Source organism: Rhinatrema bivittatum, chromosome 2 (genome assembly GCF_901001135.1).
Source record: "Rhinatrema bivittatum chromosome 2, aRhiBiv1.1, whole genome shotgun sequence".
In the NCBI taxonomy this organism is placed as follows: Eukaryota; Metazoa; Chordata; class Amphibia; order Gymnophiona; family Rhinatrematidae; genus Rhinatrema; species Rhinatrema bivittatum.
In genome coordinates this window covers 12,726,642-12,870,820 of record NC_042616.1, presented here as the reverse complement: position 1 = coordinate 12,870,820, position 144,179 = coordinate 12,726,642, and the positions used below count along the sequence as shown (strand labels likewise).

The 144,179-nt window shown below is 47.9% G+C and overlaps 1 pseudogene; it reads left to right on the top strand.

Annotated features, from left to right (window-relative positions):
* The first annotated feature begins 47,901 nt into the window (after window positions 1-47,901).
* Window positions 47,902-127,167, top strand: LOC115083564 (annotated as a pseudogene).
* Window positions 127,168-144,179: the final 17,012 nt, after the last annotated feature.

Below are 144,179 nucleotides of genomic sequence, written 5' to 3'. Positions count from 1 at the left end.
GTGGGGAAGGTGGCTCGCGACAGGGGGGGGCAGCGCTGGAGATCGCGGGCAGGACCGCGAGGGAGGACAGCGACAGGCCCTGTTCCCGCTCAGCGCGGGAACGGCGGCCATTTTGCGGCAGGACATGTCTGAGGCAGGAGCCTCTGAGGACGAGTCGGAGGCCCCGTTCCTGACGCTGCCTCCTGTTTTAGCCCCTATTCTCGACCCTGCGTCTCGAGTTCCTTCGGGGGAGCCATCTGGGGGACCTCCTTTGGGGGTTCCAGCTTTTTCACCAGAGTTTGTGCTTTTGATGCACAATGCTTTTCTTCAGCGGATGGCTCAGCCGCCAGATTTCAGCCAGGGGCCTTCTCCTCCCAAGCTGGCAAGGACGGACACCCCCCTTGGGGGGTGGGGCCTACCTGGGGAGGTGACACACAGCCCAGGGGGACGACAGGTGCGCCCCGGGATCTCCCCATTTCGCCCAGAGCCTATCCCTCTCCACAGGGAGGGGACCGGTCCCTGATCCGACCGGAGAGGATCCTTTGTTAGCGGCCCAGCTGGAGGGGGACGACCCCCGGGTGCTCCGTATTTTTCAACGGGACGAGTTGGATGATTTGATTCCATACATCTTGCAGGAGCTAGATATTGACCCTCCCCCAGAGCCGCCGGGACCCTCCCCCAAGGCAAAGAGGGGGGACCCTCTTTTGGCCGGGCTCCGTCTGCTGGCCAAGGCTTTCCCTACTCCCCCTACTTCGCTTCAGTTGCTTTCGAAGGAATGGGATGCCCCCGAGGTCACCCTAAAGGTCAGCAGGGCAATGGAAAAACTGTATCCCCTACCGGAGGAGTTTCTGGAGCTGCTTAAGGTCCCTGCGGTGGATTCCGCGGTCTCTGCTGTCACTAAGCATACCACTATCTCGGTCACAGGGGGCACGGCGTTGCAGGATTTTCAAGATAGAAAGTTAGAGGTTTACCTCAAGAGGATCTTTGAGGTATCGGCGCTGGGGGTGTGAGCAGCCATCTGTAGTTCTCTGGCGCAAAGGAAAGGACTCCACTGGGTCCAACAACTTCTCACCTCCCAGGATCTTCCCACATAGGAGGCACTCCAGGTGGACCGTTTAGAGGCCGTGATCGCCTATGGGATGGACGCTTTATATGATTTCTTGCGGGTCCTGGCCCGTTCTATGGTGGCCGTGGTCTCGGCACGCCGCCTCTTGTGGCTGTGCAACTGGTCAGCTGATTCCTCCTCGAAGACTTGTTTGGGATCCCTCCCTTTCAAGGGAAAGTTCCTCTTCGGGGAAGACCTGGACCAGATCATTAAGTCCCTGGGTGAGAATGCAGTACACAGACTTCCTGAAGACCATCCACATTCTACTAGGTCCTTCAGTGCCTCGAGGAATCACTTTCGTTCGCAATGCCGCTTTCGTAGTACGAAACAACAGACCCCTCGGACACCATATTTCCGTTCTCAATCATGGAACTGGCCTTTTTGAGGTCGCAGGCCCGGCAAGGACGGGCCGGGCCACGGAGCGTCTTCCAAACCAACTCAATGATGCCAGGCCGACCCACACGACGTCTCCCAGGATAGGGGGCCGGATTTCGCTCTTCTACGAGGAGTGGGTCCGAATCACGTCGGATCAGTGGGTCCTGGATATTCTAAAGCACGGTTACGCATTGGATTTTGTACACGCCCCCAGAGACTGATTCATTTTCTCTCCATGCGGCCCCTTCACAAGCAGCTGGCTGTTCGACAGACCCTGGACCATCTTCTTACGCTGGGGGCCATCGTACCTGTTCCCGCCTCCGAGTTGGGCAGGTGTCACTACTCTATTTACTTCGTGGTTCCCAAGAAGGAAGGCACCTTCCGTCCCATTCTGGACCTCAAGTCGGTGAACAAATACCTCGAGGTACCACATTTCAGGATGGAAACCCTTTGCTCAGTGCTGGCGGCGGTACACCAGGGAGAATTTCTGGCCTCTCTGGACCTCACGGAGGTGTATCTACATATCCCAATCTGCAGGCCGCATCAACGATTCCTCCGCTTCAAGATTTTGGGGCAACATTTTCAGTTCCAGGCCCTTCCCTTCGTATTGGCGACGGCTCCTCGCATCTTTACGAAGATTATGGTGGTGGTGGCGGCCGCCTTACGCAGGGAGGGGATTCTAGTCCATCCTTACCTGGACGATTGGCTCATCCGGGTGAAATCCCTGGATCAGGGCTATCGTGCGGTCAACAGGGTGGTACAACTGCTTCAATCCCTGAGATGGATCATCAACTCTACCAAGAGCCACCTCGTGCCATCTCAGTCCTTGGACTTCCTGGGAGCGCGGTTCGACACGAAGACGAACATGGTCTTTCTGCGTCCAGAGTGGGCCCCTGCCTTGTGAGACCAAATACAGCGTTTTTCTACACTCTCGTGGCCCATAGAGTGGGATTATCTGCAGGTCCTGGGATCCATGGCATCTACTATCAATCTGGTTCCCTGGGCTTTTGCTCATATGCGCCCTCTTCAATGGGTCCTTCTTTCCTGCTGGAAACCAGTGTCGCGAGATTTTCGGGTTCTCCTTCCCATACCTCGCCTCGCCGCAGAAAGTCTCCTCTGGTGGTTGGACCCCACCCACTTGGCCCGGGGGATTTCTCTGGAACTGCCGGACTGGGTAGTAGTCACCACGGGTGCCAGTCTATTAGGCTGGGGAGCGGTTTGCCAGTCCTGATCTCTACAGGGGGTGTGGACGAAAGCTCAAGCGCAATGGCCAATCAACCGGCTGGAGACCAGAGCTGTTCGCCTAGCACTCCAGGGCTTCCTTCCCTTGGTTCGCCAGCGCGCGGTCAGAATACTTTCGTACAATGCAACCACTGTGGCATACATAAATCGTCAGGGAGGCACACGAAGTCGTCGCGTCTCTCTGGAGACGGACAGCCTGATGCAGTGGGCGGAGACCCATCTCCTTCGTTTAGCAGCATCACACATTGCAGGAGTGGACAACGTACAGGCGGACTTCCTGAGTCGACAACATCTAGACCCCAGAGAATGGGAGCTCTCAGAAGATACAATGTGTCTGATAGTTCAACGTTGGGGGATGCCCCACATGGACCTCATGGCCACAGCCCGCAACGTGAAAGCCCCTCGCTTCTTCAGCCGCAGAAGAGAGCGCAGCGCAGAGGGGGTTGATGCGCTCGTGCTGCCGTGGCCGCGGCAGATCCTCCTGTATGTGTTCCCTCCGTGGCCCCTGGTGGGCAAAGTGTTCCGGAGGGTAGAGGGCCACCGGGGGCCGGTAATTTTGGTGGCACCAGAGTGGCCTCGTCGGCCGTGGTTCGGGGATCTACTCAACATGGCGGAGGGGAGTCCCTTATGCCTAGGTCATCTCCCCCGACTGCTTCGGCAAGGGCCAATATTTTTCGACGAGGCGTCTCGCTTTTGTCTTGCAGCCTGGCTTTTGAGAGGTGCAAGTTGAGGTGCCATGGTTATCCGGAGGCCGTGATTTCGACGTTACTTAGGGTACGCAAGACGTCCACTTCCGTCGCCTATGTCCGGGTGTGGAAGGTCTTTGAGTCTTTGTGCACGTCACGCTCCATACGTCCGTCTCACGCTTCGGTTCCACAGATCCTATCGTTCTTGCAGGCGGGCCTGGACAAGGGTCTAGCTTATAATTCTCTGCGTGTCCAGGTTGCCGCTTTGGGGGCTCTGCTCCATCACGATGAGGACATCCTGCTTTCGTCTCATCCGGATGTGGTCTGCTTTCTCAAAGGCGTAAAGCACTTGCGACCACCTCAACAGGCTCCTTGTCCCTCTTGGAGCCTCGGGTTCTTGCTGGACCTCTCTTTGAGCCTCTTCGTTCTTCTACTCTCAAGGACCTCACCCTCAAGACGATTTTCTTGGTGGCGATTAGTTCGGCACGCCACATTTCAGAGCTGCAGGCGCTGTCTTGTAGGAAACCGTATCTCAGATTCACTGACACGGGTGTCACCTTGCACACGGTGCCCTCCTTTCTCCCCAAGGTGGTTTCGACTTTTCATCTTAATCAGACGGTTGAATTACCTTCCTTCTCTCCGGATGTCTCTTGGGATCTACGCAAACTTGATGTCAAACGCTGTCTGATGTGTTACCTGGAGGTCACCAGCGAGTTAAGTCTCTCTGACCACTTGTTCGACCTCCGGTCGGGTCCTAACAAAGGTTCTAGGGCCTCTAAGACGACCATCGCCTGCTGGTCGAAGGCTGCAATTGCCGCAGCATACATTGGAGCGGGGAAGTCACCTCCTCTGGCAGTCAAGGCCCATTCTCTTCGCTCGCAAGCTACCTCCTATGCGGAAAGTCTTTCCGTCTCTGCGCAGGAGAGCTGCAGGGCTGCCACTTGGAAGTCTGTCCATACATTTGCTCGTCACTATCGTCTGGATGTCCGGTCCTCGAACTTCGGTTCCTTTGGTGACAGAGTCCTCCGAGCAGGGCTATCTATGGCTCACCCTTAGGGATGCTTGGTACATCCCATCGTCTGGACTGATCCTGGTACGTACAGGGAAAAGAAAATGATTCCTTACCTGCTAATTTTCGTTCCTGTAGTACCAAGGATCAGTCCAGACGCCCTCCCTATACTTTGGGGGTCTGTTTGGGAAGCCTCTGCTTGTTTCTGGGTTCAGGCTTATTGCTGCCCTCCCCGGACCTACGGGGAGGATTCTTCTTACAGTGCTGTTGCAAGTTCTCAGTTGAGACACAAGTTGTTCTCCATTTGCTAGGTGTTTTTGGTTCGGTTTTTACTGGTTTCTTCACTTGATCCCTCCGTCTCTTCTCTGTTCTGGCTTTGTTATCCTGTTTACTGAGTTAGGAGACCTGGGATATGGGCTGATGTAGCTCCTCCCCCACAGGTTTGGTCTGACTCCCTCTGCTGGACGGGGGACATAACCCACTATCTGGACTGATCCTTGGTACTACAGGAACGAAAATTAGCAGGTAAGAAATAATTTTCTTACAGCTCGTGCATTTACGCAGTGAATTAAAGGATTTATCCTTACAGGATGTTGCCTTTCAATTGGACAAAGCTAAACAAGTGTTTTTCGAGGGGGGGGTAATAAGGCAGGAAGCCAGTTAGCTAGGAAATTGAGAGCTAGGATGATTCATAATCCAATACTGAAAATTCGGTTGGAAACCAGAGAAGTGGTCACAGACAATGATAGTATATGTAATCGATTTACCCAGTTTTATCAGCAACTACACTGGGAGATCTGATATCACCAAACAAGGCATAGAAAACTATTTAGCTGATATACCACTTCCTTGTTTGGATGAATCTCGAGCTGGGACACTAAATCAAGCTATCACAGAGTTGGAGGTACTCCAAGCCATTAAAGATTTAAAATTGGGAAAATCACCAGGTATAGATGGCTTTACAGCCTGCTTCTATAAAAAAACTGACCAAGGTGGTATCTCAACCTTTGGTGGCAGTATTTAATAGTCTATTGGAAGATGGGCAAATTACCACTCATGCTAACAAAGCAGGAATTACTATCTTAGCTAAGCTGTGTAGAGACAACACTCAATGTGGATCATATAGACCCATCTCTTTAATAAATTTGGATTTAAAAATCTTAGCAAAAATCTTAGTGACTCGTTTGGGAAGGGTAACTACCCTACTGATCCACCCAGATCAGACCGGCTTTGTGCCTGGTCACTTAGCAGCAGATAACGTGAGAAGGGTAATAGATATCCTAGGACATGCTAAGGCAACTCAGCTTCCTATGATCTTACTCACAGTAGATGCAGAAAAAGCTTTGACTTAGTCCATTGGGAATATTTATTTTTGGTTTTAGAAAAAATGGGGATGGGGTATTTTCTTAACATGGATTAAGAGGCTTTACTCTGACTTCCGGGGATGACGTCATCCACGGCGGAAGCCTAAGGAACGAGCTCGCGACCCTCTCCCCCAAATCCTTTACCATCGCCGTGTAAAATGATTCCCCATATCCTGGTGGCAAACAGCAGGGTCCTTCTCGCCTGGAGCGTTAACGCCGTGTCTCCGGGCAAAATCGGCATCGGGGAATGCGGTTTGTGCCATCGCCATGCCGGCACTGCTACGGAGCGGCAAAGCCACGTACCCAAAATGGCGGCCGGGGCCGACAGCCCGAAACAGCTAGCGTCCATCTCTGAAGACGTACTGCTTCAGATCTCGTCGAGAGTCTCCGCGGCTCTCGACAACAGACTAATAAAAATACAAACGGCCATGGATGATGTAAAGGCCTCAGTAGAGGGCCAGGCAAAGAGGCTGGACGGCGTGGAGCAGCGCGTGGGGGAACAAGATGATCGCCTCGTGGCCTCGGAACAGCAGGTACAGCTTTTGCTTAATCAACAAGCTACTCTACTAGAGCGGATAGAGGATCAAGAAAATAGAAATCACCGCAATAATCTTCGAATCGTGGGCTTGCCGGAATCGGTGTCAGATCCTGAAATGTATGTATTCTTGGAGGACTGGCTTCCAAATAAATTGGGCCTGGCACAGCTCGTGGGTCCACAGGATGGGACAGACGCGCGAGGTGGTAGGATGCTCGCGTCCTGTGATGGACCGCATTCTGAATTGGAGTCATAAAGTTCATATCATGAGAGAATATAGGAAACATCTTGTCCTGGAGTTCTTGGGCAGTAGAATACTTCTTTTCAAGGATTTCTTGGCTGTGGTAACTGTACAGCGTTAAGTGCTGGTGTGTACAGAGCTACATAAATGTGGAATTACTTTCACACTGCTCTATCTGGCGTGGCTGCGCATACAGCACGCAAATCAGACACTGTTCCTGACTACCAAGGAGGAAGCGTCTCACTTCCTAACCACTCTGCCACCAGAGGGCCCTGCGTGAGCATCTGACTTCTCCGGTCTGGAGATACTGAGAATGTGGAATACTACAGACAAGACGTACTTCAGCCCTGCCTCGTTCAGTAGGCTCGTGGTCACTATTACTCCTGTTACATGCCACGTGCCGCCTGGGTTCCCTTTACTGACTTTTGAATCTCCTTCTGTGTTGAGGGAAAGTTCCTAAGTCTCTCCATTAGCGCAGAGAGAAGGAGGTGATGGAACCACGAAAGGCCTGAACTCTGTCCCAGCTCTCGTTGTTTGGAAGGGGCTTCTATTATCTGCGGAGGGGTTCTCAGTTCATCCCTTGTTTTCCAGTTGTCTATCAAGACTAATTGGTTAAATTTCGTTGTTACTGTTCACTTTTCTGTGTTTTTGATCTGCTGTGGGCGGGGGGGGGGGGAGGGGTCAGAGGGGGCTGTCGGTACTCACCAAGGGGGAGCGCTAGTGGCCTGTGCCTCTTGGAGTTCATGGGTATGAATGGCTGTTTTGCAGAGATGTGTGTATGGTTGTGGGGGATGGGTGGAGAGGGGGGAGGGCTCGGGGGGAGTATATCATGTGAAGTGTAGGACCCAAAAAACACAAAGGAAGGCGATCTATAAAAGCCGTCAGGTTGAACAAAGGAATAGATGCCAAAAGTCTTAAAAGAATCCTTTATTGAAGTGGAGACACAAAGGTAGCCCGACTCTGGCCGAGTTTCGCCGTATCAAGACGGCTGCCTCAGGGGCTAAAACATGAATAAATAAATAAATAAAAAATCATATAAATACATCATTGTATAATAATAATACAATAAAATAGTAACTAAAAACAAAATATCTATATTATACGTGTATATAACAATGGTGACACATAGCTCATTTTGTGCAGAGACTAAAACTGTAAGATTTATTGTAAAATTGTATCTGATAAAAAATGGATACACTCATGGTTAGCACAAATGTATGATAAAATTTTTTATATTTTATATAAAAGATGGTTTTACCTTGCGTATATTCTCTTCGGTACACAAATTAGGAAATTGAGTATGAAGGATCATATATATCATTGAGGGGAGGCTGGGGACTCATTAGGGACTGAAGGGTGTGTGAGGTATGAATGTGGGTGTGTCTATGGGTTACATTTGTAGGGGGGATGTGTTATGTTTGTGGTTACGCTCTAAGGGGCGGATTTTAAAAGGCCCTCGTGCGCCGGCACGCCTATTTTGCAGAGGCCGCCGGCGCGCGTAAAGCCCCGGGACGCGCGTAAGTCCCGGGGCTTCCTGTCGGGGGTGTGGCGGGATGACGCAGCATTTCGGGGGCGGTCACGTGGGCGTGGTTTCGGCCCGGGGGCATTCCGGGGGCGTGGCCGCGGCCCCTGGGACCGTACCACGGAGCGGGGCAGCCGGCCGACGTGCACAAAGTTACGCCTGCTTTCAGCACGCATAACTTAGCCGACAAAGGTAAGGGGGGGGTTTAGATAGGGCCGGGGAGGTGGGTTAGGTAGGGGAAGGGAGGGGAAGGTGGGGGGAGGGCGAAGGAAAGTTCCCTCCGAGGCCGCTCCGAAATTGGAGCGGCCTCGGAGGGAACAGGCAGTGCGTGCTGGGCTCGGCGCGCGCAGGTTGCACAAATGTGCACCCCCTTGCGCGTGCCGACCCCGGATTTTATAAGAGACGCGCGGCTATGCGCGTATCTTATAAAATCCAGCGTACTTTTGTTCGCGCCTGCTGCGCAAACAAAAGTACGCACTTGCGCAAGTTTTTAAAATCTGCCCCTAACTGAAGAAAAGGGCGTGCAGGTTGGGCTCCTGAGTGGTGGACGTTGTCCCACAGTTTATTGTTATTGCTGTTTTGCTCACCTTGGTGTCCTGACTTGTATGTCCTGGAAATAAAAATGATTCTGAAAAAAAAAAAAAAGAGGCTTTACTCCTCCCTTAGTGCCTGTATTAAGGTAAATGGGGGATATTCAAAATCCTTTGGGATTGAACGGGGCACTAGGCAGGGCTGCCCCTTGTCACCCTTACTCTTCGTGCTATATTTCGAGCCCCTGGCCATGAAAATTTGAGGGGAGGCGGAGATAAAGGGGATCTCTGTAGGAGGGTATGGTTACAAACTCACGATGGTTGCGGATGACAGCTTGTTCACTATAGCCCAGCCGACTCATTCCCTAGGGCCGTTGATAGAGGAGATTAAACTTTTTAGTGCGGTTTCTGGGTACAAACTGAACATGGATAAATCTGAACTTCTGAATGTCACCCTCCCTGGCGACCACCTACGGCAGATTAAAAAGAAGTTTCCTTTTAAAATCGTACAATCCACATTAAAATACCTCGGAGTGAAAATAGGCCCCAACCTTGCTGACTTATATAAGATAAATTATGAGGGATTGTGGGGGAAAATTCTTGTGGCCCTTCAAAAGTGGGAACGTACGGATTTATCCTGGCTTGGTAGAATTGCCGCTATTAAAATGAATATTCTACCTAGATTAGGATACCTGTTTCAGACACTACCCATGGCAGTGCCTGATCTCACCTTTCGGAGATGACAACGGAAACTATTTCAGTTTAAGGTGCCCACCACCTTCAGAAACTGATATTAAACAGAGAAGAACATTATTTGTCTCATTTACCTTGATAACGGATAGCGAGCTGGTGTTTAAACACTTTATGCACAATAGATTAAAATTGTTTTATGGTGCCAGGATATGGGCCTATCCTGACTTATCGAGAACTACGCAAGAGAGGAGGAAGAAATCTGAAGTAGAAAGAGGAGGTGGTAAATTTGTTGTTAAATATCCCTCCAAATGTATATTAACATAGAAAGAAAATAGATATGTTTTCTTTGAACCTGCAGATGTGCATAAGTTTTTGGAAGGCCACCCGTAAGAAATTACTGATAAGTTGGATGCATTGTAGAAAGAGGCCACTGTACTGCCAGCCAGCTAAGTTGCTAGGATAGCAAATGTAATTCATTTCCTTTACCGCTTTTTACAAGCCCCGATTACTTTATTTTGCCTAAAATATTATATATTCATTTAAGTGAAAATATGAGGAATATTTCATATGTTAAAATTTGATGCTTTGTAAATTTATTTTGATTATTTGTGCATTGTACTTGTAGTAATGGTTGAAAATGAATAAAAATATAATTAATAAAAAATAAGACGCCCACCTCCAGTGAGCAGGGCTGCATTGTTTCCAGGTCTGAGTGATCCATGTCTTCAATGCTATTATGTCGCATCCCAACTGCGCAGGGTAATTGATTGGCATAACCAGGGGACAAATAAGCGCTGGGTGCGGTTGGAAACGGACCTGCTACGCGGGATGTCACCTGCCTCCCAAGTATGGCTACCAAGTAAGGACAGACAGAAAGACACGGGAGCCATCCCCTCGGTCGCTCTCACATTGAAATTATGGGACCAATGGAAGACTTTATTGGTGGGTCACAGGCAATATTTCCCTAGGACTCTGATATTTTATAATCCAGATTTTCCGCCTGGTGCCTCTAGAAGCAGGGCAGTGAGATGGGGAGATAAGGATGTTCTCGCTTAGAGCATCTTTGGTACAGCGGTAAGTTAATGGATTTTTCAGAGCTCAGGCAAAAACTACAATTTACCTGCCTCGGATCATTACTTTTATTGCCAACTGCGGCACTATCTATCCCAGAAATATGTTCATACAGATCTAACCAGGGGGAAATCACTGTTTGAAGGCTATGGTGACCAAGCAGGGACACTTAAAAGGTTGATATCTCGGATATATGCTTTCTTCAACGCTGATCTTTCACATCCCCCAGCACATATCATTGGGAAAAGGATCATATCCATTGGGAAAAGGATCTTCACATTACTATAACCCCGCCACAGTGGTCCCGTTGTTTCACATCTATCGGGAAATGCTCAGTCTCGGCGGCCATAACAGAATAAGATGCTTTATCGATGGCACATCACCCCTGTCAAGTTACACAGATTTTACCCAAGCCTACCAGACTGCTGCTGGAGAGAGTGTGGGGCTGAGGGGTCCTATCTACATGTGGTGGGAATGTCCTATAATTAAACATTACTGGGATGGTATAACACAGCTGATCTACGAGGTAGTCGGTGTCTGTATTAACAGGGACCCGGCCTTCTTTCTATTAAATGTCTCAGCAACATCACCCGTTTTAAATCAAATCTGTACAAACGAGTGATGGAATCTTATAATACCAGATTTCTAAATACCATCAATGTAAACCGACAATACTTGCCGTAGCCTGTATTTTTGTAAACAGTGAGACCTCATATATTGTGGCGGGCTAACCGTGTGAATGCCCTCGAACGCCACTATCAAGGTTGTGCGGTGATGATTTTTCAAATGCACCGTCAGAAAGTTCAAATCATCGGTCTCTCTGTTAGGGTTTGCACATTAAGGTAATGACAGCTTGTGTCAGTTTACTACAATATAAGGCAATGAAAAACACTTATCGTAGCGGAGTATGCAGTAGGGATATAGAACGCTGGCGATGGCCCGACACGGCTCGTGTTTCTGTCAAAAGCTTCCTCAGGCGCCGCACAATGCCAATACTGAAAAATAACAGGAACAAGGTAATCAATTCCTTGCAAAACAACAGTTTAAATTCAGATCGCAAACTGCTTAATACCTACGATTCCCAGACACTGCCACTTGGCTCTGCTACTAGGCTGCAGCTTTTCTCGGGCAGCAGGATCCGCCATTTTGCACAATGGTTATGTACCTACCGCAGTAGGCGGAACCAATTAATTATGACGTCAAAGTAATTAACTTGAAACGGATGAAAAGACTAGAAGAGCGATGTCCATTCAACAGAATCATTAAGGCCATTGGGGGATGTAGATGCTAAAGTGAAAATCCACCATTGTTCGCGTGTATTCAGAATTTGATTAATATCACCTCCACGAGTATTGGGTACAATTTGTTCAAGGATGGTCCATCGAAGTTGATCGAAAGTATGTCCAGATGAGGTACAATGAGTCACCATGGGCGCCTCCATATTTAAAGTGTTCAGATGACTCCGATGTTCGAAAAGCCGAGTTTTGATTTTTCTGCTAGTTCTGCCAACATACACAAATTGGCAGGGGCACTGTATAAGATATACCACAAACGTGGAGTTGCAGGTTGTCGCTGATCGTTTGTAAAATATGTGACTCGTTTTGGGGTGTTGCCAAAACGATCCCTCCATCGTGATGGAGCACATGTCACAGTTGCCACAGGCGGTATGGTTTCCTTGTAGACTGCCAGTATTGTGTGGAGTGACGGCCGCGTGCACTACAAAATCTCTCAGGTTTTTACTTCGCTGGTAGGCAAACATCGGGGGTTCAGTGAATATCTGATGTAACTGAAGGACATGCCAGTGTCTTTTAATGCTCTGCATAATTAAATAGGATTTGTCTGTGTGTGTAAGCACACAGATATCTGTGGTCACCGGCGCCTGAATTTTGTATTCCAATAAGGCTGTCCGTGGAGAGTACCATGCTCTCTTGAAAGCTTTGTGGACTGCACTGAATGGATATCCCCTGGAAAAAAATCTCTCTGCTAGTTTGCCGGCTTGAATTTTGAAATCGCCGTCTGATGAACATAGGCGTCTGAGCCTAAAGAATTGGCTCACAGGAAGGCCATGTTTAAATGCTCTGGGGTGAAAGCTGTGATATCTGAGGAGATTATTTCTTTCTGTCTGTTTGCGGTGAATGGATGTGTGAAGTTGCTGATTTTGAATGGAAATGGCAATGTCTAAAAAAGCTATGTGTGTGCTACTATGTTGTGTGGTGAATTGTAAATCCTTGTCAATTGTGTTAACTCAAAGAAAAAATGTTTGTAGTGAGACAACATCTTGTTTCCAAAAAATGAGGAGATCATCAATGTAACGGATCCACAAAGAGACCGCATCAAACCATCTTGACCTGTAAATGTGAAGTCTTTCTAATCTATCCATGACTAGGTTGGCAATAGAAGGGGCTGCTGATGACCCCATTGCTATACCATGGATTTGCAAGTAATTGAGCATTGAAAGAAAAATAGTTTCTCTGAATGACTAGTTTGGCTACTTAAAAAATAAACCAAAAAGGAATCCTGGAACCTTCCATATTGATCTTAAGTGTTTCTTCGATGGTCAATAAGGCAGTGGCATGGGACACATTAGTGTATAAAGAAACAACGTCCATTGTTACCAAAATTGTTGGGTCCTTTAATATTGTGTGATTTTCCAAAATTTTGAGCACTGCCGTGGTGTCTTTAATATATGACCTCATTTTTTGAACATGGGGTTTCAAAAACTTGTCCAGAAAAATCGCCAACGGCTCCAACACTGAACCGTTACTAGACACAATAGGTCTCAGTAGAGGATCAACTAAGGATTTATGGACTTTGGGAATCCCATACATTATGGGAATCCGTGGGTGTTGTACCAATAAAAAGTTCCGCTCTTTGCGAGTGAGAAAAGGAGTCACTTTTTCTTCCAATAGACTTTCAATTGTACTGACCAATTCCTTGGTGGGATCTCCTTCAAGAGGGCTGTAATATTTAGTGTCAGAAAGATGAGTATTTAACTTGGTGATATATTGATCTCGATCCAACATGACTATGCTGCCCCCCTTGTCCGCGGGTTTTATAATTGTAGTAGGGTCAGACGTTATGGACCGTAAAGCTTGACGATCACGATGTGAAAAATTGATATATGGATGGGTTTTGCTGTTTTCAACATCACCAGCATACCCGTCTATGTATCTTATCCGCCAAAAGCTTTTGGCAGCACGGGCAGAAATAGCCTACCAATGGAAACAGGTAGATGCTCCTTCCTTGAGGCAAGTGCAGACGAGACTGATAAAGGTGTTATTTAAACAAATTAACTGCAGTGAGACATAATCAAATGTCTAAATTTGACACCCAATGGCAACCATGGATAACCTGCAAATGCAGCAGATTGCTACCTAGTAGCGCTTAGTAGTCGTTAGTCGTTATGGCTGATACCCTATCACTCTAGTGTGTGTATGTGGGGGGGGGGAGGGAGTTCTGGACATAAAGACAAAACTTACTTGTAACAGGATAAAGTTTATTGTTTATTGCAGTCATTGACAGTAGATATTCTGCAGTTCCTTATATTGTATTATACATTCTTTTTGAAAGTTTATTTTGTGTATGGTTTCTCATTGTACCGTATTAGCCATAACTCACTGTTTTGTATCAATATTCTGTTACCTTAAAATTATCAATTAAAAAAAAAAAAGAATCAGTCCTGAGTTGGTGCTCTGCAAGCTGGTCTCTCCGGTAGTGGTCCGCAGCGCGGGGTAACCCGGAGGAAACCTCCTCTTGTAGAAGCGTAGTGTAGGCTGTCTCCGGAAGTGGTCCGCAGCACGGGATAACCCGGAGGATATTTCTCCTTGCAGACGTTATGTGCAGAATGTATCCGGTAGTGGTCCATATGCGGGGTAGGCCGGAGGTAGATGGTAAAGGTCTGCACAAGACAGTATGGATCCGGTAGTGGTCCACAGAGCGGGGTAACCAGAGAATCCACACAGAGAGTGAAGCAGAGATGTAGAGCAGATCCAGTACTCACTCAGAGCAGACATGGTAGCCGTAGTGGAAAGCACCGTAGGTCCGGTGAAGGAACGGCGAAGAGACTCACGGGGTAGTGGAAGTGAGGCGAAAGGAAATGGCTCACTGAGGAGTGGATAGCCCTGAGTGCAACAAGGACCCCGAGGAGAGGGTACCGAGAACATTCAGCCAGGAGCTTAGGAACAGAGAAGCAAAGTCCCAGAATGGCGGAATTAAGCAGGATGGGAATCCTTGCTAACTCATAGCTTGGAAGGTCAGCTGGGTTTAAGTATTGTGAGCGGATGATGTCATGCGGTGGGGACACCCCTGAGGTTCCCGCCATGACATGGTCAAAACGGGGGCAGGCACGCATGCGCCTTAGGTAACCCCAGAAGAAAGATGGCTGCCAGAAGCGCCAATGCTGTCCCGGGAACACCATAGAGGTCGGCGTGGTGAGGCAGAGGCGGCCATTCTCCCCAGACTAGGAACTGTGAGTAGCAAAGAGGTGAGCGGCAAAGGTCGCAGCTGTCTGCGCAACAGTACCCCCTTCTTAGGGCCCTTCCCGGGGGGGTCGGCTTCCGAGGATGAGTACGATGGAACAGGTGTATCATGTCTTTATCCAAAATGTTGATGACAGGTTCCCAGCTGTTCTCCTCTGGTCCTTATCCCTCCCAAGAAATGAGGTACTCCAATGCTTTCCTCTTTTACGAACATCTAGGATGTCGTCCACCTTGTACGCAATGTCTTGTTCAGCATTCACAGGTTGTGGGTCAGGAGTCTTCTCGGAGAACTCAGAGAGGATGAGTGGTTTCAGGAGTGAAACGTGGAAAGCGTTGTGTATTTTCAACGAGGGAGGTAATTTCAAGCTGTAAGTTAGAGATCCTAGGCGGCGAAGGACAGTGAAGAGTCCAATGTATCCTGAAGCAAATCTCACTGAGGGCAGCTTGAGCCGAATGTATTTGGTACTGAGCCATACCTTGCTCCTGGCTTAAATTGAGGAGCTGCTTGATGGTGAGCATCATAGTATCTTTTGGCCCGTTGTCCTGCCTTTTGAAGAAGATCCTTGGTTTGAGCCAAGAGTTGATGAATCTCATCAGCGGTAGCTTGGGCTACTGGTGACGTGCCAGACAATGGTATAGGACGTGGTGGAAGTGGCTGATGGCCATAAACAATTTGAAAAGGAGTGGATCCTGTAGCACAGGGGTCCCCAACCACTGGTCCGCGGACCAGTACCAGGCCGTTGGGGGCTTTTTGCTGGTCCGCGGCGCTGCTCTCCCCGGCTGCCATTCATTGGCTGCCGCTGCTGCGGGGAGGCGGGGCGAGGCTTGAGACCCGCCACCTCCAAACCCACGACCCGAAAAACAAATTAGCGCGTCGCGGCTGAGCGGTTAACTATGTTGCCGGAGCCGCGCAGGCAGGAAGGAGGAGCAGCTTCAGCCGCGTGAAGAGGAGCAGCACGGCCCGAGAAGACCAGGGCCGCTGCAGAGCCCATCCTGCAGCGGCCCGTGAAGAGGAGGCCCAGAGGTGAGAGAGAGGCTGAGGGTTTGTAGAGTGTGTGTGTGTGCGTGTATGAGATGAGTTTAGATATTGTGTGTGGGAGTGAGTTAAGAGACTGTGTGTGGGAGTGAGGACCTGAATGTTTGCAGAGAGCATGTGAGAGCCTCTGTATGTGTGAGAGAGACAGCATGTGAGAGTGAGAGCCTGTGCTTGAGCAAGACAGCATGTGGGAGTGAGAGAGAGCCTGTGTGTGTGAGACTCAGCATGTGCCAGTGAGAGCCTGTGTGTGTGAATGATTGTATGAGAGAGAGCCTGTGACAGTGAGAGCCTGGGCTTGAGCAAGACAGCATGTGGGAGTGAGAGAGAGCCTGTATGTGTGAGACTCAGACAGCATGTGCCAGTGAGAGACTGTGTGTATGAATGATTGTATGAGAGAGCATGTGAGAGCCTGTGTGTGTGTGTGTGAGTGAGAGAAAGAGAGAGAGAGAAAGAGAGAGAGAAAGCATGTGAGAATGAGAACCTGACTGTGTGTTTGAGGGAAGAAGACAGATGGAGAGAACAGAAATAGAAAAAAAGGTAATATGAAAGGAACTGGAAAAAAATAAGAAAGGGAAGGTGGGGGAAAAAAGCCTGTGACCAACCAATTAGAAAACTAAGATCAGACAGCAGATGTAAAAAAAAATAAATTACTTTTTACTGATTGGCACATGTAATCTTTGGGAATGTGCAAGAGTAGCACTTTCTCTATGTGCAGAATGGGCTTCAGTGCCAGTAGCAGCAATCCGCACCTCCCCAATAGCCACGCGGTAGCAGTGACAGTGGCAGCAGAGGAATGAGAGAGGTTCTGAGGTTGTGAGAGAGCCAGTGAGTGTGAGAGCATGAGTGTGTATGAGAAAATCCAGGGGAGTAAGAGGGTGTGTGTGGGGGGGGGGGGGAGGGGGTGGACGGGGAGAGAGTATCTTACAGCCTGAGACTGTGTCAGTGTCTGTGAGAGTGAGAGCTAATGGTTGGGTATAAGAGCATGAATGTGTATGTATGTGACAGTGTATGTGTGAGAGAGAATGGACATTCTGAGCCTATGGTGAGCTGAGTCACATTCACATTATAAATGTCATAATTAAATGATAAGTATGCACTAAAATCCAACCCCATCCATAGCCCCGCCCCTGCCCCACCCCCCACCCTGCCTTGCCGGGCCATGGAAAAATGGTCTTGCTTGAAGCCGGTCCCTGGTGCAAAAAAGGTTGGGGACCACTGCTGTAGCAGATGCCGGATGTGAGTTCAAGGCATATTCTGCCCATGGTAGTAACTCCGCCCAGTCATTCTGCCTGGAGGGTTCTGCTTGAGGGTTCTGTTCATTCTCTCCGTTTGTCCATTAGATTGGGGGTGATATGCCTAAGTCAAATCTAATGCGATGTCAAATTTACGACACAGTGCCCTCCAGAACTGGGCGGTGAACTGAACCCCACGGTCCGACATGATGTGCTTAGGCATACCATGAAGGCAGAAGATATGTTGTATGAATAGTTTGGCAAGTTCTGGGGCAGATGGTACTCCAGGAAGAGCCACGAAGTGTGCCATTCTAGAAAAACATTCCACAGTTACCCATATAGTATTGTTCCCCTCGGATAATGGTAAGTCAACGATGAAGTCGGTTGCAATGTGCGTCCATGGATCGTCGGGGACCAGTAATGGCTGGAGAAGGCCCCAAGGACGGCCGGCAGGAGGTTTTTGCCTAGCGCATATAGGGGTAGATTTTAAGACGAGCGCGAATAGCCTACTTTTGTTTGCGCTCCAGGCGCAAACAAAAGTACGCTGGATTTTAGCCGATACGCGCGTAGTCGCGCGTATCGGCTAAAATCCTGGATCGGCGCGCGCAAGGCTATCGATTTCGTATAGCCTGCGCGCGCCGAGCCGCGCAGCCTACCCCCGTTCCCTCCTAGGCCGCTCCGAAATCGGAGCGGCCTAGAAGGGAACTTTCCTTTGCCCTCCCCTCACCTTCCCCTCCCTTCCCCTACCTAACCCACCCGCCCGGCCCTGTCTAAACCCCCATCCTACCTTTGTCGGGGGATTTACGCCTCCCTAAATCCCCGCGCGCGAACGGGACTCCTGCGCGCCGGGCCGCGACCTGGGGGCGGATATGGAGGGCGCGGCCACGCCCCCGGACCGCCCCGGGCCGTAGCCACGCCCCCGTACCCGCCCCCAAAACGCTGCCGGCACGCCCCCGAAACGCCGCGCGATCCGGCCCCGCCCCCGACACGCCTCCCGACACGCCCACTCCGAAAACCCCGGGACTTACGCGAGTCCCGGGGTTCTGCGCGCGCCGGTGAGCCTATGTAAAATAGGCTCACCGGCGCGCAGGGCCCTGCTCGCGTAAATCCGCCCGGTTTTGGGCGGATTTACGCGAGCAGGGCTCTGAAAATCCGCCCCATAGGGCGTGATCCCACGTACACTTGGACATCCTTCTTTATAGACAGCCACGCAGATTTACGTCTGCTTTTAGCAGGCGTAAATCGTGCAACAAAGGTAAGGGGGGGGGGGTTAGAAAGGGCCGGGGGGTGGGTTAGGTAGGGGAAGGGAGGGGGAGGTGGGGGGAGGGCGAAGGAAAGTTCCCTCCGAGGCCGCTCCGAAATCGGAACGGCCTCGGAGGGAACAGGCAGTGCGCGCTGGACTCGGCGCGCGCAGGTTGCACAAATGTGCACCCCCTTGAGCGCGCCGACCCCGGATTTTATAAGATACGCGCGGCTACACGCGTATCTTATAAAATCCAGCGTACTTTTGTTTGCGCCTGGTGCGCAAAATTAGAAAATCTATCCCTTAGTGCAGTGGACCCCAACCTTTTTTGCACCAGGGACCGGCTTCAAGCAAGACCATTTTTCCATGGCCCGGCAGGGCGGGGCAGGGGCGGGGCTTTAGTCATATGGGGGCGGGGTTATGGAGGGGGTTGGATTTTAGTGCATACTTATCATTTAATTATGACATTTATAATGTGAATGTGACTCAACTCACCATAGGTTCTCACATGCATGGCACACTGACCCATGATCGTCACGGGGCTAGATGTAAAAGTACAGTTTGTATCCACGGGAACCCCCCTGACCCACAATAATGGATGTAAAGCAGAATTATGACATTCCCCATACAACTCACCCTACAAAAAAGATATTCTGGTGACATCTCAGTAACAGTAACTCAAACTCCTTCTACTTCCAGGCTCAATAGCCCTACTTATGAAAAGATAGCAGTTTACCACCAATGCATGTTCTCTTGAGAAAACACAACAAATAAGACCGATACAAACGCTTACATGCTAGCAAAATATCTCATCTCGGTAACAGACACAGAACCGACCTAACATACTCCCAGGATCTGTAGTAATGCACATAAACTAATCCGCACACAGTTACACCTGTATTATGGAATACACTCAAACAGGAGCAACCCTAACTATGAAAAGGCAACACCACAAATATTAAATCAGGTCCTAAAAACCAATACACCTCTTATTAGGAAAACAGAACTAGCAAGCAGCTATAGATCCCCACACAGAAATAATTGTAAAACTATACTAATAAGCAGAATAAATGTTTCACAACAACTATGAACAGAATAACATCCAACAATTAAAAACTCATAAAAACTATTAAACATTCTCCAAACACCAATAAAATATTTCAAAAAAGCAGACATCACACAATTAAAATGGCAGTCAAGAAAAATAAACTTAAAAAGCCACTTTTACTTACCCCCTCCAGCAGCTGTCCTACTCCCCCTTCCCTGCAGGCCATAGCACACACCAGAAGCAGCAGTAGAAGCTAAGCTCTATACTCATGGTCCTCTTCCTTAGGGCCCATGTCTCTCACACACACCATACCAGTCATGCCCCCATGATCAGTTTCTGTCTCTCACACACCAATCATCTCCCAAACAGTCTTTGGCACACACACACCAGTCACCTTCCTGAACAGTTTCTCTCATGCCATACACACACACACAGGCTTCCCACTCCCGTGTTCTACTTACATATTTGGGCTTCTCACTCTCATAATCACTTTCTCTGCCTCTCTCTCTCACACACACACACACACTCACCAGTCTCTCACTCCCATGTTCTCTTTCAGATATACAGGCTTCTCCCTCCCATGATGTGTCTCACACACACCCAGGTTTCTCACTCCCATGCTCACTCTTCACATGCACAGGCTTCTCATTCCCATAATCACTTTATTTCTCTCTCTCTCTCTCACACACACACACACACCAGTCACCTGATCTCGCTCATGCATACACACACACACAGGCTTCCCACTCCCATGTTCTCTTTCAGATATACAGGCTTCTCCCTCCTATGCTGTGTCTCACACACACCCAGGTTTCTCACTCCCATGCTCACTTCTCTTCACATGCACAGGCTTCTCATTCCCATAATCACTTTCTCTCTGTTACACACACACCAGTCTCTCTCATTTCCATGCTCACTCTCCACGTGCACAGGCTTCTCATTCCCTGAATCACATTCTCTCACATTCACACACACCAGTCTTTTTCTCTCACACACACCGTCACCTTACCAAGCAGTCTCTCTCTCTCTCATGCATGCACACTCACCCAGGTTTCTCACTCCCATGCTTTCTTTCACCCCCACAACACCAGGCTTCTTATGCCCATGCTTTCCCCACATACCCAGACTTCTCACTTCCATGCTTTTTCTCTCTCTCACACACACACACATCAGTCACCTCCCTGACTGTCTCACACTCTCACATACACATCAGTCATCTCCCTGAGCAATCACTTTCATTGTCTCTCACATACACACACACACACACACACACACACATCAGCTCTCTGACCAGTCAGTCACACACAGGCTGGCTGCCTGCTTCTCTCTCTTTCTCTCACTCACTTCCTCTCCCCCCCCCCCCCCCCGAGCACAAACGGTAGCTGCACCACCTCCTCCTCCAGCCCCCGCAGGCCAAGAAAGAAGAATCCCATCGGCCGCGGGAGGCTCACGTTGCTGTCTCCTTTACCTATTATCAGCTGCTTCGATTGCTCGGGGGCCGATGCTGCTGTCGCCGCTGCTATTTTTTCATGCGGCACGGCTCTTTCTCCTTCCCGCGCACCGCGTATCACTTCCTGTTCCGGGTCAGAGGGGGGAGAGGCGGGAAGAAGAAAAGGCCAGCCGCGGATGCCACAGCTTTTTTTTTTTGCACCGCTGCCGTTCCCGCTGGGCTTGAACGTGCTGATAGCCCAGCGGCAACGGCAGCAGGGAAGGAAGAGCAGTGGGAGAGACCGGGAGCGCGCGACACACCTGCCGGTGCTTGGCGGCGCCGCGGACCGGCAAAAAACTCCCACGGCCCGGTCCCGGTCCGCGGACCGGTGGTTGGGGACCCCTGCCTTAGTGTACCTGGGTTTATAAAAAGTTTGGGCGAATTCCTGGAGAAGTTCATTAACTGCTATTAATCAGGTTGACTTAGGGAATATTCACTGCTATTACTGGCAATAGTAGCATGGGATCTATTTTATGTTTGGGTACTTGCCACGTACTTGTTGGAACCTGGTAGAAACAGGGGGGTAGATTTTATAATTTTGTGCGAGCGCGAACAAGAGTACGCGGGATTTCAATCCATTAAAATCCTGGATCGGCGCGCTCAAGGCTGCTGATTTTGGGCAGCCTGCGCGTGATGAGCCACGCAGCCTGCCTCCGTTCCCTCCCCTCCCCCTCCCTAACCCACCCACCCCCCTGGCCCTATCTAAACCTGATGGATTTACGCCTGCCGGAGGCAGACGTAAATCTGCGCTCGCCAACACCCGACCCGGGGGCTGTTCCGGAGGGTGCGGCCACACCCCCGGAACGCCCCCGGAACGAAACCATGCCGCGGCGCCGCCCCTGAAACGTCACGTCATCCGCGCCACACCCCCGAAACGTCACGTCACCCGCGCCACGCCCCCGAAACGCTGCGTCACGACCGCCACGCCCCCCGGCACGCCTCTCCATGCAAGCCCAGGGACTTACGCGCGTCCCGGGGCTTGCACGCGCCACCGAGCCTATGCAAAATAGGCTCAGCGCGTGGGGGGGGGTAGGTTTTTGGGGGGTACGCGCGTACCCCTTTGAAAATCTACCCCAGGATGCTGGGCTTGATGGACCCTTGGTCTGACTCGGTATGGCATCTTTCTTATGTTCTTATGAAGTGGAGGAAGTGTGAGCTGAGTTTTTTTCACAGGAATAAAGAGTAAATAGTGGCTGCAGGGAAGTGGCAAGGAAAGGTCATGCTATATTTTATTTAAAAAGTACAACGTGGTGATGCGATCATTTTACAGAGTTACTAGGTTAGGTTAATGCAATTTTGAAGATTATATTTTTCTTCTTTGCCCTTCAAGATTTCTCCAGGTGTACTTTTTCTGCAGTACATATTGCATTTCTTTTCATGAGAGAATTTCTAATTTCTTTATGTATATTTTCTTTGGCATAAATATTCCTCCGACACACCTACGGGAGGGGGAGATTCCTCCTAGCTCACCTGCAAACATTACGGCCCCACACTAGTGCACACATTGTTGCCAGAACGGGCTATTTCACACTCAGCTGGGCTATTTCTTTTCCCATTCTGCAGGGGGGAAACAACATTTGTGCCGGGTGCGTTAGGTCTGGGCTGGCCACCTAACTGCCAGCAACCCACAATGTTGTTGCGGCTTCTTCCTTTGCTGCACAATCCCTCCAGCAGCTCCACGTGCAGTCGCAGAATGAAAAGTCATCGGCAGCAGAGCTCAACCACCAGTCTCAGAGTGATGACTCATCGGCAGCAGAGCTCCACCAGCAGTCGCAGAATGATGACTCATCGGCAGCAGAGCTCCACCAGCAGTCGCAGAATGATGACTCATCGGCAGCAGAGCTCCACCAGCAGTCGCAGAATGATGACTCATCAGTGTGGCCAACCTCGCTTATTTCCCGCGAAATTGGGCTTTTTGTTCAGTCGTTCGCGGTTTTTTTGATTCGCGGGTTGCTTTTAATTGGGCCATTTTTCCTGCCAATCGCGTTCTTTTGGGCTTGGTGGGCCGGACTTGTGCTCTGATGTTGAAGTGATTGGCTGCTGCTGCCGCCGATGAGGCCTGTCTTAGCAGGCGCACCCTAAATTATTGTAGCAATAAGCCAATCAGAAGGGCAGACCCTCCCAGGAGTCGGAGGTTGTTAGACCCAGCAGGGCAGTGTAACAGAGGAGGAATCTCCTGTGCAGCTGCAGAGCTGAATGCTGAAGGGAGGGAGCACTCAGCTGGGTACAGCCAGGTATCAGGAGGGGAGGAATGGCTATGTTGGGAGAGGGGAATGAGTGTGTGGGGGCCGGGGATGGGCTTGGAGGGGGAATGAGGGTTTAGGGGTTAGAGATGGGCTGGGGAGGGGGGAATGAATGTGTGGGGGCCGGGGATGGGCTTAGAGGGGGCTGGAGAGAGGGGAATGGTGTTTTTTAATTTGTTCTACACCGCTTGATCTATTTTTTTCTCATTTCTTCCCTGCAGCAGATCACCTTTGTAAGAAATCCTTATTTTGACAAAAAGAAAGCTTGCCCATACCTGCTGACTACAGGTAAAACATGTGACATGGAAACTTGTAATGCTATATTTTTTATTTATTCAACATCACTTTTGCTTTCATCTAATTTTGCCTTTTTTTTCTCTTTCATTTCTTCTCCCTGCAGAAGATCACCTCTGTAAGAAAGCCTGTCCATACCTGCTGACTACAGGTAAAACATGTGACATGGAAACTTGTAATGCTATATTTTTTATTTGTTCTATACCACTTTTGCTTTCATCTAATTTTGCCTTTTTTTTTCTCTTTCATTTCTTCTCCCTGCAGAAGATCACCTCTGTAAGAAAGCCTGTCCATACCTGCTGTTTCCGTCATTGGCTGCTACGCTACTAAATGGTTTTGATCTACTATGGCTAAAGTAAGGAACTGGGCTAAGTAGGGTAAAAGGTACTGCACAGCGTGGGAAGAGGAAGGTGAACTGAAAGCATGGGTTCAGCCTCTTGTCTGCAATGAGAGGAGGGGGGAATGAGCGTGAGGGGACTGAACTTTCAATCTCGGGTGTTTTGGGGCTTGGTTTTTTTGGGAAAAAAAGTGCTTGTTCTTTCATGAAAACCTGGCAACCTGAGCAGCTCCACGTGCAGTTGCAGAATGATGACTCATCGGCAGCAGAGCTCCAGGTGCAGTCGCAGAGTGATGACTCATCGGCAGCAGAGCTCCAGGTGCAGTCGCAGAGTGATGACTCATCGGCAGCAGAGCTCCACCAGCAGTCGCAGAGTGATGATTCTTTAGCGACTGCAATAAAGCTCTGCCCCGGAGGGTAAGCGGTGCTGTGGGAAACAAAACACACTTTTCCCTTGCGGGCAAGATAAAACAGTGAACAAATTCAGCGAAACGAAGTCTTTATTGTAACATTTGCAAATGGATGCACCCAAAGCCAACACCAGCAGGTGTCAGTAATGAGGCATAAGCTTGTTATTAAAATACAGGGGTTTATATACGCAATTTAGTTCCTCTTTTTAAGCCTTGGTACATATTGGGGGGGGGGGGGGGGGGGTTTAGGAGAAGGGGGGTTGGAGGAGGCTTGTGGTTGTTGCTTTTCTTGTACTTCCCTAATTCTAGTCTGGAATAAGAGGAAAAAGGGAGGGGGGGGTATGGGCTGCTTTCAACATCTCTTAATATTACAGCTAACGGTTTCTGCAGAAAGATTTGACTTCACAGAAGCTGCGCAGGCAATTGTGCACTTCAGTTCATTACTTAGGCCTGCTCATGGTCTTAAGGACAAGGGGATTTTTACTCAGGTATTTTGTTTCTATAAGAAGGGACCTCTGCAGGACATGGTTTAATACCACTATCTTTTCCCTTATAATAAAGCTTTCTAGCCAGCCTGCTTCCAGCAGCTTCCAACTTCCTCTTTTTACAGTAACTGCCCCATAGTTTTTCACAGCTTCTAACTTCCTCTTTTTATAGTAACTGCCCCATAGTTTTTCACAGCTTCTAACTTCCTCTTTTTATAGTAACTGCCCCATAGAAGCTGTGAAAAACTATGGGGCAGTTACTATAAAGAGAGGAAGTTAGAAGCTGTGAAAAACTATGGGGCAGTTACTATAAAAAGAGGAAGTTAGTTTTTCACAGCTTCTAACTTCCTCTTTTTATAGTAACTGCCCCATAGTTTGTCACAGCTTCTAACTTCCTCTTTTTATAGTAACTGCCCCATAGTTTGTCACAGCTTCTAACTTCCTCTTTTTATAGTAACTGCCCCATAGTTTGTCACAGCTTCTAACTTCCTCTTTCTATAGTAACTGCCCCATAGTTTGTCACAGCTTCTAACTTCCTCTTTTTATAGTAACTGCCCCATAGTTTGTCACAGCTTCTAACTTCCTCTCTTTATAGTAACTGCGCCATAGTTTTTCACAGCTTCTAACTTCCTCTTTTTATAGTAACTGCGCCATAGTTTTTCACAACTTCTAACTTTCTTTTATAGTAACTGCGCCATAGTTTTTCACAGCTTCTAACTTCCTCTTCACAGCTTCTAACTTCCTCTTTTTATAGTAACTGCGCCATAGTTTTTCACAGCTTCTGACGTCCTCTTTTTACAGTAACTGCGCCATAGTTTTTCACAGCTTCTAACTTTCTTTTATAGTAACTGCCCCATAGTTTTTCACAGCTTCTAACTTCCTCTTCACAGCTTCTAACTTCCTCTTTTTATAGTAACTGCCCCATAGTTTTTCACAGCTTCTAACTTCCTCTTTTTATAGTAACTACGCCGTAGTTTTTCACAGCTTCTAACTTCCTCTTTTTATAGTAACTGCGCCGTAGTTTTTCACAGCTTCTAACTTCCTCTTTTTGCAGTAACTGCTTCAAACTACATGATCTCTTATAGCTTGTACATAAGTCACAATTTTTTATATTCACCCCAGCTCCATCCATGTTTATCAAAGCATTGAGCACAATTCTAGCAGTCAATTCCTCCCACCCTATCCATAGCACCATCCTGTCTACAGGGCCATAGCAGCACAGAGTAGGCCACACAAAGCACTCTATATTTATCATTATTACTGTAATAATAACACTCAAATTCCATTTCCCACATTATGATATATTTCCGCATGGTCCTCCCATATCAACACAGTACTATCTGCCAACACTCTCAAACAATAACAACCCCACCTATGAAAAAGAATACCACAAATATTACACCAGAATTTAAAATATCAGTACATCTCCTATCAGGAAAACAGAACAGGCCAAGCTACTACAGATCCCTACAGAGAAACCACATGCTAAAAGAATGTTTCATCTCAGTCTTTGCATGCAGAACACAAACTTTCATCAAATACAGAATAAAGCCACATAAAGTATAAATAGAAATGTGCAGACAAAAACTGAACTGTAAAACACATCACACCAGACTCTATATAGTGCAACAATGGAAAAACAAAAATGTCACCATTCCTCATGAGGATGGATCGGTGTAAAACAGGATTTTATTGAAGCTTGCCAGACTCTGGCCGAGTTTCGCTCAAAGAGCTGCCTCAGGGGCTTAAAAGCCGCTTGAATCATCTCAAAACTATCGCGTAGCAAAGTCAGAGAAGTGTTACACAGCAGGCTTTTAAAACAGTATCCTGATCAAGTGCTTTTAAAAGCAAATTAGTGGTTTTGCATTCCCACTCGCCGCTCAGCATAGGTGTAACACTTCTCTGACTTTGCTACGCGATAGTTTTGAGATGATTCAAGCCAATTCAAGTGGCTTTTAAGCCCCTGAGGCAGCTCTTTGAGCGAAACTCGGCCAGAGTCGGGCAAGTTTCAATAAAATCCTGTTTTACACTGATCCATCCACTTGTGTTCATTGCTGACAGCCACCTTGGATCGATTACCGGTTTGTTTTCTTGGACCATTCCTCATGAAACAAATCAATATAATCAAGATATTTAAATCATTAATCATAATTTCCTGGCGTGTAGCAGATGGATTCAGGACCAATGGGTATAGTGTGCTCGTGCTAGCAGTTGGAGACGGATCAGATTTCAATCTAACGTCGGCACATAGTACATATACCCCTGCAGGAAATGCAGAATCTCAGTATTTTCCGTCTCCAAAGCAGTTGGGAGCTATCTTCACGCTCGCCAAGCGTGAAAACAAAATAAAAGAACAGAACTACAAACAAAACTGCCTGAAGGCGAGCCCCGCACTCCTGCGGTGATACCCTCGGGTCCCTCCCCCAGTTGAGTTTCCCGAGGTGATTTCCGTGGTCCCTCGGAGGTAAGAGCCTCGGTCCGGTGGCCGAATCGCAGCAGGGACCTAGCCCCCGAGTGAGAAGGGCTCGGGCGCGGCATAGAGGCAGCCTCGGTCCGAAGCCGTTCGCGGCGAGGACTTATCCCCCGAGCGAGACGAGTTCAGGCGCGGCTTAGAGGCGGCGGGCGCACATCCTCGAGCGCGGCGGTGAAGGTAATCACCCTCTCCCCCCACAGCTGGAGACCGCCCAGGTCGCAACCGGGAAGCGCCAAAGACAAGGTAAGGCGTACATCTTTACTTACTGGTCTCCGAAGATCGAGGAGAGCAGGGTCTGCACACGTGGAGACCGCCATATTGGCCGCCCGCTCGCTGGCACCATCTTGTCCCTCTTTGCCGCCCGATCGAGCGCACAATTTAAGCTAAGCGCACTTTATACGCGCCCGAAAATAGCTGGGCGCATATTTATGCTAGGCGCCCAATGATTGGGCGCTTATTGTGGGCGCCGATAATTGGGCGCACAACTTTGGGCACACATCCTTAGGCACACATTAAAACTTCCTCGCATAAGCTTCGCGCACAGTACAAGGTGCATACCAAGGGCTTGGAGCAAAACCGGCACGCATATTCCAGACGCATGGAGCGCATAAGAGCTTACGCGTCCACAGAAGCGGCGCCTCCAGAAATAGGCATAAAAGCCCAAGGCCTCTGCCCTGCATGCCACTTCAGAGCTGCACAGAGCGAGGAAACGGACGCCCTATGTGCACATGGTGAGGAGGCCCTGGGAGACCAGGCCAGGGCCATTCCCACCCAGGTCCCAGTGCTAGCTCCTCAGGGAGCACCCCGGACCTAGCTGGCCCACAGACGGGGACGCCCAGGGCACCGGCGCCCCTCAACTTAGACCCAGCATCGATCTCCTGGGTGGAGTCATTTAAAGGGGATTTACGCCCTTGTCAAGATGCAGACTGAACATATGCACCGGAAGATCCTCGTGCCCCAGGCACCTCAAGGCCTAAGCACAGGCTCCCACCATCCAGAAGCCCCACCTACAGGGACACGGATTTCTCCAAAGAAGAAGTTGAGCCCCTCGAGGAGAGAGACCTCCCCTCGGGGACGGAGCCGCATCGAACCATGAGACCATTCTTCTCTAAGGACGAGCTTCCGGACCTGGTATCTGGCACCCCGGGGGAAACCTAGAATGGAACCCCCTGCTAGAGGGCCTTCGACAGACGGCCCACCATTTTCTCCTCCTACAGGCGGCGCAACAGCTAATCAACCTGGAGTAGAATGCGCCGGAGTCCTCATTCAAAGGGGGTCGAGCCTTTTCGACATGTACCCCCTGGACCCAAGGAGCTGCTAGCGTGCCCAAAGGTGGACGCCATACTTTGCGCAGCCGCTAAGCGCCCCACCACACCAGTGGAGGGAGGGGCGGCCCTCAAGGATGCACATGACCGGCGCCTGCAAGCCATACTGAAACAAGCCTTTGAGGTGGCAGCTATGTCCCTACAAATTACGACCTGCTGCACCGTGGTGACACGTTCCTGTTTATCTCTAGCCAGGAACAACACCCCGGGGGAAGAGTTGGAACCAACGCTTTCGTTCCTCACTGACGCTGCCTCAGATCTAGTATGCTCAGCAGCCAGGGGAGTGTCATCCCCAGGGGCAGCCAGGAGCCAACTCTGGCTGCGAAATTGGTCGGCCGGCGCCTCCCCCAAGACACGCCTCACAAGGATGCCCTTCAAGGGATCCCTCCTGTTTGGCAGCGAACTAGAGAAACTGGCTAACAAATGGGACGACTCGCCATTACTTCGTCTGCCAGAAGACAAGACAAAGAAAAACCAGCGTCCCTTCCCCAGGCCATCCAGAGGCAGAAGCTCACAACGCTTCAACCCGTACAGGAATAGCTACCAAGCACTCCGTCCTCCGGCCAGAAACCAGCCCTTTCGGAACAGACACATCTAGCCATCATCGAGAAGGGTACTACCTGGAATTCCTCCGAACACCTCCGGACAAGTTCATGGAATCTCCCTGCCACCCCCTCAAGAGAGCGGCAGTAGAGGCTACCCTGACCAGACTCCTGACCCTAAAGGCCATAACTACAGTGCCTGCACGGGAGATAAATTCTGGGCATTACTCCATTTACTTCATCGTACCCAAGAAAGAGGGCACATTCAGGCTCATCCTGGACCTCGTCAGCCAACCGACACCTAAGGGTCCCAAGATTTCGCATGGAAACCCTGCGGTCAGTCATTCGTGCAATACAGCCAGGAGAGTTCTTCACATCCCTGGCCCTGTCGGAGGCCTACTGGCACAGCCCACTCCATCAGGAACACCAGCGCTACTTACGCTTCAAGGTCCTGAATCAACACTACCAATCCCGGGCTCTACCCTTCGGGTTAGCCACCGCACCGCGGACCTTTACAAGGTAATAGTAGTGGTAGCAGTGGCACTCAGGAAGGAAGGAATCCTCGTCCATCCCTACCCGGACGATTGGCTGATCAGGGCAAACTCACCGGAGGAGAGCCACCGAGCAACCATCACAGTCGCTGGAATACCTAGGAGTCCAATTCGACACCAAGGAGGACAAGGTCAGCCTGACCCCCACGAGGAGATCAAAGCTGCGGAACCGACTCCAGACCCTGCTGAGCGCCACCTGGCCCACAGCTTGGGATTGCCTACAAGTCCTCGGTCTAATGGCATCCACATTAGAAGTAGTACCATGGGCGCGAGCTCGCATGAGACCCTTGCAGCGCTCACTCCTATCTCGGTGGAGTTCACGATCACAGAACTACACCGAACATCTACCCCTACCGACCAGAGTTCGGACCCAGCTATGGTGGTGGCTACAGTCCAACCACATGAGCCCGGGGATCAAGAATATCCTCCTCAACCTGGACCCTGCTAACCACAGATGCCAGTCTAAGCGGATGGGGAGCACACTGCGAAGAACTAACCGCCCAAGGGTGGTGGAGCAAAGACGAGGCGGGGTGGAACATCAACCGACTAGAGGCACGGGCAGTCAGGTTAGCCTGCCTGCGATTTGCCCTCAGACTCCGAAATAAAGCGGTCAGAGTGATGTCGGACAACGCCACTACGGTGGCAAACATCAACCGGCAGGGCGGAACCAGAAACCAATAGGTATCCTTAGAAATAGCCCCCCTGATGACCTGGGCGGAAGCAATCACCAGGACATCTCCGCCGTCCACATCGCTGGGAAGGACAACACCACGGCAGACTTCCTCAGCAAAGAAAGCCTAAACCCGGGAGAATGGAAGCTGTCATCCACAGCCTTCAAGATGATAGTGGATCGGTGGGGGACGCCGGACATGGATCTGCTAGCGAACAGATCCAACGCTCAAGTACCCAGATATTTCAGTCGCAGGCGAGACCCTCAGTCACAAGGGATCGACGCCCTGGTACAGACCTGGCCTCCGGGGACCCTACTATACACCGGTGTGATATGTATTTTATACAGGAACGTCGGTTTATAAAAACTAAAAATAAATAAATAAATAAATTTCCCCCATGGCCCCTGCTGGGCGCGATCATTCACAAGATTCGGCGACACAGAGGCCTAGTTCTTCTAGTGGCCCCGGACTGGCCAAGAAGACTACTGGCAGGGGATCCTCTACCCCTGCCCCCACATAGGGACCTACCTCAACAAGGCCCCATCCTCCACGAGGATCCTGCTCAATTCCCTCTTATGGTCTGGCCATTGAGAGGGCCCGACTGAGGAAGAAGGGATACTCAGGGACAGTAATAGATACCTCCTCCGAGCACGCAAGTTCTCCACTTCGCTAACGCACATAAGGATCTGGAGAGTATTTGAAGCCTGCTGCAAAGATCACTGCACCAAACCACAGTCCGCTAAAGTCCCCATAATTTTGGAATTCTTACAGAATGGACTTCAGAAGGGCCTGTCCCTCAACTCAATCATGGTTCAGGGGGCAGCACAGTCATGCTACGGTTCCAGGAGCGAGGGCAACAGCATTGCCGCGCACCCAGATGTCTCTCAATTCCTGAAAGGGGTAAAACACATTCGCCCACCACTGAAGTGGCCAGTGCCCCTGTGGAACCTCAACCTAGTTTTGGAATTCCTAGCGGGACCCGCTTTCAGACCCCTCCGAGGCCTCTCTCTCTCTCCGTCTACTATCCTTTAAGATGGTGTTCTTGCTGGCCGTATGCTCGGCCCGCTGCATCTCAGAGCTACAAGTGCTGTCCTGCCGGATAGGGACCATCCATCTACGCACGGTCCCTTCCTTCCTACCCAAAGTGGTATCACACTTCCACCTCAACCAAACCATATCATTACCAACGATGGAAGGTTTGAAGAACTCGGAAGAAGGCCGATCCCTACGCCATCTCGACACTGGCAGACTCCTGTCCAGATACCTGGAAATGTCAGAACTAGTACGAAAGAAGGACCACCTGTTCGTCCTTCACAGCAGGAAGAAGCAAGGGGAAGCAACCCCACGGGCAACCACTGCCCGCTGGCTTAAAGAAGTCATCAAGGCGGCCTACGTAGAAGCGGGGAAACCCACCACCTCTATAGGTCATGGCCCATTCCATCAGAAGCCCAGGCGGTGTCCTGGGCAGAAAACAGAATACTGTCACCTGCCAAGATCTGCAGGGCGGCAACGTGGTCTTCCACTCATACCTTCTCCAGATTCTACCATCTGGATGTCCAGGCTCGGGAAGACACAGCATTTGCAAGAGCAATCCCTATTGGATCATGGGAAGCCTCCCACCCAGTTCGGGAGTAGCTTTTATACATCCCATTGGTCCTGAGTCCATCTGCTACAAGCTAGGAGAAATTACTTACCTGATAATTTCGTTTTCCTTCGTGTAGACAGATGGACTCAGCAGCCCACCCTCGACTGCCGTTATACATGGTGGTTCATCGAATCAAGGTAAGCCATGTCTTATGTAACATAGGGCATCCACCCTGCCGGGTGTTCGACGCCTTCCGGCTGAGGACACTAGCGGTCTCCAGCTATAGTCAATCAACCAATTAAATCTAATCAGAGTAATCACATTAAGTTAATCATTCGGTCAGCCACACATATATCCATAATGCTTTGCAAGAAAGAATACTGAGATTCTGCACTTCCTGCAGGGGTATATGTACTACGTGCTGACGTCAGATTGAAATCTGATCCGTCTCCAACTGCTAGCATGAGCACACTATACCCATTGGTCCTGAGTCCATCTATCTACACTAAGGAAAACGAAATTATCAGGTAAGTAATTTCTCCATTATAAAATTACAAATAAAAGAATTTCAAAACAGCTGATGAATAGAATATCCAATAATTAAAGACTCAAGCAAATTTTGAAACCTTTACCAAACACCAATAAAATATTTCAAACAGCAGACACATCACATACTACCCAATAATTAAAATGGTAGTCAATCAAGAAAAATGAACTTAAAAAGCCACCTTTACCTACCCTCTCCAGCAGTTCTACTCCTTTCTCTTGCAGGCCATACCAGAAGCAGCAGTAGCTGCTGAAGCTGTCCTCACAGTCCTCTTCCTTAGGGACCACAACCAGTCTCTTTTCACACACGTACGTACACACACACACGTACACGCACGTCACACCCTCAGGACCGGTTTCTGTCTCTCACACACCAATCATCTCCCCAACCAGTCTCAGTCTCTCCCCCCCCCCACACACACACACACACTCACGCACAAACACCAGTCATCTCCCTGATCAGTCTTTCTCACACATACACATGTCACCTCTCTGGCCAGTCTCTCTCAATCACACAATGCTCTCGCTTTCTCTTACTTACACACAGGCTTTCAATTGCACACATGCTCTATTTCACTTACACACATGTTTTATCTAACGCAAACAGGCTCAATCACACACATGCCCTCTCACATCCACAAGCCAGCCAAAAACATGCTCCATCTCTCTCACACACACATTGACGCACACAAGCACCCTCCCTGACTCACATATACGCCACACACATACAGAAGCACCCTCCCTGTCTCATACACATTACACTCTCACAGAAGAACCTTGCTTTCAGACTTGCAGCATTTTTCACTTTTACTAAAAGTGAAAGTGATGCTCCCAACGGTTAAATAAGAAAACCACATTCCTATCAGAAGGCGAAATGACACCCTTCCTTCAGGTTCTGTCCTCCCTAGGGACAGCCACCCACACCGTACAGCTTCTCTTGTTTTATGCTTTCAGGCAATAAAGCAAGTGTCTTTCTTCAAACTATCAGTCGTATGATTATTCATGTGGGAGATATGGAACAGAAAGTCATCCTTAGCTTCCCTTTTAAATGGGAAGATACCAGTCTTAGTCATTTAAAAATATACATTTTCTAAAGGCTTAAAAAAAAAAGCAAAACCGTTTCAGATTCTATTCTAGTCGTCATGCTTAAATTAGGCTTAAAAAAAACCCCACCTGGCATCAGTATCTTAAATTTGTGAATTTGCTGAGATGAACATTTTAAATACTTTAATTTTTTTTGCTTTAGTATTTGTCTCTTCCCACTTTAAGTTACATTTTATTTTCCAGAAGAGGGATGCTTAAAATTCAGTAATTTCATCTTTCATCCAGCTTTTCAAAAGTTGAGGTATATGTATTATCATATTTCTTTTTTTTAAACTGGCAGATTCCTTTCTCACATACACACACACTCACAGAAAGAAGATCGCTGCAGCCGGAGACTTGGGGGGGCGCCGCGGCAGGCAGCCAGCTCCCGACTCGCCCTGCCTCCCCCTGAGTGCCACCCTCCCGACACCCCCGCTACTGGTCCAGCGGAGATCCCGGGAGCGATCTGCTGCTCCAGGGGCCTCTGTTGCCACTAAGCAAAATGGCGGCGGTGGCCTTCAGCCCCTACCATGTGACAGGGGCTACCGATGCCATTGGTTGGCCCCTGTCACATGTAGGGGCTAAAGTTTTCCAGCAGGGAATAGATTTTTATTTATTTAAAAAGATCTTGACCTGTCAGCAGCCTTTGACACTGTAAATCATGACATACTTTTAAATAGACTAGAAGAAATAGGTTTAAACAACAAAACAATCAAGTAGTTTAGATCATATCTCAGTAACAGATATTTTCAAGTGCAAATTAAAGACGCTATATCCGAAAAAATAAACCTGCAAACGGGGGTACCACAGGGATCCGCCCTCTCTGCCACACTTTTCAACATATACCTGCTACCACTATGCCACCTGCTGGCTGGTCTGGGAATCACACACTATAGATACGCTGATGACATTCAATTAATTCTACCCATTGACGATACAATTGAGAAAACATTAAACATAGCCAACATGTATCTAGATATCATCAAACAGCTGCTAAACCAAATGGAATTAGTAATTAATACAGAGAAGACAGAATTCCTACATTTAGAATGAAAAAACATGGAGATCAAACAAAGCCCAATCACACTCAATAACAACCAACAAATAATACTAGCAGAGAAAGTACGGAATCTAGGAGTAATAATTGACACAGAACTAAGCTTAAAACAACATATAGCTCTAAAAGTAAAGGAAGGATATGCTAAACTCATGGTCCTCAGAAGACTTGAAACCACTTCTAACAACCGCCAACTTTCGATCAGTACTACAAGCACTAATATTTGCAAGCACTGATTATTGTAATGCACTTCTACTAGGTCTTCCATACACCTCACTAAGACCATTGCAGGTTCTGCAAAACTCGGCTGCAAGAGTTTTAACTGGCAAAAGTAAAAGAGATCACATCACTGAAACACTGGCTGAACTACACTGGCTTCCCATTGAACAAAGAATACAATACAAAACACTGTGCACCATACACAAGTTAATACATAACGAACATGCAGACTGGTTAAATACAGCCCTCCGTGTACACGTCCCTAACAGAAACCTAAGGTCAGCAAACAAAGCACTCCTAACCATTCCATCAGTCAAAACTGCAAGACTAACACAGGCTATCATTGGCAGGACCCATGCTATGGAACTCCATGCCCTTGGATTTAAGATTACAAAGAGACAACAAAACCTTTAGAAGAAGTTTAAAAACCTGGCTCTTTAAACAAGCTTTTCAAAAAGAGAAGGGAGAATAGAAGCCAGGGAGGAGCAAAGCACGAACAATTAAACACCCACACACACTCCAGTAATCACCAAGTGTGTCGTTTTCTTAATAGATAGCGCATATTCACTAAAGGACAAGTTACAATTATAAAGTTAGTTCTGTACTCAAAACTGAGACAGAGAGACCTGGACATGATTAAGAACATAAGAAATTGCTATGCTGGGTCAGACCAAAGGTCCATCAAGCCCAGCATCCTGTTTCCAACAGAGGCCAAACCGGGCCTCAAGAACCTGGCAATTACCCAAACACTAAGAAGATCCCATGCTACTGATGCAATTAATAGCAGTGGCTATTCCCTAAGTATAATTGATTAATAGCTGTTAATGGACTTCCTTATCCAAACCTTTTTTGAGCCTAGCTACACTAACTGCACTCACCACATCCTCTGGCAACAAATTCCAGAGCTTTATTGTGCGTTGAGTGAAATAATTTTCTCCGATTAGTCTTAAATATGCTACTTGCTATCTTTATTTAGTTATTTATTTAAAAGTCTTTTATACCGATGTTAGTCGAAACATCACCTCTGTTTACATGGAACAAAACCAACGGAAATTACAAGTAACAGGGGAAGGGTAAGGGGTGTTTAACAATTAACATTGATTACAAACTATGTTACTGAACCTTATGGCACCTGTGTAAATGGACAAATTGTAGTATCATTACTTTTGTGTGCCTTACTGTAAACCGTTGTGACGGTCCCCACCGAATGACGGTATAGAAAAGATTTAAAATAAATAAATCTCTAATTCACATATTTCCTAGCGTGTAGATGGTCCCTGCTCCATGCAGCTTACAAGCCACACCGACCAGATAATGGAGAAGTTACTTACCTGATAATTTCGTTTTCTTTAGTGTGGACAGATGGACTCGGGACCAGTGGGTATTGTGCTCTCCTGATAGCAGTTGGGAGACGGAGTCAGATTTCAAAGCTGACGTCAGCCTACATATACCCATGCAGCATGCTTAGCTCTTCAGTATTTCTCCGTCTCCCATAGCAGATGCGGACACTATCCAAAAGAATAGTGTAACATTTACAAGAAAGAGGAAAATTTACTTTTAAGAACAGAGCCCTGCTTCTCCTGCGGTGAAACCTAAGGGTCCCTCCCCCAGTCGAGACTTTCCTGAGGTCAATTCGATATCCCTCAGAGGTGAGCCTTAGTCCGCCGGCCGATTCCCAGCGTGGACGTAGCCCCCAGGGTGGCTGAAAGGCAGCGGGTGCAGATTTGAGCGTGGCGGTGAAGGTATTTCCCTCTTCCCCGGCAGCTGGAGACCGCCCGGCACGCGACCGATAAGCACCGAGTCCAGGTAAGGTAGAAACCTTTTCTTCTAAGTCTCCGATCTCCAAGGCTCGAACAGCCGTACCGACCTTCTTCCGACGAGGTTTAAATCGGGTTGGGCAGCCATCCTCTGGCTAGGCCCCGATCTGGTGCGAGGGTCCACACACGTGGAGACCCTCTGGGGGGGCCGCCATCTTGTTGCCGGGGTCATCGGCGCCATCTTCCCCCCTCACAGACAGTACACGCGGAGCAGGCCAGAAGCTCGAGGTGCCTAACTTGAGCGCGTCCGTAGGGATACACTCCTAACTGCACGCACTTCTGGGTTGTGCGCATAGTGGCGCGCACAACTGCACACATAACTGTGCCATGAGCACAAAATCCGCCACCTGCACGCATAACTTGTGCATACGTACTGCGCATAACTTCTGTGCCCCCCCCCCCCCTCCGACACGCACAACTAAGAGCATCTGCGCGCATAACTCTCGCACGGACGAGTTTTCAAGCTCTACACGTGCGCAAACAATGGCACCACCATCCAAGAAGGCCAAGGGACCCTTCCTTTGCCCAGTCTGCCACTTGAGAGCTGCGCAGCCTGATTTAGAATCCCTTCTGTGCCAGCAGTGCGAACAGAACCAGGGAGAGCCCAATCAAGACCTCCCACAGCCAGGAAAGGGATCCGGAACCACTGATGATGGCACCCCGGACCTAACTATGTCCAATTCGGCGCCCCCACAGGAAAGTTCCTCTGGGGCTACCACTACAATCCCTCCTGGCATCATCATGGACCCAGGAACCTTCTCCTGGGTGGAATTTTTCAAAGGGCTGCAAACCTTTGTCCAGGCGCAACCAGCCCTGGCTGTCCACTTGCCTCAAACTCTGCCGGAAGCACAAGCCCTTCCCAGCACCTCCCGAGGCTCTCGAGACATGCCTCTCCTATCCAAGATCATCCCGGATGGGGATCCAGACACCGCAGAGGAGGAAACAGACTCCCTGGAAGAAGGGGAAATCCCCCCAGGGATGAAGCCATACTGGACCATGCTCCGATTCTTCCACAAAGACGAATTACCAGCCCTCGTATCCCAAACTATGAAGACACTGGGTCTCCCAGGCATGAACCCTACAGTGGAACCCCCATGTTGGAGGGTTCCACTGTATTTTCCTATGTTGGAGCCCATCAAGGAACTAATTGACCTGGAATGGAATGCTCCAGAGGCCAGTTTTAAAGGGGGGACGGGCACTAGAAGCCCTATACCCGCTGGAACCCACAGCCAAGGAACTTCTACGCTTCCCTAAACTGGGCGCTATGATCTGCGGTGTCTTAAAACACACCACAATCCCTGTGGACGGAGGAGCGGCACTGAAGGACACCCAAGACAGAAGGCTGGAAGCCATCCTTAAGCAGTCCTTTGTCTCAGCATTGATGCTACAAATTGCCTCCTGCTGCGCCTTGGTGGCACGTTCCTATTTGATCCTCTCCAGAGACGCTACCACACCCGGAGAAGCAATGGAACCTGCGGTCTCCTTCCTCACCGATGCTACTGCTGATCTCGTGCACACATCGTCCAGGGGTGTCCGCAGCAGTGGCGGCCAGAAGACAATTATGGCTCCGAAAATGGTCGTCTGGCGCAACTTCCAAGGCGAATCTCACAAAAATGCCTTTTAAAGGATCTCTCCTACTCGGAAGCGAACTGGAGAAGTTAGCCAACAAATGGGGCGAATCTCCAATACCCCGATTACCTGAAGACAGGAACTAAAGAACATATCAATGCTCCTCCCCTTGAAGAATCAAAGGTAGAGGATTGCAGCGTTTTAAACCTTACAGGAACACACAGTCCCAAGCCCCTTGTACTTCAGGAAGGTTTCAGTCCTTTCGAAACAATCACATTAAGAGAGGAGCAAGCTCAGGGGCAGGCCCATCCACAGGAAGAAGACATAGGGACAGACTTACCTTGTTCTACCAAAGATGGGTCGAAGTAACATCAGATAAGTGGAGCCTAACGATCATTTGAGAGGGGTACGCCCTGGAATTCCAAAGCATCCCCCCAGACAAATTTATGAGATCACCATGCCACTCCCACTCCAAGAGACTGGCAGTGGAAACCACGCGAGCAAGACTACTCAGCCTGAAGGCAATAACTCCGGTGCCTACGTCTCAACAAAATACTGGTCACTATTTCATCTATTTTATTGTTCCCAAGAAAGAAGGAACATTCTGACCCATCCTGGACCTTAAGGCCGCCAACCATTATCTGAAGGTACCACCCTTCTGCATGGAAACCCTACGCTCTGTCATAATGGCAGGAATTCCTAACCTCCCTGGACCTATCCGAAGCCTACCTTCACGTTCCGGTCCATCAGGACTACCAGCACTTCCTGCGCTTCGCGATACTGGGCAATCATTACCAATTTCGAATGCTACCCTTCGGACTAGCCACCGCTCCCAGAGCCTTCACCAAAATTATGGTGGTAGTGGCGGCTGCACTGAGGAAAGAAGGAGTTCTGGTATATCCTTACTTGGATGATCAGCTGATCAGAGCAGAGTCTCCAGAGGAGAGATGCCACGCGACCACCAGAGTCAAGAACTTACTACAAGAGCTCGGGTGGGTCGTGAACACAGCCAAGAGCTGCCTACAGCCTTCCCAGCCACTAGAATACCTGGGTGTCCGGTTCAATACCAAGCTGGACAAAGTCTACCTTCCCCCTCCAAGGAGAAGGAAACTGATGGGTCAATTGCGAAACTGTTGAACTCGATTCGCCCCAAGGTATGGGACTACCTTCAAGTCCTCGGCCTCATGACCTCAACTCTGTAAGTTGTTCCATGGGCAAGGGCCCATATGCGACCACTGCAACGCTCCCTATTGTCACGATGGAATCCAGTGTCCCAGAACTACTCAATTCGCCTCCAGCTACCGACAGTGGTTCGGCATCAGCTTCAGTGGTGGCTACAGTAAGAACACCTAAGCAGAGGCATAAACCTGTCTGCAGCAAAGTAGATCTTGCTCACCATGGATGCGAGTCTGCGATGGTGGGGAGCCCACTGTCAGGAACTAACAGCCCAGGGACAATGGAACAAAGAAGAGGCAGAATGGAACATAAACCGCGTGGAAGCTCGAGCGATCAGACTAGCCTGCCTGCGATTCAGCCACAGACTCAGAGGCGAGTCTGTCAGTCATGTCAGACATCGCCACAACCGTGGCCTACAACAACTGCCAGGGAGGAACCAGGAGCCAGCAGATGTCTCTGGAAATAGACCCTCTCATGAAGTGGGCAGAAACAAACCTGCAAGGGATCTCGGCCTCCCACATTGTGGGAAAAGACAACATTTCAGCGGATTACCTCAGCAGAGAGAGCCTAGACCCGGGAGAATGGTCACTGGCGAACACAGCCTTCCAGATGATAGTGAATCAATGGGGTCCCCCAGCCATAGACCGCCTAGCAACTCGTCACAATGCCCAGGTCCCCAGATTCTTCAGCTGCAGACGAGAACCACAGTCTCAAGGAATCGACGCTCTCGTACAGAGCTGGCCAGAGGAAGACCTCCTGTATGCCTTCCCACCCTGGCCGCTACTGGGCAAGGTCATTCACAAGACAGAGCACCACAGGGGACTGGTCCTACTAGTCGCCCCAGATTGGCCAAGAAGACCATGGTACGCGGACGTGCGAAGACTATTGGCGGGGAATCCTCTGCGTCTACCGCCACACAGGGACCTTCTTCAGCAGGGACCGATCTCCCACGAAGACCCGTCTCGATTGTCTCTTACCGTATGGCCCTTGAGAGGACTAACCTAAAGAAGTGCAGCTCCTCAAAAGCTGTGATTGACACCCTGCTCTAAGCACGCAAGTTCTCCACATCTCTGTCTTACATACGGATCTGGAGAGTAGTCGAAGCCTGGTGTGAAGACCGCGCCCTCCTTCTGAGGACAGCCAAGATTCCCACGATCCTAGAATTCCTTCAGGACGGGGTTGTCTCTCAACTCCCTCAAGGTTCAAGTCGCAGCACTGGCCTGTTTTAGGCCCGAAGCATACGGCATCAGAATGTCAACTCATCCTGATGTGTCTTGCTTCTGAAAGGAGTTAAACAACTTTGGCCACCTTTAAAGTGGCCGGTGCCTCTGTGGAACCTCAACCTAGTACTAGACTTCCTAGGGTCAGGGTCAGACCAACAAGCAGCCTGTCTCTACGCCTCTTGAGGTCAGTAGCATGGGATCTTCTTAGTGTTTGGATAATTGCCAGGTTCTTGTGGCCTGGTTTGGCCTTTGTTGGAAACAGAATGCTGGGCTTGTTGGACCCTTGGTCTGACCCAGCATGGCAATTTCTTATGTTCTTATGGTTTTAAAGACTGCATTCTTGATCGCAGTATGCTCAGCTCGGTGTATCTCTGTACTTCAAGCATTATCCTGTCGAGAACCGTTTCTCGGGTTTACCCCAGGTCCCATAGAGCTGCGTACGGCTATTAATCAAGTTTACTTAGGGAATAGCCACTGCTATTAATTGCATCAGTAGCATGGGATCTTCTTAGTGTTTGGGTAATTGCCAGGTTCTTGTGGCCTGGTTTGGCCTCTGTTGGAAACAGGATGCTGGGCTTGATGGACCCTTGGTCTGACCCAGCATGACAATTTCTTATGTTATGTACGGTACCATCCTTCCTTCCGAAAGTGGTTTCTCAGTTCCATATGAACCAGACCATATCCTTACCATCACCAGATGAACACAAAGATTCGGAAGACTCATGTCTCCTTCGCCACCTGAATGTTGGAGAATCCTAGTCCGATACCTCAAGAGATCAGAATCCTTGCACAAAACTGATTACCTTTTCATTTTTAACAGCGGGAAGAAACAAAGGGACGCGGCATCGCGGGTGACCATAGCCCGCTGGATCAAAGAAGTAATCAACTCTGCCTACATAGAGGCTGGAAGACCATTACCTCTACAGGTCAAGGTGCATTCTACAAGGGCCCAGGCAGTCTCCTGGGCTGAAACCAGGCTGCTTTCACCAGCCGAGATCTGTCGGGCAGCAACATGGTGCTCCCTACACACCTTCTCCAGGTTCTACCGCCTGGATGTCCAGGCCAGGGAGGAATACAGCCTTCGCAAGGGTAGCACTAAGTGGGCCATGGGCAATCTCCCACCCAGTAGGGCAGTAGCTTTTGTATATCCCACTGGTCCTGAGTCCATCTGGCTACATGCTAGGAAATGGAGAAATTACTTACCTGATAATTTCGTTTTCCTTAGTGTAGATAGATGGACTCAGTACCCCGCCCACAGCTGCTCCAGAAATAGAGAACCTCTGATATCAATCTTGAGACTGTACGGGTAAGCCTCGGCCTACCTTTCTGTTAAGACACCTGTTAAGGTGTCGACGTTTATTGTTTCAGCGCACCGGCGGTCTCCAGTGCCAAAACATTTTTATATATATAATCAGTTGAACCTGTTTGTTTATTTTATTTATTTATTGTTTTTTATATACCGCCGCTCATCAGAGATAGCGCGTCGGTGTACAGAGAACAGGAACATACGCCAGGGCATTATACATTTAACATGAAGATAATATAAAGTCTTATACATAAAACAAGTAAACATAAATAATGCAATATATATCAATTAAACGCAACTTATAAGGTGAAAAATTAAACATAACTTAAATGAAAAATATAGGGAGCCTAGGAACACTATAAATATAATATGAAAGGGAGTAGTGAAAAATGGAGTTGTAACTTAGAGATGGCATATGGAGGGAGTGAAGGCGATACCACAGAGTAGCGGTTAAATAAAGGTGTATTAAAGGTACAGGGTAGTTGTAAGGAGCGAGACAGAATTGGTGCATAAAGAAAAGGTATTAGGTGAATAAACGAAGGGTAAATATAGGGTGTAGAAATACATGTAGGTATCATGTATAGGCTTCAGTGAATAACCATGTCTTGAGTTTTTGCTTGAATATCTTAGGAGACAACTCAAGACGTAGTTCCGTGGGCATAGTGTTCCATAACATGGGGCTAGATAAGGAAAGAGCTCGGGCTTTGGTAGATGCATGGTTAAATAGTTTGGGCGAGGGGGTCTGTAAGGTGGCGAGGTATGGATTTCTAGTTGGTCTGTTAGATGTCTGAAATTGTAATGAGTTATTAAACCATTTCATTTCGGGATTGTGGAGGGCTTTATGAATGAGTGATAGTGTCTTGTATTATATGCGAGATTGAATAGGGAGCAAATGTAACCCTTTCAAAATAGGGGTAATATGTTCCTTTGAGGTAATATTGGTAAGGATACGAGCTGTAGTATTTTGCAGGATTTGTAGAGGGTGGATGGAGTTTTTGGGTAGGCCTAATAGAAGTGAATTACAATAGTCAATTTTGGAAAATATCATACTGTGCAGAAGTCAGAAAGGTGAAGTAAAGATTTAAGTTTTTTGAGTGTATGTATCTTGAAAAAACACTCTCTGAGTATTGCGTTAATAAATTTTTTGAGTGTCATTTGATCATCAAGTATGACTCCAGGTCTCGGACTTGGTGGGAGAATTGCATGTGTGGAAAAGTTATGAGTGTTGTAGGAGTGGTATGTAGGGGTGTGGGAGAAGATATAATCATGAGTTTCGTTTTTGTGGTATTAAGTGCAAGTTGTATGGTATTTAAGAGGTTGTTGATGGAAGCGAGAGTGGTATCCCAAATTTCAAGGGCTTTAGGTATTGAGTCAGATATCGGAATGAGGATTTGTACATCATCAGCATACAAAAAGTGTGGAAGCTTAAGGTTGGAGAGGAGATGGCAGAGGGGTAATAGATAAATGTTCAATAAAGTAGATGATAGTGAGGAGCCTTGAGGGACTCCTTGCATAAGGGGAATTTCCTTAGATATGTGGTTGCCAATTTTGACTTTGTAATTTCGGTTGGAAAGGTAAGAGCTAAACCAATTATGTTCAAAGTTAATCCAGTATACTCAAGTGTAATCAAGTATCAAGCAACACATATCCACCCTGGCTTTTCGAGGAGAATACTGAAGAGCTAAGCATGCTGCACGGGTTTATGCAGGCTGACGTCAGCTTTGAAATCTGACTCCGTCTCCCATCAGCTATCAGGAGAGCACAATACCCATTGGTCCTGAGTCCATCTGTCTACACTAAGGAAAACGAAATTATCAGGTAAGTAACTTCTCCATTACAAAAAGTTCATTATATCGCTGCTTTAGGGCATGTTACCTCCTTTCCGGTTTTGTTATTTCAGAGATAGGATTCTTGCTATGTGAGTTTTGGGAGTTAGCGCTGTTTAAATGGGATGGGTTTGATACAAAGGTGCTGAGAGGGTTTTCTGTTAACTCACAAAGTGCCCGGTACAGGAGGGATTTAACTCTCCAAATTCTCTCTTTCTTGTGTCCTCAGCCCGACCTGTCTCTGATGCTGACTACATCGAATAGAAAGGGAAAGTCTAAATCTTGCCCGTCTCTTATGGATGTTCCTGTCGAGCCGATGGATGGCTTTATGGGTTCTGGGACTTCAGTGGAGCCAGATCCCTCCTCGGTGCAGCCTCTGGCAGAGCCCCTGGGATCAGAGGAGGGGCCAGGGCTGGCTCTGGATCCACTGCAGCCCAGGACTTTGGTTGTGGAGCGGCCGGAGGCAACAATGAGCAGCGAGTTGGGAAGGACTGAAGAGGAAATCTCCTCAGTGACCCGGGAGAAGGAAATCTCTGCTCATGCTAAGCGGCTGCAGGCGCTGGAGAACAAGGTGGGAAATGTACTCATTAATTCTCCTGTGTCCATTCAGGATAAAGTTTGTTAGAAGCAAAATAAAGAATATGGAAAATGTTGCCAAAAGAGAAATATTTTAGAATTATCAACTTTCCCAAGAGGTAATATTTCACCAGGGAAGACGATTAATCATTATTTAGGGGAGGTTCTGCAAATATCTAAGGAATCTCTTCCTCCAATTAAGAACATTTCTTTTCTAATGAAAATTAAATGTATAAAGATCTTCTGTCTCTTGTTGCTGATCCACAAATTTCAAGGAAGAAGAAGTTGAATCCAAAAACTAATTTTCTAAACCTTGGTCATTTTTAGTCTTCAATTCTCAGCCAGGTCACGTCTATACCTCTCCCTCCCCCGCTTTATTTATTTATTTTGTTTATATTATTGTATATAATGTTATTCTGATAAGTCATAACAGTTCACAGTATAAATATAAATAAAATCAATTACAAATTATAAATGATTAAAAACAAAACATTAAATTCAATATAAATGTTACAACATAAATAGTAAAAACATCTATGGATAATAAACTAAAATGAACAACAAAGTCAAATTAAAAAACAAATTTCCTAGCGTGTAGCCAGATGGACTCAGGACCAATGGGTGATGCTCCCCTGCCAGCAGCTGGGAGACGGAGTCAGGTTTCAAAGCTGACGTCACCCTAGATACACCCCTGCAGTGACCTCAGCCATCCAGTGTCTCTCCGTCTCCCAGCAGTTGTGCAGGTGCTATCCCCATACCAATTGAAAGATCGAGCCCCGTTCTCCTGTGGTGATACCTAAAGGTCCCTCCCCCAGTTGAGAAATCCTGAGGTGATTTCCGAGATCCCTCAGAGGTTGCCTTGGTCCGGTAGCCGGTTCCTGGTGTGGACCCTGCTGCTGAAGCAGCTGAAAGGCAGCGGGTGCAGGAAGCTGAGTGCGGCGGTGAAGGTCTAAGCCCTCTCCCCCCACAGCCAGAGACCGTCTCTGTACTCAGTCGGTAAGCGCTGAGCCCGGGTAAGTAGAGAAGAACTCCTCTGTATTAGGATTAGTTCGTGGCTGGGCCCTGGGCCGAGGTGAGAGATGGTACCGCTCACAGGGAGGAGCCCCGTGAGCCTCCCCGTCGGGAGGCGAGGTCACAGTGAGGACAGACACAGTATCGGGCTAGAGTCTGTATTAAAGAGAAAGGGTGACACAACCTGCAGAGCGGGGGATGTCAGAGAGAAGGTCTCAGAGACACCGAGTCCATGGATAGGAGAATACCCCGAGTGGAAACCTCCGTAATGTAGATGATGAGCTGCAGAGCGAGGTACACTGATGATGTCTTCAGTAGAGATGGTAGTGGCCCGTGGAGCAGGTACACCTGAAGCAGGTCCTCAGCTGAGTCGCTAGTGGTCCGCAGAGCGGGGTCCACCAATGAGGTCCTTAGAAGAGATGGTAACGGTCCGCGGAGCAGGGTACACTGGAGAGGGTCCTCAGTAGTGCTGATAGTGGCCCGCGGAGCCGGGTACACTGGAGTGGGTCCTCAGTAGTGCTGATAGTGGCCCGCGGAGCAGGGTACACTGGAGAGGGTCCTCAGTAGTGCTGATAGTGGCCCGCGGAGCAGGGTACACCTGAAGAAGGTCCTCAGCTGAGTCAGTAGTGGTCCGCAGAGCAGGGCGCGTGGCTGAGGCCCTTTAATAGAGGTGGTAAGGCCCACGGAGCGGGATACTCACGATGAAGATCCTCAGTAGAGATGATAGTGATCCACTGAGCAGGGAACACCGGTGAGGACCTCAATAGGGATGGTAATGGTCCGCGAAGCGGGGTACACCAGAGGAATCCTCGGTAGCACAGGAAGGAGTCTGCGGAGCGTGGTACTCACGGAAGTGTGGCTTAAGGTTCCAGGGAAGCCCCGGGGAATGGGGCAGGCAGATGTCCCAAGCGAAAGGCCCTCCGAGGAGCGGATAGCCAAGATGAGGAGAGGGCCCCCGAGGAGCGGGTACCCCAGACGTCTATGCCTGGAAGCAGGAACTGGAACGGGACCTGAAAAAAAAACAGCACTTCCTCCAGCATCTCGCCATTGAATTCACACCTGAGGAATGCGAGAAGGTTTGAAAGGTCTGCAGTGTCGGTGGAGTCCTCCGTTTGCAGGGCAGAATAACGATTTTACATCTTCTGCCCCTGCTCAGCCGTTTCTCCTTGCCGGTGCATTCTGCCAGTGAGAGTAAATTTGTTAGCTTGCAGGCCTTCTCCATCTCCTTTCCAGCTGGAAATATGAACTCTTCCCCCAGCCCTGTGAGGCTTCCCCTTTCTTTGCAAGCAGTAAAGATTCCCGAGAAGGCGCTTCCGCTGCCTGGGGCTTGCGCTACAGTTTTTTTCTTGCATTCACTGAGTTCCTTCAGTTTGTTTTACAAAATCTCAATTGGCTTGGCCAGAAGCTCGCTGGGTTTTTGTTTCTGAGTGACGAGGAAGATCGATGGCTTTAAGCTTTCGTGTGACAGAGCTTCATAGCTGAGTGGCGATATTGAGCCAGGGAGAGAGGGGAGCTCGAATTCCCCTCCTCCACTCTCCAGCGGCCGAAGCCCTGACCTCGTGTCGCTGCGCCCCACATGGGCGTCCGTCGGGCCGGAGAAAGGCAACGTCGGAGGAACCGCAGGGTAAGGTTCAGACCTTGGTTTGCGTTTTCTCCCCATCGCAGGTAAAATGCAGCAAGAAAAGAGACTCAAAGTAAACACGCCCGAGGGATCCAATGCCGAGCGAGTCTATCTTTGCAGCCATCTTGGATCCAACCCCAAGAAGGCGAGTTTTTAAACTGGATTTGAATATGGCCAGAGAGGGAGCAGTACACATGGACTCAGGAAGTCTCTTCCAGGCACTCGGCAAAGCAGGGTGGAAAGCACAGAATTGAAAAGTGGTGGAGAAAGAGACAGATAAGGGCAACTTGCCTGATGAACGGTGATCACGAGGAAGGGAGAGAAAAGAAGGAAATGAGGAGCTGCAGAGTGAGGGGAGGGAGAGAAGCTTGAGCTGTAGGTGGAAGTGGACAGAGAGCCAATGTAGCGACCTGAGAAGATCACAGCGAGGTTAAAGGAAGAGAAGTCATGCAGCTGAATGTGGAAGAGATTGCAGGGGAGAAAAACGATTCAGCAAAGAGCGAGTTACAGAAGTCTAAGCAGGAGGAGATAAGACAGGGGAGGAGGGTTTTGGTGCAGGCTCGAGGAGGAAGGGAGAGATTTAAGCAGAGTTATAGAGGAGGAACGGACTCACTTTAGCAGGGTTTTGGATGTGCAGAAGGAGGGAACGGCATCAAAGATGCCCCAAGGTTAGGGGCTGAGCAGGCAGGAGGATGAGAGCACAGCGAGCCCTCCTGATGTGACAGAATCAGATGTTCCTGAGGTTCTGGGTAATGCTCTGTTAGATCCTGGGTTTTATTATTCACTGATTTATCCAGGCAGAGACGTTTGATATTCTCTGTCTCTGGGATTAGACTTTCAAACCCCGAGGTCCAGAAAGGAAACTGAGTCCAGGGGAACGAGTCTGGCAGTTCCTGGGGATGAGGGGTCCTGGTGTCCTCTCTTCCATGACAAAATGTTAAGAGGTTAAAGCCGCTGAGCCCCTCCTCGTGTCCCTGAGTGTTTCTGGTTTGTGTTTCAGGTGCCGGTGACGTTTGAGGACATCGCTGTCTCTTTCTCCCAGGAGGAGTGGGAGTATTTAGATGAAGGACAGAAGGAGCTTTACAGGGAGGTGATGAAGGAGAATTATGAGACCCTGAGCTCCCTGGGTCTAGGTAAGGATTGCATTATCTGCATTTCTAGTTTACACAGAGGATGTTTTACTAAACATCATTGGGTCAGCGCCTCACAGTAAATGTGCACACAGCCCTGGATTTCCCTCCTCTCTTGTGTAGGGAACAGGAAGGGCAGGATTGAGGCAGACAGAGCTGGGGTGAACCCCCTGATAAGGAATTGGCAGCTGATCACTGATGCTGTAAGAATGAAGCAGCCCGGTGTATCCCAGAGCCCTCCGTCTCCTGCGGCATGGAGTATCTCCTTCTCTTTTCTGGGCCACTCTCCCACTCCCCACTCCAGCAATAGCAATTTGGATCTCCCTCCCTGGATCTCAGATTCTGTCTGCAGGTAGTGGGACCTCCTCTTCTCTCCTTCCTACCTCTCCCCTGCTCCCTGCTCCCCGATCCTCGTCTCTGAAATCCCTCTTACTCCATCCTCCCCTCTTCTCCTTCCTCCTCTTCCCCCATCCTAGATTTCCAATCCTCCCCCTCTTTTTCAAACTTTCTAATCTCCTGTCCTTAATCCTCTCTCCTTATTCTCACCCCATCCCTGGCCTTCTCGTACTCTTTCCCTCTCCCTCCCATCGCTGTGATCTCCTCCCTGTGCTGATACCTGAGATCCCTTTTCCTCAACCAGTAAAAGTGAGAGAATTTCTACAGACACAAGTAAGATTGGGAAACCTGTTTTATTGTCTCAATATATTATAAGATTACTGGGGCTCCGGGATTCATTACGTCGCATCTGAACATCACCCAAAGCAGGAAGAGGGGCTACAGGCAGCAAAGGAGGAGCAAGGACACTCACAGCACGGGGGCAATCACTGCAGCCACGGCGCCATCAATGGGGCAGGTAGCAAGGGAGATAAACCTGAAGCACCAGGAGAAGAAAAGTGGTGGGGGGGATTTCCCAGATCCCCTCTGAATAAGAACATAGGACACTGCCATGCTGGGTCAGACCAAGGGTCCATCAAGCCCAGCATCCTGTTTCCAACAGAGGCCAAACCAGGCCACAAGAACCTGGCAAGAACCCAAACACTAAGAAGATCCCATGCTACTGCTGCAATTAATAGCAGTGGCTATTCCCTAAGTAAACTTGATTAATTGCCGTTAATGGACTTCTCCTCCAAGAACTTATCCAAACCTTTTTTGAGCCCATCTACACTAACTGCACTCACCACATCCTCTGGCAACAAATTCCAGAGCTTTATTGTGCGTTGAGTGAAAAAGAATAATCTATAATCACTGCTGAAGAGCCCTGCCTACCCGTGCACCCATTGCTCTTTCATTTTTCCCTAATAGTGAGGAATCCCTAATTCTGGAATTCCTCAAGAGGGAAATGTAGAGACAAGACCTGACCCTTGTAACAGTTTTGCAATGACCTATGACCTTTTGAGGCATAAGGGCTGCAAAACTGTGGAAACTTGTACTGTTCTTGTTCCTTTGTAGCAACTCAGGGAAACCTGGGATCTGGCAGAGGGCGGGTGCATGTGCCTGTGAATCACCGTGACCCCAAAGTTTTGTTTTATCTGTGGGAACCGTGCCTGAGAGCACTAAAGGGGAAACAGATGGGAGAAGTTAAGCTATTTGTAGAACGAAGGAAAATGTGTGTCCTGGGGGTCAGAAGGATGACTGCTGACTGCATGCAGAGGGCTTGAGGTCAGACAGAGAGAAAAACCTGTATATAAGGGGTGGTTGGAGCCCTGGACACTGGGAGAAGGCCTGCACTCTCTCAGCAGGTACATTGCGTTGGACCCTTCTCCCCAGGAAGACGACCATTCTTACAGTTATACTGGAATACTTATAACCTATTTACATAGAATGAAACTTATGCTTGCTGTTGTGATTCAATACTAATAAAAGATGAATTATCTGTAAAATTCTAAAAAGAAAACGTCTTCCTGTGAGATTCCTGAGACTTATATTACAGAAAGGGATCCAGGAGAGAAGCCTTCCCCGAAGCTTTAGCCACAGCAAGCAGTCTGATCTAAAAATAAAGATAATTAGGGAACTGAAACCCTTTGGAAGAAGGAACAGTAAGGCTGAGGCTAAACAATTGTACAGCTTAAAGGCAGCGGGTGCAGGAGGCCGAAAGCAGGTGGTGTCTGTACTCACCGGTAAGGGCTGAGCTCAGGTAAGTTTAAAAAAAATACAAATAATAAAAAATGTAGTGATGACAGAGGGCTCTGCAGGAGTTCCTCCGGTCTCCGTGCTTGGTGCGCCGTTCGGCGTTTGTTCCCGCTCCCGGTGGTGTTAGCAGAACTTGGCAGGTTGGGTGGCACCGGTGGGCTAGGCCCCACTGCAAGGCTTGTTTCTTGCATGCCGCATGGAAGGCCGCGGCTGCAGTTTTGCCCGCTTTTGTGCCTGCTTTACTGCCCTCTAGTGCAACGTTGGTGCTTCTAGTGCATCTGGCTCTGCACATGTGCTGTGCGCCCAGTTCTGGAAGCGACATTTGCACGCACAAGGTTTTCCGTTTGGTGGTACGCACAGTTTGTGTTTGTGGCTCGTACTATTGGAGTTTTTTTTCAGGGTTTGCAATCCTTTCTTCAGGCGCAGTCCTCAGCTTCACCCAATCCTGCCAGGTCGGACCCTCACCCTCCCTCTTCCAGTTCTATGTTTAAGTGCCGGAGCTCGCCTCAGTTTGCTGCGGGTGTTCCCGACAGGAACCTGGATGGCACTGATGATGAGGCAGACCCTGGAACCGTATTGAACAATGTTGCCTTTTTTACATAGAGATGAACTGCCGGCCCTGATTTCCCAGACATTAAAGATGCCGAGTGTTCTTGGTGCGGATTCCATGTCTGAACCGAAGAAGAATCCTATTTTGTCTTCCTTGCATAAAGCCTCTTGTTTTTTCCCTGTTATGGATGCCATTCAGGGGTAACTTGCTGGTGTGGTGGTTACTACCCTTAACCAACAAGCCTTCATACCGTTGATGCAACTCATTATTGCTCTCTGCTTTAACAGCAAGAGGAAAAGGGGACAGCAACCAACAAGCACACGACTGACTTTTACGGGCTGGGAAACCAAGCCTGGGGGTAACTTGCTGATGTGGCTGTTATAACCCTTAACCGATAAGCCTTATACTTGTGATGTAACTCCAACATTGCTCTCTGCTTCAACGCAAGGGATAACAAAGAATTGAACAACGAGGGCCCTGAGTTTAGCAGTTTGGGAAACTAAGTGTGGGGTAACTTGTATGCCACGGCAGTTGCCACCTCCTGATGATCCCTTTATGGGGAAACCTGTATGGGCGCGGCTGGTGCTACCATAAGCTTGATGGGCAGCCTGGATGGATCATTTGGTCCTTTTCTGCCGTCATTTCTATGTTTCTATGATTGATCTTGAATGGGGCGCCGCAGAGGCAAATTTTAAAGGGTGTCGTACATTGGAACGCCTGTATCTCCTGGATCCAGCGGCGAGAGAGCGTTTATTTTCCCAACATGGATGCGCTTGTCTGTGCCATCTCTAATCAGATGATTATCTCTGTGGCGGGAGGAGTGGCCTTGAAGGTTGAGCATGATAGGGGGATTGAGGCTATCCTTAAGCAGGCCTTTGAAGCAGGGGTGATAACTTTACAGATTGCTTCCTGTTGCGCCCTAGTGGCACGATCTTGTCTGCTCCTCTCTCAGGAAGTTGATGATTCTGGAGTGAATTCCAGAACGGTTATGGATCTCTCTGCCCTCTTTTTAGCAGATGCGGGCTGTGAATTGGTCCGTACCTCGGACAGAGGAGTAGGTTCGGTGTCCTTGGCGAATGTGCATCTCTGGAGGTTCTTTGGGAATGGTTCTCTGTTCCCACCACAGCGCTGATTTCTTTGATTTTGGTATTTCAGCAGGAAGGTTTGACTAACGGGCTGGTGCTAAGTACGCTGAAGTTAGAAGTTGCAGCTTTGGCTTGGTATAGGGGTCGAGTTCAAGGGAGACCTTTTTTCATCGCACCCAGAAGGGTCTAGATTTTTTAAGGGTGTTAAGCCTGTTTGACTGCCACTGTGGACATTTGTATGCTTTAGGACCTGACCTTGGTGTTGACCTTCTTGGCAGGCCCCACATTTCTTCCTCTTTGGTAGCTTCCCGCTTCTGGTGCTTACACTGGACAGAGTACAGGTTAGGACTGTACCTTCCTTCATGTCCAAGGGTGGTACCTGACTTTTTCTTTCAATCTGACCATATTGTTGCCCTCGGATGGAGCGGTGGATGTGGCATCCCTTGGATGTGCGGAGACATCTGTTGCATTAACTTAGGGTTACTGAGACCTTGCAGAGAACAGATCGTCTCTTCGTACTTCATGAGAAACAGCTTCTCGTACCACAGTGGCAGTTTGGATTAAAGATGTGATCACAGCGGCTTAGGTGGATGTGGATCTGCCATTACCCAGGCTAATTAGGGCTCGTTCGACGACAGTGCTAACGGTATTTATTTATTTAGATTTATATTCCACTTTTTGCACTTTTTTCAGCACTTCAAAGTGGATTACATGTAGGAACTGGTACCTTGGACAGAGTTATAGTTTCTTTCTTTGTTGGAGATTTGCCTAGCAGTGACGTTGCCTTGGTTACATCCCTTCTCCAAGCATTATTGTATGGTGGTGAGGGTTCGAGAAGTTGCATCTTTTGCCGGAGCGGTGTTGAGAACGTGAGCAGCCTCCTTCCTTACGAGGAAGTAGCTTTGGTACATTTCAGTTGTGTGGACTGGCCTGCCTGGATTCAGAGGAAGGTGAAATTACTACTTACCTGATAATTTCCTTTCCTCTCTGAGAGGCAGGCCAAGCCACAATCCTGCCCTGCGCTGCCTGTACAGAACTGTACTGATTTTTCTATTTGTCCTTTCTCAGGGACATTATTTGAGGTAGAATTCGTAGGCCTATGCAGATCTTCGGGTTGTCTAAGGGCCTTGTAAGTGTTTGCCTTCTTTGTCTGTTATGGCTTCTGCATTTCCTTCTCATCTGAGCCCAGTGCTTTGCTCGCTGGAAGAAAAAAAAGAAGTGAATGAGTGGGGGAGGAAGTGTTTTTAACTCCGGACTTACAGTTCTAGTGTTAATTAGTTGCCACAGTCGGCTTTTGCAGAATACTGGAACACTGACGTCAGTACAGGGCTATATGAGGGTGACATCAGCGAGTCAGTTGGTTTCTGTCTCCATCTGCTGGTAGGTGTGCATAACCCACTTATGTGGATAGGCTTGCTTGTCCTAGAGGAGAGAAAATTATCAGCTGAGTAGTAATTTCACCATCCTGGGTTTTTGAATTCTGGATGTCTGACTCCTGTGTGGGAGTAGTGGGGTGGATATACAGGATGCTGCAAAGTTGGGGGAAATTGGATGTCTGAGTTACAGATCTTGTTCTACCAGAGCCCACTGAAACCCATTTATTCCTCGGTTTCTGAATCCGCTGGGAGAGGCAATCTGGATGTACAATCTATTTTGCCCTCTACTGTTGATGATTGCATCAAGTTAGGGATTGGTCTGCCTCACTCTAGCCTGCGAGCCTTGCAGACGCTCCAAACGTCCACGGCCCGTTTAGTTACAAGAAGCTTTCCTTGGGATCATGCAACTCTACTGCTGTGTGAATTACTTCAGTTGCTGCTGTAGCAGTAGATTAAATTTAAAATTTTAACCCTTGTTTTTAGATCACTGAAGGTTAATGGTCCATGATTATTATTTTAACTTGTTATTATAATGTTTAGTTTGGCAGATCCACTATAAGCAGATTATAAATGTTATTAAATAAATAAAAAGATAAGCCCAGAGGAACCAGACCTAAAGGAGGGACCTGTGTGATCTCCAAAGTTCCTATATTGCATCAGCTTTCTTTCTGCATCCTATGCAGTAAGGTAGAGAGAACTCATTGATTTTCTTAACTTCTCTGAATATTTTATTTATTTATTTATTTAAAGGCATACCACTTCGGTTTACACAGAACAAGGAACAGAAAATTACATCAAACAGATTGAACAATTAAACAAATATACAATTACATTCAACGATTGGGTATAAATAACATGGCTAACTTAGTAGGAACTTAGAGTTTGAGGTAAAGGAGAGAATAGTACCAAGTGGTAACAGAACAATGTTAATAGCTAAATAATAAATATAAATAGTAAATACAAATTCTTATAATAAATACAGTTGCTTACAGATTACAGTCTTCATGAAAAGTTTACGTCTACAGAACAGGGTTAAGTAAATAAGAACTGGCGGTTATTTCTATAGGTGTGAAGACTTCAAAAACTGAGGTTACATCTGGATTAAGAGGTATTGGTGTAGCATGCTCAAATATTTAATGATTTGGAATTGTGAGACCAAGGATAAAATTAGGAGTTGTTTGATATGATTATAAAAGCGAGAATGATTCAAGATCTGGGACGTGGTTCTGAGCTAGACCTTTAAGAGTAGGCTTTTGTAAAGAGCCAGGTCTTTATTTCTATAAAGACAGCTTAGATAAGTTTTCATAGGCATCACATAAAGCTTTCTGCTAAGTCATAGAATTCTTTAATATCAGAGATAGCATGTGTTGATTATTTGATCCTTCTGAACGTCTCATCTCAGGTTATTGGTAGCTTTCCATGCCATTGTCACTTACACATGATTAATTCCTTCTTTTTATATCCAGCAGACAATGAGGTCATACAGAAAGAGAAGAGGGAGGAGAATCGAGAAGAACACCCTATAGTATTAGCACTTACACCAAGACAATCAGGAAATTTCTGTGAGAATCTTGCCCAGAGGACTGAGGGGGGAGACATTAGCCAAAGACAGCAGGAATCAGAGAAGAAGGAGCAAGACTCTGCAGGAGACTCACCGGATGGAGTCACTGCTTGTGAGAGAAGTGACAAGGAGTTCACAGACATCCCTGAGCACCAGAGACATCTGAGAAGAGAGAATCCCTTCCAAAGTAATAACAGTGATCAAATAACTTCTGACTTCCAGCAGACAGAGGAGGAAGGGAAGAAATCCTTTCACTGTGACACCTGTGGGAAAAACTTTAATAGAAAGTGTCATTTTGTGTTGCACCAGAGAAATCACCCAGGAGCAAGACCTTTTCCATGCAAACAGAAGTTATCTCTGAAATTACACCAGAGAATCCACACTGAAGGGAGCACTTTCACTTGTATCGAATGCAAGAAAACCTTTTCTTGCAGGGAATCCTTATTAATACACCAAAGAACGCACACAGGTAAGAGACCCTCTCATTGCCCTCAAGATGGAGAATCTTACAGTTCTGAGTTCTCTTCATTACATCATCAGAAAATGGAGATTGAAGAGAGAACATTTTCATGTTCTGAAAGTGGAGAAAACATTCAAATGCAAGACCTAATAATGAACCAAGCAATCCAGAGAGAAGAATTATTCATTAGTACTGATGGTGACAGAAACTTCAATCAGAAAGGAAACTTCACAAGACAACGAAAATTCCAACCAGGAGAGAGAGCATTTTCAAGTAATGAATGCAATAAAAGTTTATGTGAGGGGGAAGTCATTTTAAGAGGCAGAAAAAAACTTAATGGTGAAAGACCATTGTCTTGCATTCAGTCTGAAAAAAGCTTCCGTGGTAAGGCAGTTGACTCAGAACAGAAGAAAATCCCCAAAGTAGAAAGTCAATTTATATGCACTGAGTGTGGTAAAAGCTTCAGCCAGAAGTGCAAACTCATTATCCACCAGCGAATCCACACCGGAGAAAAACCATTTAAATGTATTGAATGTGGTAAAAGCTTCAGTCGGAAGATATCTCTCATATTGCATCAGAGAATTCATACAGGAGAAAAACCTTTTGAATGTACTGAATGTGGTAAAAGCTTCAGTCGGAAGATATCTCTCATATTGCATCAGAGAATTCATACAGGAGAAAAACCTTTTGAATGTACTGAATGTGGTAAAAGCTTCAGTCAGAAGACATCTCTCATATTGCATCAGAGAATTCATACAGGAGAAAAACCATTTAAATGTACTGAATGTGGTAAAGGTGTCAGTAACCAAGCATCTCTTACATTGCATCACAGAATCCATACTGGAGAGAAACCGTTTAAATGTACTGAATGTGGTAAAAGCTTTAATTGGAAGCCATCTTTCATGCGGCATCAGAGAATCCATACTGGAGAGAAACCATTTAAATGTACTGAATGTGGTAAAAGCTTTTATCTGAAGCCATATCTCATTCAGCATCAGAGAGTCCATACAGGAGAAAAACCATTTAAATGTCCTGAATGTGGTAAAAGCTTTATTCGGAAGACATCTTTCATGCGGCATCAGAGAATCCATACTGGAGAAAAACCATTTAAATGTAGTGAATGTGGTAAAAGCTTTTGTCAGATGCGATCGCTCATGCAGCATCAGAGAATCCATACTGGAGAAAAAACATTTAAATGTAGTGAATGTGGTAAAAGCTTTTGTCAGATGCGATCGCTCATGCAGCATCAGATAATCCATACTGGAGAAAAACCATTTAAATGTACTGAATGTGGTAAAGGCTTCAGCGACCAAACAGCTCTTACAGTGCACCAGAGAATCCATACTGGAGAAAAACCATTTAAATGTACTGAATGTGGTAAAGGCTTCAGATCCAAGGCATGTCTTACATTGCATCAGAGAATCCATACTGGAGAAAAACCATTTAAATGTCCTGAATGTGGTAAAAGCTTTAGTCGGAAGACACGTTTCATGCAGCATCAGATAATCCATACTGGAGAAAAACCATTTAAATGTACTGAATGTGTTAAAAGCTTCAGTCAGAAGACATCTCTCATATTGCATCAGAGAATCCATACTGGAGAAAAACCATTTAAATGTCCTGAATGTGGTAAAAGCTTTAGTCGGAAGACACATCTCATGCAGCATCAGATAATCTATACTGGAGATAAACCATTTAAATGTACTGAATGTGGTAAAGGCTTCAGCGACCAAACAGCTCTTACAGTGCACCAGAGAATCCATACTGGAGAGAAACCATTTAAATGTACTGAATGTGGTAAAGGCTTCAGTCAGAAGATATCTCTCATATTGCATCAGAGAATTCATACAGGAGAAAAACCTTTTGAATGTACTGAATGTGGTAAAAGCTTCAGTCAGAAGACATTTCTCATGCAGCATCAAAGAGTCCATACAAGAGATAAACCATTTAACTGTACTGAATGTGGTAAAGGCTTCAACGATCAAACAGCTCTTACAGTGCACCAGAGAATCCATATTGGAGAGAAACCATTGAAATGTACGGAATGTGGTAAAGGCTTCAGGGACCAAACAGCTCTTACAGTGCACCAGAGAATCCATACTGGAGAGAAACCATTTAAATGTACTGAATGTGGTAAAGGCTTCAGATCCAAGGCATGTCTTACATTGCATCAGAGAATCCATACTGGAGAAAAACCATTTACATGTACTGAATGTGGTAAAAGATTCACTCGGGAGGCGCCTTTCATTTTGCATCAGAGAACACATACTGGAGAAAAACCCTTTAAATGTACTGAATGTGGTAAAAGCTTCAGTCATAAGACATCTCTCATATTGCATCAGAGAATCCATACTGGAGAAAAACCATTTAAATGTACTGAATGTGGTAAAGGCTTTTGTCAGAAGCGATCTCTCATGCAGCATCAGAGAACACATACTGGAGAAAAACCCTTTAAATGTACTGAATGTGGTAAAAGCTTCAGTCAGAAGACATCTCTCATATTGCATCAGAGAATCCATACTGGAGAAAAACCATTTAAATGTACTGAATGTGGTAAATGCTTTTGTCAGAAGCGATCTCTCATGCAGCACCAGGGAATCCATACTGGAGAGAAACCGTTTAAATGTACTGAATGTGGTAAAGGCTTTTGTCAGAAGCAATCTCTCATGCAGCATCAGAGAACACATACTGGAGAAAAACCATTTAAATGTACTGAATGTGGTAAAAGCTTTAGTCGAAAGCACTCTCTCATGCTGCATCAGAGAGTCCATACAGGAGAAAAACCTTTTAAATGTATTGAATGTAATAAAAGTTTTAGTCAGAAGACGTCTCTCAAGCAGCATCAGATAATCCATACTGGAGGAAATTCATTTAAATGTACTGAAGGTGGGGAAACAACTCATTCTTGCAAATTGGACAGATAATTACCCCCCTAACTATGACAATTGGTTCCAGAAAATGATTCGCCTTTGCTCTATGGAGCACGCTATTATTAAGCCAGAGTCACCAAAGAGATCTGTGCAGACTAAGCTCATGTGGGCAGCGTTTACAAAATATTTAACTCCACGCATTGGAAATTATCGAGATCCATGGGCTTTGGAAAAGACAACATACAACTGCCAGATGATGCAATGAGCCTTCTTCACCAGCGGACAAGTTTATTACTCAGAGAACACGACATAAGGATCTTGGAATACTGGCATAAAGACATTTATACTTATTAATCCCGTGTACAGTGGGTGGGTAGAGGGGGGGAGGGGGGGAAATAGGGAGGGCTGGAGTTTTTTGAAGGGGGAGGTTAAAATTCTAGGTTTTGCTTCTTCAATATCATTCATTGTTGTATAACAGTACTTTTATTTCTTTGAGAGTTGTGCTTTGTAAATCTTTGAAAAACCTAATAAAGTTTAAAAAAAAAAAATTACTGAATGTGGTAAAAGCTTTAGTCAGAAGACATCACTCATGCAGCATCAGAAAATTCATACTGGAGGAAAATCAAGTTAATGTACTGTGTCTGGTAAAACTTCAGTAGAAAGGAAGACTTTGCAAGCCACCAAAAAAGTTGCACAGGAGTCAAATTCAGTTAATATGCTTTCATATAGTTTTGGAATAGAAGACTGGCCTAATAAAGATATTAAAATGCTGGATGCAAGAACAATAAAACTTCTCCATTTCCATCACATAAGCTATAAGAATCAGGGAGGTTGATATTCAGATGTCAGAAAACTGGATAATTAGGACTTATCCATCCATCTTACTGCTACTGAATATCCAGTTATGTTCAATGGCTGAGTAAGTTATGGGTGGGCAGTGGGTGGATCGGAGCAGTGCTACTTAGCTGAATATGTTATTCAGCTAAGTAGCGATTTTGGCAACATGGGGGTTTTGCATGATTTGTAGTTTATTTTTTTGCCATGTGACACTTTTCCCCAGAGAGCTCATTCCCTGTGTGCTGGCTTGCAGGTAGTGTTTGACCGCTGCACTGTAGTTCAGGCAGAGGCTTTGGATGCTGCCTTGACTGAAGGTGGCTTGATCAGCATTCACATCCCAGCAGCCCTGAGTACATGTAACACTAAAACACACCCTGCAGTGCCATTGGCCAGAAAGCTCACTATTAATACTGTGTTTCCTGATTGGCCCTGGAGACAGAGAACTTACCCTGAGGGTTCTGGAACTCTCCAGCCTCAGCTAGCAGTGAAGAGGAAGAAGATCTCTGTGCTGAGGCCCTGTTCAGCTTCTGTGGACCCGTTCCAAACAAACGAGAGTGGACAGCCTTTTTCCTGACCTCCCCAGCTAAGTATTGAAAGTGTTCAGTTAACTTTTGCAGTATCGTCCTTTTTTGCCTATTTCTGTTTACAGTTTAAATCTTTTATCTGGTCACTGTTCCTACTTTTTCTTAATAAACTTATTGGTTTGTTAGCTCTCCCTGTCTTGAACTAATGATCCCAATAATCTGTAATGATGGTCTGGGGGTGTATTTCTAGGAACTGTGTGACCCTTGTTGTGAGGGGCCTCAGTGTCCCTAGAAACCACCAGGGGATAGCTTGTGGGTGGGCAATTTGCCAAGAGGCAAGCAGGAATTCAGGTGGCAGGTACCAGTATAAGAACATAAGAAATTGCCATGCTGGGGTAGGCTGGCCTGGGCAGTGCTTGGCGGGATCTTCCAAGTGACCACAGGGTTACCCTGAGTGAATGTTAGGGATGGCAAGTGGCGTTACACAATAGACCTGTTTTTTTTCTAGTGGCAAAGGTGACATCAGGCTCAGTGCGTGGGGTGAGTGTCATCACTCATTAAGTGGTTCAGAGTGGTTTTTGCTCTGCAACTTCCATACACAGAGCATAGTGAACGAGTGCAGCAGTAACAGGGTCCCTTTCCCCATTCAGCTTTGTGGGCAGGGTTAGGAGTGTTACGTTCTGTGTGTGTTGAACTAGAAAGTGGGCCCTTAGACTGTGGCAAGAGTTGACTCCACCCACAGGGAGGTGCCTTATGGGGACTCACCACAGCAGGATCGTAGGGCAGTTATTGGGGAGGCTACGAGTGTCTATATAACGGAAAGATTGTCATTATGTATATATGGGGTATGGTGTAACTTGTGCTTTGTACAGTGGGTGACAGAATCGCGTTCTATGTAATTTGCCGCTAATATGGGAGAACTCAAAATATGTTCTTGGAATGTTAAAGGTCTAAATACCCAACGTAAGAGAAAATGCCTACTACAAGTTGCAATCTGGGATCGGGTAGATATCCTGTTATGCCAGGAAACACATTTGAGGAAAAAATATAAAATATTAATGATCTCCACCCATTTTCCCAATCAATATTTCTCAGCGGCAACTAAGGATAATAAATATGGTGGGGTAACGATCCTTTTTGCTAAATCTGTTACTGTGAACGTACTCTCGGTTGTGCGTGATACCGAGGGTAGATACCTTATCCTTAAATTTATGTTGGGCTCGGCCATATATACATTGATTAACGTGTATGCACCAAATTCTGGGCAAGGGCCATTCTTGATACAACTATCCAATACTATGAAGCAATGAGTGAGGGCAAACTCCTAATTGGAGGCGATTTTAATTTGACTAGATATCCGTTCCTAGAGTCTAGTAAGGGACCTGGTGATTATTCGAGAGCTCACAGAAAGGGATTAAAATTCCTCCTGCAAGAATGGAACTTAATTGACGCATGGCATTTTATTCTAAGGTGCACCAGTCTTATTCCCGGATTGACTGTTTCTTAGTTAACAAAGCCCTGATGAATACAGTACAGGATATGGGGATAGAGCCCATAACCTGGTCAGACCATGCTGCCTTCTGGAACACACTAAAGGGCTTGGGGGTTCAATCTGGGGAGCGATATTGGAGACTTAATGAAAGCCTTCTAAACAATCAAGAATACTGTGACGTTTTGGAACAGGAAATGACACAATGTTTACAGGAAAACATTAGGGAAGATGTAACAGCAGCTACAGTTTGGGAATGCTTTAAAACGGTGGCTCGGGGTAAACTGATAGCAAGGGTATCATATTTGCAGAAAAAAACAAATGAAAAACGTTTAAGTTTACTACAAAGAATTGGTAAATTAGAAACTGGACACAAGCGGGGAGTAGACTTTAGAACGGGCCATTCCCTGTACGTACCGGGATCAGTCCAGACGGTGGGTTATGTCCCCCGTCCAGCAGAGGGAGTCAGACCAAACTTCTGGGGGAGGAGCTACAAACGCCCATATCCAGGTCTCGTAGCCCAGTAGTGCTCTGACTCCAGCAGAAGGAGCAGGGGAATTCCAGTTCCCCTTGTTTTCAATAGCTTGGTGGAGTTTTCTTATCTCACCTAGGCTACTGTTTTTGCTTTCTCTTACCTTATTTTCTAAGGGATCAAGCTGACAAAAAAAAAAACAGAAAAGTAAAATTTTGAAAGGGGGCTGGTTGTAGTTCGGAGCTCTTCACTCCGTTGACTCCCCCCCCCCCCCCCCCCCTCCCACTACTTGCTGACAGCCTGTTTCTTTCCTTACTGTCTCCCCTCTCTAGAGTCGGGTAAGTGTTTGTTTTTTATTTCTTCACAGGCTTGTCTTTTTCGCGCCAGACCGCCGGGGATGCATGTTAGAGGTTCTAACCTCTCCCCCCTCCCTCCCCCCTCCATTCGTGTCCGCCCCACGACGTAATATTCCCCGGGGCCGCTACCGCTGCCGGAAGGTCCCATTCTCCGGCGGTTCTTCAGCCTCCCGGGTCGGTGGGGCTCTTGGGGCGGTCTTTTAGCTGCGGCTTTCCCTTGGCGCTGAAGAGCGAGTATTTCGCGCCCCTCCCCCCGGACCCATCATGCCGAGAGCGGCTGTCTGCAAGGCGTGCGGCCGGCTCGGGGGTCGCCTATCGCGGGAGGGGCTTTGCACGAGCTGCCTCCCTGGTGGGAAGGTGGCTCGCGACAGGGGGGGGGGGCAGCGCTGGAGATCGTGGGCAGGACCGCGAGGGAGGACAGCGACAGGCCCTGTTCCCGCTCCACGTGGGAACGGCGGCCATTTTGCGGCAGGACATGTCTGAGGCAGGAGCCTCTGAGGACGAGTTGGAGGCCCCGTTCCTGACGCTGCCTCCTGTTTTAGCCCCTGTTCTCGACCCTGCGTCTCGAGTTCCTTCGGGGGAGCCATCTGGGGGACCTCCTTTGGGGGTTCCAGCTTTTTCACCGGAGTTTGTGCTTTTGATGCACAATGCTTTTCTTCAGCGGATGGCTCAGCCGCCAGATTTCAGCCAGGGGCCTTCTCCTCCCAAGCTGGCAAGGACGGACCCCCCCCTTGGGGGGTGGAGCCTACCTGGGGAGGTGACACACAGCCCAGGGGGACGACAGGTGCGCCCCGGGATCTCCCCATTTCGCCCAGAGCCTATCCCTCTCCACAGGGAGGGGACCGGTCCCTGATCCGACCGGAGAGGATCCTTTGTTAGCGGCCCAGCTGGAGGGGGACGACCCCCGGGTGCTCCGTATTTTTCAACGGGACGAGTTGGATGATTTGATTCCATACATCTTGCAGGAGCTAGATGTTGACCCTCCCCCAGAGCCGCCGGGACCCGACCCCAAGGCAAAGAAGGGGGACCCTCTTTTGGCCGGGCTCCGTCCGCTGGCCAAGGCTTTCCCTACTCACCCTACTTCGCTTCAGTTGATTTCGAAGGAATGGGATGCCCCCGAGGTCACCCTAAAGGTCAGCAGGGCAATGGAAAAACTGTATCCCCTACCGGAGGAGTTTCTGGAGCTGCTTAAGGTCCCTGCGGTGGATTCCGCGGTCTCTGCGGTCACTAAGCGTACCACTATCCCGGTCACGGGGGGCACGGCGTTGCAGGATTTTCAAGATAGGAAGTTAGAGGTTTACCTCAAGAGGGTCTTTGAGGTATCGGCGCTGGGGGTGTGAGCAGCCATCTGTAGTTCTCTGGCGCAAAGGGCAGGACTATGCTGGGTCCAACAACTTCAAACCTCCCAGGATCTTCCCACATAGGAGGCACTCCAGGCGGACCGTTTAGAGGCCGTGATCGCCTATGGGACGGACGCTTTATATGATCTCTTGCGGGTCCTGGCCCGTTCTATGGTGGCCGTGGTCTCGGCACACCGCCTCTTGTGGCTGCGCAACTGGTCAGCTGATTCCTCCTCGAAGACTTGTTTGGGATCCCTCCCTTTCAAGGGAAAGTTCCTCTTCGGGGAAGACCTGGACCAGATCATTAAGTCCCTGGGTGAGAATGCAGTACACAGACTTCCTGAAGACCGTCCACATTCTACTAGGTCCTTCAGTGCCTCGAGGAATCGCTTTCGTTCGCAACGCCGCTTTCATAGTATGAAACAGACCACTCGGACACCATATTTCCGTTCTCAATCATGGAACTGGCCTTTTCGAGGTCGCAGGCCCGGCAAGGACGGGCCGGGCCACAGAGCGTCTTCCAAACCAACTCAATGATGCCAGGCTGACCCACACGACGTCTCCCAGGATAGGGGGCCGGATTTCGCTCTTCTACGAGGAGTGGGTCCGAATCACGTCGGATCAGTGGGTCCTGGATATTCTAAAGCACGGTTACGCATTGGATTTTGTACGCACCCCCAGAGACTGGTTCATTTTCTCTCCATGCGGCCCCTTCACAAGCAGCTGGCTGTTCGACAGACCCTGGACCGTCTTCTCACGCTGGGGGCCATCGTACCTGTTCCCGCCTCCGAGTTGGGCAGGTGTCACTACTCTATTTACTTCGTGGTCCCATTCTGGACCTCAAGTCGGTGAACAAATCCCTCGAGGTACCACGTTTCAGGATGGAAACCCTTTGCTCAGTGCTGGCGGCGGTACACTAGGGAGAATTTCTGGCCTCTCTGGACCTCACGGAGGCGTATCTACATATCCCAATCTGCAGGCCGCATCAACGATTCCTCCGCTTCAAGATTTTGGGGCAACATTTTCAGTTCCAGGCCCTTCCCTTCGGATTGGCGACGGCTCCTCGCGTCTTTACGAAGATTATGGTGGTGGTGGCGGCCGCCTTACGCAGGGAGGGTATTCTAGTCCATCCTTACCTGGGCGATTGGCTCATCCGGGCGAAATCCCTGGATCAGGGCTATCATGCGGTCAACAGGGTGGTACAACTGCTTCAATCCCTGAGATGGATCATCAACGCTACCAAGAGCCACCTCGTGCCATCTCAGTCCTTGGACTTCCTGGGAGCGCGGTTCGACACGAAGACGGGCATGGTCTTTCTGCGTCCAGAGTGGGCCCATGCCTTGTGAGACCAAATACAGCGTTTTTCTACACTCTCGTGGCCCATAGAGTGGGATTATCTGCAGGTCCTGGGATCCATGGCATCTAATAAAAATCTGGTTCCCTGGGCTTTTACTCATATGCGCCCTCTTCAGTGGGTCCTTCTTTCCTGCTGGAAACCAGTGTCGCGAGATTTTCGGGTTCTCCTTCCCATACCTCGCCTCGCCGCAGAAAGTCTCCTCTGGTGGTTGGACCCCACCCACTTGGCCCCGGGGGATTTCTCTGGAACTGCCGGACTGGGTAGTAGTCACCACGGGTGCCAGTCTATTAGGCTGGGGAGCAGTTTGCCAGTCCTGATCTCTACAGGGGGTGTGGACGAAAGCTCAAGTGCAATGGCCAATCAACCGGCTGGAGACCAGAGCTGTTCGCCTAGCACTCCAGGGCTTCCTTCCCTTGGTTCACCAGCGCGCGGTCAGAATACTTTCGGACAACGCAACCACTGTGGCATACATAAATCGTCAGGGAGGCACACGGAGTCGTCGCGTCTCTCTGGAGACGGACAGCCTGATGCAGTGGGCGGAGACCCATCTCCTTCGCTTAGCGGCATCACACATTGCAGGAGTGGACAACGTACAGGCGGACTTCCTGAGTCGACAACATCTAGACCCCAGAGAATGGGAGCTCTCGGAAGATACAATGTGTCTGATAGTTCAACGTTGGGGGATGCCCCACATGGACCTCATGGCCACAGCCCGCAACGCGAAAGCCCCTCGCTTCTTCAGCCGCAGAAGAAAGCGCGGTGCAGAGGGGGTCGATGCGCTCGTGCTGCCGTGGCCGTGGCAGATCCTCCTGTATGTGTTCTGTCCGTGGCCCCTGGTGGGCAAAGTGTTCCGGAGGGTAGAGGGCCACCGGGGGCCGGTAATTTTGGTGGCACCAGAGTGGCCTCGTCGGCCGTGGTTCGCGGATCTACTCAACATGGCGGAGGGGAGTCCCTTATGCCTAGGTCATCTCCCCCGACTGCTTCGGCAAGGGCCAATATTTTTCGACGAGGCGTCTCGCTTTTGTCTTGCAGCCTGGCTTTTGAGAGGCGCAAGTTGAGGTGCCGTGGTTATCCGGAGGCCGTGATTTCGACGTTACTTAGGGTACGCAAGACGTCCACTTCCGTCGCCTATGTCCGGGTGTGGAAGGTCTTTGAGTCTTTGTGCACGTCGCGCTCCATACGTCCGTCTCACGCTTCGGTTCCACAGATCCTATCGTTCTTGCAGGCGAGCCTGGACAAGGGTCTAGCTTATAATTCTCTGCGTGTCCAGGTTGCCGCTTTGGGGGGGCTCTGCTCCGTCACGATGAGGACATCCTGCTTTCGTCTCATCCGGATGTGGTCTGCTTCCTCAAAGGCGTAAAGCACTTGCGACCACCTCAACAGGCTCCTTGTCCCTCTTGGAGCCTCAACCTTGTGCTTCGGGTCCTTGCTGGACCTCTCTTTGAGCCTCTTCGTTCTTCTACTCTCAAGGACCTCACACTCAAGACAATTTTCTTGGTGGCGATTAGTTCGGCACGCCGCATTTCAGAGCTGCAGGCGCTGTCTTGTAGGGAACCGTATCTCAGATTCACTGACACGGGTGTCACCTTGCGCACGGTGCCCTCCTTTCTCCCCAAGGTGGTTTCGACTTTTCATCTTAATCAGACGGTGGAATTACCTTCCTTCTCTCCGGATGTCTCTTGGGATCTACGCAAACTTGATGTCAAACGCTGTCTGATGTGTTACCTGGAGGTCACCAACGAGTTAAGTCTCTCTGACCACTTGTTCGACCTCCGGTCGGGTCCTAACAAAGGTTCTAGGGCCTCTAAGACGACCATCGCCTGCTGGTCGAAGGCTGCAATTGCCGCAGCATACATTGGAGCGGGGAAGTCACCTCCTCTGGCAGTCAAGGCCCATTCTCTTCGCTCGCAAGCTACCTCCTATGCGGAAAGTCTTTCCGTCTCTGCGCAGGAGAGCTGCAGGGCTGCCACTTGGAAGTCTCTCCATACATTTGCTCGTCACTATCGTCTGGATGTCCGGTCCTCGAACTTCGGTTCCTTTGGTGACAGAGTCCTCCGAGCAGGGCTATCTATGGCTCACCCTTAGGGATGCTTTGGTACATCCCATCGTCTGGACTGATCCTGGTACGTTCAGGGAAAAGAAAATGATTCCTTACCTGCTAATTTTCGTTCCTGTAGTACCAAGGATCAGTCCAGATGCCCTCCCTATACTTTGGGGGTCTGTTTGGGAAGCCTCTGCTCGTTTCTGGGTTCGGGCTTATTGCTGCCCTCCCCGGACCTACGGGGAGGATTCTTCTTACAGTGCTGTTGCAAGTTCTCAGTTGAGACACAAGTTGTTCTCCATTTGCTAGGTGTTTTTGGTTCGGTTTTTACTGGTTTCTTCACTTGATCCCTCCGTCTCTTCTCTGTTCTGGCTTTGTTATCCTGTTTACTGAGTTAGGAGACCTGGGTTATGGGCTTATGTAGCTCCTCCCCCAGAAGTTTGGTCTGACTCCCTCTGCTGGACGGGGGACATAACCCACTATCTGGACTGATCCTTGGTACTACAGGAACGAAAATTAGCAGGTAAGGAATAATTTTCTTACAGCTAGCGCATTTACGCAGTGAATTAAAGGATTTATCCTTACAGGATGTTGCCTTTCAATTGGACAAAGCCGTTTTTCGAGGGGGGGGTAATAAGGCAGGAAGCCAGTTAGCTAGGAAATTGAGAGCTAGAATGATTCATAATCCAATACTGAAAATTCGGTTGGAAACCAGAGAAGTGGTCACAGACAATGATAGTATATGTAATCGATTTACCCAGTTTTATCAGCAACTACACTGGGAGATCTGATATCACCAAACAAGGCATATAAAACTATTTAGCTGTTATACCACTTCCTTGTTTGGATGAATCTCGAGCTGGGACACTAAATCAAGCTATCACAGAGTTGGAGGTACTCCAAGCCATTAAAGATTTAAAATTGGGAAAATCACCAGGTATAGATGGCTTTACAGCCTGCTCCTATAAAAAACTGACCAAGGTGGTATCTCAACCTTTGGTGGCAGTATTTAATAGTCTATTGGAAGATGGGCAAATTACCACTCATGCTAACAAAGCAGGAATTACTATCTTAGCTAAGCTGTGTAGAGACAACACTCAATGTGGATCATATAGACCCATCTCTTTAATAAATTTGGATTTAAAAATCTTAGCAAAAATCTTAGTGACTCGTTTGGGAAGGGTAACTACCCTACTGATCCACCCAGATCAGACCGGCTTTGTGCCTGGTCACTTAGCAGCAGATAATGTGAGAAGGGTAATAGATATCCTAGGACATGCTAAGGCAACTCAGCTTCCTATGATCTTACTCACAGTAGATGCAGAAAAAGCTTTGACTTAGTCCATTGGGAATATTTATTTTTGGTTTTAGAAAAAATGGGGATGGGGGTATTTTCTTAACATGGATTAAGAGGCTTTACTCTGAATTCCGGGGATGACGTCATCCGCGGCGGAAGCCTAAGGAACGAGCTCGCGACCCTCTCCCCCAAATCCTTTACCATCGCCGTGTAAAATGATTCCCCGTATCCCGGTGGCAAACAGCAGGGTCCTTCTCACCTGGAGCGTTAACGCCGTGTCTCCGGGCAAAATCGGCATCGGGGAATGCGGTTTGTTCCATCGCCATGCCGGCACTGCTACGGAGCGGCAAAGCCACGTACCCAAAATGGCGGCCGGGACCGACAGCCCGAAACAGCTAGTGTCTATCTCTGAAGACGTACTGCTCCAGATCTCGTCGAGAGTCTCCGCGGCTCTCGACAACAGACTAATAAAAATACAAACGGCCATGGATGATGTAAAGGCCTCAGTAGAGGGCCAGGCAAAGAGGCTGGACGGCGTGGAGCAGCGCGTGGGGGAACAAGATGATCGCCTCGTGGCCTCGGAACAGCAGGTACAGCTTTTGCTTAATCAACAAGCTACTCTACTAGAGCGGATAGAGGATCAAGAAAATAGAAATCACTGCAATAATCTTCGAATCGTGGGCTTGCCGGAATCGGTGTCAGATCCTGAAATTTATGTATTCTTGGAGGACTGGCTTCCAAATAAATTGGGCCTGGCACAGCTCGTGGGTCCACAGGATGGGACAGACGCGCGAGGTGGGAGGACGCTCGCGTCCTGTGATGGACCGCATTCTGAATTGGAGTCATAAAGTTCATATCATGAGAGAATATAGGAAACATCCTGTCCTGGAGTTCTTGGGCAGTGGAATACTTCTTTTCAATGATTTCTCGGCCGCGGTAACTGTACAGCATTAAGTGCTGGCTTGTACAGAGCTACATAAATGTGGAATCACTTTCACACTGCTCTATCTGGCGTGGCTGCGCATACAGCACGCAAATCAGACACTGTTCCTGACTACCAAGGAGGAAGCGTCTCACTTCCTAACCACTCTGGCACCAGAGGGCCCTGCGTGAGCATCTGACTTCTCCGGTCTGGAGATACTGAGAATGTGGAATACTACAGACAAGACGTACTTCAGCCCTGCCGCGTTCAGTAGGCTCCTGGTCACTATTACTCCTGTTACATGCCACGTGCTGCCTGGGTTCCCTTTACTGACTTTTGAATCTCCTTCTGTGTTGAGGGGAAAGTTCCTAAGTCTCTCCATTTGCGCAGAGAGAAGGAGGTGATGGAACCACGAAAGGCCTGAACTCTGTCCCGTTTGTTTGGAATGGGCCTCTATTATCCGCGGAAGGGTTCTCAGTTCATCCCTTGTTTTCCAGTTGTCTATCAAGATTAATTGGTTAAATTTCGTTGTTACTGTTCACTTTTCTGTGTTTTTGATCTGCTGGGGGGGGGAGGTCAGAGGGGGCTGCTGGTACTCTCCAAGGGGCAGCGCTAGTGGCCTGTGCCTCTTGGAGTTCATGGGTATGAATGGCTATTTTGCAGAGATGTGTGTATGGTTGCAGGGGGATGGGTGGAGAAGGGGGGGGAGTATATCATGTAAAGTGTTGCACCATGCATATGCCGAGATTTTCATGCCGGACTGTGTCTACTACTCTTTTTGATCCTGGTGGCTTAGACTGGGGAGCCGCAGGACTTCACGTTCCAGATTCTACCTGCATTTTACCCTGGGGAGGGGGGTCTCGGCCTGGTTGATACCAATGGCTACTATAAAATGTACTTCTTTGGGAGAGGAAGTGACGTCAGCAGGGTGGATGGCAGCCTGAATCGTTGTCTCTCCCAGGAGCAAACGAGCATCCCAAAACATCGGGCTTTCCGCCTGAGGCAGAAATAAATTTAATACATATTTCGAGAGCAGAAGCCGAGCGGATGACATCTAAAAGAAGACGCTCGATTTCAAACAGTTCTCATATCAGAAATCAGACGAGAACTCCGAGGCTGAAATAGCCAAGATGGCGGACGCGATGTCTGGGCCCGGACATAACTCTACCTCGGCTACAGATCCAGACCTTGCTACAACAGGCGATACCAGCGTCCCGACTCGGGCCGAATTTCGAGAGTGGTTCTGTGAGTTAAGGCTGGTTATTAAAAATCATAAAAGAGACATTATGGCGGCTATTGGGGAAATTAAAGAAGAAATGGTGGAACTGGGACGCCGGCAAGATGATACTCAAACTCAGATGGAAGCGCAAGGTGAGGAGATAAAACGCTGAGCACTGATTTTTCGGGGCTGCAGCAAAATTATGAAGAATTATCTCTAAAGCTCGAAGATATTGAAAACAGAGCCCGTAGAAACACTCTTCGCTTCCGGGGTATCCCGGAGTCAGAGGAAACACAGAATTGTTTTGAGTTCATACAAGAGATCTGTAAAGGACTGGCGGGCCCGGAGGAAGGCTTGGACTCTGGGGAAAGTAACAACTGTAAACTGGATAGGGCTCATAGAGCGCTGGGGCCATGGCTGCAAAATCAGGCTAGAGATATCATTGTTTGCTTTCATCACTTCCAAGCAAAGGAGAAAATTCTGCAATTGGCGCGCCAGCCCGCCAATATCCAGTGGAAGGGCCATACTGTTTCTATATATGCTGACCTGGCAGCAGTGACCCTGAGACGCAGGCAAGAGCTCAAAGCTGTGACAGCGCTGCTCAGGAGGGAAAATCTGAAATACCGATGGCTCTACCCTTGTGGCTTACAGTTTACGAAGGAGGGTCTGACGCAGCCCAGGCACTTCGGGCAGCAGACTATTCAGAGCAGGACGTGAAGGTGTCTACACCAGCACCTCCAGTGAGGAGACCAGAAGTACCAAGATGGCAGAGAGTTGAGAAGGGAGGTCGGCGATTGAAGAGAAATTCTCCTAGCCCAAATACTCCCTCTGCTTATACTTGAAGATGAGTTGCCGAGCACGGGAGTGCATTGATAACTACTCAAGTACTGCTATTTTTTCATCTCAGAATGATGGATCCGGTCTGGGGTCCAAATTACTCTATAGTAGTTGGGGATGTTGTTTGACTCGTGGGACATATGATATCCTGCTGACTTTTCTCTCATGTCCACTTTCAGTCCTCTCCTCGGAGACGGCTGTCAAGGGAACCTATTGGGACAGGGGACGGGATGGGGAGGGGAGGGATGCTCTTGCTCCGATTTACTTGGTGTACCTTATTAGTGTATGAAAGTTTCATGGTTGTTTCCTGTGTATATGGGATGGGGATTTTATCTTGTATTGCTTCTCAGGGACCTACAACTGAAATTTCCCATAGCGTTGTACTGTCACCTGATCAGCTCAACTATAAATTTGGGGAATATGTTATGATAAATTCTGCTAATTATGGGGACTAGAAATCATGGCTGATTTTAATGTGATCTCTCTAAATGTTAAGGGGTTGCAGAATCATTGCAAACGCAAAAAGCTTTTCATGGAATTACAACGATTGCAGGCTGCTGTTGTAATGATTCAGGAATCACATCTCTCGAATAGATACCTTCATCTAATGCGATCCCCTAGGTATCCGCGTCAGTACTGGGCAGCAGCACATAAGCATTCTAAATACTCTGGAGTGGGTATTCTTTTCAGGGATGATTTCATATTTAATGAGATTAAATGTGTAAGAGACCCAGAGGGACGATATTTAATAGTGGTCATCTCCCTTGGAGAACATGTATTCAGCTTAGTGACAGTGTATGCACCTAATCAGCATCAGGGGCAGTTTTTCCAATCGCTATCCCATATAGTGCAAAATGCAGCGGAAAGGCTAATAATGATGGGAGGAGATTTTAACTTGACGCTTAATCCAACTCTGGGGATGTCTAATGTATCACGTAAAGATCGGGCGATTCTAAAAAGGATGATGACCTCTTTAAACTTGTTAGACGCTTGGAGGACGTGATTTCCTAAATCTAGAAATTACAGTTTTTACTCACGCCCGCATGATACCTACTCCAGAATAGATTTATTATTAGTGGATAAAGGACTTATTAATAGCATCACCCGCGTAGATATCGACTCTATTACTTGGTCCGATCATGCCCCCATCTGGGCACAGCTATCTTTTCATTTTCTAGATCGCAGACAACAATACTGGAAGCTGAATGACTCACTTTTGGAGGATCCTAAGTTTGTCTCTCAGTTAGAAACTACGATTGAGGAATACATATCTCTCAACAATAATGGGGAAGTTTCCCAGGGGACAGTATGGGAGGGTCTAAAAGCTGTAGTCAGAGGCCATCTAATTGCATGCGCTTCCCATGTTAAGAAACAAAAAGCTAGGGCAAGAAATGGGTTATTAACTCAGATCCAGGATACAGAAAAATTACATAAGGCCACACTTGCTCGTATGTATTGGCGTTCCTTACAGATCCTGAGAGAAAAACTGGCAAATCTAGATGCTGACACTATTGTGCACCAACTGTCTCTGGTTAAACAGCAATATTTCGAAGGAGGGAACAAAGCAGGGAAATTGCTTGCCCAAAAATTGAAAGCCCTCAGGATACAAAACACTATTGTTAAAATTAAAAATGATAAAGGCAATACTTTGACCAACACTACAGATATCAGGAAACGGTTTCTACAATTCTATGCTGAACTTTATAGTGCTGATGCTCAAATTGCTGACGCGGATATAGAACAATATCTAACAAACAAGCATATTCCCATATTGCATGCTGAGGGACGTACTAGTCTAGATAAAGAAATATCCCAATTGGAAGTACAAGCAGCTATCCGCCATTTGAAGCCTGGAAAATCCCCGGGATTAGATGGTTACGCTGCTAAGTTTTATCAAACATTTTCTAAAGTTATAAGTGGCCCACTTACCTCCATGTTCAACTCCCTGAGGGCTGGGGGCACAATTTTGACGTTGGCAAATAAAGCGGGCATAACTATTTTAGCCAAACCAGGAAGAGACCCCCACAATCTGTGGCTCTTATAGGCCAATATCATTAATAAATATAGATCTCAAGATATTAGCTAAGATATTGGCTGATAGATTGAAGGGGGTGGTTGGCGAGCTTGTATTTCCGGATCAAGCTGGTTTCATTCCAGGTCGGATGGCTTCGGATAATGTTCGGAAAGCGGTTGATTTTATGTGGTGGGCGCAACCAGCTGTGCTTCTCACGATCGACGCTGAAAAGGCATTCGATCTTGTGCACTGGCCATATCTTTTTAAATTACTGGAAAAGATGCAATTTGGTCCCTTTTATGTAGATTGGATAACAAAACTTTACGGTTCCCCAAGGGCATGCTTAAAAATGAATGGTGGCTATTCCGATACTTTCCAGGTTCAGAGAGGCACCAGGCAGGGTTGCCCATTGTAACCGTTATTATTTACCCTATTTCTGGAGCCCTTAGCAATCCGCATCCGGCACAATCCTCATATCAAGGGTCTCACGGTACAGGATTTTACAACAAAACTTGCCCTTTTCGCAGATGATATTCTATTCACATTATTTATTTATTTATTTATTTATTTAAAAGTCTTCTATACCGATGTTAGTTGAAACATCACCTCGGTTTACATGGAACAAAAGCAACGGAAATTACAAGTAACAGGGGAAGGGTAAGGGGTACAAAAAACCATAAGGAGAGCAGAGAAGCATAGGAACAAACAACAAGTGAACTATAATGTCATAAGAACAAGGTCATAGTCAAATTCAGGTCATGATCCATCACAATTCAATATTCATCAAGGGTGTTGGGGAAAGGCTTGTTTGAATAGCCAGGTTTTGAGCTGGGCTCTGAATTTGGTGATGCAAGGTTCAAGTCTGAGGTGGGTTGGGAGTGAGTTCCAGTGCATAGGTCCAGCAATGGAGAGCGTCCGATCCCTTGTAGCTGTGAGGTGCGCTTTCTTTAGGGATGGCACATGGAGGGACCCTTTGTTAGTGGTCCTTGTCAGTCAATTCGAGCAGGCAAATTGGAGGGGATCTGCCAGCCAGTTGGAGTGATGGGAATATAAGGCTTTATGTATAATGGTCAGGGATTTAAAGAGGATGCGGGAGGGAATAGGGAGCCAGGTCCTTCAGTATAGGGGAAATATGGTCGTATTTGTGAGCGTTGGAGAGGGTTCTGTAGCATTTGGAGGGGCTTTAAGGAGGAGTAGGGTAGACCAAGAAAGAGGGAGTTACAGTAATCCATCTTGCATGCCAGTGTAGCCTGGACGACAGTGCGGAAGTCACTAGCGTGAAGGAGAGGTTTCAGGTTTTTTAAGACTTTAAGTTTGAAGAAACCCTCTTTGAGTATGGCACTGATATGTTTTTTGAAGTTCAGTTGTTGGTCGATTAGGACCCCCAGGTTCCTTGCGCAGGGCTGTGCATGAGGAATCTTGATAGCAGAGTCAATTGAGAGTGCGGGATTAGTAGGGGGGTGATGGGATATGAGGAGGAGTTCAGTTTTGGCAGTGTTTAGAGCAAGGTGGAGGTTGGTAAGTAAGGAGTTGATGGCAGCGAGATGGTTTCCCCAGGATTCAAGGGTGTCAGATAGGGAGCCTTGAATGGGTATGATGATTTGCACATCATCAGCGTAGAGAAAGAATTTGAGGCCAAGTTCTGATAAGAGTTTGCACAAGGGGGTGAGGTAAACGTTAAAGAGGGTAGAAGAGAGGGAGGAGCCTTGGGGGACTCCTTGGGCGAGGGCATAGTGGGAGGACTCAGCATTGCCTGTTTTCACGGTGAATTTCCTATTGTCGAGGTAGGATGAGAACCACTTAAGGGCTGTGCCGGAAAGGCCAATGTCAGTTAGGCGGGCAAGGAGGTGGGTGTGATTTATGGTGTCAAAAGCTCTGAAATGTCCAGTAGAGCAAGAAGGTAGCTGTGACCTTGATCCATTCCCCTGAGTAAGTAGTCAGTAAGGAAAGTATCCGAACCAGCAGAGTCTTTGACGGAGATAGAGAGAGAGAGAGATCTAGTTTTAGAGTAGCGTCTGGATTTAAAATCAACTGGGACAAGTCAGAGATTTTCAATATCTCGATCCCTAAGGGTCCGGTGGCACCACTACAAGCGGCCCATCGTTTCAAATGGGCGAAAGAGAAAATCAAATATTTAGGGGTTTATCTGGGGGATCTTGGCGACCTATATAATTTGAACTATACCCCTTTGCTGACCAAGATATATAAAGAACTGGAGGAGTGGGACAGATATCATATTTCGTGGGTGGGGAAAATTGCTGTGATCAAGATGAATGTGCTGCCCCGCCTCCTCTATTTGTTTCAAACATTGCCAACGTACGACCCCAAGGCAGACTTGGACAAATGGCAACGTCGCTTTTTGAAGTTTATTTGGGGGGGTAAATTTCCCCGGGTAGCTAGGAAAATATTATACCTTCCCAAAGAGAGTGGAGGGCTGGGGGTACCCCATTTGCAATGGTATCATGTGGCTGCTCATCTGCGAGCTATTATAGACTGGCACAGGACACCGGTTATTAAACGGTGGATACTAATGGAACAAGCTTTGATTGGCAGGGTTCCACTACAAGCGTTAACCTGGCAACCAAAAACAACTTGGCCGCCATTGCAACCCGTTTCTGCCCCTCTATCCAATACGTTAAAGATCTGGGAACAATGGCGGCAGGCTATCATGGGTAATAGGATCTACTCTACTCAAACCTACCTATTTCATAATACAACATTTACCCCGGGTAGACCGCACTCAGCGTACTCTAAGTGGAAAAAGAGTGGTATTGTAATTATTGATCAAGTGTGGACTGTGCAAGGGGTTATGGCTTTTGCAGATTTGTGTGACAAATATGGGCTGCCCTCCTCTGAAAGATTTAGATACCTGCAGATTAGCCATTTTCTGAACACTCCTATGTTGCTTAACAGCTTGAAAGCCGGAGTGACTTTCTTTGAAAGAGGGGCCAACAAGATCACAAAAACTATTTCAAAAATGTATGGTTTTTGAACACGACCACTAAAGTCAAAGCTCATTTTATTAAAGCCTGGGAGGCAGATCTTGGCGTAATCTTGGACTATGATGCTTGGACTGAAGTATATAAGCAAACTGGCAAAGGACTGATTGCAGCAAACTTAATTGAAAACTGTTATAAACTTCTATATCGCTGGCATCGAAGCCCTCTCGCATGGCACAAAATATATCCCAATCTCTCTGGGAAATGCTGGAAAGGATGTCAACAAGACGGAGGCTATTTCCATATGTGGTGTCATGCCCCTACATTCAACAATTTTGGCAACAAGTGTTTAGCTGGTTGGCTGCCATCCATCATAATACTGGAGAGTATACAGCAGGTCAAGTCCTACTGAATAGTGCTACTGGGACTGAACCTTTACAAGTTGATCGACTGGTTTACTATATCTTCGTTGCTGCACGCTGCATACCTGCAAAATACTGGAAATCACCTGACCTTCCGAAATTGTCGGAGGTACAACGCAAGGTGTCTGGTATATATACCTTGAGTAAAATAACTGCATGTAAACATAAATACCTCCCAAAGTTTTACAAGGTGTGGGCAGCCTATGAAGCTTGGCAAGAGACAGTTCAATCACGGTGACTTTAACTGAGACAAGCGGTCTACTTGCCATGTTGATATAGTGAAGATGTTTGTGAAGGTCTTAGGTCCATTCGATTCTATAGTTTTCTTAGTTTTATTTGTGCTATAAGGTATTAAATATTGTTTGTTTGACCCTGGAGCAAGGGCATATGGAGGGGGGAAGGGGTGGGGGATTTCCGGTTAAACCTAAGGGAGTGATAGTGGTTGAGAGGCAGCGGATGATAATGTATTAGAATTGCATTGCTATGAAAATAAGCCACTGTTGTTGAAGTTGATGATGATTATAATTGCTTGTTTACAATTTACTTCCAATAAAATACAAATGGAAAAAAAAAAGTACTTCTTTGAATGTGGATGGCGTCCACTCTCCTATTAAAAGGCAAAAGTTGCTAACGGCCTTTAAGAGACTTGGCTCCCAGGGGGTGTCCCTTCAGGAGACTCACCGGCCGAGCACAGAACATGCCAAGCTGCGCAGGGAGTGGGTGGGGCTCTGCTTTTCTTCCTCTTAGTCCTCAGGGAAACGGGGTGTAGCTATTTTCCTTCCCAAACAATGACCCTTTCAGGTGGACAGAGTGGGGCAGGATGATGAAGGCAGGGAGAGCTCTGTGTAACATACATGCACCGAATGTATACTCTCAGTACTTTTTTGCTAAACTGGTGGGGATCTTGGCCGGGCTTACTCACTACGACCTGCTGCGTGGGGGCGACTTTAATTTTGTACCAAATAAGCAGGAGGATTGTAACCCCCCCCAAAGTAATAGACCGTCAAGGTCACTGCCAGGGAGCAAACGTTCTGTGTCAAGAACTGGGCTTGATGGATATTTGGAGGGCCCTTCACCCGGGGGAGAGGGATTTACACTTTGTTTTCACACCCTCACAATACCTGCTCTCGGTTAGATTATTTCCTGATTTCCGAGTCCTTCTGCCCCCGAGTGACCATAGCCTCTCTCGGCGCGATAGCACTTTCCGGTAAGCATAGGGATTGGGCCTCCCGTGAATCCCCCCTTTCCGTGGCGCGTGTCCCCAGGGTCTCATGCTGGATAGGGGTTTTCATCAATACTGAGCAGCGGGAGGAATAGATACCCAATAACTCACAAGCGGACGTCTCCCCTGCTGTGCTTTGGGACGCAGGGAAGGCAGTTAGGAGGGGCGCTATTACTGCTTATGTTGCGACCCAAAACAAAAAGCCTAACCAGGAGATTTTGGCCCTCACTGCTGACCTTAAACGAGCCCAATTACGGCACATGCAAGCCTTGTCGGCCGCCACTAAACAGATAGTTTATGGCATTAAAGAAAGGCTAAATACTCTGCTGCCCCAGAGGCCTCGAAGCCTCTCTGTTACTATAAATTTCAACTCTATCAACATGGGAACCGGCCCAGTAAGCTGCTGGCGCGGCTGATCAAGGCGAGAGGGCCTAAGTCGCTTCTTACCTGTATAAAGGATGGGAGGGGGGTCCCTAAATCTACGATGTCGGATATTGCTGAGAGATCTTTAGATACTACCGGGGCTTATACGCGGCAAAACCTAGCAGTTTAGAAGCATCCTCTCAGTTCCTTAAAGCTTTTTCTTGGCCCAGGCTGACACGTGATCACCAGCTGTGGTTGAATGGCCCCTATTCGAGATAGTGAACTCCATGCGGTCATTCACGGCTTGAAGCCCGGAAAGGCGGCGGGACCTGACGGCCTGGGTCCTGAATTTTTATAAGATCTTAAAGTTCCCAGTGCTCCTTGTCCTAGGGAAATACCTTAATGGCCTACTCTTGGGACATTGGTTAGCGCAGCAGAAAACCAGTCCCACCATAATCCTGCTCCCCAAGCCTGGGAAAGATCCCCAGGAGGTGGGTTCTTACCGCCCCATCTCCTTGAGAAACAATGATGTAAAGATATTCGCAGCAGTGTTGGCAGCCCGGCTGAGCGTGATTCTCCCTACCCTTATACGCTCTGATCAAACCGGATTTATCCGGGGACGTCAGGGGGTTAAAAACGTTTGGCAACTGATTGCGGCCTTGAGCTACCATCCTCGTGTCGGGGCCCTTATTTTGAGTCTAGATGCCGCAAAGGCTTTCGACTCTCTCTGCTGGGAGTATCTTTCTGGGGTTTACAAAATGATGGCTTTGAGGGGAATTTTCTGACTTGGCTCAGGCCTTGTATGCGGGCCCCAGTGCCAAGATTCTGATTAATGGCGTGTTGACTGAACCCTTTCCCCTACACTGTGGGGTCCGCCAGGGATGTCCCCTGTCCCCCCTTTTATTTGTGTTAGCCCTGGAGCCCCTAGCTATTCACCTTCGCCAGGACAAGGAGTTTTGGGGCCTTCGTATTGGGAGGCATCAAATGAAAATAGCACTATTTGCAGATAATATACTGTTGATTGTGGCCCAGCCACGGCAGAGTGTCCCGAATATTCTTAAGAGCTTTGCTCTCTTTAAAGAGATTGCGGGACTCACCATAAATTTTTCCAAATCAGAAGCCCTCTCGCTTGTCCCCCACTTGCCGCATAGCTGGCCCGGGGAGTTCCCCTTCACTTGGGCGCCTGGCAAGATGAAATACCTGGGGGTATGGATCCCACGGGACTTGTCAGAGCTCTATGCCCTCAATATTAAAACCACATTGCTTGGTCTGGAGGCCCAATTGAAGGCCTGGGGCCCTCTTCCACTTTCGTTTTTTGGACGTTGCTCCTTCCTTAAAATGGCAATCGTGGATTCATATCTCAGGGAGCCTATCAGAAAAAAATAAAAACACAAAAATTGCAACAATTACAGGCTGAGATAGCCCGACTGGAGGTTGCTCACAAGCAGTATCCCAATACCACCATCCTCCATGAATTACAATTGGCCCGCACTCAATATTGTTCCCTTACTCTGGCGGAGGTTCCTCACAAACTAAATATGCTTAAGCAGCAACACTTCGAGTTGGGGGACAAAGCAGGTAAATTGCTGGCCCAAAAATTGAGGCGCCGGGCCCAGGGTCAGATTACAAGCGAGGAGCTGATCGCACTCCTGTAACTTCAGCGAAAGCCATACACGAGCGCTTTCAGAGCTTTTATGGGTCATTATCTGCCAAGGAGCAATCGATTAGCGCAGAGCGAATCCAGGATTTCATAAGTCAGGTGTCGCTCCCCCAGCTTTCTGAAAATGATAGGGATCTTCTGGAGAAGGAAATATCGTTGTGTGAGGTTCTTCAGGTAATCAAAGACCTCAAGGTTAACAAATCTCCCGGACTCGATGGCTTCACAGGCCAGTTCTATAAAAAGTTTTCACAGGAGATAGCTCCGATACTTCTTAACTTGTTAAACTCCCTGCTTGGGGGTCAATCCTTGTATAAGGGGTCCAATGTAGCTGGAATCACCATATTGGCTAAACTGGGAGGGACCCCGCGGAATGCGGATCGTACCGCCCCATCTCCCTTATTAACATCGATTTTAAAATATTTGCCAAAGTTCTGGCCAATCGTTTAAACTTGGTTCTGGCTAAATTGATCCATCCCGACCAGGCCGGCTTCATCCCGGGTCGGATGGCAGCCGATAACGTCCGTAAGATCATAGATCTTATTTGGTGGGCTAAGCAACAACAGCTACCTACAGTATTGCTTTCCATAGACGCTGAAAAAGCGTTTGATATGGTCCACTGGCCATATCTATTCGCCACAATGAGACAGATGAACTTTGGACCCTCTTTCCTTAGATGGCTGGATGCCTTATATGATCATCCCTCGGCGTGTGTAAAGGTTAATGGATCATATTCCGAGCCCTTTTCAATTGAAAGGGGGACCAGACAGGGATGTCCTTTATCACCATTGCTTTTCGCATTGTTTCTAGAACCCCTAGCCATTAAAATTCGATCCTCTACGGATATCACTGGGGTGGAAGTGGGCGGGGAGGACTACAGGCTATCGCTTTTTGCCGACGACGTGTTGTTCACTTTGACTAGCCCTCTTAGATCTCTGACTGCAGTGGTCTCCCTTCTTCACGAGTTTAGTTCTGTATCTGGGTTTAAATTGAATTTAGAAAAGTCGGAGCTGCTCAATATATCGTTACAGCACGACCAGATCCAGGCCATAAAAGACAAATTTCCTTTCCGGTGGGCAGCACAGAGAATAAAATATCTGGGGATTCTAATAAGTAACTCCATAGAGTATTTATTCCGTTTAAATTATAACCCCCTTATTGCTAAAATATTTGCAGACATAGATGGCTGGACCCGACATCAATTATCCTGGATGGGCCGCATTGCTGCTATTAAAATGACGGTACTCCCAAAATTCTTATATTTGTTCCAGACGCTCCCAGTGCCTATATCTACCTCCATGCTCAAATGCTGGCAGCGGAAGATATTTGCATTCATTTGGAAACGTAAGCCGCCTAGGGTGGCAAGAACGACCATGTTCAGACATAGAGATAGGGGAGGGTTGGGTGTTCCTAACTTGGGGAGGTACTACGCTGCTGCTCAACTGCGGGCGATTGTAGACTGGAATAAAAAAGGAGAACGAAAACGATGGACTGTTATTGAACAGGCATTGATGGGCTTAATGCCGCTGTGGGCGATTCCGTGGCAGTCTAAAGACACCTGGCTACACTGTGGGGTAATTACGCCATCCTTGGACAATACTCTGAGGACCTGGAGGGACTGGAAGTCACACCTGACGGGACCTAGACAGTACTTCCTGAGTTCTTCTCTATTTTATGACAGTTCCTTTTCTCCAGGCTGGGCGTCGACAGGTTTCACTAACTGGAAAGCCCGAAATATACATACATTTGGAAAAGTGTGGGAGGCGGGTAGTATTGTGCCCTTTCAGACCCTCAAAGACAGGTACCAGTTGACGGATACCGATATCTTCCCATATTTACAAACTGTTCATTTTTTACGGACGGATATCATAACAAAGGACCTAGCGCTGGGGGGGACACAATTTGAACATTGGTGTGCATGGGCAGATGGGGCACAGAAAGTAATCTCCAAAATATATAATTTCCTCAACACTGACATTACTCCTATCCCAACCTTCATGACAGCATGGGAACGAGACATAGGGAAACAGATCGATAAAGAGACTTGGGATATTATTTTTATGAATACCAAGCGTAGTTCCATCTCAGCCGCGCTAAATGAAAATGGGTATAAGGTCCTACTACGCTGGTATTGCACCCCCTATAAATTGTGGAAGGCTAAACTCAGACAGACAGCGGACTGCTGGAGGGGTTGCGGGGGCGTGGGAACTTTCTTCCACATGTGGTGGGAGTGTCCTAGAGTACAGTCTTTCTGGTCTTTAGTAACTGACATCCTCAGTCAAATCTTAAAGCGTTCTGTATCATTTACTCCGGAGCAGGTGTTGCTTAGCGCCCCGTCAACCTCCTGCCGCCAGGAATGGTTGCTTATGCAGCAGATTTTTATTGCTTCCAGATGCCTCATAGCGACAAAATGGAAGTGCGACAGTACTCCCACATTACAAATGCTTATTCAGAAGTTAGACCATATGCAAGACCTGTATAAATGGACGGCACAAATACGTAAGAATCAGCCTAAGTTCTCTGCCATTTGGCTGCCTTACCAGGACTGGAGGCAGTCCTATAATAACCAATTCTTATGAGGCTGGGCAGTTATACATTAGGCCCTAACGCAGTGACCATCCCCAGCAAACTGGATAGGGGGGAGTCGATTTGCTTTTGCTCTGGGGAACTCGACCGTTATAACTATGCAATGCTGTACCCTCTTTCTTACAAATATTTGTTGAGATTGTACCCATGACCGTTAAGTTTTTCCTTTTTCTTTATATAATTCTTCTATCAGTTATGTTAATAATGGAAAAGTTATCCATGTATCAAATGTTTATATCACATGATTTGTTGACCTACTGGATAAATAAAAGACAAATGGAAAAAATAAAAAGATGGCAATCGTTCCCAAATTACTCTATAAACTCCATATGCTCCCATACGGGCTCCTTAACAAAGATGTTCTTTGGTTACAACACACCTTCCAGAAGTTTCTGTGGGCCGGGGGGAAGGCTCGATTGAGATATCCAATTATGATGCACTCCAGGGATGCGGGGGGATTGGAGTTGCCTGACTTCCGCTTATATAATGTAGCGTGTCAACTTAGGTTTGTGGGGGAGTGGATACTAGATCAATATGTGTACTGTGAAGAGGGCCTGCTAACTAATATCACCGCCCCCTGGGCCCCTCTGTTTCTGTTACAAGTGGACTCTACAGCGCTTCGCACCCTGGATGTTTCCCTGCAGCTTCTTCGGCCCTGCCGCCTTGTGTGGAGATGGCTTCAGGCCCAGGCGCACCCGGCAGGCGCGACCTCCCTGTTGCTCCCGCTCTTGGGCAACAGGAACTTTGTACCGGGAAGGGATTACCCAGCCATATTTGATGACTGGTTGCAAAGAGGACGGCCATTCCTTTTTCACTCTTACCAACGTGACTCGCCCACAGTAGTGGATTTTGCCTCTCTGCAACGGGACGATGCGATCCCCCACCGGCATTTCTTTGCCTATCTCCAGGCTCGCCACTACCTTCATTCCTTTCAGTGGACTCCGGAGAGCTTTCGTCTGGAATCGACCTTTGCCCAACGGATTTTTGATGTTGCTCTCAGACAGAACTGAATCAAAGGTTGGAGTACAATGGGCAAGGAATATAGGGAACCTAATCATGTCCGCTCAGTGGCGCGATATTGGACTGAAGCTTGGGGGGAGGAACTCTTGGTTTCAACTCTCCTCACTTGTTTTAAATCACTGTATAAAACAATACCAGATGTTACCCTCCACGAGCTACAATTTCGCATCTTACCCCATCTTATCTGTGATGATGTGCGACGATACCGAATGGGCCGCTTGCCATCTGTTCAGTGTATTAAATGCAGCTTGGACTTGGGCACTCTGGCTCACAGACTTTTCAATTGCTCGACCTTGCAAGTATTTTGGGACGGCATCTTCACACTCATAGCCCAATGCTTACGCATTAATCTCCGAAGGTCCAGCCGTCTTCTTTTGGCCGGGCTACGGGGAAGCGTAGTTGCGGTAGATGGGGCAATGGACAGGTTTGGACGCACCGCCATCCTTCTAGCCTGCCGCACGATACTAGCTACATGGATCGAACCGGCTACGTGTCCTGCACTTCACGCCTGGCACCTTCGACTTGCCTCAGCTATGCAAATGGAGAGCCTTGCCGTTCTCGCACACTCACGCCCGTATGATAAATCTTATTGTGACTATTGGTCTGCCTGCTTCCTTCTACTACCCCAGGAAATACAAACCGGTTTAACAGCAACTGGATGTCAAACAGCCTGGCGCTGACTCTTAATAGCGACACTGCACTCCTCGCCTTCTCTGGTAGCACTGTGGACACTACGGTGCACTTTCTCTACGAGGCCGTAGGGTCTCTATTACTTTGACTCCTGAGGGGAGGGGGGGACTCATTAGGGACTGAAGGGTGTGTGAAGTATGAATGTGGGGGTGTGTATGGGTTACATTTGTAGGGGGGATGTGTTATGTTTGTGGTTACGCTCTAACTGAAGAAAAGGGCATGCCGGTTGGGCTCCTGAGTGGTGGACGTTGTCCCACAGTTTATTGTTATTGCTGTTTTGCTCACCTTGGTGTCCTGACTTGTATGTCCTGGAAATAAAAATGATTCTGAAAAAAAAAAGGCTTTACTCCTCCCTTAGTGCCTGTATTAAGGTAACTGGGGGATATTCAAAATCCTTTGGGATTGAACGGGGCACTGGGCAGGGCTGCCCCTTGTCACCCCTACTCTTCGCGCTATATTTAGAGCCCCTGGCCATGAAAATTCGAGGGGAGGCAGAGATAAAGGGGATCTCTGTAGGAGGGTATGGTTACAACCTCACGATGGTTGCGGATGACAGCTTGTTCACTGTAGCCCAGCCGACTCATTCCCTAGGGCCGTTGATAGAGGAGATTAAACTTTTTAGTGCGGTTTCCGGGTACAAACTGAACATGGATAAATCTGAACTTCTGAATGTCATCCTCCCTGGCGACCACCTACGGCAGATTAAAAAGAAGTTTCCTTTTAAAATCGTACAAACCGCATTAAAATACCTCGGAGTGAAAATAGGCCCCAACCTTGCTGACTTATATAAGAGAAATTATGAGGGATTGTGGGGGAAAATTCTTGTGGCCCTTCAAAAGTGGGAACGTACGGATTTATCCTGGCTTGGTAGAATTGCCGCTATTAAAATGAATATTCTACCTAGATTAGGATACCTGTTTCAGACACTACCCATCGCAGTGCCTGATCTCACCTTTCGGAGATGACAACAGAAACTATTTCAGTTTAAGGTGCCCACCACCTTCAGAAACTGATATTAAACAGAGAAGAACATTATTTGTCTCATTTACCTTGATAATGGATAGCGAGCTGGTGTTTAAACACTTTGGGGTAGATTTTAAGACGCGCGCGAACAGCCTACTTTTGCTTGCGCATCAGACTCAAGCAAAAGTACGCTGGATTTTAGTGGATACGCGCGGAGCCGCGCGCATCCACTAAAATCCTGGATCGGCGCGCGCAAGGCTATCGAATTTGTATAGCCTGCGTGCGCTGAGCCGCGCTGCCACCCCCCGTTCCCTCCAAGGCCGCTCCGAAATCGGAGCGGCCTCGGAGGGAACTTTCCTTTGCCCTCCCCTCACCTTACCCTCCCTTCCCCTACCTAACCCACCCACCCGGCCCTGTCTACACCCCCCCTTACCTTTGTCGGGGGATTTACGCCTCCCGGAGGGAGATGTAAATCCCCGCGCGCCAGCGGCGCGCCGGGCCGCAACCTGGGGGTGGGTACGGAGGGCGCGGCCACGCCCCATACCCGCCCCCAAAACGCGGCCGACACGCCCCCGAAACGCCGCGTCGACCGGGCCCGCCCCCGACACGCCCCCGACACGCCCCCCCTCCGAAAACCCCGGGACGTACGCGAGTCCCGGGGTCTGCGCGCGCCGGTAGGCCTATGTAAAATAGGCCTACCGGCGCGCAGGGCCCTGCTCGCCTAAATCCGCCCGGTTTTGGGCGGATTTAGGCGAGCAGGGCGCTGAAAATCCGCCCCTTTATGCGCAATAGATTAAAATTGTTTTATGGTGCCAGGATATGGGTCTATCCTGACTTATCGAGAACTACGCAAGAGAGGAGGAAGAAATCTGAAGTAGAAAGAGGAGGTGGTAAATTTGTTGTTAAATATCCCTGCAAATGTATATTGACATAGAAAGAAAATAGATATGTTTTCTTTGAAGCTGCAGATGTGCATAAGTTTTTGGAAGGCCACCCGTAAGAAATTACTGATAAGTTGGATGCATTGTAGAAAGAGGCCACTGTACTGCCAGCCAGCTAAGTTGCTAGGATAGCAAATGTAATTAATTTCCTTTACCGCTTTTTGCAAGCCCCGATTACTTTAGTTTGCCTAAAATATTATACATTCATTTAAGTGAAAATATGAGGAATATTTCATATGATAAAATTTGATGCTTTGTAAATTTATTTTGATTATTTGTGCATTGTACTTGTAGTAATGGTTGAAAATGAATAAAAATATAATTAAAAAAAATAAGATGCCCACCTCCAGTGAGCAGGGCTGCATTGTTTCCAGGTCTGAGTGATCCATGTCTTCAATGCTATTATGTCGCATCCCAACTGCGCAGGGTAATTGATTGGCATAACCAGGGGACAAATAAGCGCTGGGTGCGGTTGGAAACGGACCTGCTATGCGGGATGTCACCTGCCTCCCAAGAATGGACAGACAGAAAGACACGGGAGCCATCCCCTCGGTCGCTCTCACATTGAAATTATGGGACCAATGGAAGACTTTATTGGTGGGTCACAGGCAATATTTCCCTAGGACTCTGATATTTTATAATCCAGATTTTCCGCCTGGTGCCTCTAGAAGCAGGGCAGTGAGATGGGGAGATAAGGATGTTCTCGCTTAGAGCATCTTTGGTACAGCGGTAAGTTAATGGATTTTTCAGAGCTCAGGCAAAAACTACAATTTACCTGCCTCGGATCATTACTTTTATTGCCAGCTGCGGCACTATCTATCCCAGAAATATGTTCAAACGGATTTAACCAGGGGGAAATCACTGTTTGAAGGCTATTGTGACCAGGCAGGGACACTTAAAAGGTGGATATCTCGGATATATGCTTTCTTCAACGCTGATCTTTCACATCCCCCAGCACATATCAACCACTGGGAAAAGGATCTTCACATTACTATAACCCCGCCACCGTGGTGCCGTTGTTTCACATCTATCGGGAAATGCTCATTCTCGGCGGCCTTAACAGAATAAGATGCTTTATCGATGGCACATCACCCCTATCAAGTTACACAGATTTTACCCAAGCCTACCAGACCCTGCTGGAGAGAGTGTGGGGCTGAGGGGTCTTATCTACACATGTGGTGGGAATGTCCTATAATTAAACATTACTGGGATGGTATAACACAGCTGATCTACGAGGTAGTCGGTGTCCGTATTAACAGGGACCCGGCCTTCTTTCTATTAAATGTCTCAGCAACATCACCAACATACCCGCCTATGTATCTTATCTGCCAAAAGCTTTTGGCAGCACGAGCAGAAATAGCCTATCAATGGAAACAGGTAGATGCTCCTTCCTTGAGGCAACTGCAGACGAGACTGATAAAGGTCTGTTATTTAAACAAATTAACTGCAGTGAGACATAATCAAATGTCTAAATTTGACACCCAATGGCAACCATGGATAACCTGGCATATGCAGTAGCGCTTAGTAGTCGTTCGTCGTTATGGCTGATACCCTATCACTAGTGTGGGGAGGGGTGAGGGAGAGGATTGAGGGAAGGGGATGGGAGTTCTGGACATAAAGACAAAACTCACTTGTAACAGGATAAAGTTTATTGTTTATTGCAGTCGTTGACGGTAGATACTCTGCAGTTCCTTATATTGTATTATACATTCTTTTTTAAAGTTTATTTTGTGTATGGTTTCTCATTGTATTAGCCATAACTCACTGTTTTGTATCAATATTCTGTTACCTTAAAATTATCAATTAAAAAAAAAAGAATCAGTCTTGAGTTGGTGGTTTGCAAGCTGGTCTCTCCGGTAGTGGTCCGCAGCGTGGGGTAACCCGGAGGAAACCTCCTCTTGTAGAAGCGTAGTGCAGGCTGTCTCTGGTAGTGGTCCGCAGCATGGGATAACCCGAAGAATACTTCTCCTTGCAGACGTTATGTGCAGAATGTATCCGGTAGTGGTCCATATGCGGGGTAGGCCGGAGGTAGATGGTAAAGGTCTGCACAAGACAGTATGGATCCGGTAGTGGTCCACAGAGCGGGGTAACCAGAGAATCCACACAGAGAGCGAAGCAGAGATGTAGAGCAGATCCAGTACTCACTCAGAGCAGACATGGTAGCCGTAGTGGAAAGCACCGTAGGTCCGGTGAAGGAACGTCGAAGAGACTCACGGGGTAGTGGAAGTGAGGCGAAAGGAAATGGCTCACCGAGGAGTGGATAGCCCTGAGTGCGACAAGGACCCCGAGGAGTGGGTACCGAGAACATTCAGCCAGGAGCATAGGAACAATGAAGCGAAGTCTCAGAATGGCGGAATTAAGCAGGATGGGAATCCTTGCTAACTCATAGCTTGGAAGGTCAGCTGGGTTTAAGTATTGTGAGCGGATGACGTCATGCGGTGGGGACACCCCTGAGGTTCCCGCCATGACATGGTCAAAACGGGGGCAGGCGCGCATGCGCCTTAGGTAATCCCAGAAAAAAGATGGCTGCCAGGAGCGCCAATGCTGTCCCGGGAACACCATGGAGGTCGGCGTGGTGAGGCAGAGGCGGCCATTCTCCCCAGACTAGGAACTGTGGGTAGCAAAGAGGTGAGCAACAAAGGTCGCAGCTGTCTGTGACCGACAGGCGCAACAGTACCCCCTTCTTAGGGCCCCTCCCAGGGGGGGTTGGCTTCTGAGGATGAGTACGATGGAACTGGTGTATCATGACTTTATTCAAAATGTTGATGGCAGGTTCCCAGCTGTTTTCCTCTGGTCCTTAATGCCTCCCAAGAAATGAGGTACTCCAATGCTTTCTTCTTTTACGTGCCTATGTCAACTCCAGGCAGAATGATTGAGTGGAGTTACTACCATGGGCAGAATATGCCTTGAGCTCACATCCTAAGCCATTGAACTCACATCCTAAGCCTTGAACTCACATCCTAAGCCATTTATAAAGGCTTTACAAATCTTCGCCAGAGTTTACCTCATTCAGTTGTGTCCATCGGACAACAAAAGATAAGTGGCATACAGTAACATATGAAAAAATCATTTTCTCCGCATCAGTGAGTGCAAGCAGACAAGTCAAAACCAATAGTTATATGAGTGAAAAAATCACCATCTGTAAATGATCAAGGTACCTAATGATTTTTGAAGCCTCAGAGTAATTGGCTCACAGACACGATAGCTATAATCATTTTCAGCTACGTATGAAGGTACATACTTGATCACAATCAGGATTCTCCTACATAGCACGTCTTATTTTTCTTGAACTCACATCAGGCATCTGCTACAGGATCCACTCCTTTTCAAATTGTTTATGGCCATCAGCCACTTCCACCACTTCCTATACCATTGTCTGGCACATCACCAGTAGCCCAAGCTACCGCTGATGAGATTCATCAACTCTTGGCTCAAACCAAGGATCTTCTTCATAAGGCAGGACAACGGGCCAAAAGATACTATGATGCTCACCATCAAGCAACTCCTCAATTTAAGCCAGGAGCAAGGTATGGCTCAGTACCCTACTGCACACAGGTGCAGTAGGGTGATTCTATAAAATCATGCCAGATCTCGCGGCAATTCAGCAGAACGCCGGTAAGAGGATTAGGCGACTGAATGCAGTAAGAGAAGACTGTAACCATGTCCGTTTTGTAATCCATTGGGAAAGTGCATATTTTATGTTGAGAAGTGTTTGTGCAAAAAATACATGTGGTATCATATCTATTGTCATTTCCATAGGCATTAAACACCGTATGAATTAGACGGAAGCAAATATTAAGGCATTTAAATACTGAAGTGATTTTAGCGGGAATTAACCTTGCACTTTTTCAAGTTCAGATACTACAACTTTCCGATCAGGACATAGTCCCTGAAGCAGCGCAACCGCGAAACGTACGTCGGACTACAGGAGCTCTTAGTTGTATGAGCACCCTTTATCGGAAGTTCATTTCATCTATTCAAATACAACCATTGGAGTATCTGCGCCTATAAAGTACGGCAGCATTGAAGATAAAGGTTTGGAAGCGCGGCGGCGCTCCGTACAAGTAAGGAAATTCCGCTTCAAATATATTTACTCTAATACCGTCAAAAATATTTTATCATAAATGAACAAGAAAAAAAGAGAAAAAGAGAAAATTTAATAAAGCAGTGAATTGAAGTAATTCAAAAGACTTTATTGGACCGATGATTAAACATGACCCGTTGTGGTTGAAAGCGTGGCTTACTGCCTAAATCAACCAAGGGTGGTATGATGGTCCACATTTCTAGATAAATTCTATGCACAAAAATTTTTTTTAAACTTTTGGTTTTTGCGACTTCTTTTTGTGAGACTTCAATTACCCCAATATTGACTGGGTAAATGTATCATCGGGACACGCTAGAGAGATAACGTTCCTGGATGGAATAAATGATAGCTTTATGGAGCAATTGGTTCAGGGACCAACAAGAATGGAAGCTATTTTAGATCTATTTGTTAGTGGGACATAGGATTTCATGTGAGAGGTAACGGTGGAGAGGCCACTTGGCAATAATGAAATTAACGATCAGATTTGAATTCATGACTGGAAGGGGGACAATATGTAAATCCACGGCTCTAGCACTACACTTTCAAAAGGGAAACTGATAAAATGAGGAAAATAGTTAGAAAGAAATTGAAAGGTGCAGCTACAAAGGTTAAAAGTGTTCAACAGGCATGTACATTGTTTAAAAATACAATCCTAGACGCGCAGTCCAGATGTATTCCACGCATTAAGAAAGGTGGAAAGCAAAACGATTACTGGCATGGTTAAAAGGTGAGGGGAAAGAGGCTATTTTAGCCAAAAAAAATCCTTAAAAAATCGGAAGGATCCATCTGAAGAAAACAGGATAAAACATAAGCATTGTCAAGTTAAGCGTAAAACATTGATAAGACAGGTGAAGAGAGAATTTGAAATGAAATTGGCTGTAGAGGCAAAAATTCATAATAAAACCTTTTTAAAATATATCCAAAACTGGAAGCATGCGAGGGAATCAATTGAACAATTAGTTGATAAAGGGATTTAAGGGGCACTTAGGGAAGATAAGGCCATCGCAGAAAGACTAAACAAATTCTTTGCTTCCGTGTTTACTAATGAGGATGTTGGGGAGATATCAGTTCTGGAGATGGTATTCAAGGGTGATGATTCAGATGAACTGAACCAAATCATTGTGAACCTGGAAGATGTAGTAGGCCAAATTGACAAACTGAGGAGTAGCAAATCACCCGGACCAGATGGTATACATGCCAGGATTCTGAAAGAACTAAAAAATGAAATTTCAGATCAATTCAAGTAATTTGTAAGCTATTATTAAATTCAACCATCATACCTGAAGATTAGAGGGTGGCCAATGTACCCCAATACTTAAAAAGGGCTCAAGGAGGGATCCAGAAAACTATAGACCTGTGAGCCTGCCTTCAGTGCTGGAAAAAATCCTGGAAACTATTCCAAAAAACAAAATCCCCAAACATATAGGTAGACATGATTTAATGAGACATAGCCAACATGGATTTACCCAAAGGAAGTCTTGCCTCACAAATCTGGTACATTTTTTAAGGGGTTAATAAACATGTGGATAAAGGTGAACCAGTAAGTGTAGTGTATTTGGATTTTTAGAAGCTATTTGACATGAGAGGCGTCTAAGAAAATTAAAAAGTCATGGGATAGGAGGTGATATCCTTTTGTGGACTGCAAGTTGGTTAAAAGTCAGGAAACAGAGTAGTATTATATGGTCTGTTTTATCAGTGGAAAAAGGTAAACAGTGGAGTGCCTCAGGGATCTGTACTTGGACTGGTGCTTTTTAATATATTTATAAATGATCTAGAAAGGGGTACGACAAGCAAGGTGAACAAATTTGCAGATGACACAAAATTATTCAGAGTAGTTAAATCTCATGCAGATTGTGATAAAATGCAGGAGGACCATGCGAGACTGGAAGATTGATCGTTTGTATGGTAGATTAAATTTAATGTGGACAAGTGCAAGGTGATGCATATAGGGAAAAATAACCCATGGTATAGTTATACAATGTTAGGTTCAATATTAGGAGTTACCACGCAGGGAAAAAAAACGGCATTATAGTGAATAATACATTGAGATTGTCAACTCAGTATGCTGTGACAGTCAAAAGCATACAATGCAAAAAGCAAACAGTGTTAGGAATTATTAAGAAGGGAATGGTGAATAAAATGGAAAATGTCATAATGCTCTATGGTGAGACCACTCCTTGAATCTGTGTGCAATTCCAGTCTCAATAAAGATATAGTTGTATTGGACTACTGAGAAGGGCGACTAAAATGATAAAGGGACTGGACTGGCGGCTCCCCTATGAGGAAAGGTTAAAGAGATTAGGGCTCTTTAGCTTGGAGAAGAGACAGCTGAGGTCTATAAAATCATTAAAGGCCTTTAAGGAATAAATCTGAATTGGTTATTTACATTTTCAGATAATAGCACTAGAAGCTAGCAAGTAGCACATTTAAAACAAATCAGAGAAAAAGTATTTTTCACTCAATGAACAATTAAGCTCTGAAATTTATTACCAGAGGATGTGGTTAAAGCAGTTAGTTTAGCTGGGTTTAAAAAAGATTTGGATAAGTTCCTGGAGAAGTCGATAAACCACTCTTAATCATGCTTATTACTGGCATTAGTAGAATGGGATCTATTTAATGTTTGGGTATTGGTAATCTTGATTGGCCACTGTTGGAAACAGGATGTTGGGCTTGATGGACCTTCTGTCTAACCCAGTTTGGCAACTTATGTTCTTATTTAGGGGAAAATGCTTATGAAGGTTTTTTTTTTTACTGGAAGGACAGGGTTGGGGCAGTAGGGCTAGTGCAAGGGCATGAGATGCCCTACGTAAGACTTCAGCCATGCATTCACTCCCCCTCCAGCCCCAGAAAATGTAACTTCCTCTATCTCCCAACCCCCCACCCTCCCCCAGCTCCTGGAGTGTTCTTGCCCATTCCCACAATTTCAAATGTGGTTCTGGGAGCACAGGTGGCAGTGTCAGTGCTGCCATGAATTTGGAAGTGAAGTTGGGTTATGGCGCTACTGAAAGCCACTACAATGGGAGACAACCATTTGGGCAAGGGTGGCAGAAGAAGCAACAGGGAGCTCGCTCCCACTGATACAGCAAGGTTTGGGCATTAGCTTATGCCAGCCTGATCCAGTCCTGCTGCTGCTGTCGCCCTAAAAACTGTAGAACGTTAGGCAACTACTTAGTACATCTAGTGCTTCCACTGTCCCAGACTGTGAGGCCAGCCCTGAAACTCTGCTGCCTAAAATTGCTCCCCCTTGGCACTCCATGAAGTTAAAAGTAGCAAATTTAAAACAAACTGGAGAAAAGTATTTTCCAATGCACAATTAAGCTCTGGAATTCGTTGCTAGAGCATGTGCTTAGGACACTTAGTGTAGCTGGGTTTATAAAAGGTTTGGACGAATTCCTGGAGAAGTTCATTAATGGAGAAATTACTTACCTGATAATTTCGTTTTCCTTAGTGTAGACAGATGGACTCAGGACCAATGGGTATAGTGTACTCCTGTTAGCAGTTGGAGACGGATCAGATTTCAATCTGACGTCAGCCCCTAGTACATATACCCCTGCAGGAAGTGCAGCTCTTCAGTATTCTTCCTTGCAAAGCATTGTGGATATATGTGAGACTGACCGATTGATTCACTTCATCATATGGTTAACTTAATTAACTTGTTAATAACGTTTAAAACTTGATTAACTTGAGTAACTTGAACTGCTTGATTGACTATAGCTGGCGACCGCCAGTGTACTACACCGGAAAGCGTCGACACCTGGCAGGGTGGATGCTCTAGGTAAGTTAAAACATGGCTTACCCGTACTTCATTGAAAACCATGCATAACGGCAGCCAAGGGTGGGATGCTGAGTCCATCTGTCTACACTAAGGAAAACGAAATTATCAGGTAAGTAATTTCTCCATTTCCTAGTGTGTAGCAGATGGACTCAGGACCAATGGGATGTATAAAAGCTACTCCCGAACCGGGTGGGAGGCTGCCCGTGGCCCGCTTAGGATTGCTCTTGCAAATGCCATGTCCTCCTGAGCCTGCACATCCAGACGGTAGAATCTGGAGAAGGTATGGAGGGAGGACCACGTTGCCGCCCTGCAGATCTCGGCAGGGGACAGCATTCTAGTTTCTGCCCAGGACACCGCCTGGGCTCTGGTAGAATGGGCCTTGACTTGTAGAGGTGGTGGTTTTCCCGCTTCTACGTAGGCCGCCTTGATGACTTCCTTGATCCAGCGGGCAATGGTTGCCCGCGAGGCCGCTTCCCCTTGCCTCTTTCCGCTGTGAAGGACGAAAAGGTAGTCCGTCTTTCGTACTGGTTCCGACCTTTCCAGGTATCTGGATAGGAGTCTGCCGATGTTGAGGTGGCGAAGACTACGGGCTTCTTCCGAATTCTTCAAGCCATCCATCATTGGTAAGGTGGAAGTGTGAGACCACTTTGTGGAGGAAGGAGGGGACTGTGCATAGTTGGATGGACCCCAGGGTGAGTCTGAAGAACGGCTCACGGCAGGACAGTGCTTGTAGCTCTGAGATGCATCGGGCCGACCACACGGCCAGCAAGAACACCGTCTTTAATGTTAACAGACAGAGAGCAATATGGCGACCTCCACGGTCGGTCTCCACGTGGGTAGACCCTTGGAAACCAGGGCCTGCTTGGGCAAATCAACCCGGTGGCGCAGGTCTTGATCGGTGACCTGCGCTCCTCCTCGATCCTCGGAGACCGGATGAAGAGAAGATTTCTACCTTACCTTGTCTTCGGCGCTCCCCGGTTTCGTTCTGGGCGGTCTCTGGCCGTGGGGGGAGAGGGCAACTACCTTCACCGCCGCGCTCGAGGGTGCACCCGCTGCCTCTCAGCCGCGCCCGAGACTTTGGGGGCTAGGTCCCCGCCGCAAATTGGCTGCCGGACCGAGGCTGCCTCTACGCCGCACCCGAGGCTTCGGGGGCTAGGTCCCCGCCGCGAATCGGCTGCCGGACCGAGGCTGCCTCTACGCCGCGCCCGAGGCTTCGGGGGCTAGGTCCCCGCCGCGAATCGGCCGCCGGACCGAGGCTCACCTCCAAGGGACCACGGAAATCACCTCGGGAAACTCAACTGGGGGAGGGACCCGAGGGTATCACCGCAGCAGTGCGAGGCTCGTCTTCATTAGGTTTCTTCTTTAAATTTCGGGTTTTGTTCTTTAATTTTGGTCTAACGCTCTGAGAGCGTGCAGATAGTCCCTAACTGCTATAGAGACGGAAAATACTGGAGAGCTGCACTTCCTACAGGAGTATATGTACTAGGGGCTGACATCAGATTGAAACCTGATCCGTCTCCAACTGCTAACAGGAGTACACTATACCCATCGGTCCTGAGTCCATCTGCTACACGCTAGGAAACTGCTATTAATCAGGTTGACTTAGGGAATATTCACTGCTATTACTGGCAATCTATTACATGGGATCTATTTTATGTTTGGGTACTTGCCACGAACTTGTTGGAACCTGGTGGAAACAGGATGCTGGGCTGGATGGATCCTTGGTGTGACTCTGTATGGCATCTTTCTTATGTTCTTATGAAGTGGAGGAAGTGTGAGCTGAGTTTTTTTTAACAGGAATAAAGAGTAAATAGTGGCTGCAGGGAAGTGGCAAGGAAAGGTCATGCTGTATTTTATTTAAAAAGCACAATGTGGTGATGCGATCATTTTACAGAGTTACTAGGTTAGGTTAATGCATTTTTGAAGATTATATTTTTCTTCTTTGCCGTTCAAGATTTTCCCAGGTGTACTTTTTCTGCAGTATATATTGCATTTCTTTTCATGAGAGAATTTATAATTTCTTTATGTATATTTTCTTTGGCATAAATATTCCTCCTGTAACCGTCTCTTTTTAGTCAGTAAGGAGGCCCAGACAACTGATCCGTAAAGATAGACTTTTATTGCCAGCAAGATGCAGCTAAGACAACGGCTTAGTACAACTGCATGCCACGCCCCCTTCGGAGCAAACCTTTATACATTTTACAGTTCTTATCTTTCACACATGCGTTCTGGTTTTCGCTGAACAAACAATTTATAAACTGCTGAACAAGCAATAGCTAGCGTGGTCTCTAGTAGGTGTAGCTTATGATCAGACTATTGTTTCGTCATTTAATTGACGGGTTAGACATTTGCGGCGGCGTTCGTATTAATACAATACAAATTATGAATCCAAAATGGAGTTACGTTTCACTAAATGTTAGTGCGTAAGTACGTCACTACGTATTAGGTTCCGTTTGCGTTGCAAATGTTAGTAAATCAAGATGGCTGTGCGTTTCACGGCAAACATGAAGAGACGAGAGGCGTCTCAGGGGTGCAGTCTTCAGGGGTTCATGGAATCGAACTCCTTCATTCCCCCCTTTGATACTTCAACTTCGATGGAAGGTGGAAGTATCACTTGTAGCTGTTAGGTAACTGAAAAGAGAAGCAAAAATTAATATATAGAAATTTCATGGTGGACCCTAAGTTGTTGCCAGGTCGTTGGTTTCTTCACGGGTTTGAGACGGATGGGCCCTATTGGCGTCACCCCCCTTTGTAGCCCGGCTTACCCTGGCAACAAACGTGGTCCAACGTCGTGGGTTAATTAGGGAGTATTAGAGTTTAGTATCAAAATAATCGTCATCAGAATCAAAAGTAATATCAGAGTCAGAGTCATCAGAATCAGGGAATGAGGAAATGGACACATACTTATTGATCATCATAACATGAGCTGCGGCTCTGCGATCAGCAATGGTTTCAATCATAGATCGTAGATTTCTGAAAATAAGAGGTAAACAAAGAGGGAATAAAATGCAAGTTAGAATAAAAAAGAGTAGAGGAATGAGAATGTCCTTCAATCCGGGGATTGAAGTAAGCCAATTTGGTAGAGAGGCCGTCCAGTCAAGGACACCGGTCCACGTCTGCACAGGGACATGGGCCAATCGGATCATTCGATCAGTAATCTCTTCGATGACTTTGCTCTTATCGTCAATCTGTAAACAACAATTAGAGAGATTAAATTTGCCACACACACCTCCTTCTTGTGCTAGGAGGTAGTCCAAGGCTAAACGATTTTGGTAAACAGCTGTAATTATTTTGGTGTTTTGCTTGGCAAGGATATTGAGAGCCATGGCAGAATCGTTAGTCAGAAGTTCCAACACTGCTTGCAGTCGGATGATACGATTTAACATATAGATTGGAGTTCTATATCCATAAGACCCATCTTCAGCCCAAGTGGCAGGGCCATAATATTGTACAATTCGTTCAGGAGGCCACTCCTGATCCTTCCAATCTCCAATAGAAACTTTAGCAGTTCTGCGACGCTTGTTTGGCTTCATGGGGCTGTAGACAGGTACACCTAATGTTTCTCCCGCTGTGATTGGTAAGAGAAAGAAACTTGGCCGTATGGTGGCCAGGAAACAGGTGCCATACCAGTTGAGTGGTAACAATTCATAAGCCCGTCGGCCACAAACGAAGTAGTATCCATCTGGCGCAGCGAAGAGGGTGGTTGGCACCCCAGCAGCAGTCCACGTTTTGTTTAGGGTTGAGTCAGTCCACAGGGTAGTGGGCATAGTCAAATTTTCAGTCTGCCACCAGGTTAGTTTGGTTAGGTTAGCAGTAAGGACCCCAGTGCATGGTGAATTTCCAACAGAGGTAGTATAGATTCGGGAGTGTTGCCGAGATATGCATTGTCTGCCAATGACATCTGTCTGGAGAGCCCACTCGTATGGATGTGTCTTCCGGTTGTAAGTTATAGTTGTGTTCAATTGATTGAGGTCGGTTTGGAAGACCTCTTTGGCCTCCCATGGCCATTGCTCTCCGGTGTGTGTGCCTCCGCAGACAAAGCAATTCTTAACTTCGAGAGAGAGAGCTATATTCTCAGCCAGATTTACAAACATATTCTTTGCTTGAAGTGAAAAGGCATGCTTTTTCAATTCTTCTGATACATGGGATATTTCATCAAAAAAAGACTGATAGCCCACCACAGTGGTCTGATGAATGATTGGCCGAGGCTTGTCTCGACGCTGGGTGATGGTTATGTAAGTCATGGGGTCTCTTCCGGTTCCATCGATTCCAAAGCCCCAAGTATCTTGCCAGGGGGATCCTTCACCTCGTATGGGCCATTGAATGGACACGATATTACCGGTCACTGCAGTTAATCTGCCAATCCCGTGGCAGCCATGGTACCCTCCTCCTGTATAGTCACATACCAGTGCCCATCCCGATAAAATTAAGTCTCCCTGACATGGTATCCAACTGGATGGGTTGGCAGCCCGATTGTAAGGACAAAGGTACTTGTGGTTATGAGCATAGGACTTCTTCCAGGATTGAGATCCGCAATGGAGAGCGTTTGGGTGTTTTCCAATAGCTTCACAGGCATCGAAGTTTATCGTGACAGTAGATTCTCCTCCGATAAGGACTTTGGTCGAGTTGATGTAGTACAGGATACCTTTTCCTTCTGGGATGATACTTGAGGTGTAGCTCTTTGGTAATCCAGCAGTGAGGGTAATGTTATAGTACTTGGGAGTTGTTGGTGTGTGACAAATGACCTTGTCACCCTGTAGGCATCGGTGAAAAGACTGGTATCCTTGAGTGGTGTTTAATGCGCATGCAGGTTGCGTTGCACATGGAGTGGGTGGCTGAGATTGGTGTATAATGGTAGAGACAACCTGGAATCCATCTGGAGTTGTAGTGCGGATTAACTTGACGCATTCAGTGCAGTTCTTGCTTAGAGGTAGAATGAGTGATGTAGTTGTAGAACATGAGACTAGTAGAATAACTTGTAGCAGTCTGTTTCTCATGGCTGGAGATTTAGAGTCAGTAGATTAATTCTGAAAGGAAGAAAAAATGTATGTGTTAGTACTCTTTAGCAAGGTACTTTAGTCATTTAACCTGGACTAGTTTGTTGCATGTTTTGAGTGAATTTTAATTTGTTGTCTCCAATTCTGGAGACCTGCCAGCTAGAGGCAGCAGGTTTCAGGCGGGTCCAGTGAATCCATGAAGTGCATCCAGAGACTTTTACAGCAGTAGGAGTGGTGAGTAATACTGTGTATGGACCCTTCCATCGTGGTTTGAGGAAATCTGATTCATCCCAGTCCTTCATCCATACAGAGTTTCCAACTTGGAATGGATGAATTGGGGTCAGCAAGACTAAAGGTTCAACGTCACATGTATAGTTCTGGATTTCAATGACTGTGTTATATAGTCCTTTGAGCTGATTACTGAGGGACAATTCCCCTTGTATCTGCAGTGATTCGGGAAAAGAAGGGAGAGGTGGAGGTCTTGCATACATCATCTCATAAGGTGTTAGACCAGACCGCTTTGGACTACATCGGATATGTAGCAAAGCTAAGGGTAGGATGTCTGGCCATTTGGTCTTTGTTTCTTGGCATAGTTTTGCTATCTGATTTTTCAGAGTTCTGTTTGCTCGTTCAACAGATCCACTACTCTGTGGTCGCCATGCGCAGTGCAGATGCCATTTGATACCCAGAATTCGACTTAATTGTTGGATAACGTCACTGGTGAATGCTGGTCCGTTGTCTGAATTGATTTGTCTTGGTAATCCGTAGCGTGGTAAGATTTGGTGAAGGAGCAGAGACGCAACTTCTTTGGAGGTTTCAGTTCGTGTCGGTGTGGCTTCGATCCATCCTGTATAGGTGCAGACAGCCACCAACATTGCTTTGTAGCCTTTGGACGGAGTCATATGAGTGAAGTCAATTTGGCAAACTTGAAATGGCGTAGTTCCTCTTAGAATATGTCCGGGTGTGGGACCAGGTCCGCTTCTAGGATTGTTCCTTGCACATGTGACACACTGACTGATTGCATGCTTTGTTAATTGGATGATTCTATTGATGTAGTATGTTTTTCCCAGCAACTTTATTAATGCATCTCGACCGAGATGGGTTTTGTTATGGGCTTCTTTGACAATAGTCCAAGCTAATGTTTCAGGTATCCATATTCTGTTATCTTGCAGAATCCACCAGCCATCGTGATGGTGGAATTTTTCAGCTTGTGCCCAGTCATTCTCCTCCGTCGAATAGGTAGGAGTTTCTGTTGGGAATTGCAGAAGTGGACAAGTTGTAGTTGGGATGGGCGATAAATGGGCACGGGCTGCTTCTTTTGCTGCTTTGTCTGCCCATTGGTTTCCTTTTGCAACGGGATCTGATTTTCCTGTATGGGCTTTACAATGCATGACAGCTACCTTTTGCGGTGCCCATACAGCATTTAGCAATTGATGTATTTCAGACGCATTAGCCAGTTGCTTTCCTTCGGCTGTTAAAAAACCTCGCTCCTTGTATAAGGCTCCATGTACCTGGATAGTGAGGAAAGCATATTTGGAATCTGTGTAGATGTTCACAGTCTGTCCTTCTGCCAATTGTAGAGCTCGAGTGAGAGCGATTAGTTCAGCTTTTTGAGCTGATGTCCCAGGAGGTAGGGGTTCAGCTTCAATGATGTCGTCTTCAGAAACCACAGCATAACCAGCAACTCGAATTCCATCAATAACTTGGCTGCTTCCATCAGTAAATAGTGTCCATGCTCCCTGCCATGGTTGATCTCTCAAGTCTGGTCTGCTGGAATGTATTGTAGTCATGACCTCTTCACAATCATGTGCAACGGGGTTAGGTGCCGGCATAAGAGTGGCCGGGTTCAAGTTTTTACTGTCTTGTATTTGAATTTCAGGTGTTTCACACAGTAAGGCTTGGTATTTTACAAGACGTGAGTTGGTCATCCATTTTGGTCCATGTGTTTCTAGAAGTCCTTGAATAGTGTGGGGAGTTGTTACGTTTAGTATTTGACCAAAAGTCAATTTGACAGCCTCCGGGATTAGTAAGCACGCAGCCGCAATGCTTCGAAGACACCCTGGCCATCCTTTTGCAACATTGTCCATTCCTTTCGACAGATATGCAACAGGTCGCTCCCATGAGCCTAGAGTTTGAGTCAATACCCCAATGGCCATTCCTTTCTTTTCATCGACGAATAGATGGAATGGTTTCGTTACATCTGGCAATCCTAAAGCAGGTGGTTCAATCAGGGCATCTTTCAGTTGTTGTAAGCTTGTCAATTCATGAGTTTCCCACTGGAAGGGCTGAGATTCTGCCTCCTTTCCCCGCAGCTTGTCGTACAGGGACTGGGCAATAACAGCATAGTTAGCAATCCACAGCCTACAGTATCCTGCAGCTCCAAGGAACGCTCGGAGCTCTTTCTTGCAAGTGGGTACAGGTTGACCTCGTATTGAACTGGTACGGGATATTCCAAGACAACGGGTACCTTCCCGTATTTGGAAGCCCAAGTATTCTACTTCCAATTCACATATTTGCGCCTTCTTTTTACTTGCACGGTATCCTTTTGAGTACAACGTCTTTAGCAGGTGGAGAGTGGCTACTGCACATTCGTGATACGTTTCACGAAACAACAGAAGGTCATCCACATACTGTATTACTGGCCCATACATGACTTGGTACATCTTCAAGTCTTTTGCCAGTTGCTCCCCGAACATCGTGGGTGAGTGCTTAAACCCTTGCGGTAAGCGAGTCCATGTGTACTGCTGCTTGATTCCAGTTCGTGCATTTTCCCATGTGAAGGCAAAGATCTTCTGGCATTCTTCTGCTACTGGAACGGAGAAGAAAGCATCTTTGAGGTCAATGACACTGTACCACTTTGATGTAGGGGAAACTTGAGCCAAGATTGAGTATGGATTTGGTACGAGGGCTACTAGATCTGCTACTTGATTGTTCACTTTCCGTAAATCTTGTACTGGTCGGTAATCAGTAGAACCGGGTTTCTTTACGGGCAGCAGAGGGGTGTTCCAAGCAGATCGGATTCGCCTGAGAATTCCCAAATCATATAGTCTCTGCAGGTGTATCTCAATTCCTTCTCTGGCCATATATGGAATGGGGTATTGAGGTTGATTGATCACCTGTGCATTCTGTTTCATTTCGATCCAAACAGGGGTAGCATCGATGGCTATTCCCCCTGGATTCTGTTCGGACCATACTTTAGGCACGCTATCCATTAGCTGCCTTCGTTGTTCGTTGAGAGGGGTGTCCACTTCGTATCGATGCAGAGTGATTGGTTCAAGGACGGGGAGATGTAGTCTCCATTCCTCTTGGAGTAGACAAATGAGAGAGACTGGACTATCGGCAAAGGATGCCTTGATTTCACCGGTAGGTTCGAACTGCAAGGTAGCCCTTAATTTACATAGGAGGTCTCGCCCTATGAGTGGTACTGGGCATCCTGGCACATAGAGGAATTGATGGGACACTAATTGTCCACCTATTGTAACCTGCCGTTTCTGGAGGAAGGGAGCAGTTAGTGGTTTTCCTGAAGCCCCGACTATAGAGATGTTTTTTGAAGTAGGCGTGGTGATGGCTGTGGTCATCACAGATCTTTGAGCCCCCGTATCCAACAGTCCTTTGAACGTTTCAGCCCCTACTTTTATCTCCGCTAGGGGGTCTATGGGAAGGGTTCCCCTATCTAGTCATGCTTCACTATCTTCGCCGGAAGTCTCACCTACGGTCATCTGCCATTCCGTTTCTTTAGATTTGGGCGGAGTATATTCTTCCTGCCTTGCTTGCAGGGACTCCGGACACTCAGACTTCCAATGTCCTTCTTGTTTACAATATGCGCATTGATTGGTTCCCAATGGCATTCTTCCTCCTCTAACCGATCCTCCTCTACTTGCTCGTCCTCTTGGCAGCCCTCTTGGCAGCCCTCTAGAGGGCGGTCTGCCTCTTCCTCGGAATCCGGGATACCCGTGATACTGCCTGGACGGGTTCCCGAAATTAGTTTCTTCCAACGCTGCGGCTAACAAACTGACACGTTCTCTTAACTTTCTAGTTTCTTTCTTTTCCTTGCTGTCTCCATCCGGTTCTCGGTTTACATAGACTTTATCAGCCATCGCTTTTAATTGGCTGATATTCATTCCCTCGAACCCTTCCTGCTTTTGCAACTTCCGGCGAATGTCTGGGCAGGACTGCCCAACGAAGCTCATCACTATGATGGATTGATGTTTGGGATCCTCTGGATCAAATGGGCTGTATTGGCGGTACGCATCCATCAATCGCTCCAAAAAGTTTCCGGGGGACTCGTCTCTCTTCTGCACCACGTCTTGGATTTTTCCCATGTTTACAACTTTCTGCTTCCCTTTCTTTAAAGCTTCAAGAAATGCGGTCTGATAGGCGGTAATGCGCTCCCGCCCTGCCGCGGTCTGGAAATCCCAGTTGGGATCTGCAGTCGGGGCTAAGCCTCTCACTACGTCTTCAGGACGTCCGTCTGATCCGGCTCCTAATCGAGCTGCCTCTTCCATGTTTAATTGTATCTGTCGGCGTTCTTCAGTGGTAAAAAGAATGGAGGCTAGATGCCGAATGTCAGCCCAGTTAGGATTATGGGCTGCAAAAATGCCCCGTAAAAAGTCTATCATCTGTTCTGGTTTTTCAGCGTATGACGGCCCAAGCTGTTTCCAATTGAAAAGATCGCTGGATGTAAAAGGTATGTAGGTAAATAATTTTATTGTTTGCGTAGTGCGATGTTCGTTTTCTTCAGTCGGGACTACAGGAACTACAGTTGATGTTTCCCTGATTGGTAATTGCAAGCTTGCTGCGGCTTGGGTTTTACTGCGAGTTCCGTCTGCCACGGACGACTCGCTGCCGCTTTCTTCCTTTGCGGTTGCCGCTTCGGGTTGCTCTTCATGAGCTGGTGCCATCCTTGGATCGGCTTGCGCATTGGAGGGAACTGGGGGACTTGGTGGCATAGGATATGCCGGGGGATAACTAGGGGCATATGGTGGCGGCAAGATATTTTCAGCGTCGGGCAGTGCTGCGGGCGGCAGGGGTTTAATTTTTTTTTCTGGAGTCCGTGAATTCCCTTGTACTACAAATATGGCCGCCGCAGATGACGCATGCTCTGTAGGTTCCAATATGGCCGCCTTTCCCCTTCTCTTCCGGTTTGGGGATTTCCGGTCTCCCATCTTACATACTTGAGTTACCATTACGAGGGCGGCTCCCTCCACTAGCTTCTTTGCCCACGACGGAGGATTTTCAATAACTGCTATCCATGCGGTTATATACGGTATATCCTCAGGGCAACCCGGATTCCCTTCTCTTATAACTAGATTCTGGACCCGTGTGGCCGTTTGGAAATTGAAAGTTCCTACCGGAGGCCAATTTACACACAAACTGGGCCACCTATGGGTACATCGTTGAATCATTCCGGGTTTTGTACATTTATGTCTATCGAACACTTCGCTATAGTGTTCCGTCATGACTTTTAATGGAGTCGAACCGCCCCCTCCCATTAGGATAGAATTCACAGACAAAGGAGGGAAGGGAAGACGGATAGGTAAGGGGTCCGTATCCGTCAGACACAAAAGGATCACAATCGCCCCGACTAGGACGCGGTCAGCCCGGCCTAGAACTGCGAGGCCATTCACTCTCTTTCACACAACAAGAAACCTATTCCCACTATCGTATACTTCACTTATTATTTTCTCCTTATTATGCGCGTGGTCTTCGGAACGTAATTCCTACTAACACACTGCGTGGGGTGTGATCAAGGCCCCCTCGGTCCGCCAGGGATAGACCGGTTATTTTTCCTTATCTATTCTTCACTTGTTCCCTTGTTTCCATGATACTTGCCTGCAGGGGTCTTCCGATCGTCACGAAAGCCTTCTTCCCGGATCATCAACCCAGAGATCCCGGCAGAATTTCTGTGGAACGATCCCCTCAGAAACCTGATCGCTGAACTCAGCGGTGGCCACTCACCAGGTGTGTCTGGGGGACTGCTCCGCCACCAAACTACCGGACCTTCTGGAGAGCTAAAATAGCGTCTCCGGTACCTCCTGGCTGGCTCGCCAATGTAACCGTCTCTTTTTAGTCAGTAAGGAGGCCCAGACAACTGATCCGTAAAGATAGACTTTTATTGCCAGCAAGATGCAGCTAAGACTACGGCTTAGTACAACTGCATGCCACGCCCCCTTCGGAGCAAACCTTTATACACTTTACAGTTCTTATCTTTCACACATGCGTTCTGGTTTTCGCTGAACAAACAATTTATAAACTGCTGAACAAGCAATAGCTAGCGTGGTCTCTAGTAGGTGTAGCTTATGATCAGACTATTGTTTCGTCATTTAATTGACGGGTTAGACATTTGCGGCGGCGTTCGTATTAATACAATACAAATTATGAATCCAAAATGGAGTTACGTTTCACTAAATGTTAGTGCGTAAGTACGTCACTACGTATTAGGTTCCGTTTGCGTTGCAAATGTTAGTAAATCAAGATGGCTGTGCGTTTCACGGCAAACATGAAGAGACGAGAGGCGTCTCAGGGGTGCAGTCTTCAGGGGTTCATGGAATCGAACTCCTTCACTCCGACACACCTACAGCAGGGGGAGATTCCTCCTAGCTCACCTGCAAACATTATGGCCCCACACTAGTGCACACATTGTTGCCAGATCGGGCTATTTCACACTCAGCTGGGCTATTTCTTTTCCCATTTTGCAGGGGGAAAAACCATTTGTGCCGGTTGCGTTAGGTCTGGCCTGGCCACCTAACTGCCAGCAACTATCAATGTTGTTGCGGCTTTTTCCTTTGCTGTACAAACCCCTCCAGCAGCTCCACGTGCAGTCGCAGAATGATGACTCATCGGCAGCAGAGCTCCACCAGCAGTCGCAGAGTGATGACTCATCGGCAGCAGACGCACAGTGATGACTCTTCGGCAGCAGAGCTCCACGTGCAGTCGCAGAATGATGACTCATCGGCAGCAGACGCACAGTGATGACTCACCTGCAGCAGAGCTCCACGTGCAGTCGAGCGACTGCACTAAAGCTCGGCCCCGGAGGGTAAGCGGTGTCTTTCTAACCCGTTTTTTTCTGGTGTCCTTGTGACGTTTTCTTCAAGCAGCGGGACTGAATGTAAAGGGGTCCGGGCGGGGGGAGGGGGGGCTCTGCACTGGGAGCGTGGAAAGGAAATCAAGGTGGCAATCCAGGTCTTTAAGTCGCACTCTGTGTTTGCAGCCATTCTTATGAGCGCCCTGATTGCTGCCCTTAGGATTCACAATAATTTGACTTTCAGAAACTTGAGCATTGAAATGTTAGGATTTAGGGGTCAAAGCTTGAATTGGGGGGGCGCTAAGCACCACCCCGTAAAGAGAGTAGAGGGGAGTTAGCCTGCAAGAGGCTCCTCTCAAAGGTCACTATTTTACTTACATACAGGAACCTGAGATTTATCTTTTGTGCTCTCTAACCTGTAATTTTGCTTTACTATTGTTATTTTATAAATTGTATTACTTTTTTTTTCAATTTGATATTCCCTTATCCTGTATTTGGTGAGGATCTGTCTCTATATTCCATGTGGGACTGAGGGGAGGGATTCTGCTAGCATTTAGTTTTTGTGTAAGATTTGTATCAGTCCAGTTTGGTTTGTTTTCCAGCAGGGAATATATTTTTATTTATTTATTTATTTAAAAACATCTCTAATTCACATATTTCCTAGCAGTGTAGATGGTCCTTGCTCCATGCAGCTTACAAGACACTTAAACTGTAAATAAGTTTACATACGTAACTTTATAAGTGCACACTCACGCCACCTTAACATTGCATATGCATATCTAATCCTAACATGGATAAATAATTTCCATGTCGTTCAACTAAGTTATTCCTGCTTGTTGACTCTCTCTCTTGTACCTTCTTATTTACCCAGATTCTTTATTATCCTACTTCCTCCCAGTTAGCCATCCCTGTTCATTGTAATTTCCTACGAATGCCGGTATATAAAAATGTTAAATAAAATAAATAAATAAAGACACACCGACCAGATAATGGAGAAATTACTTACCTGATAATTTCGTTTTCTTTAGTGTAGACAGATTAACTCAGAACCAATGGGTATTCTGTTCTCCTGATAGCAGATGGGAGATGGCGTCAGATTTCAAAGCTGACCTCAGCCTACATATACCCGTGCAGCATGCTTAGCTCTTCAGTATTTCCCTGTCTCCCATAGCAGATGAGGACACTACCCAAAAGAATAGTGTAACATTTACAAGAAAGAGGAAAATTTACCTTTAAGAAGAGAGCCCTGCTTCTCCTGCGGTGAAACCTAACGGTCCCTCCCCCAGTCGAGACTTTCCTGAGGTCAATTCGATATCCCTTAGAGGTGAGCCTTAGTCCGCCGGCCGATTCCCAGCGTGGACGTAGCCTTCAGGGTGGCTGAAAGGCAGCAGGTGCAGATTCGAGCGTGGCGGTGAAGGTATTTCCCTCTCCCCCGGTAGCTGGAGACCGCCCGGCACGTGACCGGTAAGCGCCGAGTCCAGGTAAGGTAGAACCCTTTTCTTCTAAGTTTCCGGTCTCCAAGGCTCGAACAGCCGTACTGACCTTCCTCCGGCGAGGTTTAAATCGGGTTGGGCAGCCTTCATCTGGCTAGGCAGAGGAGAAAGCAGACTCCCTGGAAGAAGGGGAAATCCCCTCAGGGATGGAGCCATACTGGACCATAGAAACATAGAAATGATGGCAGAAGAAGACCAAACGGCCCATCCAGTCTGCCCAGCAAGCTACGCAGTTTATCCATTTCCCCCCCCCCCCTTTTTCTCCCTCCCACCTGTCACTATTGGCTTCCAGCACCCTCCGGCCCCAATTCCCTTCCACCCCTCCACCAATGCAGAGAGCAGCGCTGTATCCGCATCCTAGTGAACATCCAGCTCAATCAGGGGTAGCAACCGCCGCAACAAGCAGGCCACACCCCTGCCCCATACTCTTACCTACCCCTGGTTTGTTTGTTTGTTTTTTGAGATGGCAGCCCTCCATCCTTCCGCTCCGTGAAGGTGGAACACCAACCACTGGCCACTGGCATCCCGCTCCGTGAATGCCTCTGTGGCTACTGCCGCTGCGTGCAGTGTTTTGCTGCCTCCTCTTTATTTACGCCCACTAGACTTGATGGATCCAGAGTGTTTATCCCACGCCCCTTTGAAGTCCTTCACAGTTTTAGACTTCACCACTTCCTCCGGAAGGGCATTCCAGGCATCCACCACCCTTTCCGTGAAGAAATACTTCCTGACATTGGTTCTTAGTCTTCCTCCCTGGAGCCTTAGCTCGTGACCTCTGGTTCTGCTGATTTTTTTCTGACGGAAAAGGTTTGTTATTGTCTTTGGATCATTAAAGTTTTTCAAGTACCTGAAAGTCTGAATCATATCACCCCTGCTCCTCCTTTCCTCCAGGGTGTACATATTTAGATTCTTCAATCTCTCCTAGTATGTCATCCGATGAAGACCCTCCACCTTCCTGGTCGCCCTTCTCTGTTCCGCTTCCATCTTGTCTTTGTCTCTTTGTAGATACGGTCTCCAGAACTGAACACAGTACTCCAGGTGAGGCCTCACCAAGGACCATGCTCCGATTCTTCCACAAAGACGAATTACCAACCCTCGTGTCCCAAAATATGAAGACACCGGGTCTCCCAGGCACGGACCCTACAGTGGAACCTAAAAAGAATCCCATGTTGGTGTACCTCCGTAAAGCCTCATGCTATTTTCCTATATTGGAGCCCATCAAGGAACTGATTGACCTGGAATGGAATGCTCCAGAGGCCAGTTTTAAAGGGGGGATGGGCATTAGAAGCCCTATACCCGCTGGAACCCACGGCCAAGGAACTTCTACCCTTCCCTAAAGTGGACGCTATGATCTGTGCAGTCTCAAAACGCACCACGATCCCAGTGGAGGGAGGAGCGGCACTGAAGGACGCCCAAGGCAGAAGGCTGGAAGCCAGCCTTAAGCAGTCCTTTGATGTCTCAGCAATGACTCTACAAATTGCCTCCTGCTGCGCCTTGGTAGCATGTTGCTGTTTGATCCTCTCCAGAGATGCTACCACGCCCAGAGAAGTGATGGAACCTGCGGTCTCCTTCCTCACTGATGCTACCGCTGATCTCATGCGCACATCGTCCAGGGGTGTCGCCGCAGCAGTGGCGGCCAGAAGACAATTATGGCTCCAAAACTGATCGGCTGACGCGACTTCCAAGGCGAATCTCACAAAAATGCCTTTTAAAGGATCTCTCCTATTTGGAAGCGAACTGGAGAAGTTAGCCAACAAATGGGGCGAATCTCCAATACCCCGATTACCTGAAGACAGGAACTAAAGAACATATCAGGGCTCCTCCCCTCGAAGAACCAAGGGTAGAGGATTGCAGCATTTTAAACCTTACAGAAACACACAGTCCCAAGCACCTCGTACTTCAGGAAGGTTTCAGTCCTTTCGGAACAAACACATTAAGAAAGGAGCAAGCTCGGACAGGCTCCGGCCACGCCCCACAATGAGAAGATGCAGACCCATTCACAGGAAGAAGACATAGGGGTAGACTTACCCTCTTCTACCAAAGATGAGTCGAAGTAACATTGGACAAGTGGATCCTAACTATCATTCGAGAGGGGTACGCCCTGGAATTCCAAAGCATCCCTCCAGACAAATTTGAGATCACCGTGCCACTCCCACGCCAAGAGTCTGGCAGTGGAAACCACGCTAGCAAGACTACTCAGCCTAAAAAACTCCGGTGCCTATGTCTCAACAAAATACTGGTCACTATTCCATCTATTTTATTGTTCCCATGAAAGAAGGAATATTCCGACCCATCCTGGACTTCAAGGCCGTCAACCGTTACCTGAAGGTACCACACTTCGGCATGGAAACCCTATGCTCCGTCATAATGGCTGTGCAACAGGGAGAATTCTTAGTCTCCCTTGACCTATCTGAAGCCTACCTTCACATCCCGGTCGATCAGGACCACCAGTGCTTCCTGCGCTTCGTGATACTGGGTAATCATTACCAATTTCGAATGCTACCCTTCGGACTAGCCACCGCTCCCGTAACCTTCACCAAAATTATGGTGGTAGTAGCATCTCCACTGAGGAAAGAAGGAGTTCTGATACATCCTTACTTGGATGATTGGCTGAGCAGAGCAAAGTCTCCGGAGGAGAGTTGCCATGCGACCACCAGAGTCAAGAACTTACTACAAGAGCTATGGTGGGTCGTGAACACAGCCAAGAGCTGCCTACAGCCATCGCAGCCACTAGAATACCTGGGAGTCCGGTTCGATACCAAGCTGGACAAGGTCTACCTTCCCCCCTCCAAGGAGAAGGAAACTGATGGGTCAATTGCGAAACCTGTTGAACTCGATTCGCCCCAAGGTATGGGACTACCTTCAAGTCCTCGGCCTCATGACCTCAACTCTGGAAGTTGTTCCATGGGCAAGGGCTTATATGCAACCACTAGAACACTCCCTACTGTCACGGTGGAATCCAGTGTCCCCGAACTACTCAATTCGCCTCCAGCTACCGACAGTGGTTCGGCATCATCTTTAATGGTGGCTACAATAAGAACACCTAAGCAGAGGAGTAAACCTTTCTGCACCGAAGTGGATCTTGCTCACCACGGACGCGAGTCTGCGATGGTGGGGAGCCCACTGTCAGGAACTAACAGCCATGGGGCAATGGAATAAAGAAGAGGCGGAATGGAACATAAACCGCCTGGAAGCTCGAGCGGTCAGATTAGCCTGCCTGCGATTAAGCCACAGACTCCGAGGCGAATCTGTCAGAGTCATGTAGGACAATGCCACAACCGTGGCCTACAACATCTGCCAGGGAGGAACCAGGAGCCAGCAGGTGTCTCTGGAAATAGACCCTCTCATGAAGTGGGCAGAAACAAACTTACAAGGGATCTCTGCCTCCCACATCGCGGGAAAAGACAACATCTCAGCGGATTACCTCAGCAGAGAGAGCCTAGACCCGGGGGAATAGTCGCTGGCGAACACAGCCTTCCAGATGATAGTGAATCAATGGGGTCCCCCAGCCATAGACCTCCTAGCAACTTGTCACAATGCCCAGGTCCCCAAATTCTTCAGCCGCAGGCGAGAACCACAGACTCAAGGAATCGACGCTCTCTTCCAGAGCTGGCCAGAGGAAGACCTCTTGTATCCCTTCCCACCCTGGCCACTACTGGGCAGGGTCATTCACAAGATAGAGCACCACAGGGGACTAGTCCTACTAATCCCCCCAGATTGGCCAAGAAGACCATGGAAGGGTGGATATGCGAAGACTATTGGCAGGGAATCCTTTGCGTCTACCGCCATACAGGGACCACCTTCAGCAGGGACCGATTTCCCACGAAGACCCAGTTCGATTCTCTCTTACGGTATGGCCCTTGAGAGGACTAACCTAAAGAAGCGCGGCTACTCAAAACCAGTCATTGACAACCTGCTCCAAGCACGCAGGTTCCCCACATCTCTGACATACGGATCTGGAGAGTATTCGAAACGTGGTGTGAAAACCGCGCCCTCCTTCCGAGGACAGCCAAGATTCACAGGATCCTAGAATTCCTACAGGACGGCATGCAGAAGGGGTTGTCTCTCAACTCCCTCAAGGTTCAAGTCGCAGCACGGGCCTGTTTTAGTGCCGAAGTGGACGGCATCGGACTCTCAACTCATCCTGATGTGTTTCGCATCCTGAAAGGAGTTAAACAACTTCGGCCACCTCTAAAGTGGCCGGTGCCTCTATGGAACCTCAACCTAGTACTAGACTTCCTAGCAGGGGAGTCCTTCAGACCAACAAGTGGCCTCTCTCTACGCCTCTTGAGCTTAAAGACTGCATTCTTGATCGCAATATGCTCAGCTCAGCGCATCTCCAAACTTCAAGCATTATCCTGTCGACAACCGTTCCTCAGGTTCACCCCGGGCACCATACAGCTGCGTACGGTGTCATCCTTCCTTCCGAAAATGGTTTCCCATTTCCATATGAACCAGACCATATCCTTACCATCACCAGATGAGCACATAGATTCGGAAGACTCATGCCTCCTTTGCCACCTGAATGTTGACAGAATCCTAGTCCAATACCTCAAGAGATCGGAATCCTTGCGCAAAGCCGATCACCTGCTCGTTCTCCACAGCAGGAAGAAACAAGGGCGACCATAGCCCGCTGGATCAAAGAAGTCATTAATGCTGCTTACATAGAGGCAGGAAGACCATTACCTCTACAGATCAAGGCGCATTCTACAAGGCCCCAGGCAGTCTCCTGGGCTGAGACCAGGTTGCTTTCACCAGCCGAGATCTGTCTGGCAGCAACATGGTCTTCCCTACACACCTTCTCCAGGTTCTACCACCTGGATGTCCAGGCCAGGGAGGATACAGCCTTCGCAAGGGTAGCACTAAGTGGGCCACGGGCAGCCTTCCACCCTGTAGGGGAGTACCTTTTGTACATCCCACTGGTCCTGAGTCCATCTGGCTACACGCTAGGAAATGGAGAAATTATTTACCTGATAATTTTGTTTACCTTAGTATAGACAGATGGACTCAGTACCCCGCCCACGGCTGCTCCAGAAATAGAGAACCTCGGATATCAATCTCGAGGCTGTACGGGTAAGCTTCAGCCTACCTTTCTGTTAAGACACCCGCAGTTAGCTTGGTGTCGGCGTTTATTGTTTCAGCGCACCGGCGGACTCCAGTGCCAAAACGTTTTTATATATATAATCAGTCGAACCTGTTCAAAGTTAATCAAGTATTAAGCAACATATATCCACCCTCTTCGAGGCTTTTCGAGGAGAATGCTGAAGAGCTAAGCACGCTGCACGGGTTCATGTAGGCTGACGTCAGCTTTGAAATCTGACTCCGTCTCCCATCAGCTATCAGGATAGCACAATACCCATTGGTCCTGAGTTCATCTGTCTACACTAAGGAAAACAAAATTATCAGGTAAGTAATTTCTCCATTACAAAAAGTTCATTATATTTCTGCTTTAGGGCATGTTACCTCCTTTCCGGTTTTGTTATTTCAGAGATAGGAATTTTGCTATGTGAGTTTTGGGAGTTAGCGCTGTTTAAATGGGATGGGTTTGATACAAAGGTGCTGAGAGGGTTTTCTGTTAACTCACAAAGTGCCCGGTACAGGAGGGAATTAACTCTCCAAATTCTCTCTTTCTCGCGTCCTCAGCCTGACCGGTCTCTGCTGACTACATCGAATAGAAAGGGAAAGTCTAAATCTTGCCCGTCTCTTATGGATGTTCCTGTCGAGCCGATGGATGGCTTTATGGGTTCTGGGACTTCAGTGGAGCCAGATCCCTCCTCGGTGCAGCCTCTGGCAGAGCCCCCGGGATCAGAGGAGGGGGCAGGGCTGGCTCTGGATCCACTGCAGCCCAGGACTTTGGTTGTGGAGTGGCCGGAGGCAACAATGAGCAGCGAGTTGGAAAGGACTGAAGAGGAAATCTCCTCAGTGACCCGGGAGAAGAAAATCTCTGCTCGTGCTAAGCGGCTGCAGGCGCTGGAGAACAAGGTGGGAAATGTACTCATTAATTCTCCTGGGTTCATTCAGGATAAAGTTTGTTAGAAGAAAAATAAAGAATATGGAAAATGTTGCCAAAAGAAAAATATTTTAGAAATAAAGCTTTCCCAAGAGGGGATGTTTCACCAGGGGAGACGATTAATCATTATTTAGGGGGGAGGCTCTGCAAATATCTAAGGAATCTCTTCTTCCAATTAACCAAATTTCTTTTCTAATGAAAACTAAATGTATAAAGATCTTCTGTCTCTTGTTGCTGATCCACAAATTTCAAGGAAGAAGAAGTTGAACCCCAAAAGTAATTTTCTAAACCTTGTTCATTTTTAGTCTTCAATTCTCAGCCAGATCACGTCTATACCTCTCCCTCCCCCGCTTTTATTTATTTATTTTGTTTATATTATTGTATATAATGTTATTCTGATAAGTCATAACAGTTCACAGTATAAATATAAATAAAATCAATTATAAATGATCATAAAAACAAAACATTTAATTCAATATAAATATTACAACATAAAAAAATAAAAACATCTATGGATAATAAACTAAAATGAACAACAAAGTCAATTTAAAAAACATAAATTTCCTAGCATGTAGCCAGATGGACTCAGGACCAATGGGTGATGCTCCCCTGCCAGCAGATGGGAGACAGAGTCAGGTTTCAAAGCTGACGTCACCCTAGATACATCCCTGCAGTGACCTCAGCCATCCAGAATATCTCCGTCTCCTAGCAGATGTGGAGGTGCTATCCCCGTACCAATTGAAGAAAGATCGAGCCCGGTCCGGTAGCTGGTTCCTAGCGTGGACTTTGCTGCTGAAGCAGCTGAAAGGCAGCGGGTGCAGGAAGCTGAGTGCGGCGGTGAAGGCCTAAGCCCTCTCCCCCCTCAGCCAGAGACCGTCTCTGCACTCAGTCGGTAAGCGCTGAGCCCGGGTAAGTAGAGAAGAACTCCTCTGTGTTAGGATTAGTTCGTGTGTGGGCCCTGGGCCGAGGTGAGAGATGGTACCGCCCACAGGGAGAGCCCTGTGAGCCTCCCCATCACAGTGACGTCAGACACAGTATCAGGCTAGAGTCTGTATTAAAGAGAAAGGGTGACACAACCTGCAGAGCGGGGGGTGTCAGAGAGAAGGTCTCAGAGACACAGGGTCCATGGATAGGAGAATACCCCGAGTGGATACCTCCGTAGTGTACATGATGGATCCGCAGAGTGAGGTACACTGATGATGTCTTCAGTATAGATGATAGTGGCCCGCGGAGCGGGTACACCTGAAGAAGGTCCTCAGCTGAGTCGGTAGTGGTCCGCAGGGCAGGACGCGCTGATGAGACCCTTTAATAGAGGTGGTAAGGCCCGCGGAGCGGGGTACTTACGGTGAAGATCCTCAGTAGAGATGATAGTGATCCGCTGAGCAGGGAACACCGGTGAGGTCCTCAGTAGGGATGGTAGTGGTCCGCGATGCGGGGTACACCAGAGGAATCCTCGGTAGCACAGGAAGTAGTCTGCGGAGCGGGGTACTCACGGAACCGTGGCTTAAGGTTCCAGGGAAGCTCCGGGGAATGGGGCAGGCAGACGTCCCAAGCGAAAGGCCCTCCGAGGAGCGGGTACCCCGAGACGTCTATGTCTGGAAGCAGGAACTGGAATGCAGGTCCTCTGAAGCGAGGTGGATTTAGCAAGAATGGTTCTCTTTGCCAAGTCGTCGGTAGGCAGGGCCAGCTGGAGGACTGATGTCATCCGGAGGGGATGCCCCCAAGGTTCCTGCCATGACGGCTTTAAGACTGCCTGTGCACACGCCTAAGGACTTCCAACGACAAGATAGCGGTCAACAGCGTCTGTGCCGCCCCGGGAGGCCTGGACGGTAGGCAGGCTGTCGGCAGCTGGCGGAGGCTGCCAGTCTACCCCACGGAGTAGGGGGTAACCCTCTGATTCAGAGACGTGGAAGGGCTCCGGTAAGTCTTTCCTTTGGTCTCTCGCTCGGCGCGCCAAACCGATGACAATCCCGTTGGGACAAGGGAAGGGGGTTTCACACTTGCTCCTTCTCTCTCTCTCTCTCTCTCACACGCACCTGCTCTCACACTCGCTCCTTCTCTCTCTCTCTCTCTCACACGCACCTGCTCTCACACTCGCTCCTTCTTTCTCTCTCTCTCTCTCACGCACACGCACCTGCTCTCACACTCGCTCCTTCTCTCTCTCTCTCTCTCACATGCACCTGCTCTCACACTCGCTCCTTCTCTCTCTCTCTCACACGCACCTGCTCTCACACTCGCTCCTCTTTCTCATACTCGCTCCTCTCTCTCACACGCACCTGCTCTCACACTCGCTCCTCTTTCTCATACTCGCTCCTTCTCTCTCTCACACGCACCTGCTCTCACACGCGCTCCTTCTCTCTCTCACATGCACCTGCTCTCACACGCGCTCCTTCTCTCTCTCACATGCACCTGCTCTCACACGCGCTCCTTCTCTCTCTCTCACACGCACCTGCTCTCACAGTTGCTCCTCTCTCACACTCGATCCTTCTCTCTCTCTCACACACACCTGCTCTCACACTCGCTCCTTCTCTCTCTCACACGCACCTGCTCTCATACTCGCTCCTTCTCTCTCTCTCTCACACGTACCTGCTCTCACATGCTCCTTCTCTCTCTCACACGCACCTGCTCTCACACTCGCTCCTTCTCTCTCTCACACGCACCTGCTCTCACACTTGCTCCCTCTCAGCCTCTCGCTCCAGGCCTCCTCCTCCTCTCTTATGGGTTTTTTTTTCTTCAGCCCCGCTGAACCTCTTTTCTGTGGCAGGACCACTGGGCCTCTTCTTTCCTGGTTGCCTGCTGGGCCCCCCTCATGTTCTGGGGAAGCTTTTTGCAAGAATGCACAGAACCTGCGGCTGGTATCTGTACAGTCAGCGTTCTCCTTCGATTCATGAAATCCTCTGAAACATACGTTTCCTCTTCTGGCCCTATTTTCCAGATCAGCCAACTTGGCACGCACACTCAGATTTTCTTCCTGTAGTTCAGAATAGGCCTCGTGAAGCCGTTTGCTGGTTTCTGCTTGTGCATCCATTCGAGTGTCTGTCATCCACCCTTTGCCCCAGTGCAGCTAATTCTTCGTGGAACTCGCCCAGCATTTCTTGTGTTTTGGTCTTGCAGGTTTTTAGGTCCTGGCGGAGGCTGCAGAACCAGTCTCGAAATTCTGCTCTTGCAGACGCCTCCTCCGAGGTTATATTAAAGGCGTCCGCTGAGGGTTCTCCGCCGGTGTCCTGGCCGGCAGTCTCGTCCCCTCGGTCTCCCATCTTCCGGTATGAAAACCATTGAAAATCTACCGTTTTTCGTTTTGCAGCCATCGCCCAAGTGTTCAGACCGGGTTCGTGTGCATTTCGGCAATATTAAATTTCTTTCTCACTCCCGTTTTTGATTTTTGTAGAAAATTAGCTGCGGAGCTCGTGGCTCAGGCAGCCATCAAGCCTGATGATGTCACTTCCTCCTCTACAGCCTCATTAATTTTAACTATTTTGTTAATAAAATAAATTCCCCAAGTGTTTTTTGCCCTGGTTCTTTGTTTTGATTAAATTGTAAGCTCTATTGAAATGGGATACGTCACTTAATCAACCGGCATGTGAGCCATGGAAGTAACTGGAAATGGGAGCCAGGTTACTGGCCAGGACCCCAAACTCCTCCTGCCCTGCTCTTTACTTGATTGATTGATTGTATTTTGATCGTCTCCTAATTTGAAAGAAACATCTTAAAGCGATGTGCAGTCGGACATTGAAATGTCTAACTCTATGTTAGGATTTAGCACTACTGCTACTATTTATCATGTTTAAAGCACTACTAGGTATACCCAGCACTGTATAGACACACACAGGAGACGGTCCCTGCTCCAGGGAGCTTACAGTCTAATAAAGGCAAACATGCACAACAAACCAGAATATTGAAGAAGCGTCTCAGAGAGAACTTAGAATTTAAAAGCAGCATCAAGAAGGCGAGGTTTTTTTTTTACATTGTTTTATTTATACATTTTCAAAATTTCCAAGATTCATCTTGATACAGAAATACAGAGAATAGGATACATTTTCTCACAAGTAATTCTCCAGTCAGTTCCTTGTTCCTTTCTCTAATATAAAGTCCTCGTATAAGGGGGAGCGAAACTTCCCCAACCTAAGGAAAAAATGTTTTAACCAAAGAAATTCCTCAATAGAACGACAGCGGCCGAAATTCTCATCTCCACTCTGCTTTCCCATCGAGTCTCAAGGGGGAAACCTGCAGCTCTTACCCCGGTAGGTATTCTCAGCACGGGAGATTCTCCGGCAGCACCAGCAGCTCCTCCAGCAGCGCCGCTCTTCCCACGCCGGTTTGACCACGGGATAATTCTGGGCTCCCTACAGGGCCCGTGGTCTGGCGGCGTTTTCCCTCGCTTCCGGGGCCCCTCTCATCGGGGCAGGGTCATCCGGCGGCGTTCCCCCGGTGGGGCTGAGTGGCGATATTGAGCCAGGGAGAGAGGGCAGCTCAAATTCCCCTCCCCCACTCTCCAGCGGCTGAAGCCCTGACCTCGTGTCGCTGCGCACCACATGGGCGTCCATCGGGCTGGAGAAAGGCAACGTCGGAGGAACCGCAGGGTAAGGTTCAGACCTTGGTTTGCATTTTCTCCCCATCGCAGGTAAAATGCAGCAAGAAAAGAGACTCTCAAAGTAAACACGCCCAAGGGATCCAAGGCCGAGCGAGTCTATCTTTGCGGCCATCTTGGATCCGCCCCCAGGAAGGCGAGTTTTTAAACTGCATTTGAATATGGCCAGAGAGGGAGCAATACACATGGGCTCAGGAAGTCTCTTCCAGGCACTCGGCAAAGCAGGGTGGAAAGCACAGAATTGAGAAGTGGTGGAGAAAGACACAGATAAGGGCAACTTGCCTGATGAACGGCGATCACGAGGAAGGGAGAGAAAAGAAAGAAATGAGGAGCTGCAGAGTGAGGGGAGGGAGAGAAGCTTGAGCTGTAGGTGGAAGTGGACAGAGAGCCAATGTAGCGAGCTGAGAAGATCACAGCGAGGTTAAAGGAAGAGAAGTCATGCAGCTGAATGTGGAAGAGATTGCAGGGGAGAAAAACGATTCAGCGGGAGGCCAGCAAAGAGCGAGTTACAGAAGTCTAAGCAGGAGAAGATAAGACAGGGGAGGAGGGTTTTGGTGGCAGGCTCGAGGAGGAAGGGAGAGATTTAAGCAGAGTTATAGAGGAGGAACGGACTCACTTTAGCAGTGTTTTGGATGTGCAGAAGGAGGAAATGGCATCAAAGATGCCCCAAGGTTAGGGACTTAGCAGTCAGGAGGATGAGAGCACAGCGAGCCCTCCTGATGTGACAGAATCAGATGTTCCTGAGGTTCTGGGTAATGCTCTGTTAGATCCTGGGTTTTATTATTCACTGATTTATCCAGGCAGAGACGTTTGATATTCTCTGTCCTGGGATTAGACTTGTAAACCCCGAGGTCCAGAAAGGAAACTGACTCCAAGGTGACAAGTCTGGCAGTTCCTGGGGATGAGGGGTCCTGGTGTCCTCTCTTCCATGATAAAATGTTAAGAGGTTAAAGCCGCTGAGCCCCTCCTCGTGTCCCTGAGTGTTTCTGGTTTGTGTTTCAGGTGCCGGTGACGTTTGAGGACATCGCTGTCTCTTTCTCCCAGGAGGAGTGGGAGTATTTAGATGAAGGGCAGAAGGAGCTTTACAGGGAGGTGATGAAGGAGAATTATGAGACCCTGAGCTCCCTGGGTCTAGGTAAGGATTGCATTATCTGCATTTCTAGTTTACACAGAGGATGTTTTACTAAACATCATTGGGTCAGCGCCTCACAGTAAATGTGCACACAGCCCTAGATTTCCCTCCTCTCTTGTGTAGGGAACAGGAAGGGCGGGATTGAGGCAGACAGAGCTGGGCTGAACCCCCTGATAAGAAATTGGTAGCTTATCAGTGATGCTGTGAGAATGAAGCAGCCCGGTGTATCCCCAGAGCCCTCCGTCTCCTGCTGCATGGAGTATCTCCTTCTCCTTTCTGGGCCACTCTCCCACTCCCCACTACAGCAATAGCAATTTGGATCTCCCTCCCTGGATCTCAGATTCTGTCTGCAGGTAGTGGAACCTCCTCTTCTCTCCTTCCTACCTCTCCCCTGCTCCCCGATCCCAGATCCTCCCCTCTTCTCCTTCCTCCTCTTCCCCCATCCTAGATTTCCAAACCTCCCCCTCTTTTTCAAACTTTCTAATCTCCTGTCCTTAATTCTCTCTCCTTATTCTCACCCCATCCCTGGCCTTCTCATACTCTTTCCCTCTCCCTCCCATCCCTGAGATCTCCTCCCTGTGCTGATACCTGAGATCCCTTTTCCTCAACCAGTAAAAGCGAGAGAATTTCTACAGACACAAGTAAGATTGGGAAACCTATTTTATTGTCTCAATATATTATAAGATTACTGGGGCTCCGGGAATCATTACGTCGCATCTGAACATCACCCAAAGCAGGAAGAGGGGCTATAGGCAGCAAAGGAGGGGCAAGGACACTCACAGCACAGGGGCAATCACTGCAGCCACGGCGCCATCAATGGAGCAGGTAGCAAGGGAGATAAACCAGAAGCACCAGGAGAAGAAAAGTGGTGGTGAGGATTTCCCAGATCCCCTCTGAATAATCTATAATCACTGCTGAAGAGCCCTGCCTACCCGTGCACCCATTGCTCTTTCATTTTTCCCTAATAGTGAGGAATCCCTAATTCTGGAATTCCTCAAGAGGGAAATGTAGAGACAAGACCTGACCCTTGTAACAGTTTTGCAATGACCTATGACCTTTTGAGGCATAAGGGCTGCAAAACTGTGGAAACTTGTACTGTTCTTGTTCCTTTGTAGCAGCACAGGGAAACCTGGGATCTGGCAGAGAGCGTGATTCACCGTGATTCACCGTGACCCCCAAAGATTTGTTTTATCTGTGGGAACCGTGCCTGAGAGCACCAAAGGGGAAACAGATGGGAGAAGTTAAGCTATTTGTAGAACGAAGGAAAATGTGTGAGCTGGTGGTCAGAAGGATGACTGCTGACTGCATGCAGAGGGCTTGAGGTCAGAGAGAGAGAAAAACCTGTATATAAGGGGTGGTTGGAGCCCTGGACACTGGGAGAAGGCCTGTACTCTCTCAGCAGGTACATTGCGTTGTACCCTTCTCCCCAGGAAGACGACTATTCTTACAGTTATACTGGAATACTTATAACCTATTTACATAGAATGAAACTTATGCTTGCTGTTGTGATTCAATACTAATAAAAGATGAATTATCTGTAAAATTCTAAAAAGAAAACGTCTTCTTGTGAGATTCCTGAGACTTATATTACAGAAAAGGGATCCAGGAGAGAAACCTTCCCCGAAGGTTTAGCCACAGCAAGCAGTCTGATCTAAAAATAAAGATAATTAGGGAACTGAAACCCTTTGGAAGAAGGAACAGTAAGGCAGAGGCTAAACAATTAAAGCTTAAAGGCAGCGGGTGCAGGAGGCCGAAAGCGGTGGTGTTTGTACTCACCGGTGAGGGCTGAGCTCAGGTGAGTTTAAAAAAATACAAATAATAAAAAATGTAGTGATGACAGAGGGGGCTGCAGGACTTCCTCCGGTCTCCGTGCTTGGTGCGCCGTTCGGCGTTTGTTCCCGCTCCCGGTGGTGTTAGCAGAACTTGGCAGGTTGGGTGGCACCGGTGGGCTAGGCCCCGCAGCAAGGCTTGTTTCTTGCACGCCGCATGGAAGGCCGCGGCTGCATTTTTGCCCGCTTTTGTTCCTGCTTTACTGCTCTCTAGTGCAACGTTGGTGCTTCTAGTGCATCTGGCTCTGCACATGTGCTGTGCGCCCAGTTCTGGAAGCAACATTTGCACGCACAAGGTTTTCCGTTTGGTGGTGCGCACAGTTTGTGTTTGTGGCTCGTACTATTGGAGTTTTTTTTCAGGGTTTGCAATCCTTTCTTCAGGCGCAGTCCTCAGCTTCGCCCAATCCTGTCAGGTCGGACCCTCACCCTCCCTCTTCCAGTTCTATGTTTAAGTGCCGGAGCTTGCCTCAGTTTGCTGCGGGTGTTCCCGACAGGAACCTGGATGGCACTGATGATGAGGCAGACCCTGGAACCGTATTGAACCATGTTGCCTTTTTTACATAGAGATGAACTGCCGGCCCTGATTTCCCAGACATTAAAGATGCCGAGTGTTCTTGGTGCGGATTCCATGTCTGAACCGAAGAAGAATCCTATTTTTTCTTCCTTGCATAAAGCCTCTTGTTTTTTCCTTGTTATGTATGCCATTCAGGGGTAACTTGCTGGTGTGGTGGTTACTACCCTTAACCAACAAGCCTTCATACCGTTGATGCAACTCATTATTGCTCTCTGCTTTAACAGCAAGAGGAAAAGGGGACAGCAACCAACAAGCACACGACTGACTTTTACGGGCTGGGAAACCAAGCCTGGGGGTAACTTGCTGATGTGGCTGTTACTACCCTTAACTGATAAGCCTTATACTTGTGATGTAACTCCAGCATTGCTCTCTGCTTCAACGCAAGGGATAACAAAGAATTGAACAACGAGGGCCCTGAGTTTAGCAGTTTGGGAAACTAAGTGTGGGGTAACTTGTATGCCACGGCAGTTGCCACCTCCTGATGATCCCTTTTATGGGGGAAACCTGTATGGCGCGGCTGGTGCTACCATAAGCTTGATGGGCAGTCTGGATGGATCATTTGGTCCTTTTCTGCCATCATTTCTATGCTTCTATGATTGATCTTGAATGGGGCGCCGCAGAGGCAAATTTTAAAGGGTGTCGTACATTGGAATGCCTGTATCTCCTGGATCCAGCGGGAGAGAGCGTTTATTTTCCCAACATGGATGCGTTTGTCTGTGCCATCTCTAATCAGATGATTATCTCTGTGGAGGGAGGAGTGGCCTTGAAGGTTGAGCATGATAGGGGCCTTGAGGCTATCCTTAAGCAGGCCTTTGAAGCAGTGGTGTTGACTACAGATTGCTTCCTGTTGCGCCCTAGTGGCACGATCTTGTCTGCTCCTCTCTCAGGAAGTTGATGATTCTGGAGTGAATTCCAGAACGGTTATGGATCTCTCTGCCCTCTTTTTAGCAGATGCGGGCTGTGAATTGGTCCGTACCTCGGCCAGAGGAGTAGGTTTAGTGTCCTTGGTGAATGTGCGTCTCTGGAGGTTCTTTGGGAATGGTTCTCTGGACCGGCAGTGTGTTACCACCACAGCGGTGATTTCTTTGATTTTGGTATTTCAGCAGGAAGGTTTGACTAACGGGCTGGTGCTAAGTACGCTGAAGTTAGAAGTTGCAGCTTTGGCTTGGTATAGGGGTCAAGTTCAAGGGAGACCTTTTTTCATCGCACCCAGAAGGGTCTAGATTTTCTAAGGGTGTTAAGCCTGTTCAACTGCCACTGTGGACATTTGTATGCTTTAGGACCTGACCTTGGTGTTGACCTTTTTGGCAGGCCCCACATTTCTTCTTCTTTGGTAGCTTCCTGCTTCTGATGCTTACACTGGACAGAGTACAGGTTAGGACTGTACCTTCCTTCATGTCCAAGGTGGTACCTGACTTTTTTTCTTTCACTCTGTCCATATTGTTGCCCTCGTTGGTTGGAGCGGTGGATGTGGCATCCCTTGGATGTGCGGAGACATCTATTGCATTAACTTAGGGTTACTGAGACCTTGCGGAGAACAGATCGTCTCTTCGTACTTCATGAGAAACAGCTTCTCGTCCCACAGTGGCAGTTTGGATTAAAGATGTGATCACAGCGGCTTAGGTGGATGTGGATAAGCCATTACCCAGGCTAATTAGGGCTCGTTCGACAGTGCTAACGGTATTTATTTATTTAGATTTATATTCCACTTTTTGCACTTTTTTCAGCACTTCAAAGTGGATTACATTTAGGAACTGGTACCTTGGACAGAGTTATAGTTTCTTTCTTTGTTGGAGATTTGCCTAGCAGTGAAGTTGTCTTGGTTATATCCCTTCTCCAAGCATTATTGTATGGTGGTGAGGGTTCGAGAAGTTGCGTCTTTTGCCGGAGCGGTGTTGAGAACGTGAGCAGCCTCCTCCCTTACGAGGAAGTAGTTTTGGTACATCCCTCTTGTGTGGACTGGCCTGCCTGGATGCAGAGGAAGGTGAAATTACTACTTACCTGATAATTTCCTTTCCTCTCTGAGAGGCAGGCCAATCCACAATCCTGCCCTGAGCTGCCTGTACAGGACTGTACTGATTTTTCTATTTGTCCTTTCTCAGGGACATTATTTGAGGTAGAATTCGTAGGCCTCTGCAGATCTTCGGGTCATCTAATGGCCTTGTAAGTGTTTGCCTTCTTTGTCTGTTACGGCTTCTGCATTTCCTTCTCGTCTGAGCCCAGTGCTTTGCTCGCTGGAAGAAAAAAAAGAAGTGAATGAGTGGGGGAGGAAGTGTTTTTAACTCCGGACTTACAGTTCTAGTGTTAATTAGTTGCCACAGTTGGCTTTTGCAGAATACTGGAACACTGACGTCAGTACAGGGCTATATGAGGGTGACATCAGCGAGTCAGTTGGTTTCTGTCTCCATCTGCTGGTAGGTGTGCATAACCCACTTATGTGGACAGGCTTGCTTGTCCTAGTGGAAAGAAAATTATCAGCTGAGTAGTAATTTCACCTTCCTGGGTTTTTGAATTCTGGATGTCTGACTCCTGTGTGGGAGTAGTGGGGTGGATATACAGGATACTGCAAAGTTGGGGAAATTGGGTGTCTGAGTTACAGATCTTGTTCTACCAGAGCCCACTGTAACCCATTTATTCCTGGGTTTCTGAATCCGCTGGGAGAGGCAATCTGGATGTACAATCTATTTTGCCCTCTACTGTTGATGATTGCATCAAGTTAGGGATTGGTCTGCCTCACTCTAGCCTGCGAGCCTTGCAGACGCTCCAAACATCCACAGCCCGTTTAGTTATAAGAAGCTTTCCTTGGGATCATGCAACTCTACTGCTGTGTGAATTACTTCAGTTGCTGCTGTAGCAGTAGATTAAATTTAAAATTTTAACCCTTGTTTTTAGATCGCTGAAGGTTAATGGTCCTTGATTATTATTTTAACTTGTTGTTATTATAATGTTTAGTTTGGCAGATCCACTATAAGCAGATTATAAATGTTATTAAATAAATAAAAAGATAAGCCCAGAGGAACCAGACCTATAGGAATCCTAAAGGAGGGACCTGTGTGATCTCCAAAGTTCCTATATTGCATCAGCTTTTCTTTCTGCATCCTACGCAGTATGGTAGAGAGAACTCATTGATTTTTCTTAACTTCTCTGAATATTTCTATAAAGACAGCTTAGATAAGTTTTCATAGGCATCACATAAAGCTTTTTATATCCAGCAGATAATGAGGTCATACAGAAAGAGAAGAGGGAGGAGACTCGAGAAGAACACCCTATAGTATTAGCACTTACACCAAGACAATCAGGAAATTTCTGTGAGAATCTTGCCCAGAGGACTGAGGGGGGAGACAGTAGCCAAAGACAGCAGGAATCAGAGAAGAAGGAGCAAGACTCTGCAGGAGACTCACCGGATGGAGTCACTGCTTGTGAGAGAAGTGACAGGGAGTTCACAGACATCCCTGAGCACCAGAGACATCTGAGAAGAGAGAATCCCTTCCAAAGTAATAACAGTGATCAATAACTTCTGACTTCCAGCAGAAAGAGGAGGAAGGGAAGAAATCCTTTCACTGTGACACCTGTGGGAAAAACTTTAATAGAAAGTGTCATTTTGTGTTGCACCAGAGAAATCACCCAGGAGCAAGACCTTTTCCATGCAAACAGAAGTTATCTCTGAAATTACACCAGAGAATCCACACTGAAGGGAGCACTTTCACTTGTATCGAATGCAAGAAAACCTTTTCTTGCAGGGAATCCTTATTAATACACCAAAGAACGCACACAGGTAAGAGACCCTCTCATTGCCCTCAAGATGGCGAATCTTACAGTTCTGAGTTCTCTTCATTACATCATCAGAAAATGGAGATCGAAGAGAGAACATTTTCATGTTCTGAAAGTGGAGAAAACATTCAAATGCAAGACCTAATAATAAACCAAGCAATACAGAGAGAAGAATTATTCATTAGTACTGATGGTGACAGAAACTTCAATCAGAAAGGAAACTTCACAAGACAACGAAAATTCCAACCAGGAGAGAGAGCATTTTCAAGTAATGAATGCAATAAAAGTTTATGTGAGGGGGAAGTCATTTTAAGAGGCAGAAAAAAACTTACTGGTGAAAGACCATTGTCTTGCATTCAGTCTGAAAAAAGCATCCGTGGTAAGGCAGTTGACTCTGAACAGAAGAAAATCCCCAAAGTAGAAAGTCAATTTATATGCACCGAGTGTGGTAAAAGCTTCAGCCAAAAGTGCAATCTCATTACCCACCAGCGAATCCACACCGGAGAAAAAACATTTAAATGTATTGAATGTGGTAAAAGCTTCAGTCGGAAGATATCTCTCATATTGCATCAGAGAATTCATACAGGAGAAAAACCTTTTGAATGTATTGAATGTGGTAAAAGCTTCAGTCGGAAGATATCTCTCAAATTGCATAAAAGAGTCCATACAAGAGAGAAACCATTTAAGTGTACTGAATGTGGTAAAAGCTTTCATTGGAAGCTATCTTTCATGCGGCATCAGAGAATCCATACTGGAGAGCAACCATTTAAATGTACTGAATGTGGTAAAGGCTTCAGCGACCAACAAGCTCTTACAGTGCACCAGAGAATCCATACTGGAGAGAAACCATTTAAATGTACTGAATGTGGTAAAAGCTTCAGCGAGCAAAAAGCTCTTACAGTACACCAGAGAATCCATACTGGAGAGAAACCATTTAAATGTACTGAATGTGGTAAAGGCTTCAGATCCAAGGCATGTCTTACATTGCATCAGAGAATCCATACTGGAGAAAAACCATTTACATGTACTGAATGTGGTAAAAGGTTTAGTCGGAAGACACATCTCATGCAGCATCAGATAATCCATACTGGAGAAAAACCATTTAAATGTACTGAATGTGGTAAAGGCTTTAATTGGAAGCCATCTTTCATGCAGCATCAGAGAATCCATACTGGAGAAAAACCATTTAAATGTACTGAATGTGGTAAAGGCTTCAGATCCAAGGCATGTCTTACATTGCATCAGAGAATCCATACTGGAGAAAAACCATTTAAATGTACTGAATGTGGTAAAAGGTTTAGTCGGAAGACACATCTCATGCAGCATCAGATAATCCATACTGGAGAAAAACCATTTAAATGTACTGAATGTGGTAAAGGCTTTTGTCAGAAGAGATCTCTCATGCAGCATCAGATAATCCATAGTGGAGAGAAACCATTTAAATGTACTGAATGTGGTAAAAGCTTTAATTGGAAGCCATCTTTCATGCAGCATCAGATAATCCATACTAGAGAAAAAGCATTTAAATGTACTGAATGTGGTAAAGGCTTCAGAGACCAAAAAGCTCTTACAGTGCACCAGAGAATCCATACTGGAGAGAAACCATTTAAATGTACTGAATGTGGTAAAGGATTCAGATCCAAGGCATGTCTTACATTGCATCAGAGAATCCATACAGGAGAAAAACCATTTACTTGTACTGAATGTGGTAAAAGCTTTAGTCAGAAGAGACATCTCATGCAGCATCAGATAATCCATACTGGAGAAAAACAATTTAAATGTAGTGAATGTGGTAAAAGCTTTTGTCAGATGGGATCTCTCATGCAGCATCAGAGAATCCATACTGGAGAAAAACCATTTAAATGTACTGAATGTGGGAAAGGCTTCAGTGACAAAACATATCTTACATTGCATCAGAGAACGCATACTGGAGAGAAACCGTTTAAATGTACTGAGTGTGGTAAAAGCTTTCGTTGGAAGCACTCTCTCATGCTGCATCAGAGAATCCATACTGGCGGAAATTCATTTAAATGTACTGAAGGTGGGGAAACAAGTCATTCTTGCAAATTGGACAGATAATTACCCCCCTAACTATGACAATTGGTTCCAGAAAATGATTCGCCTTTGCTGTATGGAGCACGCTATTATTAAGCCAGAGTCACCAAAGAGATCTGTGCAGACTAAGCTCATATTGGCAGCGTTTACAAAATATTTAACTCCACGCATTGGAAATTATCGAGATCCATGGGCTTTGGAAAAGACGACATACAACTGCCAGACGATGCAATGAGCCTTCTTCACCAGCGGACAAGTTTATTACGCAGAGAACACGACATAAGGATCTTGGAATACTGGCATAAAGACATTTATACTTATTAATCCCGTGTACAGTGGGTGGGTAGAGGGGGGAGGGGGGGGGAAATAGGGAGGGCTGGAGTTTTTTGAAGGGGGAGGTTAAAATTCTAGGTTTTGCTTGTTCAATATCATTCATTGTTGTATAACAGTACTTTTATTTCTTTGAGAGTTGTGCTTTGTAAATCTTTGAAAAACCTAATAAAGAAAGTTTAAAAAAAAATAAATGTACTGAATGTGGTAAAAGCTTTAGTCAGAAGACATCACTCATGCAGCATCAGAAAATTCATACTGGAGGAAAATCAAGTTAATGTACTGTGTCTGGTAAAACTTCAGTAGAAAGGAAGACTTTGCAAGCCACCAGAAAAGTTGCACAGGAGTCAAATTCAGGTTAATATGCTTTCATATAGTTTTGGAATAGAAGACTGGCCTAATAAAGATATTAAAATGCTGGATGCAAGAACAATAAAACTTCTCCATTTCCATCACATAAGCTAAAAGAATCAGGGAGGTTGATATTCAGATGTCAGAAAACTGGATAATTAGGACTTATCCATCTATCTTACTGCTACTGAATATCCAGTTATGTTCAATGGCTGAGTAAGTTATGGGTGGGCAGTGGGTGGATCGGAGCAGTGCTACATAGCTGAATATGTTATTCAGCTAAGTAGCGATTTTGGCAACATGGGGGTTTTGCATGATTTGTAGTTTATTTTTTTGCCATGTGACACTTTTCCCCAGAGAGCTCATTCCCTGTGTGCTGGCTTGCAGGTAGTGTTTGACTGCTGCACTGTAGTTCAGGCAGAGGCTTTAGATGCTGCCTTGACTGAAGGTGGCTTGATCAGCATTCACATCCCAGCAGCCCCTGAGTACATGTAACACTAAAACACACCCTGCAGTGCCATTGGCCAGAAAGCTCACTATTAATACTGTGTTTCCTGATTGGCCCTGGAGACAGAGAAACTTACCCTGAGGGTTCTGGAACTCTCCAGCCTCAGCTAGCAGTGAAGAGGAAGATCTCTGTGCTGAGGCCCTGTTCAGCTTCTGTGGACCCGTTCCAAACAAACGAGAGTGGACAGCCTTTTTCCTGACCTCCCCAGCTAAGTATTGAAAGTGTTCAGTTAACTTTTGCAGTATCGTCCTTTTTGCCTATTTCTGTTTACAGTTTAAATCTTTTATCTGGTCACTGTTCCTACTTTTTCTTAATAAACGTATTGGTTTGTTAGCTTCCCTGTCTTGAACTAATGATCCCAATAATCTGTAATGATGGTCTGTGGGTGTATTTCTAGGAACTGTGTGACCCTTGTTGTGAGGGGCCTCAGTTGTCCCTAGAAACCACCAGGGGATAGCTTGTGGGTGGCAATTTGCCAAGAGGCAAGCAGGAATTCAGGTGGCAGGTACCAGTATAAGAACATAAGAAAATTTGCCATGCTGGTTGTAGGCTGGCCTGGGCAGTGCTTGGCAGGATCTTCCAAGTGACCACAGGGTTACCCTGAGTGAATGTTAGGGATGGCAAGTGGCGTTACACAATAGACCTGTTTTTTTTCTAGTGGCAAAGGTGACATCAGGCTCAGTGCGTGGGGTGAGTGTCATCACTCATTAAGTGGTTCAGAGTGTTTTTTGCTCTGCAACTTCCATACACAGAGCATAGTGAACAAGTGCGTCAGTAACAGGGTCCCTTTCTCCATTCAGCTTTGTGGGCAGGGTTAGGAGTGTTACGTTCTGTGTGTGTTGAACTAGAAAGTGGGCCCTTAGACTGTGGCAAGAGTTGACTCCACCCACAGGGAGGAGCCTTGTGGGAACTCACCACAGCAGGATCCTAGGGCAGTTATTGGGGAGGCTACGAGTGTCTATATAACGGAAGGATTGTCATTATGTATATATGGGGTATGGTGTATCTTGTGCTTTGTACAGTGGGTGACAGAATCGCGTTCTATGTAATTTGCCGCTAATATGGGAGAACTCAAAATATGTTCTTGGAATGTTAAAGGTCTAAATACCCAACGAAAGAGAAAATGCCTACTACAAGATGCAATCTGGGATCGGGTAGATATCCTGTTATGCCAGGAAACACATTTGAGGAAAAAATATAAAATATTAATGATCTCCATCCATTTTCCCAATCAATATTTCTCAGTGGCAACTAAGGATAATAAATATGGTGGGGTAACGATCCTTTTTGCTAAATCTGTTACTGTGAACGTACTCTCGGTTGTGCGTGATACCGAGGGTAGATACCTTATCCTTAAATTTATGTTGGGCTCGGCCATATATACATTGATTAACGTGTATGCACCAAATTCTGGGCAAGGGCCATTCTTGATACAACTATCCAATACTATGAAGCAATGAGTGAGGGCAAACTCCTAATTGGAGGCGATTTTAATTTGACTAGATATCCGTTCCTAGATTCTAGTAAGGGACCTGGTGATTATTCGAGAGCTCACAGAAAGGGATTAAAATTCCTCCTGCAAGAATGGAACTTAATTGACGCATGGCATTTTATTCTAAGGTGCACCACTCTTATTCCCGGATTGACTGTTTCTTAGTTAACAAAGCCCTGATGAATAAAGTGCAGGATATGAGGATAGAGCCCATAACTTGGTCAGACCATGCAGCCATCTGGAACACACTAAAGGGCTTGGGGGTTCAATCTGGGGAGTGATATTGGAGACTTAATGAAAGCCTTCTAAACAATCAAGAATATTGTGACGTTTTGGAACAGGAAATGACACAATGTTTACAGGAAAATATTAGGGAAGATGTAACAGCAGCTACAGTTTGGGAATGCTTTAAAACGGTGGCTCGGGGTAAACTGATAGCAAGGGTATCATATTTGCAGAAAAAAACAAATGAAAAACGTTTAAGTATACTACAAAGAATTGGTAAATTAGAAACTGGACACAAGCGGGGAGTAGACTTTAGAACGGGCCATTCCCTGTACGTACCAGGATCAGTCCAGACGGTGGGTTATGTCCCCCGTTCAGCAGAGGAGTCGACCAAACATCTGGGGGAGGAGCTACAAACGCCCATATCCCAGGTCTCGTAGCCCAGTAGTGTTCTGACTCCAGCAGAAGGAGCAGGGGAATTCCAGTTCCCCTTGTTTTCAATAGCTTGGTGGAGTTTTCTTGTTGCACCTAGGCTACTGTTTTTGCTTTCTCTTAGCTTATTTTCTAAGGGATCAAGCTGACAAAAAAAAAAAACAGAAAAGTAAAATTTTGAAAGGGGGCTGGTTGTAGTTCGGAGCTCTTCCTTACTGTCTCCCCTCTCTAGAGTCGGGTAAGTGTTTTGTTTTTTATTTCTTCACAGGCTTGTCTTTTTCGCGCCAGACCGCCGGGGATGCATGGTAGAGGTTCTAACCTCTCCCCGCTCCATTCGTGTCCGCCCCACGACGTAATATTCCCCGGGGCCGCTACCGCTGCTGGAAGGTCCCATTCGCCGGCGGTTCTTCAGCCTCCCGGGTCGGAGGGGCTCTTGGGGCGGTCTTTTAGCTGCGGCTTTCCCTTGGCGCTGAAGAGCGAGTATTTCGCGCCCCTCCCCCCGGACCCGTCATGCCAAGAGCGGCTGTCTGCAAGGTGTGCGGGGCTTTGCACGAGCTGCCTCCCCGGTGGGGAAGGTGGCTCGCGACAGGGGGTGGGGCAGCGCTGGAGATCGCAGGCAGGACCGCGAGGGAGGACAGCGACAGGCCCTGTTCCCGCTCAGCGCGGGAACGGCGGCCATTTTGCGGCAGGACATGTCTGAGGCAGGAGCCTCTGAGGACGAGTCGGACGCTGCCTCCTGTTTTAGCCCCTATTCTCGACCCTGCGTCTCGAGTTCCTTCGGGGGAGCCATCTGGGGGACCTCCTTTGGGGTTCCAGCTTTTCACCGGAAGTTTGTGCTTTTGATGCACAATGCTTTTCTTCAGCGGATGGCTCAGCCGCCAGATTTCAGCCAGGGGCCTTCTCCTCCCAAGCTGGCAAGGACGGACCCCCCCTTGGGGGGTGGGGCCTACCTGGGGAGGTGAGACACAGCCCAGGGGGACGACAGGTGCGCCCCGGATCTCCCCATTTCGCCCAGAGCCTATCCCTCTCCACAGGGAGGGGACCGGTCCCTGATCCGACCGGAGAGGATCCTTTGTTAGCGGCCCAGCTGGAGGAGGACGACCCCCGGGTGCTCCGTATTTTTCAACGGGACGAGTTGGATGATTTGATTCCATACATCTTGCAGGAGCTAGATATTGACCCTCCCTCAGAGCCACCGGGACCCGACCCCAAGGCAAAGAGGGGGGACCCTCTTTTGGCCGGGCTCCGTCCGCTGGCCAAGGCTTTCCCTACTCACCCTACTTCGCTTCAGTTGCTTTCGAAGGAATGGGATGCCCCCGAGGTCACCCTAAAGGTCAGCAGGGCAATGGAAAAACTGTATCCCCTACCGGAGGAGTTTCTGGAGCTGCTTAAGGTCCCTGCGGTGGATTCCGCGGTCTCTGCGGTCACTAAGCATACCACTATCCCGGTCACAGGGGGCACGGCGTTGCAGGATTTTCAAGATAGAAAGTTAGAGGTTTACCTCAAGAGGGTCTTTGAGGTATCGGCGCTGGGGGTGTGAGCAGCCATCTGTAGTTCTCTGGCGCAAAGGAAAGGACTCCGCTGGGTCCAACAACTTCTCACCTCCCAGGATCTTCCCACATAGGAGGCACTCCAGGCGGACCGTTTAGAGGCCGTGATCGCCTATGGGATGGACGCTTTATATGATTTCTTGCGGGTCCTGGCCTGTTCTATGGTGGCCGTGGTCTCGGCACGCCGTCTCTTGTGGCTGTGCAACTGGTCAGCTGATTCCTCCTCGAAGACTTGTTTGGGATCCCTCCCTTTCAAGGGAAAGTTCCTCTTCGGGGAAGACCTGGACCAGATCATTAAGTCCCTGGGTGAGAATGCAGTACACAGACTTCCTGAAGACCATCCACATTCTACTAGGTCCTTCAGTGCCTCGAGGAATCACTTTCGTTCGCAATGCCGCTTTCGTAGTACGAAACAACAGACCCCCTCGGACACCATATTTCCGTTCTCAATCATGGAACTGGCCTTTTTGAGGTCGCAGGCCCGGCAAGGACGGGCCGGGCCACGGAGCGTCTTCCAAACCAACTCAATGATGCCAGGCCGACCCACACGACGTCTCCCAGGATAGGGGGCCGGATTTCGCTCTTCTACGAGGAGTGGGTCCGAATCACGTCGGATCAGTGGGTCCTGGATATTCTAAAGCACGGTTACGCATTGGATTTTGTACACGCCCCCAGAGACTGATTCATTTTCTCTCCATGCGGCCCCTTCACAAGCAGCTGGCTGTTCGACAGACCCTGGACCATCTTCTCACGCTGGGGGCCATCGTACCTGTTCCCGCCTCCGAGTTGGGCAGGTGTCACTACTCTATTTACTTCGTGGTTCCCAAGAAGGAAGGCACCTTCCGTCCCATTCTGGACCTCAAGTCGGTGAACAAATCCCTCGAGGGGTACCACATTTCAGGATGGAACACCCTTTGCTCAGTGCTGGCGGCGGTACACCAGGGAGAATTTCTGGCCTCTCTGGACCTCACGGAGGTGTATCTACATATCCCAATCTGCAGGCCGCATCAACGATTCCTCCGCTTCAAGATTTTGGGGCAACATTTTCAGTTCCAGGCCCTTCCCTTCGTATTGGCGACGGCTCCTCGCATCTTTACGAAGATTATGGTGTGGTGGCGGCCGCCTTACGCAGGGAGGGGATTCTAGTCCATCCTTACCTGGACGATTGGCTCATCCGGGTGAAATCCCTGGATCAGGGCTATCGTGCGGTCAACAGGGTGGTACAACTGCTTCAATCCCTGAGATGGATCATCAACTCTACCAAGAGCCACCTCGTGCCATCTCAGTCCTTGGACTTCCTGGGAGCGCGGTTCGACACGAAGACGGACATGGTCTTTCTGCGTCCAGAGTGGGCCCATGCCTTGTGAGACCAAATACAGCGTTTTTCTACACTCTCGTGGCCCATAGAGTGGGATTATCTGCAGGTCCTGGGATCCATGGCATCTACTATCAATCTGGTTCCCTGGGCTTTTGCTCATATGCGCCCTCTTCAATGGGTCCTTCTTTCCTGCTGGAAACCAGTGTCGCGAGATTTTCGGGTTCTCCTTCCCATACCTCGCCTCGCCGCAGAAAGTCTCCTCTGGTGGTTGGACCCACCCACTTGGCCCGGGGGATTTCTCTGGAACTGCCGGACTGGGTAGTAGTCACCACGGGTGCCAGTCTATTAGGCTGGGGAGCGGTTTGCCAGTCCTGATCTCTACAGGGGGTGTGGACGAAAGCTCAAGCGCAATGGCCAATCAACCGGCTGGAGACCAGAGCTATTCGCCTAGCACTCCAGGGCTTCCTTCCCTTGGTTCGCCAGCGCGCGGTCAGAATACTTTCGTACAACGCAACCACTGTGGCATACATAAATCGTCAGGGAGGCACACGAAGTCGTCGCGTCTCTTTGGAGACGGACAGCCTGATGCAGTGGGCGGAGACCCATCTCCTTCGTTTAGCAGCATCACACATTGCAGGAGTGGACAACGTACAGGCGGACTTCCTGAGTCGACAACATCTAGACCCCAGAGAATGGGAGCTCTCAGAAGATACAATGTGTCTGATAGTTCAACGTTGGGGATGCCCCACATGGACCTCATGGCCACAGCCCGCAACCTGAAAGCCCCTCGCTTCTTCAGCCGCAGAAGAGAGCGCAGCGCAGAGGGGGTTGATGCGCTCGTGCTGCCGTGGCCGCGGCAGATCCTCCTGTATGTGTTCCCTCCGTGGCCCCTGGTGGGCAAAGTGTTCCGGAGGGTAGAGGGCCACCGGGGGCCGGTAATTTTGGTGGCACCAGAGTGGCCTCGTCGGCCGTGGTTCGGGGATCTACTCAACATGGCGGAGGGGAGTCCCTTATGCCTAGGTCATCTCCCCCGACTGCTTCGGCAAGGGCCAATATTTTTCGACGAGGCGTCTCGCTTTTGTCTTGCAGCCTGGCTTTTGAGAGGTGCAAGTTGAGGTGCCATGGTTATCCGGAGGCCGTGATTTCGACGTTACTTAGGGTACGCAAGACGTCCACTTCCGTCGCCTATGTCCGGGTGTGGAAGGTCTTTGAGTCTTTGTGCACGTCACGCTCCATACGTCCGTCTCACGCTTCGGTTCCACAGATCCTATCGTTCTTGCAGGCGGGCCTGGACAAGGGTCTAGCTTATAATTCTCTGCGTGTCCAGGTTGCCGCTTTGGGGGCTCTGCTCCATCACGATGAGGACATCCTGCTTTCGTCTCATCCGGATGTGGTCTGCTTCCTCAAAGGCGTAAAGCACTTGCGACCACCTCAACAGGCTCCTTGTCCCTCTTGGAGCCTCGGGTTCTTGCTGGACCTCTCTTTGAGCCTCTTCGTTCTTCTACTCTCAAGGACCTCACCCTCAAGACGATTTTCTTGGTGGCGATTAGTTCGGCACGCCGCATTTCAGAGCTGCAGGCGCTGTCTTGTAGGAAACCGTATCTCAGATTCACTGACACGGGTGTCACCTTGCACACGGTGCCCTCCTTTCTCCCCAAGGTGGTTTCGACTTTTCATCTTAATCAGACGGTGGAATTACCTTCCTTCTCTCCGGATGTCTCTTGGGATCTACGCAAACTTGATGTCAAACGCTGTCTGATGTGTTACCTGGAGGTCACCAACGAGTTAAGTCTCTCTGACCACTTGTTCGACCTCCGGTCGGGTCCTAACAAAGGTTCTAGGGCCTCTAAGATGACCATCGCCTGCTGGTCGAAGGCTGCAATTGCCGCAGCATACATTGGAGCGGGGAAGTCACCTCCTCTGGCAGTCAAGGCCCATTCTCTTCGCTCGCAAGCTACCTCCTATGCGGAAAGTCTTTCCGTCTCTGCGCAGGAGAGCTGCAGGGCTTGCCACTTGGAAGTCTGTCCATACATTTGCTCGTCACTATCGTCTGGATGTCCGGTCCTCGAACTTCGGTTCCTTTGGTGACAGAGTCCTCCGAGCAGGGCTATCTATGGCTCACCCTTAGGGATGCTTGGTACATCCATCGTCTGGACTGATCCTGGTACGTACAGGGAAAAGAAAATTATTCCTACCTGCTAATTTTCGTTCCTGTAGTACCAAGGATCAGTCCAGACACCCTCCCTATACTTTGGGGGTCTGTTTGGGAAGCCTCTGCTCGTTTCTGGGTTCAGGCTTATGCTGCCCTCCCCGGACCTACGGGGAGGATTCTTCTTACAGTGCTGTTGCAAGTTCTCAGTTGAGACACAAGTTGTTCTCCATTTGCTAGGTGTTTTTGGTTCGGTTTTTACTGGTTTCTTCCACTTGATCCCTCCGTCTCTTCTCTGTTCTGGCTTTGTTATCCTGTTTACTGAGGTTAGGAGACCTGGGATATGGGCTTATGTAGCTCCTCCCCCACAGGTTTGGTCTGACTCCCTCTGCTGGACGGGGGACATAACCCACTATCTGGACTGATCCTTGGTACTACAGGAACGAAAATTAGCAGGTAAGGAATAATTTTCTTACAGCTCGTGCATTTACGCAGTGAATTAAAGGATTTATCCTTACAGGATGTTGCCTTTCAATTGGACAAAGCTAAACAAGTGTTTTTCGAGGGGGGGTAATAAGGCAGGAAGCCAGTTAGCTAGGAAATTGAGAGCTAGAATGATTCATAATCCAATACTGAAAATTCGGTTGGAAACCAGAGAAGTGGTCACAGACAATGATAGTATATGTAATCGATTTACCCAGTTTTATCAGCAACTACACTGGGAGATCTGATATCACCAAACAAGGCATAGAAAACTATTTAGCTGATATACCACTTCCTTGTTTGGATGAATCTCGAGCTGGGACACTAAATCAAGCTATCACAGAGTTGGAGGTACTCCAAGCCATTAAAGATTTAAAATTGGGAAAATCACCAGGTATAGATGGCTTTACAGCCTGCTTCTATAAAAAAACTCACCAAGGTGGTATCTCAACCTTTGGTGGCAGCATTTAATAGTCTATTGGAAGATGGGCAAATTACCACTCATGCTAACAAAGCAGGAATTACTATCTTAGCTAAGCTGTGTAGAGACAACACTCAATGTGGATCATATAGACCCATCTCTTTAATAAATTTGGATTTAAAAATCTTAGCAAAAATCTTAGTGACTCGTTTGGGAAGGGTAACTACCCTACTGATCCACCCAGATCAGACCGGCTTTGTGCCTGGTCACTTAGCAGCAGATAATGTGAGAAGGGTAATAGATATCCTAGGACGTGCTAAGGCAACTCAGCTTCCTATGATCTTACTCACAGTAGATGCAGAAAAAGCTTTGACTTAGTCCATTGGGAATATTTATTTTTGGTTTTAGAAAAAATGGGGATGGGGTATTTTCTTAACATGGATTAAGAGGCTTTACTCTGACTTCCGGTTATGACGTCATCCGCGGCGGAAGCCTAAGGAACGAGCTCGCGACCCTCTCCCCCAAATCCTTTACCATCGCCGTGTAAAATGATTCCCCATGGGGGGGCGCGCTGACGTCACCGGCGGGAATGGTCGCATAGCCTGCGAGCTCCCGGCTGTATACTTTAGCGAGCGATCAAACTCACGTTTTTCGACCCCGAACTTCAATCGAATTTAGCGCTGCCGGTCGCCTCTCACCTAGAGATGGCGAATCTGAAATCAGGCTGCGATCTGAAGCGTTTCAGTTACGCGAAATCGGGGCAGGGCGATATGGAGATCGCGCCGGACATGGAGGTAGGCCTCAGCGCAGACAACGCGGCGGAACACCCAGCCCCGGAAGCAATCTCCGATCTGCCGTCGCGGGCGGAGATGAGAGACTGGTTTATCGGCTTAAGAGCAGACATGAAAAAACATAAAGCAGACCTGCTGCAGCATATGGATGAGCTGCGAGAAGATTTGGCTGCTCTTGGCAACCGCGTGGAAGAACTGGATACTAAGGTGGAGGGCCATGCGGACACGCTCCACAAAATGGCCGACGCGCTGCACTCAACTATGGGGGAGCAGGCACAACTGGCTGATAAGGTGGAGGACCTTGAGAACCGGTCCCGCCGAAACAATTTGCGCATCCGGGGAGTGCCTGAAGGAGACAACTATATAAACTGTGAGTCTGTGGTGCAAAACATTTTTCGCTATATTATGAAGGAGCCTGCTATGGAGGAGGAGGGGGCTACGAATGGGAGCACTAGCTTTCACATCGAGAGAGCGCACAGGGCCCTGGGGCCCAAGAAGTCGGAAAGACCCCGGGACATCTTGGTATGTCTGCAGACGTTCAAAGAAAAAGAGCAGTTGTATGAGAGGGCTCGTACACAGCGTGAGTGGGACTGGGAAGGACATAAACTCAGCTTCTTCAATGATTTAGCGGCATCCACGTTGCATAAGCGTTTTGATTTTCGTCCGATTACAAGCGCCCTGAGGGACCGGAGTATCCGATATAAGTGGACCTTTCCTTTTGGCCTCCAATTCGAGTACAAGGGAGCCATTTTCCGGGTCCGCACCTTAGAAGAGGCGTCTGAGGTATTCGCTAAGAATCAACTGCCTATTCCTCCGGTCACTGCCGCCGCCACTCCGCAATTGTCTAATTTGCCGAAGACCCCACGATGGCAGCGCGTAGGAAATAAACGCAGGCTGGAACGGCAGGGACGGACACCGCCTGGGACCTGGAAGACTACTGCAGCAGGCCCAACAGGATGAAGGGCCTAGTGACTTTCTTTCTTTCCTTAATCAGGATTGCAGGTTTTGGGTGATATATCTTTTCCTGTTTTTTGCATGATGTTCGGGTTGTGATAGCACTGTTTCACTGTATGTGGGTTGGATCGCTCCTTAGTGGGCACTATTGTTTTGTGTTACAGCCGGGGAGTGACTTTCTTCTCGCTGGTTACTAGGACCCCTGGTTGTTGGAGTTATCCCAATGGGGGATATACAGGGAAAAGGTGGGGGGGGAGGTGGGATGGGGGGATTTTTCGCATCCATGTGCTCAGGGGGACATGTTTTGCTTTTGTCCATATGTTGGGGAGGCCCGAGATGGAGATAGAGCCTTGTTCCTGTGGTGTGGAGTACACCACTCTCTAAGATTTGTCTCATGGCATTAAAAATTTGGTCCCTGAATGTGAAGGGACTTAATACTCCCATGAAACGCCAGCACCTTTATAGAGACCTTCGACGCCAAAACGTAGATATTGCTCTTATTCAAGAGACGCACACTAGAAAACACCATGAACATCTACTGAGTTTTACAGGATTTCCACACAGTTATTTTGCCGCAAGTTCACCCACCTCTAAATATGCGGGGGTGGGCATCATGGTTGCTCACTCCGTTATCTTTGAATATAAATCGCATCACGCAGACCCTGAGGGACGGTACATCTTATTGAAACTACAGATAGATGGTCGTCTGTATACTATAGCTAGTGTGTATGCACCTAACGTGGATCAGCATCTCTTTTTTACAAAGATGGAGAATGTCTTGTCCAAGTATGCAGAGGGAATATTAATCTGGGGCGGGGATCATAACGTGGTGCTGAATCCTAGACTAGATACCTCTAACCCCCGAAAGGCAGGGTGTCGGAAACCTATCGCCTCGTTAAAGACTATACAGCACGGGTGGAGTCTCCTCGATATCTGGCGACAGAGGAACCCCACGGCCAGAACTTACACTTTCTATTCTAACCCTCATAATACTTATTCACGTCTGGATTTCCTATTAGTGGATAAGGGGGTTCAGAATCAGGTGCTGGACACTGACATTGGGGCCATCACCTGGTCTGATCATGCACCCGTGTGGCTTACAATTGGCTTGCGGGACCTTGAACCGGGCTGTAGGTTTTGGCGCCTTAGAGAAGAGCTGCTCCGGGACCCGGGCCATGGGGAGACATTGGCTGTTCACTTACGAAACTACCTGGCCATGAATAAGGGGACGGTGAGTGACGCCGGGAGCTATTGGGAGGGATCCAAAGCAGTTATGAGAGGGCATTTGATAGCACTCACCTCAGCCTTACGGAAAATTAGAGAAGCGAAGCGCAATGCCCTCCTAGCAGATATTGCAGTTCTGACACGTGAGCATGCACGATGCCAGACACATACTATACTCGCTCACCTTAGGCTCAGGCGTACTGAATTGCAATTAATGGATACCGAGCAGATCTCTCATGCCCTGCTTAGGGCCAAACAACGCTATTATGAAGGTAACAATAAGGCTGGCCGGTTCTTAGCCAGGTTACTTAAACAACGTAATTATGCGACTCTCATAGCCAAGCTACGGGATAAATCGGGAAATATACTCACTGAGTCTAAAGATATTCGTCGGTGTTTCACTCAGTTTTACACACAGTTATACAAGGCGGACACCACCATTACAGCGAACCAAGTGGATCGCTATCTTGAGTCGATTCCACTTCCCACTTTGACTAAATCTCACCAAGCATACCTAGATGCCCCCATACAATCTATTGAGGTTCAGACGGCTATTCAGGATTTAAAGGTGGGTAAATCACCGGGGCTGGACGGATTTTCCGGCGGTTATTATAAAAAGTTTACTACTCAATTAGAGGGCCCCTTGACTGATTATTTTAATGGACTACGGGAGGGGGCTTCGTTGCCTCCGCATACTAATGTGGCAGGTATCACTGTAATTCCAAAGCCTGGCCGGGACCCCACGCAGTGTGGATCGTACCGCCCTATCTCATTGCTTAATGTAGACTTAAAAATTTTGGCAAAGGTGCTGGCCGCCAGGCTTAATACTGTCCTCCCTCTACTAGTACACAGTGATCAGGTTGGATTTATACCCCGCAGGATGGCCGCTGACAACGTCCGCAAAGTGATTGATGCGATTTGGTGGGCCACTACTGCAAAAGTCCCGATGGTATTAATGGCTATCGACGCCGAAAAGGCGTTCGATTTGGTACACTGGGATTTTTTGTTTGCCACGCTGGAGAAAATGTCTTTTGGACCGGGGTTCCTGCGCTGGATTCAGTGCCTTTACCAGGCTCCAGGAGCACGAATCAAGGTTAATGGCCAGTATGGGGATTTGTTTTCGGTCAATCGAGGTACTCGACAGGGATGCCCGCTGTCGCCCTTGTTGTTCGCATTGTTCTTGGAACCATTGGCGACTAGGGTGCGTCTCTCTGCCTCCATTACTGGAATACCCATGCAGCCCATCCCTATGAAGATCTCCCTCTTTGCAGACGACATTTTACTCTCACTCACACATCCGCTGCCTTCTGTGGCTGGGGTCACGGAGGAGTTGCGGGACTATAGTGCGGTGTCCGGGTTTAAGGTTAACATGGACAAAACGGAAATTTTAAACATAACCGCCTCCTCGGCGATTATGGGTGAGCTGGCGCGCCTGTACCCCTTCCGGGTCACTCACAAAGTGTTAAAATACTTGGGAGTTCATCTTGGGGCGAATCTCTCTGATTTATTTCGCCTTAACTATATGCCATTGTTGTGCCGGCTCAGGCAGGATCTCCATCTCTGGGACAGGGGGCACTATTCGTGGTTGGGGAGGGTTGCCATTATCAAAATGAATGTTGTACCTCGTTTCTTGTATTTCTTTCAAACCATCCCTATATTTATCTCAGCTGCAATACTTCGTTCCTGGCAGAAGATACTTTTCGACTTTATCTGGCGTAAGCGCCCTCCCAGGGTGTCGAGGCGCCAGATGTTTCAGCCGCGTGATCGTGGGGGACTCGGGGTTCCGAATTTACTTTGGCTATATGTGGCCGCTCAGCTGAAGACGATCCCTGAGTTACATAGTCGCCGTTCTCCTAAGCAATGGGCCGCCTTCGAGGAGCAGGTCCTTGGGGGTATGCCATTAACTGTTCTTATCTGGCAACCGCGCACCACCTGGCCACCGATGGGATTAAAAACAGGGGCCCTGGAGACCATGCTCCGTCTCTGGGATCGTTGGAAGGTGAAGTTGGCATGTGATCGATACTATTACCATACTACTGGCCTCTATAACCACTTACAATTTCCCGCTGGTCGCCAGCATGGAGTATTCAAAAACTGGCGGAGAAAGGGGATCTTTCGCATTGAGCACTTGCTTCAGGGCGAGACTCTGATGACCTGGCCAGAACTACAGACTCATTATCACTTACCCGCTTCTGACTTTCTGGCCGGCAATCAAATGCTGCACTTTCTTCGGACACCCAGAATGTTGGATTCTATACGTCGGGGTAAGTCCCAGTTTGAACAACTCTGCGCAGCAGTCGATAAAACTAGCGGGATGATCTCTAAGCTTTATAACCTCTTAGCTGAGACTGATGGGGCGCCCTTTCCACATGTGGGACATTGGGAGAGGGATTTGGGCCTGGCGTTGACTCCTAAAGACTGGCACTCTATTTATAGACAGGCTCGTCAGTGCTCTGTCTCTGCCCTCTATCAGGAAAATTGTTACAAAATGATCACCCGCTGGTATCTTACTCCTCAACTTCTGCATTGGCGCTATCCCTCTCTGGACGATCACTGTTGGCGGGGATGCGGCTGTCTGGGGACTTTCTTTCATATTTGGTGGCAATGCCCAAAGGTGAGGGACCTATGGACTGCGGTGGCCAAATGGATGGAGAAGATTCTTGGGGTCTCCGGCCTATACAAGGCTAGTTTTATGCTCCTCCATCACCCACCCTGGACTCTCCGAAAGAAACATACTCATTTTTGCCATCAAGTTTTTATTATCACCCGGCTGGCAATCGCCCAGGCATGGAAATCAGCGAATGTACCCTCGCTGCAAGTTGTCCAACATAAAGTTCATCTTTCTTGTCAATTGGCAGCAATTACGGCGACACTTCACGCGGACATCTCCAAGTTCCAGGCTGCTTGGTCTCCTTACCTGCGTTGGGAAAAACAACAGACTATGCATTAAGTTGGGCCGAACCCCGAGCCTCAAGGACTGTATTGAATGTGCACCATTTTTGCTCTTTTCTTTTCCACTGCTCTTGCCTCCTGTTTTGATTTTCTTGGTCACTGATTTTGGCTTGGATTGTTGTTTTTAGATGAGCACATGGATGTAGGGTGGGAAGGGTGGGATTTATATTGGGCGGGGGGGGGAACTACGGCACTGACAATGGCATTCATGTGATTGTCGCTCTGTACTGTTGTGCTGTTGCACTTTTTGTAACTTACTGAAAAGTTTAATAAAATTATTAGTAAAAAAAAAAAAAAAATGATTCCCCATATCCTGGTGGCAAACAGCAGGGTCCTTCTCGCCTGGAGCGTTAACGCCGTGTCTCCGGGCAAAATCGGCATCGGGGAATGCGGTTTGCGCCATCGCCATGCCGGCACTGCTACGGAGCGGCAAAGCCACGTACCCAAAATAGCGGCCGGGGCCGACAGCCCGAAACAGCTAGCGTCTATCTCTGAAGACGTACTGCTCCAGATCTCGTCGAGAGTCTCCACGACTCTCGACAACAGACTAATAAAAATACAAACGGCCATGGATGATGTAAAGGCCTCAGTAGAGGGCCAGGCAAAGAGGCTGGCCGGCGTGGAGCAGCGCGTGGGGGAACAAGATGATCGCCTCGTGGCCTCGGAACAGCAGGTACAGCTTTTGCTTAATCAACAAGCTACTCTACTAGAGCGGATAGAGGATCAAGAAAATAGAAATCACCGCAATAATCTTCGAATCGTGGGCTTGCCGGAATCGGTGTCAGATCCTGAAATTTATGTATTCTTGGAGGACTGGCTTCCAAATAAATTGGGCCTGGCACAGCTCGTGGGTCCACAGGATGGGACAGACGCGTGAGGTGGGAGGACGCTCGCGTCCTGTGATGGACCGCATTCTGAATTGGAGTCATAAAGTTCATATCATGAGAGAATATAGGAAACATCCTGTCCTGGAGTTCTTGGGCAGTAGAATACTTCTTTTCAATGATTTCTTGGCTGTGGTAACTGTACAGCGTTAAGTGCTGGCATGTACAGAGCTACATAAATGTGGAATTACTTTCACACTGCTCTATCTGGCGTGGCTGCGCATACAGCACGCAAATCAGACACTGTTCCTGACTACCAAGGAGGAAGCGTCTCACTTCCTAACCACTCTGACACCAGAGGGCCCTGCGTGAGCATCTGACTTCTCCGGTCTGGAGATACTGAGAATGTGGAATACTACAGACAAGACGTACTTCAGCCCTGCCGCGTTCAGTAGGCTCCTGGTCACTATTACTCCAGTTACATGCCACGTGCTGCCTGGGTTCCCTTTACTGACTTTTGAATCTCCTTCTGTGTTGAGGGAAAGTTCCTAAGTCTCTCCATTTGCGCAGAGAGAAGGAGGTGATGGAACCACGAAAGGCCTGAACTCTGTCCCGGCTCTCGTTTGTTTGGAAGGGGCTTCTATTATCCGCGGAAGGGTTCTCAGTTCATCCCTTGTTTTCCAGTTGTCTATCAAGATTAATTGGTTAAATTTCGTTGTTACTGTTCACTTCTGTGTTTTTGATCTGCTGTGGGGGGGTGGGGTGGTCAGAGGGGGCTGCTGGTACTCTCCAAGGGGCAGCGCTAGTGACCTGTGCCTCTTGGAGTTCATGGGTATGAATGGCTATTTTGCAGAGATGTGTGTATGGTTGCAGGGGAATGGGTGGAGAAGGGGGGGGGGAGTATATCATGTAAAGTGTTGCACCATGCGTATGCCGAGATTTTCATGCCGGATTGTGTCTACTACTCTTTTTGATCCTGGTGGCTTAGACTGGGGAGCCGCAGGACTTCACGTTCCAGATTCTACCTGCATTTTACCCTGGGGAGGGGGGTCTCGGCCTGGTTGATACCAATGGCTACTATAAAATGTACTTCTTTGGGAGAGGAAGTGACGTCAGCAGGGTGGATGGCAGCCTGAATCGTTGTCTCTCCCACGAGCAAACGAGCATCCCAAAACATCGGGCTTTCCGCCTGAGGCAGAAATAAATTTAATACATATTTCGAGAGCAGAAGCCGAGCGGATGACATCTAAAAGAAGACGCTCGATTTCAAACAGTTCTCATACCAGAAATCAGACGAGAACTCCGAGGCTGAAATAGCCAAGTTGGCGGACGCGATGTCTGGGCCCGGACTT